This window comes from Micropterus salmoides, unplaced genomic scaffold (genome assembly GCF_014851395.1).
Source record: "Micropterus salmoides isolate LMB-PRFRI ecotype aquatic unplaced genomic scaffold, ASM1485139v1 Ms_hic_scaffold_7, whole genome shotgun sequence".
NCBI lineage: Eukaryota > Metazoa > Chordata > Actinopteri > Centrarchiformes > Centrarchidae > Micropterus > Micropterus salmoides.
Window position 1 is genome coordinate 30,795,290 of NW_024044459.1, and position 104,967 is coordinate 30,900,256.

The following is a 104,967-nucleotide window of genomic DNA, read 5'->3' on the forward strand; positions in this document are numbered from 1 at the left end:
CTAATCCATGCACATATTTACTTATATGCATTAAAGTATTAAAGCTTAAATTAAATAAATCTATTTAGTTTACATTCAACATGAACTAAATATGTATTTGGTTCTACATTGATAGTGTTTATAGTGAACCAAATTAATTTTACTCTGAGAATGTGCCGCCCAATCACACTTCTATCTCCAAAGCTATCATGATAATATTTGTGTCATTGTTTGTCTGTATCAATCTAAAGTCCATGGGTTAGCTCTATCATCAGCATTTGTCATGACTTACCAGCAGTATTTAAATCAGCTTGTATTTGAACCACAAGCAATGCACCCTTTGCACACTAAAAAAAAGTGACATTAACTCATATTAAAGCTTGCATTTAATTTGAAACTATTTGGCTTTTGTTCATTGTAAATTAATTTGGTCAAAACAGCCACATGTTTCTAAGAACATTTTCAAACATATAAAACTAGAGGATAATAATCTATCCCCAGTAGATTTCATCAGCCTCCTGGAGACTAAAGGTGTATTTTCTTTCCTGCATGCATGAAAATAGCCTAAACTGCGTGGAGCTGACTACATGTGGAAGGTGACATTAAAACTTTGCCGACTGTGTCTGTGTACTGTAGAGACAGAGTGCGCTCAGGCTGTGTGTGTGTGTGTGCGTGTGCGTGCGTGTGCAGGCTCCGGGCTGGAGGCTGAGCAGGAGAGAGTGGGAGGAGCGGAAAGTGCTCCAGTCCAATCCGGGCCGCCGGGTAAAGCCTCTCCTATACGCTCTTCCCTCCCTCAGCCCGCAGAAAACAGTGAAACCCTCCCATAGAGGTGAGAGCGCAGATGTCATGAGAAAAGCGACCACACGACCAGAGCACAACGACCGACGCACCGACCGACCTCAGCCAGCCTCCATGCGCCCCAGTCTGGGATGCTTTTAGCGCAGAGACGCCTCCACTCAGGGCAGCCAGTGGACGTCGACGCAGATCATCAACACTTATTTCGTTGTTGTTGTTATTTTTAACCGAGGATCTTCCCCCCCCAGCATCCCCCACCCCCTTTTAAGTGTTTGTGTTTGTTTCTTCATGACTGCTGCTTTGGGAAGCGAGCCTCAGCACCAGCTCCAGCAACGCCAACACCATGCGAGGTAAGACCATCCCACTGCTCCAAACACCGCCGCACTTTCCCCAAATACACACTCACACACACACACACACACACATAGCGCGACAGGCTTTATCCCACATTTGGCCTTGAAAGTTTATTCTGGGTTAATTCTAGTTTTTAGCTGCAAAGCAGTTTTTTTTGTCACTTTTCCACAGCCGGACGGAGGGCGTGTGGTTGGATGTCGCAGCACCTGTCAATATAAATGCATTTAAAGTTTATTTGGATCTCTCTGCGTTTGTGTGATTTGAGCCCGAGTGTGTGTTTTGTGTGTGTGGAAATAGCCTACAGTTTAGCAAAATCATTCGCAAATCCATTGGAGTCTATGACTCTAAATTAAAAGTGGCGCATGATGTTTTCCTTTAAAGCTTAAATCATTTGGGCTGCACTCCACACCAACGGAAATTGCGGATAGGCTGGCACCGGGTCAGATCAGATGATGCGCGGATAAATTACTTTATTTCGTTATGTTCTGGTGATAAAGTTTATTGAACGTTTCAGGGATACTTTTCACGCGCTCCACTAACCCATTAACGTATCGTTCTGCACCAGCACCACGCGGGGGTTGTTGAAATTCAACGTCAATGTCGTCCTGCGCGCGCGCGCGCACTCACACACACACACACACACACACACACACACACACCTAGGCCTACACTCTCTCTATCTCACACACACAGATCCACAGTCACTCAGGTCAACGCAGCCCTCTCCACTCTCACTAAGCCTTTCCTTGCAGTTAAGTTTCCATTCTCTTTCAATCAGAAAATCCGTTCCTCAGTCAGTGGGCCTTGCAATTTGCAGTTTATCGGTCGATGTCAGTCGAACACGAATGCTTTAATATTTAACCTGATTGTTATCGGCTTAGAGTTTTGGATTTGTTTTTATTTACTCTTCTTAATGTCGTGCAATAATCGCTGACGCAAAGTTGCAACACCGGGATGATCTTGAACTCAAATTTTATAAATTAGCCTGTTTTGAACCGCCTCATATTGCTTTGTGACATTTGGAACAATTAAACTAACTCACATGGATGTCTGGATCTTTCAGTATCAAGTTGGAGAAATGGTTGGAGAATTTCGACCACACTCTAAAGTCTAAACTTCACATAAAACGTTAAGGTTCGCACTATAATGTAAGGAAAATAACATATTGTCAAACTAAAATACAGCTGCTTAAAAATTGTAAATAAAACAAACACTTTCTCTGACTTTTTACAGAGAGGTATGGCCATATTCTAATCAGATGTATAGTTATGTAGTAATAATATCAGAGAAGGAATGATTTGCCAGAATAATTATTTAACAGATTATTGTTAATATTAGTATCACCATGATTATTACTTATAATGATAAGCAACATTAATTCTAATCAAAACTATTATTTAATGGGTAAAGTAACTTCTGACTTTATAGTCATTTGAATCCAGTTTTTATTTGAAATACATGTTTAAACATCTATCTATCTATCTATCTATCTATCTATCTATCTATCAGTTTCCAGATACGCTTTTTTTAATATTTGAATGTCCTATAAAACGTTCTGCTGCCTCAGCTTCAGGCCAGCCTCTGGCAAGAAAAAAACATGAGAAGGCCAAACACCGCCCTCCTCTCTCTCTTATCCCATGGCAAACTCCTCTGTCATGCACCTTGTATTTTATCCACATTTTAATGGGCCTCGCGACCACTCTCGTGCATTGGAGGCTTTGGGGGGGTATACTGAAAGCTCCTGCTTTCACTTCATAGCCGTGGTTGGCAGAAGAGGCCCCTGAAGCGTCTCTCTCACCCCTCTTTCTCCATGTCTCTCTCTTTCTCCCTCTCTCTCTCCATCTTCCTCTCTCCCTCTGCACGCCCCAAAGGGTTTTGTCAGATAGAATTAAATCAGTGTGGGCCGTGTGGCCCCCACTCTCAACCGGTGTGTGTGTGTGTGGACTCTCGGCTGCCCTTACACAGAAATGTGCTCACAACCACAAGGTTATAAAAAATAGAGGCCCCTCACGAGCCGTGGTAATTATCATTTAACAATAGCCCAACTCCTGAAGCCCTGACCGAAGATGATGTCACCAGAGAAATAACAGACAGAATAATATCATCAGGGCCTTTTCTGCATCTCAGAAAATGGAGCATTGTGGGGTTTTTTTCCCAATATGGCTTAGTGTTGTGTAGGATGTTGTAAACAGGCTAATTATTTCTGTATTTTCAAAGGCAACATGATGATGCTGCACTATGAATAATATTCCTCTAAAACCCAACAAAGAAGTTGTGTAAGCTAATAAAATGACATCGGTAACAGTGGCATTATATTTTTGAGCGGTTAAAAGTTTTGGTGATAGCAAAGTTTAATTTTCCATGAAGAGCATGAATACATAAGCTTCAATGGAGAAAAAATTACAAAATAATACAAATTACTTCATTGGTGTAATCTGTTTGATTTTAATTGATAATAATTTCAATCGTTGCATTTAAATGATAATTTTTTTTTGCCATATTTTCAAACAGAAATAAATTCGGGTATCCAAAGCAATTAAGAGCCTATCATCAACATCCTCCATCCTCATGAGCAGCTCTACTGACATTTCTGCTAAAGATGAATATACACACTTATTGTAGACATGTATTCTGCATGTCAATAGTTTCCTATTGTCACAGAGAACCTTATATTAGTCCCCATTAGCCTGTGTCTGTGTACACTTTGTGTCAGGCTCCCGGGTCAGACAGGTCAAAGAGTTCAGTGATGGAGGGAGCAACAGGGGAGGAAGGTTCCAGGGCGCCATTTGATCTCCTCTGTTAGCGATATGTGTCCATCACCATTTCCCATGCTCCTTCACCCTGGGAAAAGATAGGATGACAGAAACTGGGAGAGCGTGAGAGAGCAACAAACCAGTAAGGCAATGACATGCGGTGTCAAACGAAGAGGACGGGAACTAATAAAAACTTATTAGTGGTTACTACAATTCCAACATCATTTATATCACTTTGCAGGATGGTTCACATACAGACACAGAAAGCACTGAAAACACACACACAAACACACACACACACACACACACACACAAACATCTGCAATACTACGCATGACGGCCTCATGCCAATAGAATTAGTCAAATCCTGCTTTGCTTGGAGGCTTGTGTGAGCATTGATTTGTCTAATTCTAAAGCATCCCGGGATCAATTTTTAGTCAAAGCCAACGGAAGCAGTGTGTTTAGATAAATCTATGGCACATAACTTGGATGGCTTTACTTTACCTTAAATGGTCCATGCCTTTTAGAATTTGATCCATAAGCAGGCAGCATTTATTAGTTCATTTATTTTCAGAATAATTTTCTGTTGTAATGGTTGTCCCTATTATTTGTTGTATAAAATTAGTCAATATGTTTATAAGATATTGGTACACTTTACTTTAACCCCCTTATTTAGCATTTATAAATAAACATTGAATAATTTGTTTATAAACACACTATAATGTAGTTGTAAGATAATATTAGGGTTATTAATGTATTTGTCCATTACTATAAATCTTTCTGTGTGCACCCATAAGTGGAAGCTGGTTTATACACAGACAATGAATGACAGCATAGTAAAACAGAGTTGTAATAATAGGAAATATGTCTTTATATGAGAAGTTACAATTGTTGACACTTACTGTACATTTAATAAAGACTTAGAATTATAGTGTTATAAAACATTTATATAATGCTTATAAATGCTAAATAAGGGGACTTATCAAAATACAAATGAGAGAAACATGTAGTTTGTCTCTCTGAGTGCCTGTATATGTAATTTGGCTAACAATGAACAATTACACCAAAATATGAATACTGACATACTTCATACTGATGATGAGGGAGCCTAAACCAGTAGCACCATCCTTAGTCAGAAACAGCAGGTTAGCGCACAGATTTTGTCCCCAAATCACTTTTTACCATTGTTGCCATGAAATCACTTATTGCGCACAATAGTGGGCACCTGGCCTGAGTGCATCTCCGGTCTGCAGTGTTATTGGGCTCTGTATGGTCTGTTGTCAAGCTCTGTGTTGATGATTGTGTTGCTTGTTGTGTGTTTGTGCTGACTAATGGCCCAGTGTTATGTAAGAAGAGAGGAGAGATTACCCCAAGCCCATGCAGGCCACACTGTTAATCCCTCAACACAGCCCTACTGACTGACTGTGGTACCGCCAGAGTGCTGTTGCAACACACACACAGACACACACACACACACACTTACGTTCAGGACTCACGTCCCACTGTCTGTGCACCTGTCTTCAGATACCCACTGTCTACTCCGCACCTAGTTTGTCTGCCTGACCTTTTTTTCAGGCTGTCTACTAAAAACATCCCACCATGCTGTGTGTGTGTGTGTGTGTGTGTGGCCTGGATGGCACTTCTGTGGTCCCACTGAGCCGCTATCATAGCCCGTGTTTGTTTAGCATGTGCTCAGCGTGCACTCCTTGTTGGTTTTATCCCTCTGCGGCTGTCTGGGGGAGTCTAGGCGAACAGTTTTTCTCCTTAGCCAATTCTCTCTCTCTCTTTTTTAATCTTTATACACAAAGCGTGGGCTAGGCGGCGTGCTTCGGTTTGTGTCTCCACTTTATCGTAGCCAGGAGGGATTTCAGCCTGAACCACTCCTAAACTCTAAATCTGCCTTGAAGTCATGGAGTCCTCTGACAGCTCCTTCTGTTTTGTCAGTTTTACTCATCCATGAAGCCAGCATGTCTCAATGGAGGCACAATGACATTCAATATTCACATCAGCCTTCGATTTACATTGAAGTAAGACTGGGGGAAGAGGGTGACTGTGCTTGTTAAACGCCGAATCTGAGTGATGTACGAACAGAGAGACCTGTTATTAAAAAATTTGCTCATATCGAGGCCATTTGAGCAGGAATTGAGTTTTGCTGTCTCATTATCAGTCTCGTTTTGTGGAGAGAGATATAGAATGCAATGTTTGACAGTCCAAAGTCTGAGAGCATGTTCATGTGCAATTCTAAACTCTACTTAGTAAATAGGTAATCAGATGTAGTTTGTGAAAAAAAAATCATCAGAAGCAGGAAAATTTTGATGGAACATTTGTATGAATTGTTTTCTCTTTCACTTCAGTCACTTTGTGACTTTTATGCATCAACTTTGAAAAGATTGTGAATTATTTAAATTAATGACAAACTTAAGTTAAAGCATAGTATTTAAATGCAGGAAGTAAAAAATGGAGAGAGGGGAAAATGAGTGAATGAGTGAAATAAGAAAAGAGAGAACCAGTAAGAGAGAGACTGAAGAGTTATATAATGGTGCAGTCGAGTGAGTGTTTTTTTGAGCAGGAGTGTGTGTGCCTATGTGCAAAAGTTGAGAGAGGGTGGATAAATCAGTAGATTGAGTTTACTTGCATGCACATTGACACACACACACACACACACACACACACACACACACAAAGATACAAACTATCCGGTCCTCATATTACACATACACACTGCAGCTAACCTTAGCAATGAATAACGCCAGCACCCGTAATAGTAGTGTCCAAAGTCCACACTTGCACACCACCGTAGCTAATACTCAAAGCAGATTAGTCCATATACTGTGCATTTGTGTCAGTTTAACATTCCAACCTCGACTTTATACATATAGATTAAACACCACTTCGTGGGTTAAGAAAACCTCTAAAAACCCACTGATTTATCTAAATAAAAATTGCATTTTCATGAACCTTAATTAAAAAGAAAAGAAAAAATGAACATGGAAATTGATTACTTATAAGTACAGTATTGTTACTGTGACTACCTTTGCATGAAAGCAGCATTTGTCTAGCTGTAGTCCCAAGAAGGATGCAAAACAGATACTGTATATCCACATTAGCTATTGAAATCCAAGACCATGTTGCTAAATGCCTATACTCTGTGAAGGTGTTCATTGTTGGCAGGTGCATAACACATCCTAGCAACAATAAGCCTATAATATGACTTAGCCGACTGCGGCATCTTTTCTTAATGACAAAGATTAGCCTGTTTTAGTGCTCGTAATCTCATTGAAGAGACTCTTATTAGGTCTGTCTTTCTTTCTCTCTCTCTTTCTCTGTGTCCAAATCCTGCGTTACCTCAATTAACCCATGTGTGTGTGTTCAAGTGTGTGTCCCCAGCAGTGGCTGTTGACGTGAGGTCCCCTGTCATTCACAAAGAGCATGCAATTAGGAAAATAAGACTTCTGCTGCTTTTGCTCTCTCGACTCAGATTTAATGTTCATAACACATCCTGTTAAATCATCCGGAGAGAGAGACAGAGAGAGAGAGAGAGAAAGAGGGAGCAGGTGAAGAACAGAGCAGTTCAAACCGAGCCGAGCCGAGCTGAGCTGTGTGATAGTCTTTGTGATCAATTTGCTTCTGTGAGAGATGCCCCTGGGGCCACTTTGGGGAGAACCTTGTTAGGCTGAGTTAAATTGTTGCCCGAGGCAAGCTATTAGCGGCCATCCCTGGGAGAGGACACACACATAAACTCACTCACATGCGTGCTCGCACACTCGCTTAAACCGAAACATTGAAACGCACACATACATTCAAACCACATAGAGTCAATTGAAGTGAATTAATTCATATGCTCACGTTCAAGCACACAGCCTCTTTCGCTAAAAGGTATAGAGAATAGAATAGATAAACCCACTACCAGTGGGGCAAGGATCTTTACTTAAGTAGTAGTAATACCACAGTGTGAAAATACTCCATTACAATTTAAAGTTGATTGTGTCACCATAATACTTAATTTTGAATAAAATGGGGAATTTGACAAAGTACTAAAATGCTAAAGTACAGTTGCAGTATGGTTCTTTACAAGCACAAAAATGTAATAAAAAAGATACTGCTAATATCACAAGTACTCAGAATGCAGAATAACACTTTCAAAGGTATATTAAATGTACTACATAATTGGACAATTCTTATTGATGCATTAACGTGCAAACAGTATTTTCATGTTGTAGTTGGTTGAGGTGGGAAAATGTGCTGCTTTATGTACTGTTAGGTAGTTTATTTTATGAAAATACGTCATATCTTATTTGTCATATGTTTTGTTGGCAAAATGTCTATATGGTAAGTAACTAGTGGCTACTTGTAACTGTAGCTTTCAGACAAATGTAGTAGTCAAAAGTACAACCTTAAGTATAACCTTTAACTCTAAAATGTAGTAGAGTAGAAGAATAAAGTTGCACAACATGAAAAGTACAGTACCTGAGTAAATATACTTCATTATTTTCCACCATTGCCCCAATTGCACGGTTCTTACATGCACACATAAGTGTATACGTGTATATTCTGTAAACTGTATACAGAATGCATACAGAATATAAATGTATGTATAACATACAAACATCCAATCAGGTTTGGAAGGAAACAGTTTTGATAGAATTTGCACACACTCAGCCTTCATCCCTCTGTCAGTGATTTAATTCTGCCAGCTATTCACACAAGTGCTGCTCTCTTCATTAATGCTTTAAAACCCATTCAGCCTCACTCATGTTGATGCTCCTGTTTCATCTGACCGACCACCGACTCAACTATTAACAAAACTTAGGGCAAATTTCTCCACACCTTATATAAGAACTGAGAGCAATTTTCTGTCTCTCCATGGATGTCCCTATCTTTCTATTTCTCTCACTTTACACTGGGATAGCCATTTTACCCCTCCCTTCCCCCTCAAAGACACACACACACACACACACACACACACACACACACACACACACTGTCATCTACAATTAGGCTCAAGAGAAAAACCATAGGAGGAGGAGCGTGAGGTTAAGGGAGGAAGAGGACATGGCCAACAGAATGTTATTTTCTCACCTCAAGAATGAAACAACATTTTGTGTGTGAACATATTCTTCTCTGCTTTGATTCCCCTCATCTGAACATAACATAAACACCACGACCCCACTCACAGCTCACTGTGTACACATGTCTGCTGAGATGATGTGAAGGCGTGAGAGAGGAAATACAATATATAAAAGAGAACTTAAAGCAGCGTGTGTGTGTGTGTGTTTGTGCATGTTTACGTACTCATGGCTGATTCCAGGATGGTAATGACCAGATGCAGACCTCTCACACTTGGACTTGTTCCTTTCACTCCGATACACTCGCTCAGTCCTTAAAGAAAGGTCAAAGGCCACCAGGGTCCACCCAGGGGGTTGGAGTGTGAGCGTACGCCTGTGTGTGTGTGTACAGTGACCATGAGAGGCAGATCTGAGAAGGCAGATGGGCAGACTGTGTGTGTGTTCAGGCAGGAGATGGGTTTACCCTGTGGATTTTTTCCCACGCCTCCATCTCCTCTTATCCATCTGAGGACACATGCTGTACTGGGTGGGAGACTCTGTGTGTGTGTGTGTGTGTGTGTACGGGGGAGAGGGGCAAGCATAGAAATCATACTGTAATGTCTGCTTTTTCAAAGGCAGTTTGCAGTAATGTATGCATTCAAGCATGTCTGAATGTGCCTCTGTCTGTCTGAACATGTCAGTGTGTGTGTGTGTGTGTGCGCGTGCCTGTGCATGTGAATCGATGCACTGGATGACAGCCAGTGGCCCCCTTCTGTTCCCTCTCCGTGGCGTCCAATCACGCCGCCGCACAATATTCTATGAGCAAACCGCAGCTGATCCCAGACCTGCTATTTGAGCAATTACCCAGAGTGCTTTGGGGCCGCATGGCAAGCTGGACAAGCTCATGCCCTCTGACATACAGCGTGGGGGGAGGGCGAAAGAGACTGTTTTTCTGACTGTTTGTATGTTGCTGTGTGTGTGTGTGTGTTGGCAAAGTAGGGGGGGGTCGATGACGAGAGTCTGATGGGAAAAGCTGAGGTTGGGGGTAGTAACATGTATGCTCATGCAGCAACAGTGTGACTGTCATGTGGACAAAGACATGCTTGGCGGCAAGGGATGGAGATGGGGGAGGGGAGATGGGCCTATGTGGCATTATGATTATTACTATAACACACAGAACAGCAGACTGTACAAACAAAGACAGCACCGGTACAGGACTGTGTCATCTTGTATTAACGAGGATGGGTCATGTTAGCATGTCAGCGTTATGTTACTAAAGATCAGGCCTCAGTCTTTAAGTCAGGGATGACAATCGCTGGCATGGAGTTCACTGCTGCTGTTTAGAGCCGCAACTCATTTTCATTATTGATTCATCTACCAATTATTTTCTATATGAATTAAACGTTTGCTCTATAAAAGGTCTGAAGATAATGAAAAAGGCATCACATTTTCCCAAGAGTCCAAGGTGACATCTTCAGTTGTCTTATTTTGTCCAAGTCTTAAAAATGTATTTCCAATGACATAAACAGAGAAAAGCTGGAACCACAGAATGACTAGCAGTTCACTTAAATATTTGCCAATTTATTTTGTCATTTCATGACAGCTGCAGTTCTACAAACTGTTTCTAAATACACTGACTAAAAGTAATTGATGAGGCAACAGTGACGCTATCAAACAAACTTCATGTCTAACACTGTTAAAATGAGGAGAAAATGTGTATTAAATTTGTTGAATATTTGTTGGTTCCTTTGAGAAGATGGCACCCAATGCCTGGTCCGATATTTACTGATTTAAATCATAGTTTATATATAATTTGGCAAAGTCCTGCTATGGCTGCTTAGTGTTAGTATTTCAAAATTTGAGAAGTTTGGCTTCTTTTGTTAAATGGAACAAAGGGTTTGTGGGAGAAAATATTTATATTTCTCATGTTAAAGTATTGGAAAAAGAATTGTTTTGGTTTCAGTACTGAAATGAGGGGAGCAAGAGAAGAAAAAAGTCATAAAAATAAAGATCCCTAGTCAGGACTCAAAGGGGGATTAGCCAGGGTAAGTAAAGTAGTAAAGAGAGAAATGAATGTGTGTAAAATGCACTTCATTATTTATTTTTTTAAGGAGAGCAGATAGACCATCACTCTTCAATATATTTCTTTAGATTTCTCATACAGTATAAACAGGCAGGAAAGAAAGATAAGTATGACAGTACATAGCACAAGTCCGTTTGAAACCATTTGCAGTGGCAGTGTTTCATTGATTTTAATGGGGCAGTATGATGTGAAAACATGACAGGAGACACAGGGGAGATAACCCAAGCAGCACTGCTATACGCTATTCCCAGCTGTGTGTGTTAATCCACTCAGCGATCATGCCGCCAAAAGTTTTCCCAGTGTTTTTCATCATCGGCGGAGGGAGAAAAAAAAAACACGCTTGTTCCTCTCTAAGCTCTATGAGACAAGGAAGACAGAGTTACGCTGAGAGATGGAAATAGATCATGAAATACAGAAACTGAGATGATTTCCCAGTCACACAGCCACTTACAGCGAGGAGGAACACTCAAATGAAAAAGTCAAACAGATTGAAGTGGAATGGATGGTGAACAGTGATAGCATAATTCACAGTATATAGACATCTAAGGCCAGCGCCGGAGTTGTTCAGATTTGGTGGGTAAAGTGGTGATATCCTTTATTTTCCCAGAAGATATCTAGTTAACTGGCAAGAAGCTATGCATGTTTTTAATGAAGTGGAGATACCACCCACATTCACCCCCAACAAATCAACCCCTGGGACTACAGTAGGAGTTGTGCTTGCATTTCTGAAGTGCATTTCTGAAGTGCCTGACAAAAGTTATGGTAGAAAGTGTTTTCAACTGTTCCATAAACTGTGATACTACAACACCAACCTCTAGTGTAAGACGCTGTGTTATGTTACGGCATGATATTGTGTATGTGTGTGTGTGTGTGTTTGTGTGTGTGTGTGTTGCTGAGAGTAGATCCACCCTGCAGGCTGAATGAATGAAACATGCATGTCCAGTCTGCCCCTCTTGAAACACACAAACACAGAAACTACACATGTATAGCAACACCTAGTGGCCTTAATTTGCTGTTACATTGTCACTATAGACAGGGAGAGCGGCCCTTTTAAATGGTCATGTCACTGTGTGTGTATGTGTGTGTGTGTGTGTGTGTGTGTGTGTGAGTGAGTGTGACGTACTTGTGTGTTTTAGATGAAGTACTATTAAGATATTGGTGTTAGGCTGCTGCCTTTTTTTTCTGCAGTGCAATGTAGATAATTAGGACTCTATTTAGAGAAAGGGCCAGCCCAGGAAATACACAGGAGATCCTCACCTCATTAAAAATCAATTATCATAACTCACGTGCCAGCGCAACACAGCCCTCATGGCCACAATCTGCTACACATACGTGCACGTGTGGCAAGCAACTCTCAATGTATTGCTGTGCACATACAATCGACAATCTCTATCTTTGTCTTGTTCTTTGTAAAATTCATCTCTAGTGGGTTCTCTCCATCTTTTTCTCTCTCAAGAGATTGCGCGGGCCTGATCCTCCTCTTAGCTGAGGAATCGCCAGCACTGCAGTCCCGCTCTTACATAATAACCTCAGGATAACACTCGTGCTGGCGCTGGCCGAGGACGCTGTCAGTCACTGGGCTCAGGGTGGGTCAACATAGGTAGGAAAGAAGGCCCTCCCAGCCCAGCAAAAGCATGTAGCTAGGAGCAAAATAATCTCAGAAAAATGAGTTTTGTTTGGAAATGGATGCCTGTCAAGAGAGGTTAGGGGAATAGTTGCATTAGATTCCTTTCTCTGCAGTTATACTCTGTTTTACAAATTCACTTTCACTACAGCTTTGAAGCTGTAGCTGAAGTTTGCTTCTGTAATGTAAAACCATGAAGTCAAATACCCAAGATTTATTATCATACTCGCTAACTTTAAAAACAATGAGAACACAGCCTCCTCTAAACACCAAACAGATAACACGTCTTAATTCTGCTGTAATCCACCATTGCAACTAAAGTGTAACAAGGCAGCAAGCATGCATTGTTGACTGGATGTGGAAGTGGGAGTCCTTTGGTAAACAAATCACAAAGCCTCTGCTGCTGAGACAGGGCGACAGGACGAACAGTGATGATACACCAAGTTGGCGCCACACACTGATGACATCACTTCCTTAAAGAGTGTAACAGCCTAGCACATCATCGCTGTGACAGCCAGACTAGTGCAGCGAGTGGGTGGTCACCCTGGCAACAGCAATGCTGTCATGACCATCTCCCAATATCCTACCTGACAGTCCCCGCTGGCAGTGAGCACAACACACACTCAACAATGCACACACCCACACACACACACACATTCACAAACAGTTTGTCAAACACACGTAGACATGTACACACACTTTATCTTTCTTTGTGTCGTTTTTATAATTGAAACGCTCACTCAAACCCTCTCTGAAACACACACTAAAACAATGCACATGCCCACACATCCATGCTCCTTTGGGCATAATTATGTGATACAAGGAGGAGTACAATCTCCCATGGGGTAAAAAGAAATACAGTGTGCAAGATATAATGTAATCACTGGAGAGAGACAGTAAACACACACACTCCTGTAAGATGGAAAAATGTAAAGAGCTTCTTCTAAAAATCAGTATGTATATCCATATCACAGCAGCAGCAGGTGCGGGCTGAACACATTCAGCTTGTCTAAACCACAGAGATTCACGTGTTTTATGATTAACAAAACAAAGAGTTTGACTAAAAGTAAAATGATGTCTTCTGTTTACTGCTCAAATGTGGTCGGTTGACAACAGCCATGTCCGGGGTGCAACTGACCTGTTTTACAGACTATAAATAGGGTGTTACAGGCCACTTTCATTGACAGCTCTGTGTATGTGTAGTCTGTGTGCTGTCCCAGTCCAGTGCTCCGCTCTGACCCAGTTTGGAGCCAGTTGGCCAGGAATTGGTGGAAATGGGTCACGTCTTGAGCTGCACCAAAACTCACAGCATGAGCCAAGCTACCTTAAGCACACAGTCAAACAGCGCGTCGCTCTGTCCATAGGTCATTCATTCACCGAATCTACTGCAAAGGGACACAATGATCTATTGTTGGGTTTGAGGTAATTTAGGGGCCCGTTCACATCTTGAATGACAATCTATAAAGATAACTATAACAACATATAATGCAATAGGCACAAAGGACGGTGCATAGTCCAGGGTCATGGCAGACTGGAGGTCAGTTTTTAGTTTGTACACATTGTTATGCTGCCTAATGGCCACTGGAAGGCACATAGGCAAGTGAATGAATGAAAGAAGACTACAAGTTGTGGCTCGTTCTGTAAATGTTCCATCTCCATCTCCATATCCCCACTTCTTTTAACTAGTGTTGTCCAACTGCTGCAGGGTGTTCAGTACAAGAATGCAGTACAAAGTAGGGATTCAGCTGGCACTGGCAGACCAGTTGAGTATATGTGTTTATTAAGGCAGGGATTTAATGATGCTTTTTGTTGTGAAGTGGTCAAACTCTCTGAGGTTCAAGTAGACCGTATAGACAGCAGTGACTGTCTATTCCTGCTCAGTCGCTTAGACAGACAGAACTGTCTCCATTGATCCTCATTTGAGATTATCCAATTATGTATACTGCACACTCATTCCACCAGACATTTAGCATACACACATATTTGCAGACACTATATGTCTGTACAGAATATATCAACACACACTGAAATCCACATTAATAACCAGATACAACTCTTACAGGTGCAGTTCAGTATGCACACACACCCTGAAGATGCACTCAGACATGCACACAAGGACAGAAACATACACAAACACAACATTCTTTGCAAATACACATCGAGTCCAGCTAGACTGTGTATGCTTTGTATTGTTCTTAAGGGGAATCAATTAGGCAATTCATGCAAACACAGAATATAAAACTGAAAACCTTTTATTTTCTGTTGATTACTTCTCAGAAACTTCATAAAATTTCCTACAGGTGGGACTATGCAAGGGGATTACATGTGAATGGCTATTTCAGCTGTGGTTAAGCCAGTGCTCAGCAGAGGAGGGAACCAGCTCATTGGGAAATAATGTAGGATTAGATAGGCTGTCTAATCTCTTTATAGAGGGTGTGCCATCTCAGCAGACATACCTGCCTACATCTACATCCACCTCATATCTCTTAACAGGAGCGGCGGCTTTCTTTTTCCATATATTATGTATAATAAGCTCAAAGATACCGGTGACAGGTGCCTCTGTGCGTTACATTGAAAGACTTTCTGTGCCTTTGATTGTGACTGTACATGGATCTGCCTATACACAGTGAGTAAAATTTCAACACGAATGAAAAGTTCAATTTGAAGATGGAGAAAAAGCTAAATACTGAAGAAGTTACAGTTGTAGAACTCATCATGTGTGTGTGTGAGAGAGAGAGAGAGAATAAGAGGGTTGAAGAGCAGAGGGTGTGGTTCTAACCTGCAGGGGTCTCTCTTTCAACCCCTAAGAACGCACATGGAAAATGAATGCTATCCAGTCTTTTATGTGCGCGAGTCCTTGTCATGTCCCGGTCATTATAAAAAACTCCTACAGGGATAAACAGAATGTCCAGATGTCACTGTGCCCTTGTGAAGTTGAAGTCACACACATACACATTCACACATTGTAACCTCAGTCAGGTCCTACAGCCAACCAGGTTAACCTCTAAATTAGACCACCAACTGAGGTCTAAAAAAATCTGTGAGGTGTCTGAATCAGGTGTTGTTCTGAAAACTGGGAGATAAAAGTCTATGTCCTGTTCAAAATGTGTTTTGTAACATCTTTTCTGTCCTCTCTATTTGCTTGCAGCCCAAATCGAAGTTATACCTTGCAAAATCTGCGGAGACAAATCATCAGGTATCCACTATGGAGTCATTACGTGTGAGGGATGTAAGGTGAGACTTAACCCGTTGTTTTGTTTGTTAGAGCTCAAATGTTATGCACATTGTGCGTATACGTGTACCTGTAAGTCTGTAGTCATTCTCTTTATTGACATGTAACCAGGGTTTCTTCAGACGGAGTCAGCAAAACAATGCATCCTACTCCTGCCCCCGTCAGAGGAACTGCCTCATCGACAGAACAAACCGTAACCGCTGCCAACACTGCCGCCTGCAGAAATGTCTCGCCCTAGGAATGTCCAGAGATGGTGAGGCCCACTATATCAGTATCACTATTTATGACTGTACACACAACTATATGCATAATGCTCTTAGGATAACTGTTTTTTTGTTTGTTTCTTACTGATTTATACTACTAAGAAGCTGAAAGGTTGTGACAGTTTGTTTTTTCATTGTTAATTTTATGTCCCTCTGTTGTTTTGTCTCCCCGTACAGCGGTAAAATTCGGCCGCATGTCCAAGAAGCAACGTGACAGCCTGTATGCAGAGGTCCAGAAGCACCAGGCACGACTGCAGGAGCAGCGGCAGCAGCAGACAGGCGAAGCAGAAGCTCTGGCACGTGTTTACTCTTCCAGCCTAACCAACGGACTGTCCACCCTTAACCATGAGATTGGGGGCACCTATGCCAATGGCCACGTAATTGAGCTGCCCAAGGGTGGCCATGGTAACGGAGTTGGAGTCCCAGGGGGTTATTATGGGATGGACTCCACCCAGCCGTCTCCAGACCAGTCAGGTTTGGACATGTCGGGCATGAAGCATATTAAGCAAGAGCCAGTGTACGACCTGACGCCAGTACCCAACCTGTTCAGCTACGGAGGCTACCAGGACAGTCAGCTGGGACACAATAATGTCAGCATGGGAGAGCTGGGTAAACACTGCATAATATTTTTGCACTGTTTGTAAGACAGACACACTAGAATGGTTCATCAAAAAAAAATCATGTGGAAAAATTAACGGTTCCCCACAAAGTAGTCCTGTTAGAGAGCGTGAGTCAGAGTGCTAATCTGAGAGCAGAACAGACAGGCTTACACAGCTAGCTGACAAGGTGTCATATTACTGTATGTGCAGCTCAGGCACAAGTTGAGATTAAGTTCAAATTAAGGATTTAACATAAATCCAAGGGCTGTAAATTAAGCAGTAAATGGGTAGCAATGAAAAAATGCCTCTCCCTCTACATGTTCAACATTAAGGGATCACAGTACCTACGTGATAATGTGCAGAATACCTATACATATATATGGAGCCCTGCTTGCTATACCTATATACATACCATCAATGAACGAAATAATGAATAAATAAGCCAATCCTGTCTTCCAGACCGTATTGCTCAGAATATCATCAAGTCCCACTTGGAGACATGTCAGTACACAACAGAAGAGCTGCAGCAGCTAGCCTGGCAGACACACTCCTATGAAGAGGTCAAGATGTACCAGAGCAAGGTGAAGTTTTAATGTTACTTTAATCTTCAGCCACTCCTGCTATACTAGAAGTACAAGGTACTTCATTGTTCACCTCTGTGTACAACGGATTAGTGAGCATTCAAGACAAGATTGTTAGTTATCTACGGACATGAATATAACTACATTAGTACAGAACATGTAACCCTAAACTGGGTGTGTTTGGTTCTAGCCCCGGGACGTGCTGTGGCAGCAGTGTGCCATCCAGATCACCCATGCAATCCAGTACGTGGTGGAGTTCGCCAAGCGCATCTCAGGGTTTATGGAACTGTGTCAGAATGACCAGATCCTCCTGCTCAAGTCAGGTGAGTTGACTCGACTGACAATGGCTGGCCAGGGATATCTGTTTGTGTTGTTACAGCTCAGACAATGTAGCTCAGGGAAGAAAAAGTCCTGTGCCTCCTTATTCTTTTTGCCTTTAGTCAGTATATCTACTGAGCTTCAAAATCATTAACTATCCGTCTCCATGGTTCTTCCAGGTTGTTTGGAGGTAGTCTTGGTGCGGATGTGCAGGGCGTTCAACCCTCTCAACAACACGGTGCTCTTTGAAGGGAAGTATGGTGGCATGCAGATGTTCAAAGCTCTAGGTAAGACAAGGACTGGAAGAAAAAGGGGATAGTGCAAAAATAAAGAAACATGACCAGAATAAGTAATAAAAAATCTCTTTTTGTCTGCCCTTCTCTCTCCTGTGTTTCCCTCCAAGGTTGTGATGACTTAGTGAGTGCAGTGTTTGACTTTGCCAAGAGTTTGTGTTCACTGCAGCTGACAGAGGAGGAGATCGCTCTGTTCTCAGCAGCTGTACTAATTTCCACAGGTCAGTGCACATTCCCTAATATTATTAGAATATAGGAAGCAACCTGCATGGACATCAGTGCCTGCACTGAATCAAGGCACTTAGTAGCAAGCAAAACAACTGCTCTGCTTACATGTGTCAGTCAGTATCAAGCAGAATAATCACAGTCGAAGTGATTAAATCCATGTGTTTCTACCGTTTCCACACTCTGAACCGTATCAATTTATGACCCGCTCTCCAATCAGCACACGTCAACTCCAAACTATTAGCATTAAAAAAATTTACACTTTCCTTTTTTTCTTCTCAGATCGGCCGTGGCTGATGGAGCCTCGGAAAGTCCAGAAGCTCCAAGAGAAGATCTACTTTGCTCTGCAGCACATTATGCAGAAGAACCACATGGACGAAGATGCATTGGCTAAGGTAGGCAAAGCCTTTGTAGTAAGATAAGTCAAATCAAGGTAGCCCCCGAGGCACGGTCCTAAGGCATACGCAGAGAACAGTTTCTCTGACCTCAAAGCACAAAACACAGGAAGCTTGATTAAAAAAAAACCTCACTTCTAACATTGTCCCTGTTTGTAGTTCGTCAGTCTAAATCCCCTTTTCCCGGTTTCTCTCTTGTCTGGCAGCTGATCAGCCGAATCCCAACATTGTCAGCCCTGTGCACGCTCCATACCGAGGAGCTCCAGACCTTCCAGCAGCTCCACCCAGAAACAGTCAACGTCCTCTTCCCTCCACTCTACAAAGAACTCTTCAACCCTGACCCCAACTCTGCCATGGCCATGCCCAAGTGACTGACTGTGGGCCCAATGGAACAAACGGAGTCAGCGGAGGACCAAGAAAATAAGAAAGCTACGTCCAACAAGATGACAGAGGCTGTGTCGACTATGTCATCATCGTGGCATTCACAAATTCCTGTGCTCCCCCAGCCTCATTTTAAGCTGGGGGGTGAGGAGTCATCTGCCAGAAACTTACAGTTACCGCCAACAATACTAGGAATGTCCAGCACTTATTCCATCCTGTTCACCGATACAGTCTGAAGAATGTATATATAAATGAAACGCGCCCCAAGCCACAACCTATGTGGGGCTTCCTCCTGTCTCCTGAACTGAACTGACAGACCAGAAATGTACAGACTTTAAAAAACATCTAGGAACATTTTTAAGGTGTTAATCTATAAAAAGAAATTGGGTAAGTTAATTTGTTTTAACTTAAAAAAAAAAAAAACTTTTTTGTTTGATTTTTTTTTGTTCACCTGAAGAAATTGTGAAGAAGCTGGACGGGGGAGGGAACTTAGAGAAGCTATTGTAGATATTCTTCTAGTGCAGAGCGGATTCCAGTATTACTTCTTGTTCTGTTAAAATAAGTTAGTCCTAATTTAAATATACAGTACAGCAGTCCACTGTGGCGGACTATACCTTGTCTATGTTTTTTTTTTATTTGATAGTTTCTTGTGTACAGAATTTGTAAAGTTGAGACTTGTAAAAGAATATTGGGTAAAAACGGGAGTCGATTTTGGGTTTTGTTGATATATAGAAGCCTTGTCTGGATTTTGTTCATATGTAAAGAAGGTATTGCATCCTTCTGATGAGAACTTATAGTAATGTAAAGAGAGCATATGAAGGATTTAAAAAGAAAATAATGGCTACTACTTTTCAAGGTGAAGATATATACATAAATATTCTATTTTGCAAGTAAAAGAATCTGGCAGATTTGCCGTCCTATCAATCATTTTTTTCTCGCTGCAATAATTATGTCCAACAAAAGTTGGGCTGCTTTCGAACAATCAACCAGAAACAATCAATCAGAAGCTAGGACCTCACAATAAACGCGGCCTCTTCCCAAACCCCCTCCCCCTGCCCCTTACTTCCTATGTATTAGAGCCTTGACATTAGATTTCAGCAGACAGAAGGGGTAAGAAATCACAATGAAGAAGTGAATAAAAATTCCCCCAAACATAAAAAAAAATGTACTCACAACTTGCCAATCTTCATAAAACTGTGTGAGTGCTGTATGCCCTCATCCCTCCCATCACTATTTGCACAATCCAGTTAGTGGACGTCAATCACTCGAGGCTGTGAATATGAAGGACCCTTTTCTCTAAAGAGCAATAACTTTCTCACTGCCTTTCTGATCTTACTCCTCCCCTTTTCTCCTATTACCATGTTCAGCTGTTCAAAACAGGGTAGCAGTTTTAACTAGAATGCACTATATTGTACTCTCGATCATTAGTTATCTGTAACAATCGTCACCTTCGTCTGGATGGCACTCATTCCACCACAGACTCTGCAGTGTTTTTAATGTGACACAACATGATCTTGAGTTAGGACATAACACAGAGCACTGACCGAAAGATGTGAAGAAATGCAGACTAGCTTCTTTTACATCTTTTAAAGCTACAATATTGCATTGACAAATCCAACAGGAAGCTGTAATAGACAATCATGTTTGTGCTTTTTTGTTCAGTCATCCCATAATAATTATCATTTGTCTGTTTTGTTGCTTTTCTACATTAATGTTATGCTGTTTAGCGTTTGGCTACTGCGCTTTTATACCATCTGAGCACAGTTGTTAGTCATCACTGTTTTTTGTGGTGAAGGAACAATTTGACAAATCATTGAGGATGCACATGTTTTTTTTTCACAGTTCTGCATTTAGCCCCTTGATGTAAAGACATGATATGATGACAAATCTCCAACTGAAGAGCTTCCTTTAAAATGAGCTATTTACCAAAATAAGTGACCCACTACACAATAGCAGCACAAAATTAATCAGCCGATGGTACATTTTGATATAAGATTGCACTTAAGACTTTTACCTCGGCTTTAATTATTATGATTTGAGGTTATTTATGCACTAAACATGGAAGTCTGCGTTAGGTTGTCTGTTGTTTGCAAATGTTCATTGCACAGTGGCCAAATATTCAACTTGCTAAAAGCACGGACACAGTCAGAGTAGTTGTGCATTCATTCACATTAAAAACACCATTGAACCATTTTCACCCTTCATACACATATGTTTTCGCCACATGTTGAACAAAACAATGTCGACAGCATGATCATTAATGTTAAACATTAGTGATCTGCTCACATGCATCTGTTCCACATTGTGTCCCCAGATCAGAGGCCAGTGACTCTGAAGACAATCACTTGCTCATTAAGGCTCGATGCACTACACGGCATCTCTCAGGGAGCAGCTCTTTTTCTGACTTTGCATTAAAAGAGGGTTTAATATTTTTGCAAATTTACAAACATTTAATTATGAAAGAATAACTTTTTAGGATAAAAATGGCATACGCCACCAACGTATGCTGGCAATGGAATCTGCCCAGACAAGGCTTTGATAAGTGTGTGTATGTGTGTATGTGCGTATAGAGCATGAATTCACTGTCCAAATCTCTTTATAGCCCAGACTATATGACAAGCATTGTTACAAAGCACATGAAGAAAAACTAAAAATATATATATAGTGTATGTCAGTGTGCTCTTGTCACCAATGTACACTCATGTTTACTGCTTATTTTGCTGCTTTCCGGACAGTGGAGGAAGTCCACTAGTAAGCTGTGAATCAAGCGCCATCGCAACGCCCCTGGGACAGTGAATTCCAACTCTGAATATGAAGTTTTTCTCTGTGATGTTTTTATTTTCCCTTGTTAGACTGTGAATCAGAAGGGTGGGATGGGGTAATGAGAGGGGATGTGCTGGCAAGAACGAGTGGCAACGCAACACTGTAAGTAAGATACTGTAGCAATAAGAACTGGAGGCATTTACTACTGTCATGTTTGCAATGTAAGATTATTTTTTATTTTATTACTATTTACTATTATTATTGTTCTTATTATGACTACTATTCTTCTATTACTATTAGCCTATTGTTGTTCTGTTCTATTTGCATGACGTTTCATTGCAATGAAACATTTGGGGCTTATTTGTGTTTTCTCTTCTCATGATGGTGTGAGTTTCGTGGGAGGTGTTATTGGCAGGGTGGGCGGTGGGTTTAGGGCAAATTCCACGTCAATTCAGTCAGTTCAAAGCAACTTTTTTTTCACAAGCTGAAAGAATTTTTAAATAAAATGCTCTTATTTATACACAACCACTTTAAAATTTGTTCTTCGATTTGAAATGATTTTTTTTTCTCAACCTTTGAATGTGTGAGTTGGTATAACCGGTCAGTGAACGGGCCTTTCTGAACTGGCCTTATTGAACCGGATCAGAGACCCTTAACCTGCGGCGGGAGGGAACAAGGTGGGGAGGTTAATCTATTCTGAATGTTATGGAGTATCTTGTTCAGTGTGAGGGGCTGAACACATCATGCGCCTTTACCACGCCATCAACACAGACCGACATCGCAGAGCGCACAATAATACCAGTCGTCGTTCCACGTGACGGCTGGGAACAATTTTTAATACATTTCCTACACTTAGTCAAATACACTCCACCCCAAACCTCCTCCTCCCTTCCCTGAGAAAACCTGTGTGTGTGTGCGTGTGTGTGTGTGTGTAAGGGAGAGAATGAGACGTTTGCTCTACCAATGCTTTGTAAACTTTCTTGATGCATTACACGTGCGTGCAATTGGAGTAGTGTTGAAAATTGTTAATTTATTGTTTAGAATGTCTTTGCATCCCAGCAAGAGCAAATAAAACAAAATGTAGCAATCTGTAACTGAAACCTAAAAGGTGTTCGGGCTACAGAACTTCTTTTACACAGGACTAAAAAAAATCAATAAACTTTTTTGTTTGTTTGTTTTCAAAGTGCCATAGCTAGTAAGGGAGGAGTGATTGGCAGAGTGCGGCGTAGATGCTTTACTGTGTGTGTTTACTTAAGAAACCAATCAAAAAAGGGGAACTCCAAGGAAACTGTGTATCTGATTACACTGACGACCCGTTTTTACATTTTATGCTTTTTTCCATTTGGCGAGACTGGACTCTGCCAGACTCTGAACACTGACTTTACTATAAACTCATAAGCTCTGCTGTATATTTTTTATTTTCATGTGAGAATGAAAGAGTGTATGTGCGTGTGTGCATGCATTCATTTGCATTAAAAAGAGCCACAAACGCCCAAATTTGATGGATCAGATCGGGTTGAAGTTCAAAGCTATGCAGGGCCCTTACTGAGTCCTTCTTTGAGATGTATATACAATGTGAAGGTCTGAAGTGATTTTTGTTAAATTCTATATTTTATCGCTTTTGTAGACATTTTGTTGTGGGAAGAAAAAAAAATAAAAGAAATTTTATGGGTGCATTTCTGCCTCGTTTTTCTGTCTCACACTTACACATAGTTAGATTTTCAAATTTTATTTTAGCCAAACATGAAACAATTTTATCCTTGCGACATTAACCCATAATGTATATGTGTATGTTAATTAACAGTAATTTTCACTGTCTCAATATCAAAATATTTAAAGATAAAGTGCAAAAAATAGTCATTTAGACTTTTGTGAAGTCTTGAAAAAGAAATATGTTACTACTGCATTTCCTCTTATGATTTATGAGATACAGCTTAATGATATAAACCCTTTTTTATAAAAAATAATCTGCAACACTCCTTTCCTCCTGACAGTATTTACTTAATATACTGAAAGAATATATTAGCATCCTTTGTTCAAATTATAGTAATTAAATCTCTAGTGTCCAGTCAAAGACTCTTCTATATTCCGGTTTCCACTGCAAAGCAATCAGGGATGTTGCAGGACACCAAGAGAGTATTTTGTGAGAACATGAGTGTTAGGGCAGAAGTGTCTCAGTACATGTGTTTCCCCTACTTCCTGGGTGAAAGGTTATATGCTAGTTTCATCGTCCTCCTGTTCTTCTTCCCCCGATGTAAACTCTTTTTCGCTGCTGTTCTCGTAGCTGTCTGGATACATCCTTAAATCTGAACAACAGAAACATCAGTTAGCAATATGTCGCTCCAATAAGACAGTCATTACCACAAGAAAGAGAATACTGACAGGCCTGGGAGGAAGTCCATGCATCCTGCATGAATTATTTGGTTTGATTTGTTGAAGAAATTTTGGAGAGGACACAAGAAGAGGAAGAGGAAACACAACGCACCTTTGAAATATCAAAACAACTGTGTCTGAATGTTTGTGTTTGTGTATTTGTTTGCTGGGCTTGTTTGTTTTTGAGCACAGTTTCTTTCCGAGCAGCTATCCTCTAGATGCCAGTATCGTGCCTACCCAGAGACGTTAATTAATAGCTAATCAAAGCTAATGTCTCAGCAGCACATCGCCAGCACAAAGACATGATTAATACGTAATCAAAGGCCGTGGAGCACAACGCACAAAGCAGGGCCCACCCCCATGCCTCAAACACTACTGTTGTTATAGAAATAAACGAACACTCGCGGCTTAATTAGCTGGCTGTTGGTGTGTGTTGTCTTCATTTGAAGTTGTTGGGGAATAATCTCAGAGCCAACGTTGGCCTCCTGAGTGACGACACAGAGGTGACATTCGAATACATTATGCACATACACGCACCAGAAAAAAAACAATGATGACAAAAAACCCTAAGCAATGCAAATCACATATTGGTTTAGACAAAAAAACGTATTATTCAAGTAACGTTAACGTCTCTCTCTCTCATACACACACACAGCAATACTGACCTGCTAGGCCCAGTCTGTGGCAGCAGGACCCACAAGAGTGTTTTTGCAGGAAACCGCTGATGGCAGCATCTCCAAGGTTATCAGGACCAAAAAGCATCTCACCCCTGTTACTGCTGCAAAAGGGTGAAAAAAACGCTGTTTTACTAACATATAGTTGAGACCATTTGGAGTTCTGAAATCAGAGTGGAAAAATGGCTGAAACTGGGTTTAATTAATAACTTTGATGTGTGGCTAATTAGTGTACCTTTGATCGTCTGCCATAATGACCGTTGGATCGGTCAGAGCCTCTCCTACTCCTGTCAAGAAAAACACAGAAAAGAAAGAAAGACAGATAGGTAGATACAAACTCAACAACTCACATGTGTGTAAAGGAATCTACCTTGTATATCGAGCACCAGAAGCTCTCTTCCTGAGTACTCATATGTCCAGTGGGAGAATGCTAGTAGCATTTCTTCTAGAGAACAGCAGGGGGAGATCTCTTCTCCCGTGTTGTTGTTGTACTTCCTGAAGTCACCAGACATGTTGCTCTCGATAGTCAGCCACTGGCCATTCGAATGCCAGAGGACCAGCGATACATCTAAAAACCTGTTGAAGAGAAAAAGACAATTAATACACGCAAAGTCACACACAGATGCATATACCAGTGAAAACACTGGTAACACTCACATACGCACCTTGGCGAGTGGTGCATATCATCAGGTTTGACTTGGTTGAACACTTGCATCATCTTCTGGGCAGCTCTCTGCTGCTGGATTTCCTTTAGGGAAGCCAAAGAGAAGTTGATCATAAAGTTAAAACTATAGAAAGCTTTTATTGTAAATATGGAATAAAATATGTAATGTATGTGCACTTCACATTTGGTACACTTACCCTTAAACAAAGTTGCAGTGCCGTGCTGCCATGGAAGTACCTCTGCCAGGCACGAACCACCTCTGGTTTGAAGGCTTTGACAATATATACAAGACCAGGTCTGAGCACGTCCCGTTCTGCCCAAGTACAGAGCACCCTGCTGCCACGCCGGAGACCCCCATCCAGAGAGCCCTCTTCACTGGAAAGTGGCTGCAGCATGGCAGAAAGGCCTCGTGACGACCAGGAGGAGACCGTGCCAGATTCAGTGTCAGAGGTCACTTCCTCCAAAGAGTAGATGCTCACCTCTTCACCTCCTGCAGAATTAAGATGTCAGTGTGAAGAGCATGGAAAGAGATGGAGAGAAATACAAGAGATACATTTTGCAAAGTAAAACAACAGTAATAAACATACAATAAGGTGACTGTGACACCAAACACAAAAGTTACCCATAATGGAAACAGGAGTGAAGGGAATGGTGTGAGCCAGTCTCATCAGATTGTTTCTCTCCATAGCTGTTAACACACGAATGCAACATGGTCACAATTACACAGGAGGTAAAATATAAGTAAAAAAACAGGTGCACAATGGACAATTCCAGGCAGAAAAATCTCTAGAGCACCACAAAAATGTTGATAGCCACAACTGATCAAAATTTTCTGTATGCGACCCTTAATACCTGAATAGTGCGGATACAAATTGTCAGTGGACTGGAATAAGGGACTCTTTGCTGCAGCAAGCAAAAAAGGAAAAGGAAAATACATATACAGTAAATCTCAAAATAATGATAATAATTATAATAATAATTTTTTTATAGGAAATGTATCCAAACTGTATGTTTAGAAATACCTTCAGGGGTAATCCCACTCTGTAAACTGCAACAGAAACAGAGAGAAAAAAATATATATTACAATGTTCAGCTGTTCATAATTCATGGATATTAGGGGAGGCCAAAAGAAAGGCAGACTTACGAAGACCTACGACTCATGGATCTGGCCCAACTGTTCCATACTGAATGAGTGGGGCTCCACATATCCTGAGGGCCAATGCAAACATAATCAGACAAATCTCACAAACATATTGTACACTCAATATCTCATATGTCTTCAATATTTCCACAATTACCACAATATATTGCCCACTTTGCCACAGATTTACCTGATAGGAAAACACTTGCTTCTGCATCAAATCCACTGATTCGAAATCTGAAACAACATTGATCATTTCAATTATTAAATCTTTCAAACAAAACTAGTACCGTAAGCAACTTGCACATTTTATTAGGTCACTGTTCCTTTTCTCTTTATTTATATGCTGGGTTTATTACATATTACATTCAGACAGGCCAAATAGGACATTTATTATTCTCACATTCTCCATCTTGTCATTTGCCTTCTGGTGCCACTGTGCATTCAGGTTCAAAGGAATAAGGTATGCTTACAGTTTTATTAATTACTAATAGCACTGTTTATTTAAATAGCACTGTAGGTCCTTACTGAGCTGACTGAGGCTGGTTGAAGCTGACCAACATGTAGATTCTCCTCTCAATCTCCGGCGCCTTTTCCAGCAAGCATCAGACAAATGGGACTGTGTGGTTAGGTAGAGAGTCATAGAATAAAAAAGAAAACAATTAGCAGCGTTTCAATGTTTTGACCCATGTAATATTCAATAGGATTGTCTGAAGAACTTTACAGTATCTGGACTGCTCTCTTGTATCTTCACTGTCTTCCTGTTCTGGTTTTTGCCCCTGCTGTCTAAGACTTGACTGAAGTCAGAGGACTTGGACCACTCTGCAAAAGCAAAAACACATCTGTTAGAAAGTGTGGCTGCATGATAAGAAAAAACGAAGATTTAGTACACAAAAGTAGAGATATAGTTATTTTTGATTATATGCAGGGACAGACATGAAGAAATGAATGCTGCACATCTGAATAATACATGTTTTTATAAATGGCCAGTTATAATACTTTTTCAAACATGATTTTTTTAAATCATCAACTAAAAATCAACAAATAATTATGTTTTCTAACCCATGCATTACAAACTACAATAATACCTCTGCTCCTGCTGCAACATAGCGATGTGTTGTCCCTTAAACTCCTCCCATCAGACAAACTCTCTTTGTTCAATAGTTCGTTAAGAGAAGAAAATGATCCCCTCATTGGACTCAGGGGTGCGCCAGAGAAAAAAATGTTCTCCACACTGGATGACAGAGACCTGCAGTGGCCGTAGGGACGGTCTCTGGACAGACACGCCCACCTGTGGGATTTCACAGGTCTTCCCCATTGGCTGGAAGGTCTGGACAGAGAACTTGGTTGGCTGTCATCCTGAGAAAAGGCAGGATTTACCAAACCCTCAGAGATGTCTCGAGGGTCAGACAGAAGGACAGCGTTGCTAGAGGCTCTGGATACTATATTAGACAGTTGTTCCTGTGCCTTATCTTCCTCATGCTCTTCCTCTTCTTCCTCCTCTTCTTCTTCCTCCACTTCTTCCTCCTCTTCCATCGAAGTTTTCTGACTAGGATACAGGAATGGGTCACCTGTCAAGAGTTTATAATGTGGTGACTCCACACCTCTGGGAGAAAGAGGAGACCCGCAGCGGGACGGTCCACATGAGTGACAGGGTGTCTGATCCCTGAAACCACCGAGAGGAACTCCGCCTCCGTAAAAGTGAGAGAGGGAAGCATGGGAAGCAGGTCTAGAAACTCCAAGCCAATTATCACTGGGATAATCAACAGTAGCTGCCTGTGAATCCTGGTGGAAAAAACATTTGTTAAGCAAAATAGTTTACACTGTAGAAGAAGTTATTATGTGGTAGTTTTTATTGTTATGAAGCTGAGAGACAATTCTAGATATTAAAATGATGACATGATACTTCATGAGTCTCTGTAAGAAAATTCTCTTTTAGCTTGGCTCCGATCAAAGGTCAGGTTTGGATCATCCTCATTCTTCTTTTTTTTAACAGCTATCATTTTGAAATGACATCCTATTGCAGAGACTGGACCACTTCATTGGCATTATAGGAACCGCTCTAAGCTGGTTTAAGTCCTATATATCAGAACGATTTCAGTTTGTACATGTTAACGATGAGTCCTCCATGCACGCCAAAGTTAGTCATGGAGTTCCACAAGGATCTGTCCTCAGACCAATCCTGTTCACTTTATATATGCTTCCTTTAGGCAATATTATCAGGAAATATTCCATAAACTTTCATTGTTATGCAGATGATACTCAGTTATATCTATCGATCAAACAAGATGAAACTAATCAGTTAGCTAAACTTCAAATGTGCCTTCAGGATGTTAAAACCTGGATGACCTGTAATTTTCTAATGTTAAACTCAGATAAAACTGAAGTTATTGTTCTGGGGCCCAAGCACCTCTGTGACGCATTATCTAAAGATATACAGTGGGTACGGAAAGTATTCAGACCCCTTTAAATTTTTCACTCTTTGTTTCATTGCAGCCATTTTCCAAAAATTAAAAAAGTTCATTTTATTTCTCAGTAATGTACACTCAGCACCCCATCTTGACAGAAAAAAACAGAAATGTAGAAATTTTTGCAAATTTATTAAAAAAGAAAAACTGAAATATCACATGGTCATAAGTATTCAGACCCTTTGCTCAGTATTTAGTAGAAGCACCCTTTTGATCTAATACAGCCATGAGTTGTTTTGGGAAAGATGCAATAAGTTTTTCACATCTGGATTTGGGTATCCTCTGCCATTCCTCCTTGCAGATCCTCTCCAGTTCTGTCAGGTTGGATGGTAAACGTTGGTGGACAGCCATTTTCAGGTCTCTCCAGAGATGCTCAATTGGGTTTAAGTCAGGGCTCTGGCTGGGCCATTCAAGAACAGCCACGGAGTTGTTGTGAAGCCACTCCTTCGTTATTTTAGCGGTGTGCTTAGGGTCATTGTCTTGTTGGAAGGTAAACCTTCGGCCCAGTCTGAGGTCCAGAGCACTCTGGAAAAGGTTTTCGTCCAGGATATCCCTGTACTTGGCCGCATTCATCTTTCCCTCGATTGCAACCAGTCGTCCTGTCCCTGCAGCTGAAAAACACCCCCACAGCATGATGCTGCCACCACCATGCTTCACTGTTGAGACTGTATTGGACAGGTGATGAGCAGTGCCTGGTTTTCTCCACACATACCGCTTAGAATTAAGGCCAAAAAGTTCTATCTTGGTCTCATCAGACCAGAGGATCTTATTTATCACCATCTTGGAGTCCTTCAGGTGTTTTTTAGCAAACTCCATGCGGGCTTTCATGTGTCTTGCACTGAGGAGAGGCTTCCGTCGGGCCACTCTGCCATAAAGCCCTGACTGGTGGATTGCTGCAGTGATGGTTGACTTACAACAACTTTCTCCCATCTCCCGACTGCATCTCTGGAGCTCAGCCACAGTGACCTTTGGGTTCTTCTTTACCTCTCTCACCAAGGCTCTTCTCCCCCGATAGCTCAGTTTGGCCGGACGGCCAGCTCTAGGAAGGGTTCTGGTCGTCCCAAACGTCTTCCATTTGAGGATTATGGAGGCCACTATGCTCTTAGGAACCTTAAGTGCAGCAGAAATTTTTTTGTAACCTTGGCCAGATCTGTGCCTTGCCACAATTCTGTCTCTGAGCTCTTCAGGCAGTTCCTTTGACCTCATGATTCTCATTTGCTCTGACATGCACTGTGAGCTGCAAGGTCTTATATAGACAGGTGTGTGGCTTTCCTAATCAAGTCCAATCAGTATAATCAAACACAGCTGGACTCAAATGAAGGTGTAGAACCATCTCAAGGATGATCAGAAGAAATAGACAGCACCTGAGTTAAATATGAGTGTCACGGCAAAGGGTCTGAATACTTATGACCATGTGATATTTCAGTTTTTCTTTTTTAATAAATTTGCAAAAATTTCTACATTTCTGTTTTTTTTCTGTCAAGATGGGGTGCTGAGTGTACATTACTGAGAAATAAAATGAACTTTTTTAATTTTTGGAAAATGGCTGCAATGAAACAAAGAGTGAAAAATTTAAAGGGGTCTGAATACTTTCCGTACCCACTGTAGTTTCCCTTGATGGCATCGCCCTGGCCTCCAGCAACACCGTGAGGAATCTTGGAATTATCTTTGATCAGGAAATGTCGTTTAAGTCTCACATTAAGCAAATTTCAAGGACCGCCTTTTTTCACCTACGTAATATTGCGAAAATCAGGAACATCCTGTCTAAAAATGATGCAGAAAAACTAGTCTGTTACTTCTAGGCTGGATTACTGCAATTCCCTATTATCAGGCTGCTCGAAAAAGTCCATTAAGACTCTTCAGCTGATCCAGAATGCTGCAGCACGTGTTCTGACAGGAACCAGGAATAGAGATCACATTTCTCCTGTCTTAGCTTCTCTGCATTGGCTTCCAGTAAAATCCAGAATAGAATTTAAAATCATTCTTCTTACCTACAAAGCTCTTAATGGTCAGGCACCATCTTATCTTAAAGAGCTCATAGTACCTTACTACCCCACCAGAGCACTGCGCTCCCAGAATGCAGGGTTACTTGTGGTTCCTAGAGTCTCCAAAAGTAGACTAGGAGCAAGAGCGTTCAGCTATCAAGCTCCTCTCCTGTGGAACCAGGTTTGAGTTTGGGCTCAGGAGGCAGAAACCATCTCCACATTTAAGAGTAGGCTTAAGACTTTCCTCTTTGATAAAGCTTATAGTTAGGGCTGGCTCAGGTGAGTTCTGAACCATTCCTTAGTTATGCTGCTATAGGCCTAGACTGCCGGGGGATTTCCCATGACGCACTGAGCTCCTCTCTCCTCTACTTTCTCTCCCTCTGTATGCCACCTCATCCCATTAATGCATGTTACTAACTCCCCTTTCCAGTAGTCTTGTACTTTCTCGTCCCTCTCCTCTCTCCTCCTATCACTTCCCGCAGGTGTTTCTGGCTCTGGAGCTGTGGAGTCTGGATCTGTGGTTGCGAGTCACCTGCTGTCCCCATGTTCATGCTCAACACCCTCTGCTACCACAATTGTTACTAGTCCTATTGTTATTATAGTCATAAACATTATGATTATTATCATTAACACTACTATAAATATCTGTACCATTTTTCATTTAGTCTATAGCAATATCACCTTTACTGTCTGTGTATACTGTGTAGGCTGCCTTCTATCCCGCTCTCTCTGTCTCTCTGCCCCCTCTCCCCTCTCTCTCTGTTGCTCTCTCTCTCTCTCTCTCTCTCTCTCTCTCTCTCACACCCCCAACCGGGTTTCTGCCTCTTAAAAGGAAGTTTTTCCTTGCCTCTGTCGCCCAGTGCTTGATTGGTTCTTGGTGGGAATTGTAGGGCGGTAGTACGGTCTAGACCTGCTCTTTTATGAAAAGAGCTCTGAGATAACTGTTGTTGTGATTTGGCGCTATATAAATAAAATTGAACTGAACTGAAATGAACAGCATTAAAAGAAAACACTAAGTACCTCCTTTGTTCCTTCCTCTCCCTCGCCTTGTCTTCTTCCCCTGCCCCCCCTGGCTCCGACATGGCACTCCTGTGATGCCACTCTACTCGTCACCACAGTGCAGCCCTTCAGCAAAGAAGGCGGGGTACTTTTACACGACTTTGCCATCACTCGACGCATATTAAGTACATCACAGTCTGCTCCACTTCTATGCGGTAGGCTACAGCTGTGAGAGAGGATGTGCTGGGACGCTGTGATGGGTCGACATTGAGCCAGGCGTGCCTCCTCCTGGTGTAGGCTGTCAGAAGCAGAGAGCAGAGTCAGGGTGTCCACGGCCAGTGCCGAAAGGTCCTGGAGTTGACCCAGCTGACAGTCCAACTCCGACAGGCCGTCCTGAATGAATATGACCTTCTCTGAGACCTCCCCAACCATCATGCACATCTCTTCGACTCTAGTGGAAGAAAAATATAAAACAATTAAATAACATTTACAACAGTCAATGCAGTCACCTATAAGCTCATACCAATGTCACAATGTGACTGACTTTTTAATGCCACTGATAGGAGACTTTACACAATTATGACATTCTGTATAATACTTTATAACACAGTCACATTTAAAATAACAGACTACACCATCAAAAAAAGATACACAGACGTGTAAAGCCACATTCTTGCCAGATTGTGGGACAATGTAAACCATATTTACTATTTTTTTTCTAAAAATACATTAACAGTATCACTATTCACTTCATTAATCTATTATTTTTTAGTTTTATTATTTATTATTATTTTAGTTAGAAAAAAGGGCCATTTTTGAACAGCCATGAGTTTATTGAGAATCAGCTATCATCTCAGGACTAACATCAACTTAAATACCTGATTATCTAGTATGTACTAGAAATTGTGATTTTGCAGGAGAGGGAAGAGGCCCTGGTAGGTCATCCTCTCAGATAACACAAATTCTGAACAGTCCCTTCAATTCCACATCCTACACTTCTGGTTAATACAAATACAACCTCTCAGCTGTGGCTCTGATCCTGTTGATTTGACTGCTGTGGAGACCTTCACTCTTCTCATGGAAGTAGGCCTGCACACATTTCTCCTCAAACTCATGGAGTTTTTTGCGATCCTCATGGCCCAGGTAGAGCTCTGGTAAAGATGGGAGATGTGACTTGTAAGATGTGTATAGACAACTGCTAAATTAGTTTTGTAACTACACACATACACACTGCGATACTTACTAAGTCCAGAGCCTCGCTCCTCCCGCTCAGCATCTCCACTACATTTCCTGTACATGGCACTCAAACCTAGGCTCATGTGACTGACGAGGATAAGGGGTGGTGGCAGCCACGGCCTCTCCTGATAGGTCATTATGTAGCGATAACGATTGTACTTCCACAACTTATTTGATGTTGATGCCATGTCAAAGTAGATGTTGCTGTTATTGAGAAGACAATGTTCATTCAAAGGTAGTCTTTATAACCCTCCATTGTAAAAAATTGTATTCAGAATTTCTTTTATAAAGATGCTTACTTAAAAAACGCAATGAGAACGTTGACCATGATAATATACTGGAAGAACATATAGACAGCCTGGAGGAATGGCGTGATAAAGGAAGCAGGAGGACATGGATTATCGTCGTCACATGCTGTTAACATACACAAACACACACACAGACCATACATCAGCGGCAATCAATAGCTCCATTAACAGTAATACAGGAATACACTGTAAAATGTTTTAGCTCTTGTACATCTTGAAAATAAGTTATATGAACCTTTACCAATCTCTTTACCTCTTTAATGCCACAAATACTTTCAGCCTGAATGTAGAAATGTCAGAAAGGTCATATGATGCTAATTTTCAGGATCATAATTTTATTTAGGGGTTGTACCAGAATACCAGAAGGTTTACATGGTTTCATTTTCACCAAAAAAAACACCATACGCTCCATTTTAGCTGCTGAGAGAGGCATCTCACATCTATTCTATTATTTTGTTTGGACTTGCACGTGCACTGTACCTAGTACGGACTACTAGCCAATCAGATGCTAACAAACAAGGTAGTATGATCTGAAAACCCACCGCTTCAGCCAGTAACTGTGGCTTCGGTTCAACCATACATGTTCGAGACCAAGTGTAATCCTGAGACACTAGAATAACAACCTTAACCAGCTTTGCAACCTAGACTGGTAAAACAGTGGTAAGTGGTAATTTGTAACAAATCAGTCTTTCATAACACAATCTTTGAGGGTGTCTAATGTTCGGTAGGGAGGGTGGGGGGTGAGAGGAGGCAGCGGGCGGACATCTTGTCACTATGTGTGCTGCAGCTCAGTTTTTGAGGGCGTGCCTGAGTAGTCGCTAGGCGAGCATTATGGCTCGTGTTACATAGTGGTAGATAGGTTACAGAAGTAAAGGCTGAACTCCAATCAGGCTGCTCTTTATGCAGTTCAGGAGCAGTGTTTTCTGTGGGAGATGGTAACTCCCTTTGGGGTGGACTTTGCAAACCTATTACATCCACAAAAAAGGTAAATAACACAATAAAGGAAAGGGAATAAGCCAAAAAGCATAATATGACCTCTTTTATATACCATTCTAAACTTTCACTGGGGACATGATTTGACACATGATGTGCAGGACAGACATATCGTATTGTAAAACAGAGCCTCAACTAAAGCATTTAATTTAAATTACTTTAGCCATTATACCAAAACTTTACAGTCCCATGGCATCTACAGTATATGTTGTACACATATCAACACGCATAAACCGCTGCATTAAAGTTACCAGAGTCCTGAAACAATAAGGATAATCACCCCAGTCACCTTTAGCCTGCAATTAATAACACACATATTAATTGAAAGGTGAAGCATCACTTCTCAAACAAGTATCACTTAAAATGAGGTGACACTGATTGATTGAATGACTGAATGACCGACATGGATTTTCCACCAGTTATATGATTCACTTTGCTTTAACTTTTTACTTTACCTGATCTGAATGTGTCTTCTCAAGTGGCAAGTTGACCTTGATGCACCTCCACCTCCTCTAAGAAACTCAAGGCCAAAGTCACCTAACTTTGACTGTGTTAAATTATCACTAGTTAATAAGTATTTCTGTTGAACTACTAACCATATATCTCTGATGCATAGACCTCTCCAAAGATCATCCAGTAGGGCTGGAAGACTACGTCTCGAGCTAGGCTCCAGGACGGCTCCTCATTTGGTGAAAGGATGGCCTTCCTGGACACACCAAAGCTCAGCAGCACTATTGCCATCATCACCACTATGAAGAACATGTTACTGGTCTGAGTAGACACAGAGGGAGGAGAAAGAGGTGACTAAAAAAAAACACTTTTCCACTTTCTCTCCAACAAGTAGTGTGCAGTCTCTACCCACCATTTTAGTGATCATGGTGAGGTAAGGGCCAGCATGCTGATTGACAGCTAGCAGATCCATCACCCTGACGAACCAGAAGATGATGTCCAGACAGTAACTGATGCGTCCTGCCGTCCGGTAGGGATTAGCAAACCAACGCATTGCCAGTCCAGCCAGGAAGAGTAGGACGGCTATGAAATCTGATACATTCCAGTACTCTGAAAACCAAATCTTCAGCTTCTGGCTCAGATTCCTCGGCTCGGACATTAGTACCTTATAAAGTATAGTAAAGGTATATATTTAGATTTTTTTTGTTATGTAGCATAAAGCTGTAGAAAATGTATGTAGCAAATGCACATAAATAGTTAAATAATTTCAAATGGGAAAGAAGAGAAATAAATAAGATAACAAGTCTCTCTACTGGCTCTCTCACCTCTCTGGTTTTCTCCACTGCAGTGGACAAGATGTAAGCTATGACCAGCCACTCCTGAACACTGGGTTGATCCCCCATCTCCACTAGTACAACGTACGAAAATAACATCAGAAAGGCCAAGTAGGACATCTGAAGTGGAAACAGAGACAGAGATACAGAACAATTAGAAAAACATACATTAAATATCAAACATGCTGCATCAAAGACAAGGACGTACTCTCATCCAATCTGTGTAATGTGTTTTCAGTATAACAACACACATAACACCTACTGTGTGAAACCAGAACTTGACAACAGGAGCTGTGTAGAATTCATAGATTCTTTTGACCCAGGACAGACAATGCATGGTCATAGAAGATACAGTTTCTGACACGGGACACGGGCATTTGTCATGGAAAGACAGGCCTCGCTCTGCATCCTGACTGACCTATGAGAGTAGAGCAGGACAAGAGAAGAGAATGGAAGACAAGACAAGAGACGTACAACTATTAGGATTCCAGTTCCAGTTTAAATAAAACAGTGCTGGATAAGTGCACTACTGGCACTTTACCGCGTGATTAGCTCCCTCAGGGGTTGGTCCTGACTTCACAGAGTCCAGTCCAAACAGCATTGCCTCATGGAATTGTGGAACATGGCACATTTCAGCTTTGCTTTTAAACTCCAGTAGCAAGATGGCAGGGGGCAGAAGAAGGCTCAAAACTATCTGAAAGAAAGAGTGTGTCATGTAAGCCTGTACATCCAGAAAGACAAGGAAACCATCAAACATATGTTTAATTAAGCAATATTTTTAAGTTTACATTGAATCAAATTACTAAAGCTGATAATACAAGGGGCAACATTTTTAGGGCAATGTTGGCAATCTTGCTAGTGGCAAGTCCGACTATGTTTTGAACGGATAGCGGCGGTGCGGGACTGGTGGCAGAGTGGTAGGGGAAGGGGATTACGATAGTAATCTTTACTCATTACCATTGATGGCAACGTTACCTGCACGATTGCTCTAAAAGTTGCTCTGTTTATCATCAGCTTAAAGTATTGTGAAAGGGACGCTAGGAGTACTGAGAATAGTGTATATATATTCATTTGTCTTTTTATAGTGACACAAATGAATTATACATAAGACAAGAAAATATTTATAACACAATCAGAGACTTTACAGGGGTTATATATTCAAACATAATATGAATTTTATCAGGTCAATGTGACAACTCTTGCAGTGTTTACAGTGTATTTACCATGGCAAATGCGTTGCATGCAAACTCCTTAAACTTCACAAAATTTTTGTTTTAATCTGTTTTGGGGTTTTGTATTAGCACATATTACTTGTGACAGAAATTCACTCATCAATGTCAAAAAGGATGTACAGGGATTGGACTGAGTGAAGCAGACCTTGAGATGATCACTGCTAACGGCATCTCCCGTCCAGACAACCAGACCAAACAGACTAAACGTCACCCAAGCGAACTGGGATAAGTGCTAAGATAGCCCAGGTCGGACCTAAGGCTATTCCTGGCTAATGTCCGGTCTCAGAAAAACAAAACTCAGCAACAGGAAATCAGAGACTGCTATTCCCTCATCTTTACCAGCATGTGAAACCAGCATCACAGAGAACCTGACATGATCATCTCACATCTCCACGCTGGTAAAGAAAGCTCAGGAACGTTGTCAGTTTCTTAAGGAAACTTAAGAAGGCAAAATTCCCATGCCAAGTTCTTAATAACTTTTACAGAGTAGCAATAGACTGGACTGGAAACATTACAAACTGACGTAGGATGAGCACGGCCCAGGACAGGAGGGCTCTGTAGTGGGTGATTCAAACCACTCAGAAAATCACTGGTACCCATTTACCAAGAATCAGTTACATCAGTGAGGTGAAGTGCCTGCGCAGAACCCAATGGACACTAAAAGACAGCCACAGCCTGATCGCCCAGCTGACATCTGGCCAGAGGTATGGAAGTATTCACTGTCATACCACCAGACACCAGAGCAGCTTCTTTCCCCAGACTACTAATTCATCCTCAGCCCTCTCACTATGTAAAATAGTTTTATTATACTACTGTATATAATAAACATTTGTTTTTGTGAGTAGAATAAAGGCAACTACAAAACCTTTTTATACAACCGTGTGTTGTAAAATGATAAATAAATCTATCATGACCTTCTACCTTGTTTACCTTCAAAACTGAGTTTTTTCTCATGTTGAGTGGGCCAGTCCAGAGATCTGTGAGGAGGGTCTGAGTGCAGGAGTGTGAGACGAATGGTCTATGACATGAGGAGACGGCCATCTGCAGACAGGTAAAGTGGCTCCATGCCTCCATCTCTGAAGTCAACAGCTTCATGGCCATCTGCTCATTCTGACGAAATGCACAGTCTAACACATCCACCGCCAGCTGACCAAACTCACTAAGACGCAGACACAGGAGAGACATGCAATCATGCAGGTTTTCATTGAAACAATTTCATAAAGTCCATGATTTATATATATATATATATACTGTATATACACACACACCAAAACTCACCAGTACTGCAACAAACAAATAACTGCTGTTACGGCTAATACAAACCTTTTTTAGGTTGCAAATGTCCCCATATGTTGACTACTGACAACACACAGAGTAACATATATACACTCACAGCGAGTATGTCTTGAATTGCTCTGCAATGTTGTCGTCCATACTGCTCTGCCGTGCCTCAGAGGCCATGGAGCGGTAAAGCTTGCAGGCCACAGTGGCACGTGCAAGCGCTTCCTCGCCGTGCTGCCACAGGAACAGTGCCATCGGCTGACGTTGATGAAGCACAGCCCACACAAACAGGTCATTGAAGTTAAAGGGAACCAGCAGTGGAGCATCGGGAAGGCCACGGCTGAACGTGATCTCTCGACTGCTCCCGGGTGACACATCTTGCTCCTAGATGGAAAAGTAAAATGTGTGGACAAAAGAATCGACAATGGAATGGAAATAAAGGAGAAATGGCACAAGGAAAAAAAATAAAGTGAGAAAAAAAGGAAAAAAGGGGAGAAAGAAGGGCAAAATGACAACACGTTTTGTAATGTAAAAATAAAATGTTATACAAGGCTATTTTAAAGAAGTTAGGGCTGCCTTTGAGATCTAAAAGGTGTCTACTTAAAAGAGTAACATGGCTATAAAATGAAAGAGGTATACAGGACTAGAGATTTTTTTCCAGCATGTAATGCATAATTTAAAAAAATCACACACCAACCTTGGGTTTGTAGGGCTGAGCAGTTCTACAGAAAGGCAGGTCCTGGCGACTCCTGCCCATCTTAGAATTTGGTATTAATCCCCGTCTCTGTTTGGACAAGGAGGTGGAACTGTCCCGTCTACCCCCCTGTACACACCGTAACAACGAGGAGAATGCATTATTTGTGAAAAAGGTCAAGCATAATTAGGATTTCAAAAACAAAAGATATATAGGATATATAGGTTTATAGGATATTTTCTAATGATCACTGCTCACTTTGTCCTGCAGGCGGCTGTAGGCAGCTCTAAAGTTTTTCCGTGTGTAGGTGCTGCGGTACGCTCCTCCTATAAGGTATTCTATCACCAGGCCCATGTCAATGAGAGAAAGACGGTAACCTATGGGAAGAGAAGTCTACACACACACACGCACACACACACACACACAGAGTAAATACACATTAACTATATGTGGTAGATATGGCTGCTACAGTAAATAAAAAACAGTATCTAAGTCCTGTGGCTCAGGATATAGAGCGGGTTGGCCGTTACTCGGAAGGTTGGCGGTCCAATCCCCGCTCCCCCAGGTTGCATGTCGAAGTGTCCTTGGGCAAGATACTGAACCCCGAATTGCCCCCTGGCGGCAGTTACTTTCTGTCTGAGCACTTAGGCTCAGTGTATGAATGTGTGTGACTGGTGAATACAGATGTAGTGTAAAAGCACTTTGAGTGGTCGAAAAGACTAGAAAGGCGCTATACAAGTACGGAGCATTTACATTTACATACAAGTACGGAGCATTTACATTTACATACAAATACGGAGCATTTACATTTATATATAGTGTAAAAAATGCAGCTCTACTCAATATCCTGTGTAAAAGCCAATAATGTCTGAGTAAACAGTGTTGTCTGCAGTGTAACGGTGTAACATTTTCACTAATCACCTGTTTCGCATCTTCAACAAGGTGGTGGAGGAAGCGGCCCGTCTGCCCCTGCGATTGTGGAGGGAAATTTTTGTTCAGAGAGAATAGACAAGTAGACGGAAAACACCAAAAACCAAATCAGATCAAAAACAAAATCTGCTTTTTAACACAGTTGCATATTGCATACACAGTTCTGGGATCCTTCGCTCGTTTATTAGGGGGACTTATTATCCCAGAGTTATGAATAAGTAAACAGGCTTTAATACACAAAAGATTAAGGCAGCGTGGAGAAAGCCAAGTGTGAGTATACTTACGACAAAGAGTTTTGTGATCTCAAAAGCATCCTAAAACAACTGGGAAAATACCCTGAATGCAATTGACCGCAGAATTTATTGGTGCAAAACACTTACAGCGCATTATTGTGATTTCAGTCAAAGCCAGAGTTTTGGAATTTCTGCTTCAAGTGTCACAAACAAAAGAAGTGAATTTCTTCTGTTTGTGTAGCAAAGTGCGAGCCAAGGAGAAACAAAAGAGGAAACAGTCCAGCTAAACAAAACAAACAGAAGTACTGTGGGGAGAAAATATTTTCTAACAAGATATTTTACTAATAGCATTTTTTTTTATTTACTTCATTGCTGCATTTCTATTCTTAACCAATGAGACAAATACAAAATAACAAAATAACAAAATATGAAGGAGATGGAGTGTCGTAAACATTAGCAGTAGATACTTAAATATATTCTAATACATAATAATATATTATAATACAGTACCGTGTTATAGAGCTCCTCAAGGCGATCCACAGTGAGGAAGCGGCTCATAGTCATGCCATTGTCAATCAGTAGTTTGACAAAACTGACCCGGTCCATCACCAGAGCATCCAGCATGGCCTGCTCCAACGACCCCACCTACATTCAGCACACAATTATTATGATTACATAACAACTATGAAGATTTTGAGAATGAATTCTTATGTGCACTAATGCCATATAATTACACCACAGCTTGCAGATGCACCTGCCAATGCTGTCCGTACACCAGGACATTTTTCTGTGCAATGTCAGCCCTGTCCCAGGCTAGAGCCATACTCAGCTGCTCTGCAGGAGTGGCCTTGGTTCCTGTTCATTATACAGAACAAATAACACACAAACAGAACTTATATTGTGCATTGCTAGACTATAACACACATTTCCTAGACTATAACACACCTTTGTCCCGGCTGACATTTCAACTTGTCATAGCAGGAAAAGCACATGTCTAACATTAATGATTGTTGTTCCATTCAAGTGCACCACTAAGTCTTGCCGTGCTTGCCTAATAACAAGCCTGGAACCGATAAACTACGATTGTTAATCAATCACACCTGTGTGTTTCCTGCTATGATGTGTAAAAATGTCTGCAGTGAAAAATATCACAACCAAGAGGAATAAAATAAGTACCCTTAAGAGTAGTTGTCAAAATGGCTGCATCAGGTGCCATTTGGTCCTCTGACTCTGAGTCATAGATGGTTATCTGTTGTTCAAAGACATATTGAAGTGGTGTGAGAAGTCCATGTGCTCAATCCTAACACATTCCCAAATGGTGTTTTACTTACAGACTGCCTGTGATCCATACACTGCAAGAGGAGACTGTAGAGCTGAGAGGCTTCTGCTCTCTCTACTCCAAACACATCTCCAATCCTGACAAGGAAGTCCTCTTTAATGTCAGCATCCAACTGCCTAAAACATTTAGTGGACAGGTAAGTTATACCTTTGTCAAATCTGCGTATTAAACAGTTACATAAGGTACAACAACACTTTCGAACTAAACAGATTCATTTTACACAGCTGGGTACATTCATCACACCTTCTACACAGAGAGTGATTAAGTGTCCTTGGGCAAGATACTGAACCCCAATTTCCTCCCGAAGACTGTGCGAGTATGATTAATTCGTTTCTGATGAGCAGATGGCACTTTGTATCTGCCATCAGTGTGTGAATGTGACATTTAGTGTAAAGCACTACACATTAGTAGAAGTACATTTACCATTTTAACATACATACCTGTCATGAGCAGTCTGCTTGTGTAAGAAGGCGAGCAGGTCAGCGGCCCTGCCCGACCCCTCGAACACAAACACTGGCACAGGGGGCACACTGCTAACATAGTCCAACACTGTGGACACAATGGCAGGGCCTCCCTCCACCACCACACACACCACAGGCACTCCTTGGTTCAGTCCTTCAGTCAAGAAGGGGGGGAGAGATCACATCAGTCACATCAAACCCCGCTGATTTTCTCACCTCCCATATATATCGCACAGAAACGCTTGACTTGACTCACGAGGGTGTATCTTCTGTAGTTGGATGTGTTTCTCCAGCTTCCTCCTGAGGCCTTGCTGGCAGCCATGTTTTCCCAGCGTTCCATCATCCACCAACAGAAAGTGGGAGTGGAAACCATTAAGACAGGCCCTCTTGCTCAAAGGGTTCCCCAGTGGCTGGTAGGGCCTGAACACCTGAACCATGAGTGAAAGTCACGTCAAGAGCCAACCAGGAGACACTGGCATTTGTAAGATGTAATCTCATTGAACAATACATAAGATTTTAGTACTCACGTCTCTACCTATAAGGTCCACGTTGTTGTCGATGACTCCCCATGGTGTGATGCCGACTGTGTTTCTCTTCCTCAGGTCGTGGCCCCCAAATGTTTTAACTGCCTCACCCACATACTTAGACACACCTAGAAAATATGTAAAGAGCAGCTAAATGCAAAGCAAATATACAATTCAGCAGTATAAATAAAGAATTCAGCTGACTTAAGACTGCCATTAAATTAGTCTTTGTGCAACTGCAAACAAATGGATGTAGCATGCCGGTACGCCCCACAGATTAGACCCAGGGACATTGGAAATTAATGGATTGGCATCCTTACAAATTAACAGCCTACTTGAGTTTACACAGCGCAAGAAAATGAACAGGAGGTATTTTTATAACAGCATGTCATACAGAAATGTACATGCTATTCAATATTTTACCTTCTGGTAACTGGAGATCAGTACACACACAGGTTTTAAAACCATTTGTAACACCTACCTGTATTAATGCCATCAGTGAGTATCCATGCCCCCGTGCTGACAGCAGCAGTGATCAGCCCTTTGCTGAAGGCCTGCTTGACTTTAGGGGGCAGGGTGAAGTTTTCTGAGCCTCCCTGGACGATGAGTAATAGCTTGGGTCTCTCCATCTGCCACTCCCTCAGCATCAGTTGGAGCAGCACCTCTGGTTTCGAGTCCACAGCCACACGAACATACTGGACAGGAAACATATGTATTGTTAGGGGTTGAAAGGCTCTTTGCGCTCCCTTCTCAGGCACTGCTAGTGAGACTGTTTTGTTAGTACCGCTTGAAGTAGATATCTTTCATCATAGCAAACCAAAGCTTGTTTATACAACCATCAAAATCCAAATCTCTGTCTTTGTCCCTCCCGGACAAACATTTACCGTAGAAAATGGGACAAAAGCAATAAAAACTAGGTATGATAATGGTGCAAAACAAAATTATTTTCCTTTGGCTTAGAAATACATATACTGTACAGTTAGCTCACTGACCTTAGCCCGGCAGACGCGTGTGGCTGTGTCCTGAAAGTCTATGGTCCCATAGGCATTGGTGGGACTGGCTTTGGTATGGAGCTCTATGGACCAGTTCTCTTCCATGTCCTGTCCAGGACCAGGATAAAGGGATATAGTGGGAGGGGACTCTTGCCAAGTGTGCTCCCCCATCAGGCAGCCACAACAACATCTGGCCAATGGAAACATTAATATAAGTATAGCAGGTGAAGGGAGGAAAACCAGAGCACCTCAAAATCAAGATAGGGTTGTTATTGGTATAAATCACACACAGGCACCTGACAGGCCTCCACCTGACCTATTTAAGCCAGGCTACAATTAATCCCCCTGTTCCTGTCTCCCTCCCTTCCTCTTCACCTCCCTTTGTCCTTGGGTAGACGTCTCTATGTTCAGTTGTTCATAATTTTTCAGCCCACAAAATTCACACACATCTCTCATTCAATCAACCTCCCACACTGTTGATAACCTCCTTCCCTTATGTTTTTATACATGGATATTAACAAAATAAAAGACCTTACTACTTTCCTTAAGCCAGGATGTCACACAGTAAAACAATTACTTCCATTCTAAATATGTAATGGCATCAACAAGACATGAGAGAAACAAAAAAAAACGAAAAGGGGTAAATAGTGAAATAAACGGTGTAGGAAAAGTGACACATACGTAAATCACCACAATAATAAAACAAGAGCTTCACTGGAATGGGGGGTAGGGCATAGGAGGTGAATGTAATGTGTTTGAGGATGGTATGAAGACAAACACACAATTAATAAATTATACCTGATCAAGTTTTGGCATACTTGGCATACTGGAATACATCTGTAAGAAACAGGAAATAACACATTATCAAAGAATCCACGCAATTTCTATTCCTGGAAGGAAGGGCTGACTTCCAAATAGTTTTTCGCTCAGAAAATCTTTCTTTCTAACCACTGCTGTTAATGTTATACTACGTACTAATAAATCAAACCATTCTGTATTTCTTCTGAGAATCATAAAAATGTGTACTTTGAACACTTTTTTGGAAGCTCATCAATGTAATCTGATTCCAGTTTACCTGTGTAGGTCCCGAGAAGAAGGGATAAACTTCACACACTCTCTCTTGAAGAAGGTTTCCTCAATCCAAGACTTTCGTGACTGGGATAAAAAGAGAACATATTTACTTACAGTAAACAGATCCTGGAGCAGCTAAGCACTATATTTTCAAATGCATTGTCAAACTCATCTTCCAGCAAGAAAACACACTGTCCCTGAAAAGAAATGTAATCAGTGACCTTCTCAGTGAAGCGCATTGCACTGCTGGCAGCAGCCTACATGCCCACAGGGAACTAACTCCCCGTCACAGGAACCTGAACTACACTCAACATTTACGGGATGTGAGATATAACAGTCAACCTCCCATTGAACTTCACAGAAGTCTTTTTTTCATGCTTTGCCTGGTTTTTCAAGGTCTAGCCTGCTCCTGTGCTCCATTTCCCAGACAAATTTAACAATGGCCTCACTCAGTAAAGCATTGTTGGTAGGAAAAACATACACACATCCCCTTCCTGCGATTCGTAAACATGGCTGGGAGCTGGAGTGCTCCCTCTCTGGGTCAGACTGTGCAAACACTAAACAAGGTCCTGAAGTGTGGCTGATTTATAGACAATAAACCTCATTAGTTTATCATGTGCTGCAGCGGCAATTTTATAATTGCCACATGACTAACAATGAAACATTGAATCAACTAAAGTACTAATTTAATATCCTTTGCTCTATATGGGCATGTATTCATATGGTTAGTTATGCAGATGTATAGCAAAAGCGTCTGTTAATATTATTCCATAATTAAAGAGGTGGGCAAACATGTGAGGCAGTTCTGCATGAAACTTCCCTTATTAGAATTGACAATTATTCAAACAGATAAAATATTGCATTGTGTAACATAATAACTCTGTTTCTATCAGGACATTCACAAGAAACTGTAACCTCTCTTGACTTGTCAGCTTCACAGCTGTAACATTGTTTCTGATGACTAGCCTATGCCATGCACTATATTTAATGAGGTTATCGGGTAAAATCATTATCTGGTAGTTAATCATCAGATACAGAGTTACAAACATACATTGTTTTCCTCTGAAATGCTGTGCAGACAAAATATAAAGTTTCACAAAATGTAGGTTAAATACATACTGCAGAAGAACCAGAGTCCTAGTAGCTTTTACTCAGCAAGTAACGTTATGTTAGCTAAGTAATTAATAAGTCATGTAAGTTAACACCAGGGTTAAGTTAGTTTAATTTGCTATTAGTTTGCCATTTGTAGCTTGTTTACAGCTATTACCTTAAATAGCTCCGTGTCAGAGCTTCACGTCAATTTGTGAGAGGATGAACAAGACAGATGAGAAGTGATTTGGTGTCAATATATTCAGAAATGAGCAAGCTATTAAAAACACCTCCTTGAAAGGGACATATGTTAGGCATCATGACACCGATAATGGTGTTAAGGGATTTCCTAAGGGCTTTCCAATAAACTAATAGAGTTGTGAGAGTGGTGAGAAGTGTTCCAAGACACATGAGAAGTGGTTTAATGTCAGTTTATTCATAAGTGAACAAGCTACTGAAATTAAAACCTTGAAGTGTGCATACTTTAGTGTTGATAATAATGTTAAGGGATTTTCTAAGGGCCTTTTCACAAACTTACAGCTGAGAAAGTTATGAGAGGATGTCAAATACCTGTGAGTGGTGGTTTGATGTCAATATATTATAGCAAGCTACTGAAATTACAACCTTGAAATGTGCATAATTAAGGAAATGGGTGATTGATGGAGGATTTTTATTTACAAACTCATGTGTGAATTAAATGTTTATGGGCTGTCACTTTCTATAATGGCAGTGGTTTGAGATTTTAGTGTTAGTGAAAAACAAAGAAATTATGCAAGATTGAAATGAGTCGTAGGCCAGGCTATCGCACTTTTACGACGGTCCCAACTATGCCTGTAATGGCATATGGTAATGGTGGGTTCAGTCCTTTGAGCTCTCAACTGCGTTTCCATTATTGGTGATTTCAAGTTGATCAAAACGATGAAACGTAACAGCCGCGAAAACCGACAGATGTGAAATATTAAGGTTACAATAAAGTCAGTAACGTTGATTAGGCTATCCAATTAAATATAACATAACGCACTGTAGAAAGATATTATTTATCTAAAGTGCATGCTGGAGACGATATTTAAATACAAAGCTGAGGAAACTGGTTTTACTAATCTGTGACATTTAGCTAAATTACAATGTTGCAAACAAATGTAAACTTTGATAACATTAGCTGTATTAGCTAACGGCAATAGCCTAAGTGGTGATAAATAGCTTCACACGTTATAATAGGTATAAATAGCGGAGCTGTTTGTACAAACACGCTGGGCTCTTCAGTACATCACATAAATATTAACGTTAGTACATAAGTTAACTTACCATAGCTGTACACTTAAGTTAAACACCTGTAATTCACATGTAAGTCATGAGTCTACATGTATCTTGAGTCTAATCCCACCATTTCATCATTACACCCGTGACAAGCACTGACTGTCTGCCCTTTTATCAGCCGCCGGTCCAAAGGGCAGCCACAGCCTTTCCCAGAAGCCTTGAGGAGTTCATGGCCTCCTTCAGACAGATCCAGGTCTATTAACAAATGGAAGTGATAATATAGAGTCCCCCATCCTGGTCCTAGTCCACAGGGAGGGAGATGTGGGAATGGTAATCAGTGAAAGTAGGCAATAACTTTAATTTGACTGAAAATTGATATTCAAATTATATAGGGGGTTTTGGACCACATCTAAGTGTACATGCTCTATCAGGACAGTGGAAGATTAATTTTCATATATACAACACATCCAATTTAAGACAAAACATGATTGTGTAATTGGTGTTTATTGCCTTATATAGACTGCGAAAGGATGCTCAATATGTTACTGTTTCATGGTTTGACTGTGTGATCTGTTAAATTTGTATTTACTGTATATTGTCACGTGTGTGTAATTTGCTACCATATTTCCATATTGGTGATGATCAAATAGCAGGTCTGACAAATACTTTGAATTTTATTATCATTTTAAAGTAATCAAAACTAAAATTGCACGAGTATAGAAAACAGTTGTATCAGTACCATGTCATGTAGATAATACACTGAAGCCTTTAGTAAGGTGTTTTGAAAAAAATATATTTCGTTCTACAACTCAGTCACACAATCAATCACACAAACAACAACTTTAGGATGAGTTAAATAAAAATAACATGCTCTGAAAGATATTAATATGACCTGTTATGCATAGCCCCAACTTAATAACCTAATTTCTTTAACATTATACTAGGCTTGCACAGTAGGGATTCTGCACAAAATAAAAAGCATGTTGTACACCAGTCTGTCTGAAACACTTAACAGAAAGCTGTTTTAAATAGATATTCTTTTTATAAGAAAACTAGCTTTCTGCTATTTAAGGATGGATGGGCAACCTTTAGAAGAAGTGGGTCCCCATTGTAACAAGAACAGTATTGCTGTAGTGTATATCTCATTGATCTCACTGAGATCTTACACCAGCATGCCGCTCACTTGCTACACCCTTTATCACTCTGACAGGGCTGGCAGTCTGCGACATCAGGTTGTTGCATCTCACCTGGATGCATTTCATCAAGTCTATCTGCTGAAAAGCATCACATTTTCATCATGATGCTTGCCTGCTGCTGATCGCTGCACCTATCTATCATCTTCAGGTTTCCATGGCATCAGAAGACGAATCTTTGACTTTAGTCTTGTCTTTTGTTGTTTGGGAATGGTCGTTGGCATCTTCTAGCAGTGAAAGGTCAAGTTCGGGTAAGGGGACCCTCCAGTACTGGAAGGAGTTGTAAGTGGAGTCTTCAGCGTTGGTGTCTTCATCAGCCTGAGAAAGAGAGAATGACTGAGGTCAAAGCAGCAAACAGTGACATTTTAGAGTGGCTGCACTGGTGAGATCAACCTAAACTGGACTAAATCAGAGCCATAGTTCACCCTCTGACATTTGACAGACCGCTGGGAATACAGCGAGCTATACAACTGGTAAAGGGTGACATCTAGTGGACTGCTATGACACCTAAACTGCCGACTTCTGCTGTATGTTATAAAGTATAACTTACTTTATCATTAGAAATAACAGTCTCTGAACCCGCGCAGTCCTCTCGAGGGCGTTTCTTGGAGCTCGTGGGCGCGCTGGAGCTGCGACGGTCCTGGAAATTTCCAGAAGTCTGCACCGTCAAAACACTTGCCGCGTGCTTCCTTGTGTCGCAGTGTGTGGCCTTGCGATGATAAAGAGCCGCTTCTTCTTGTTTCTCAGGGTCCTCGAAGTAGTACGGTCTCTTTCTGGAGCGGCCGCCCAGTAAAGCCATCAGGGACGGCTGACTCAGACCCCCGGTCGGAGCCATGCTTCCCAGCTGCATGTCAACACTGCAAAGTGAGCGGTAGCATCTTTTGGAGGGAGAGTCGTGCAGCAGAGCGTCCTCGGCGCGTCTCTTCGCCATGAACGTCAGCTCCGTCGGTGCACTAAACCAAACCAGCAGTAAGGCAAACAACACGTGGTACTAAAAGACACCGAGTCCAGCCGCTTTTCACTGCCTAATGTTTTGCGTGGATGAGTTCAACAAAACATTCAGCACCGGTAGCAAAATCATTGAGAGGCAGTCGGGATGACCAATCAGAGGGGAGTAAACACAGTCGCTTCCTGTGGCGGGTACATTCAGGATGATCCGTGCTTTCACTTTATCTGGATCTGGACCAGGAGTTTACTAGAAACAGAAGTGATAGGAATGTCGGCTCTTTGAAAGGAATCGGTTTAGATTCAACTTTATTGTCATTATGCAAAGTATGGGTACAGAGCTAATGCAGTTTGCATCTAACCAGAAATATAGCCTAGTGTTTTTACAGATGAGTTTATATTATATCTTCATGTAAATGGCATTGTCTTTTACACATAGTTATGTTATTCTTTTATAACTTGAACATCTGTTTATTCCATATTTATAAATTTTTACATTTATTTATGTCAACTGTATGTTTATGTCTAGCACCTAATCACCAGAGCAAACTCCTCCTACCTTTAAGATACTACTTGGCAATAAAGCTCTTTCTGATTCTGATTCTTCTATATGTACAGTGGAGTTACTATATATAAATATTAAACAATGTGAATATATTAAAAATGTATAGAAGAGAATTGGACAGAGTTAGAGAATGGAGAGTGCAAATGTAAGGATGTATGCCTTTGTATGAACAGCAATTTATATGGCACAGTTGGTTAATCTACAGTAACCGTGTAGGGGTTCAGCCTGTGTAAAAATATAAGAAATAAGTAATAAATAGTAAATAAATAATAGTCACTGCCTAAGTTACATTCTTATTAGTTGTAAGACATAAATATGCACGATTCTTCATCTGCAGTACATGGAAATATTCTGTCATAGTGATGGTTAAAAAGTGGGATATTTCAAGAATAACTATACTAGTTGTATAACAACCTAAATAACACCCTACTAATGAAAACTGAATAGTATGGTTAATAAATAAATGACACAACTCTATACAGACACACACTGTATATTTCAGTTAGTAAAAGTAAACCGACACATCACTAAGAAATAGACCTACTGATGTCAAAGTCCAATTCCTCCCGCTGAACCCTTAAGAACTGTTATTCCCCAACATGCAAGTTGTCTAAATGTTGTTTCAAAGCCTTCTCAGGACTACAGTCCTGCTGGTTGAAAAAGAGTCCTTTATTTATAAATTTTTGTCAGCTCAAAAGTTGTCAAATCTAAAAATACTGGAATTAGTCTATAAAATACCCACCATGTATTTGTTTTTCTTTCATTTCAGGATGTTCTTTCCCCATGCTGCTTCAAATAATTCCCAGAAAAAACACCACAGACCAGACATGATCTCAGTCTCTTCAATAGGAGCTACAGCCCTGATTGTAATGATCTACTTTCTGGCTTGCTACGTGACGTGCTGGTATAAAAGACAATTCATTGGCTTCCTGTTCGATCAGCCTAAGGTAATACTACTAACCTATAAGATGTTAACTGGGCCTTCAAACATGTTTGAGCTCCCACAGATTTAGTTACCACCGCTTGTTGTTTGCCCTTTCACTCAACAATTAGTTATAAGAGTTACTTCAGTTGTTATTGTGCTTTCATGCTGCATATTTTATAATTGTTTAATCAGTTGACCTCCCAGGCGGGTGTGCTTTAGCATTTTGCTGAACTGCACTCTGACCCAATGCTCATGTTGTTCTTTTCTCAGACTGTGACTGTCATACTTGGCCTTCTGCTTATTGCCCAGGTACCATCCACTCTAAGTAATGTGACATGTCAGTTATTAAGCTATTAACACTGGTTACAAAACTGAACTTTGCCTCTAAAATGGAACATTTAATTTAAAAGTTTCCATTGGCTACATCATCCAGTAAATGGCATGCAGCTGTGGTTGTCATGCTATATATGTGTGTATGTGTGTGTGTGCATCTGTTAGTCATACATATACAATTCAAGTTACGTGGGAGCCAGTGGGAGGTCAGCTCCCATAAGGATGGTCTGAGCTCCCATGGAAGCAGTAAAATCATGCTGGGGTCACTAATTCATTTATCAACAACCATTATTTTGAATTACAAATAATGTATTTTTCATTGTAATTAGTACATACTATTATTTTCATTAAACAAGATAAACAGCCTTAAATGAACACACTTTCCTGAAACTATATATATATATATATATATATATATATATATATACACACACACACACACACACATACACACACACACAAAAACTGTTAAATTAATTAATAATAAAGAGCTTAAAGTTTTTTTTGATACAAAAACTCTGGAGATTCAATATTTTTTGTAAATGTTTGGCTTTATTCCAAAGTGTGATTATAAACCAGAAAATCTCCAAATTAAAAACAACTTATTCCTGAAAAGCTGAAACATGTTTTGATTACATTTTCATGGTTGACGGAGGATCAATGCAAATGAGTAGACATAGTTATTGGCACCATATTTGAAAAAAATAAATAGATTTCAAAAGCAAATGTTCACATCTCGCTGTCCTGTCTCTCTCTCTCACACACACACACACACACACACACACACACACACACACACACACACACACACACAGGCAGTTAAAGTCAATGAAGATGAGAATTAGTAAGATCGCAGTTAAAAGAAATCTTCACGGCTTGTAGTTGACACACAAACCACTAAAACAAAATAGCAACTCAGTGTAACTGACTCATCTCAAACCCAGGTATCAAGAGATATAGAGTATTTAGATGATTTTCAGGTGTTATGCGTAACACAGTACATCAATATTTTGTTTTACATTCTACACTTTGAACCATATACAGGTGCTCAGCGCTTCCCACAAAAAAAGAAAAACAGGGCCTGCAGAGTTGGTAATATTTCTCCATGACATACATCATAAAAAATATGTAGATATGCATGTCCACTGATTTTTTTTCTGTGTCCATTGTCTTTTTCATTTTGTCAGTCTAATCGTCGCTTAGTCCTCTTTTTGTCAATGAATTTCCAGTCACGTCAGGCTGTGTTTATCTTCTCACCGTGGTGACATAGCCGGTGCAGAACTCTGGTGTTGGCCGTCTTCTTGACAGCTAAAGTACACGCCAGCGGGTTTTCGTGCCACAAAGAAGACACAGTCATAAACGTATCTCAACATAGAGCGGTCATTTTCTGTGTAGGTGGTCTGAACTGACTCTTTCTCCACCTGCAGGAGAAATATAAACACTGTTTTACTACTGGAACAAAATTCCTGAAGACAAACATGATGTTCAGCCATGGGTATAAATCAAAGTATGAGTTACCTCCAAGTGGAAGCCAAAGTTAACAATCGCTGTCCTAATGTCTTCGTAGCTAAGTTCAACGGAGAGCTCATTGGCCATGTTCTCAAAGTGGTACAGCAGTGGACCTGAAGAAAACAATGAAGATGTAAACTTTGAGGGAAGTACGGAAGCCCTAAGACGCCATCGAGTCAAACATTTTATTACTCCGTTTTACCGTGAGAACGGGATAATTTTCTCATGATCTTGAGATAACAAACCATAGCTGAATACAGGGGTCAGCTGGTGTGTTATTTTACAGTGTGGCTGGTTAGCTCAGTTGGTAGAGTACAGGCCTTGTAATTCAAGGATTGGAGGAGTGACCCCTGGTCTCAACAACTGTTTTTCTTCTTTTGTGTGTTTTTTATTATCCTCTTCAACAAAGTTGTAATGAAGAGATTCAGGGGAATCCAATCACACATTTCCCAATTGCTATTTCAAAAGGTTCCGAAATAGCCTTCAGGAAGCACAGGAATTTCCTTTGCCTGGGAATGATGGGGAAATGGAAAATCCATAGGTTGATGGATATGGACCAATCTCTTCATAAGATCTTTGTTGTAGAGGATTATGAAAAAGATAAAAAAAGAAGAAATAAAATTGGTCTTCTGTGAGGATCGAACCCACAACTCTAACCATACCAGTCCTGTGCTCTACCAACTAAGCTAACCAGTGACACTGATCTGCACAGTGAAATTACCATTAAATCACTGTGATAAACTACTGTTTTACCTTACCACGAGATAATTATCCTGTTATCACGGGAAAACAGAGTAAAATAAATATTTGAATGGATTGGCCATTTAGGGCTTCCATAGATAAGATATAACTTTACAACTTTCAACTAACTAACAACTAATTTAATCTACGATTTAAACCTTAACTGAGTAAGTCCAGGAAAAGTGGGAACCCAGAAGAGAAATTACAACGGCTAAAAGCAAAATAATTACAAGAATGCATGAATAAATTAAAAGAGCATTTTGTGCTATATTTCTCTATAACTTACATGTCTATGGTGGTGTATTTTTTGTTTTTATTTTTTATACAAAAACTGGCTCACCCAGGTTGATCCATACTCCACCAGGCTTAAGAATCTTCCAGATAGTCTCCACATACTCGATGACATTATGAGCCGTGTCAATAAAGAAGCACGTAGCCACACAGTCCCAGGACTCTGACAGAAACAGACAATATGTTATCACACAATAGCTGTAAATTAATATTACTAAAGTACACAATTCCACAGTGATCAATTATTCATCATATATAGTACATTCACATCAAAAGTATTCACTTGTTTTTGGGTCATATAAATATGTAATGATATTGTACTTTTCATCAAATGGAGATCAGCTGTATTTGAGTACAGTATATAATCTGTAACTCATCCTTGAAGCTTGGAGTAAGGACTCTTACCTGCATTCGTATTAGTGAGCTAATGTCATCAATCAAAGAAATAAAAATGTGAAATGTCTATCCTTAATAACACAATCTCAGATATTTTGAGATTATTGCAGCAGAAATTACCAGATTTACAGGAGCTTTTCTAAAAACTACATTACAATTAGTTTTATTATTTTGTGACACAGCAATGTTTAAAAACTCTGCCTAAAAGAATATTTTTAAATGGGAGGACAAAATGTTTATTCATTAGATTGCATATTTTGGAGGGACTGATGTCTAATTGGAGGGACACAAAGTCGCCTGAAGCCCTCACTGGCACATTTCTCTTCCAGGTGTTATTCAATTTGACTGCGTACTAATTCAGGGAAACTAACAAAAGGTGAAAGATCCACACAGCTTTTACTGACCTGATTCACTGTAGACTTCCACAAAGTCCCCTGCTACCATGGAGAAGTCTGAAGTTAGCGGTAAGCTCTGAGGGTTGACATCAGGGAATGTGATTGGTCGTGTTTGGTCAGAGGATTTCTTGTTGTTGCTAAATTGGTGGATCCAGGGGTACAGGGTCAGAGAGTTCACCTTTTCACACCTGAATGGAACAGTCCAAATTGAAAGTGATAAAAGTGGTATTGTGCAGAGTATGAGGCCAGAATTGCAAGGCCAAACAACCGAATATGAATTAGGTGTTCTGATTTCATTTGTGATCACTGACTTATAGAATACTAATCTCAATAATTAACAGTTCCACCTCAAGCAAGCAGAGATATCCTGTAGGAAGGTATGCACAGGAATGTGAAAAGTCCCTAGGTAGTGTAAGGTAGCTGGAATCACAGGTGTGTTAGTGTCTGTTTGCGCTGTACCTATTGAGAACAAAGTTTGAAGAGAAGAGCATGAAGAAGCTCCATTCGTTGCCCTGGCAAATATAACCCAGCCGAGCAATCTCCCAGGCTAGACGGCCAAGTCCAGCACCCGGAACCAGCACGCTCACCTTAGACACATCACTGACATAATAAAATGTACAAAATGCACATATCACATGGAAAACATGGAGTAAGTCACATTATCAGAGGTATTGCAGGGTGGTCTGATACCATGGCACATGTAAAAGGGTGTTTGATTGTATCATCTGAGTATCGTTGTTTCGTGGCATGCATGCAGGTGTTTGTTACATAGTGTGTGTGAGTGAGCATAATGTTTCCTACTATTGGTCACTTGGAAAGAGTCTTTGGATCTCTTGGATTATGGGCTGGTAGCAGGTGTCCCTCTCAGCCCGGCCCACCTCGCTCCAGTCTCTGACAAACTGTTTAATGGTGGACTTGAGCTTGTCCATGTCAAATGTAGTGGATGGTCGCGCCTTCCGCGGATCCTCCTGGAAGTTGATTCAGACACAACATCTTTTCCTAATTTCCTTAAGGAAATAACAACAAAAAACTAACATCTGTATGCAGTCTTGGATCTGTGTGTATGCTGTTTATGTACAGTAGACTACCTGGTGTAAGTCAAGCCTTACCCTCTCGCCGTACTCAATGTTTTCAAACATGTGGAGGCTGTTGTTAATGATGGCCTGCAGCAACTCCTGGTTGTGGTCTGCACACTTGCTGATCTGGGCCAAATTGGACAAAACATCTGGCAGCAAATTCTGGTGGTGCTGTGGTAGGCTCCGAAACTGACGCTCAGCGCGCTTGACCTGCTCCTCGACATGGACCCTGACGAGAAGAGACACAAGTCAGAGACACTGGTGCACAAGCTTTTTCATGTCAGGTGCCCCCAGAGGGTTAACACACGTTTTGTGGGTCCAATACTGGTCCCTATATTATTTACTCTTTATTGTTTTCAAGTAAGATGTATGATAAGTTAGATCACATCATTCCTCTCTTAGGTTTTAACTTGTGAGCAGTGTTAGAGGGAGTAAGGGTGGAGCCATGACATGAGAGGAGTCAGAAAATAGCACATAAATGTCGCAGGAAGCTGGTTAAACACAAGCTGACTTAATTGTGATAACCATTAACAGTTTGCAATTTTCCCTCCAATACGAACCAATCCTTTGCTGTGGTTATTTGCTAGTAGCAACATCGCCTATTGACACAAACTGCCCTTTCCTGACTCGTGCTTTATTTTAAGCATTGATTTTGTACCTGTAAAATCTAAAAGCATCGATTATTCTCCAAAAATGCTGCCTTTCCAGTCTGGCCTCCTCATCGGGGCTGTATTTCATTCTCTCTTTGTTAAAAAAGGGTCCTCCTTGCGCTCCCTCTCCTGCTGTTTCGGCCATGTCTGAAACAAATTTACAGCCGTCCAATCAAAACACGACAAACTTCTTCTTCACGGGATTTATTCATTCTATGATTCCAGCCAGCACCGCACTCAACGACGCGTGTCGCCTGTGAGACTGGCCATGGTATTTATTGCAAGAGCAAAAGCTGGAGCAAAAAAGAGAGATGGTTCACTTAAGAGTCATTTCCTGTATCTGTGTCACGTGGGTTTCGTCACTGCCTCGCTCTGAGTCTATTCACTCCAATGGGAGAAGTGAACGTGACGTGAAGGTTATGACCGATTGTTTAGCCCCAAAGTCACCTAAGTAATTATTAGACCCACGTTTCACAAGTCACAACTCTTCTTAACATTCTGACACTAAAATGGCATTTTTCAGATAGACACACCAGGAGAGAATAAACTTTGTTTGGGGCCTGTCTCTGGCTCCGCACGCACTCTCGCGAGATCTAAGAGGTGTCTCGCAGTCGTCAGAGATGGTTCAGTCAGTCAATTAGTAAATCTATACTTTTAACATTGTCCATTGAAGCAGGTCCCTTTCCAGACAATACATGTAATAACAAGATTTTAAGATACTCTAACCAAGGAAAGCTTTCCCTCGCCTCTGAAAAGGAAGTACATATGGCAAGAATGCACCAGTAACCTCTAAGATGTGGCTTAGTCTTCCTGTACCACCTGAGGTTAAATAGTTAGGCCTACATTTTAAAACAATTAATGATATTTATCACTGCAATTAATTCGTACAGTTAAGTTTCAATATTAATTCTAATGAATTCATATTTTGTAATACAATTTATTTACAAATTACTTGTAATTTGTAAATAAATTGTATTACCTTATTTATTTTACTTTAATTTTCACCTTTGACTTTAAAAAATATATATATTTTAGAGAACAGAAATGGGATACATGAACACTTTATACACAAAACATGTTCATACCAGGGGTACGTGTATAAAATATAGAAAAAATGAAAGACAAAAAGAACAGGACATAAGAAGTTAAGAGAGTAGAGTTTTCAAAATACTGTATCATCTATGCTCATCTGTCCATAAGACAGGAAGTGTATACCATGCAAGAGCAGCGTGCAAAGCCTCATCTTTTGTAGTATATCTTTGGTACTGCTGCCACCCACAGTCAGATGGTTAGACTGCAGTTTGTTGCTTGTACACTATCTGGGGTGGCGATGGCGCAATGGATAAGAAATGGATAATGCCTTTGGTGTGAGAGACTTGGGTTCAATCCACCATTGTGTCCCTGACACTTAACCCCTAGTTCCTTCTGAGGTGTGTGTGACCTCTGACATGTATAGCAATTGTAAGTTGCTTTGGATAAATGTAATGTATCTACCTCATGAAAGCAAACTAATAAATACATCTAAATAATACAGCCCCACTCACAGCAGATTATACTACACACTTGACCTGTTGGAGTAACTAACTAATGATATTTCTAACATGGTGAAAGACCATCCAGTGGCTGTTTGATTTAAGTAATGAATAATATTTGGTAATTATTTATTATTTTGCATTACATTTGGGCTGACCTGACATGTCATTTTCTTTATCTCTTCATATATAGATAAACTTACCTGTTGTGTTGATAACCAGCCTAGAGGCCTCTATGATTTCAGGAAAAACAGTTTTGTATACAAAACTGGTTTGTATATAAAAGTTGTTTTAATGAGAGAAATATATCAATGTTGTTCAGGCTGGGATATATTTACTTAGGAACTGCAGAAATGTCCCAGTGCTCAGTCAAATAGTGAAGAAGAGATAGAAGAGGATAAATTTAAAAAGTTCCATAGTCCCTGAATTTATTGTATTTGTTATAAAGTTTTATCTTTGTTATACCGAAGTGAGTGAAAATGCCTGTTGGTAATGTGTTGTCTCTGTATTATTTTACCTTCAAAAACGAATGAAAAAGCAAACACAAGCAAGAGACCACAGGACAAAGGTTGTATATGTGATGCAACAGCTGTGCTTCAGTAAACACAGTGTTTATTCCATCAGATGTTTGGGTTGATAATCTTGCCCATGAACAGGACGTTTTCTGTGCTGCGTTCAGTGATGACGACCATAAATGGACGATTGAACTTCAAGACAGGGATGTGTTGGAAGGACATGAGGGTTATGCCAATGCCTGTGGCAGCTGCAGCGGTGGCTCCGACCTCATCGACATCCAGGGTAGCTTGGTGAACAACCTACGGTGCAATGGAGGCAGAGTTAGGTGAAAGGTGAATGGAGTATATGTAAGGGAACGTGTGTGCATTAACATATGCTCTCTGTCCTTACCTCTGAGACTACCAGGTTTTGCGTCTCTGAAATGCCACTCAAATCTGCACGATCACCAAACATGTCTGTCATTCCCATTTCAGTCAACACATCATTTAGCGTGAAGGAAGCCTTGATGGAGAACCGTGGAATATATATGTTATATTTCCTAAAAGAAATTGAGAAATAGACAAATGTGTGGTGATTGATCTGACTGTGATAAGTGACATGACCGGTCAAAGCTCTCAAACCAAGAATTTAAGGACAATTTAAGATTTCCCCAACTTGGACTTCGTCCACTTCAGCCATTTAGTGATATAGCCTGCGCCAATGTTTCTCTCCAGTGTTGCCATATCATCAGGCAACAACAGCAGCATGGAGTAGGTGCTGTTGAAGGGGAGGTGGAGGACTGATGTGTTAATTCCCTGGTCGTTATAGATCTCAACATTCTTCTCCATATTCATCATCTGGACTGGAACCTTGAAAATGACAATTTAAAAATGAAGTCCCATAATTGGAAAAGACACAATTATTGTTGTACTGTTAAATCCATTCTGAATAAATAAAGCAACTTTGAACCTTGGTGTTTGCGTCCACATTGAACGTGTCCTCCTTGGTGAGCTTGGGGTCAAATGGAGTCGCCCACTTTCCTGTTTGACATTGATGAGCAGAAATAAAACAACTTATGCTTGATAGAGTGTGATATCAAAATGAGCCAACAGACAACAAACCAGATCTCATCTAATGGAACCTTTTACCTTTGTAGTAGATGTAGCTGATAAGATACATGACTGTGTTTGGATCCAGGTTCTCGACCAGCTTGTCTATCTTCCCATTGGTCTTCTCCTCCACATACTTATTGATGGTATTGGCGCTGTCTGTGGTTTTGGTGAAGTCGACACTGAACCCATCTGCATAGTAGTACTGCTTCAAGGCCCCCAGGAACTCAGGTTGTGGCTTGAACTTGTTGTCCACAAATACAGCGGTCCCTTCACTTGATGTCTTGTTTTCCCTTTCGAGGAGTACCTGAAAGACCTGATTCACATCTGTCTGCGTCAGGAGGGTGTTGTTGAAACCCAGACCGCTGAAAAGCTGCTTGTGGGTCTCCCCCCGTGCTCCTACGGACAAGGCAGCCAAGGCAGCAGTCACACTAGCTGGGGAGTAGAAGATGTTCTTGCCTCCTGAGTCAGCATGAGCTGCTAACTTCCTGTACAGACGATAGGCAAACTCTTTGTTTGCTGAAGTCACCAGTGAGAGACTGTTGGCGCTGCTGTCTAGTGCAGTGTCTTGGTTTGCCGAATCATGACCGATATGGTGATGGCTTCTCCCCACGCAGATCACTGCAGAGAAGATCCAGATGCCCAGTGCTGCACGCATCATTGTGAACTAAGACAAAAGATCAAAAGTGCAGCATTGTTTATTTCGGTTACACAAAGTCAGGGCTGGTCAAAGATGATGATCAAAATGTAATTTAAAATAAGATACCAAATACCCTAACTTTAAACATATCAAAAGTAACTACCAAATACAGCAGCCACGCCATGTAGCATCATCTGAGCTACAACAAATAGTAGTGGTGGATGGGTTGACAACATGCTAATGGTGTCGCAGCACAACGATGTTAATGACAATAAGGCAAGCTTGTACTTTTAAGAAGTTACATCATCCTGTGGGATTATAAAGTAATGTTGTGCAACAATTCTGAAACGCTTTTTTTTGGTCAAACCTTCAAAAACTTAAAGTTAATGTTAAATGTGAGGGCTGAGCACTCGGATCAAATGGTTGGCAAGAACATCACATGAATTAATTTAGCCTAGGCTATTAAAACGAACACCAAAACTTATCAGGAACTGTTAAGAATTCTAGCAATTTATGCTAAAACAATCGATGGAAAGTTAGCAACCTAAACGTTTCTCACCTTGACCTTCTTCTTCGGGTGTGGATCAGTGTGCTCTGATATCAATAAGTCTGGGCAAATAACTGAGTAGGCACCAATCAGAGGCAGCATATTTATGATGTAATCACAACACTTCTCACAAAGTATTTTACACCATTATATATTTATAAAGCTATTTTCATCGACCTATCATATACAAATTAGAAAATCCTATTTTGTATTTTAAATACATGTTTCATAAATACTTCCCATCTCTGAACAAAGTTTGCTATTGCAAATACTCATGTAGTAATGCTTCTCAAAGCTACAATTAATATGTTGCTTTAAAGGCCCTGAAAACCTATTTTCTCAATCAACTTCTTACTGAGTGTTGGGCTTATAGGGGAACATACTATTTTCTGTAAAGATGGAACAATCTTGGTTACTTTATGAACAGGTCATATTTTCTCTCTGTGCTAATATTTATTGTAACAGAGAAATATGTAATGTTTTCAGGGGCTTTCATTTTAAATTCCTGAAATTTCACCAACACATCCCCTGAACCGCCAAGGAGGATTAAAAAAGGAGTAAATATTATAAATAAGTAAATAAAGTATTTTCTAAAGCATCTACAGCTCTAACACATATGAACGATTTGCCAATCCTAGGGTTAAAATCTCAAATTCAAAATGTCAAATATTGTTTTTAACTGCAGTAGTTAAACTTATGAAACATTTCCAAAACAATTGATCTGAGCTGTCTAAAGCTTTTTAACCACTTACCTGCTTACAGTATGTATCATCAACCACAGACAGCAAAGCACAGGCTGAACAGAGGAATATCTCCCCTTTATAAGACTGATCATAGCAACTGAACTTTGGCTTTGTTTATTCTCTATCTCAACCTCTTATTTGCTCAACCATTGCATATGTTCTGTGTAATGATTTCTGTTCAACCCTGGCCAAAAGCAAAGCAGCCATTGTTTGCTTCAGTAGCATGAAAAAAACATGTTGATGTGATGATTACGGTTTCCCGCCCATACTCCATATACATACTGTACCATACAGTAGAAAGTCATGTTTTGTATGTAAGTAGCACTGATGTGTAAACTGACTGCCAGACATTCACCAAAAGCTGCACCAGATTCATATTTTTTAATGTAAAACTTGTCATACTTGTTTGTGGCAATGAAAAGATAATCCAGGATGGGAGCTATCTTTATCAGATTTTTCCTGATGAAAGCTGAGCAGTAATGCTATCAGGCAGGATTCAGTGAGGGCCAAAGAGCCGGCCATCCAGTTTGATGAGCTGTCTGAGGAAACCTCGATTTGGGATAACACCCCGGTTGTCTTTCACAACACAAATAGCCTCCACAAGGGTCAGGTTCTGCTTCAGCATCAGGTAAGCCAGGACCAGCGTGGCAGAGCGGCTCACTCCTACGTGGCAATGCACCAACACTTTGCCTGAGAAGCAGAGAAAAATTACATTTCAACATTAATCTCCACCAAATCCTAATTTCTACCTGTTCTCTCACCTCCTCTGTTGAGAGCCCTGTCGATAAAGTCTGCTGCCGCCTGGAAGTTGACACTCAGGTCAAAGTCACAGGAGTCATGAGCCTCTATGCCCATGTAGGTGATCTTCATGCCTTTATAGATGTCTGGCTGCCCTCTGCGTTTACTATGAGCTGCATTTAGGATGTGAGTGATTTGGTGCATGGATAGATCATCCCGGTTCTCTGCACTGTGTCTGAAAATAGACCAAAGAATATACAGTAAAATGTTGCATGTGTTTCTTGATGAACCATTCATCAACATATTTCAAAGTGATGGACTGATACTTAGAAGACAATTTCAGACATGCGAGATTCAAGACACCTGAGACATGCTTTCATGCCTAGGCATCAGGAGATACTCTCACATAGCTTAGCTGTAGTTTACGCAAGTTCCCAATGTGGAATGCAACTTGTGGGATCTTAAGTTACTTAGACTGCATTTAAATCTGATTTATGATCAGTTCCCTTTTCCACATGTGGACTAAATCCAACTTTAGAATTGGGTAATATTTGTTAAAAGTGCTCAGCCCACTCTGTCACAACAAAAGAATATTTGGAAAGTAACATATTCAGCAAGAAGTTACAAGGTCATGCTTCACGCTTGCCAGACAGTTTGTGGGATTTTATCTATAGAGAAAAAGTCATTTACTTACTGGTCACCAATGTAAAGCCTTGGCCACACTTCATCTGCATGGCTGATGATAGCTTTGCCAGTAAATAGGAGTCTTTCCAACTCAAACACAGCTAAACCAGGTGAGCTCAGGTCAATTTCCACTTTCCGAGAAGGGGGTTTATCATTCCAGGACGCAGGGAGTTTGGATGTATAGGACATTGCCTTTTCGGAATGGGTTTAAAGCAAAACCCAATCCTAACTATATGAGGCAATGTCTAATCTATTAAAAAAAGGTAGCTGCAGACTGTAGCCACTTAGTTTAATAACAAAAGTCTTTCAAAAGACAGCTGTTAAAAGTGTCTGGAACCGCTGCGTCAAACTGGACAGAATAAATGGCAGTCTCAGACTTCTCCCCCTCACATACACCAACCACAGGGTGTCCTAAGTGTTGTCAGGCCATATGACCCTCAAATTAAATCTAGCCTGTGCCTCAAGCCTTCTGGGCCTGCGTTATGCTTTTGCATCAAAATAGTTGTCTATTTAAAGATCTGAATGCTGGCTAGCAGCAATAGGGTGTGTGCAGAGGTTTGCACTTCATAAAAAAAACTAAACAATTTCATATTCTTGAAACTAGTGTTTCTACTTCTTTTAAGAACGAAATAGGATTTATCTGCATTCAATTTATACAGATCGCGTACTATTTCACCTTATCTAAACTTGCTCTGTTCATTGTATTTGAATATAATATAAAACAGTGAGAAATAATAAAATTCATTTGATCACAGGTTGAAAAATATACTGACATTTAATTATTTCTCTGCTATTTTCTCACTTGTAATATAATATTTATCAGGCAAAGATTCCCATCTTGTGTTGGAAACATGCATTACATCTGAAACTGTACAGTTGTGCTCCATCTAAACAGAAACTTACCAGCACAGGAAAATGAACAAATATGACAGAGGTTTGTTTTTTCCATGCAAAGCTTGTGATCTTATTTTTATTTTTTCTAATAATATAAAACCATCTTTTGAAATATGGCACTCTTTTTTTCTCTAAATCAACACATCAAGAACAGAAAGAAAAAAAAAAAAAAAAAAAAAAAAAGACTTGCTCTACGTAAGAAAATGTATTGCGGTGAAAATCTGGATTTGATGTAACAAGGATTTTAGTGAGAAGAAAAAACAAACAAATAAAAAAACAAATTAAACTGATCCAAGTTCTGTGACCAACATTAGCTCCATAAGCACAAAACATTACTGAAAATGTTGAAGTACCCCCTTTTCTTTACCCTCAACCGCTGATTGAACACTTACTCCAGAAAAGGGATGGAAAGTACAGAACTGAACTTTTCAAGTAATTCTTAAACTTGTTCTTATGTATCTGTAATAACATTAGTTCCTAGAGTGAAATACATGGCATTCATATGTAGGTCTGATTCTAGGGCCGCACTGAGGAAGCAATTTCATCCAAAAGATGGAATAATGGGGACAGCAATCTTTAGGGGGTTTTCACTAATCTGCTACTTTCCAAACCCAATTATGAGCTCAGAGATGTTGTGACTGTATTGAGTGGTCTGACATTGCAGTGCATGCAGGGCTGGGAGCACAATTTAAAAGGTAAGCATTGCACCTATTTCTGCAGAGACGTGAAGGGGGGGGGCAATATCATGATCATGCAAAATGGACTGTGATATGTAATAATAAGACAGCTGACAAAGTGCATGTGTTGTTAGATGCAGGATCAGACTAAAACCGACCCACAATCCTGAGGGACAGCATGACGATAATTTCAATCTGTATCACAGGTTAGAGACAACTAACAGTTGTTATGCGGCACTAAATTAATTCATCTTCCAGTAACTCCGCCCTGCATTATGCTGGCAAAAGGCATGACATAAAAGATGAGCTGAGCAAGAGTGTCAGTTTGTGTAGCCAACACAGTCACTCACTCATTCACTCACTGAGGCTGAAAGTCACTTATGATATGTACAACCATCAGTCTGCATTTTTAATACCACTATATCACTTATACCAGCATAATTAGGCTTCACAAGTTGATTCCATGTACCAGTTATTGCTCCATCTTGTTCTTGGTCCCATCCCACTTACTTCAGGTATTTTATATTGTGGTGGTAGAAAAAAAAACCTAAAGATAACACAGCTCCGAAGAACAAGACTAGACCCTCAGTGTGTCCATGGAAGATCTGGAAGAAGAAAACAGCAAAACTTAGTGGCCCACAAACCAACAAATAAGTTCAGTTTAGAAGGCTTTCTTCTCCAGCTGGTCCAGAATTGCCTGGATCCTCTGTACGGCCTCCTTCCGGGCTTGCCGGACAGTCTCCTGTCCCTGAGTCTCCACAGAGTCCAGCTCCAGCAGCTCTTTGGTCAGCAGTTCCTCCAGATACCGATAACTCTTGTCCGTCTTTCTGCCAACAAACTCATCAACATCTTCTTGAAGCAGCAGCACTCTGGCCATGACCTGTTGGACCTTAGCTAGGCCGGGGATATGGCTCAGGGGCTGAGGTCCAGCCTGGCCTGGAGACGGCGCTTGAGCCGGGGCCGAGGGCGGCGGCTCACCTTGCGAAGGATTAGGTTCACCTCTACCGGTTTTGTTGTACATTTGGGGAGGGGAACTTATTTCAGCAGGCTTTCCATTGGGTGGATTCAGGGATGGGGTTGGCCTGGGTTTAGGTCCCACTTGTGGGGCACGTTGGTGCTGTTGGTCCTACGGTAACACAAAACAAAAGACTGTGTTTAGAATATCTGATAAAGCTCCATACCATAGAAGCACCCGAACCCTTTTTACACCCTTAGCATTTATATACTACAAGGACTTACTCAAATATTCTATGCCGATAGTTAGATAGTAGATAGTAGTAATTCTCCAAATCTGATTTCATAAAGCCACATTACTGTATGCCCATTCCTGACCTGGGAAGAGCTCCTATGGGTTTTATGTATCTGCTTTTTACTATTATTGCTGATTATATACCTACAGAATGAGCATCCAATAATTTGATTTTTGTATTGTTATTTTTCTCATTTTGAACATCTGATGCCACCAAGATCAGAGGTCGTGCACCCAGACCAGACATGTTTCCTGGTATTTCTTGGTTAAATTCAGATCAAAACAAGTGTGACTATACCTTATCTGAACTTAGATAAAATTGCTATTTCCTTAGTTTTAAAAGCGCATATTCTCTTAAGATTGTACAATACTTTGTGTGTCTATTTGTTTGTATATATTATATCAGGCTCTCTTACCATGTACCTCACTTACATAACAATCCCAAAGAAAATGAGAACCACGTTGGAATAGCTGCAGATTCATACCTTGGGCTGGTAAGGTGGTGGAGCACCTGTTCCAGTCCCTGGCCATGCTGGAGGATGCAGAGGACGGGCAGGATTTCCGTAGTGGTTTTGTGGAGGCTGCTGGCCTGGCTGCCATTGCTGCTGTGAGGGGGCATATGCACCAGAGTGTGCCCATGCATCGGCCTGGGAGCTTGGGTGGAGAGACTGGCTAGTGGGGTACGGGGGGTTGGGAGGCATTGCATGTCCACCTTCACCGTAGTGAGGATACGGTCCAGGAGGATATCCAGAACCCTGAGAACAGAGGCAGGACTTTATATGTAGTATTTCCAAGAATATGAATTTTCTTCGGTTATTTTTATGACCAATATCCCTCTGCATGGTATATCACAGTCAGAGACAATCAACTTTTCCATTTGGCAACTACCATTTCCAACATTTGACCATGACGTGTCCTTAACTGAACTCACCCCTTGACAATGAGGACCAGGATAGTGATGATGTTGGTGTTGAGAGTGTGGCTGCCCAGATGGCCCACTGCTCTGCTCTGCTGGACAGCCCTGGTTAGGATAAGGACCTGGAGCAGGTCTCTGAGGGTCAGCACAGTAGAAAGGGTTGGATGGGTGGAAACCACTTGTTGAATATTGACTCTGCGCTGGGCTGTATACACCATGGCCGTTTGGATAACCTCCAGGCATCACCTACATGGAAAGTACAAGGGAGGGAGGGGTGAAAATGTATATATCTCATCTCACAGTGATGTAAGGTAATGAGTAGATTTACTCCTACTATAGTCCTTTCGAGGAAGAGGGACGGTTTATGTTGCATAATGAGATGTACCTGTGGATTGTACTGTGGCTGAACATCAGATCCTGAGGGATAGGTATTTGCATAGTGTCCTGTGGAATGAGACTGGGGATACCAGTAGTGTGAAGGGTAGCCTGGGTACTGAGGAGCGTCCTGTGAACACAGAATATCACGTAGGAGAGTTATTTAAAGAGGAAATGTTTGTGCTTAGGTACCAAGAGGGGTGCTATTTATAATCTGAGCTGTCCATGGTACAGGCTAACATAGAAAACTGTAAACCACATGCATCCAACCTCACCACTTACCGCAGAAATTAAATAAAGTAACTGAGTAATTTAACAGAAGCACTGACTGTTAATTTAGAGTTGCTGAACCAGATAAATGCTAAGCGAATACGGACCTTGCTGAATATCTGAGAGACACGTTGTTGCTAAAAACGTTTTAACACAACTGTAGTAGCTCACTATTAAGAGTGTCGTCACGCCAAGATAACCGTGACAAACTCGGTTGAACTAGCAGTGTAGCGTTAAGTATTACATAATGCCAGCTAACTCCGTTAGCCGTCCAGCTAGCCTGAGCAGAGCTCTAACGTTACGCAGACGAGCTGGGTGAAAATGTTTTTCTGCACAGACTCAGGTCGTTTTTTGAAATTTAAACACACTCATGGACAGCGGGCGAACGATGGGGATTTGTCTACGTTGAACGAACTCACTTACCATTGCGTTATTCCAGTCCCCGTGATTATCTTCCGAGTTGCAAGTCGAGGGCCAGCCAGGTTTCAGATTTGACTGCATTTGGTGGTGATGCATCAGCTAAGCGCGGTCCCCGGCAGCCGTCCTGTCATCTGCCATTGCCCAAAAAACAACAACAACAACAAGCCTTTTCACGCCTGGCGTTACTTATTTGAGCCGTTAGTTGGTCTAAACTGTTAACAACGATGTTCCTGTTTTCTACAGAAGAAGAGATCGCCTGATTGGAATCAGGAAATGATTGAATGACGCCGAGCTTAGGTAATAATGTACTGTCTCTTTAAGAAGAGGAGCGAGTACAACTATAGAGCTCTCACTCCGCCGCTATTTTCCGGTCTGCCGAAAACTAATTGCCGTCTGCTGGAGCTGTATTAGTCTCTTCAATCACTTTCTGGCAGGTGAAACAGCCTACTGCATTTTATGGGTTGTAGTGGCCATTTAAAGGTATTTTAACAGGTGAAAAAGAGTGGATTGGTTGGTAGGCCTACACAGCAAGTAAAATAATGCATCATCAGTCATAAGGATAATTGCAAAATTGTCTTCATTTTATATCTAAGTTGGCAGTAAGTCATGTTAATTAGGCTACAGCCCGTTTCCCAAATATAAACAAAGATATTACACATAGGCCTACCAAACATCAGTTTTCGGCAGACGATCACTTTTCGGCACACACCTGTACCACGATCTTCGTCATCACGGGATGAGGGACGCTTGGATCTGCCGCCATTTAATTACCTTATTCTCATACTGCATACAGATGTGATGTGTGTCTACTGTTTAGGGAAGTTCGGATGAAATTTTTTTATTTAATTTTGTTACCGCTTTGGCTAACACAGGTGTTGAGTTGTTCCGAAACTGTCAATGTCGCCGGCACATATACGATCTTCGATGTCACGTGTTGGGTCAGTAGACGCATTTAGCCAATAGGAAAAGCGTAAAAATATATGATATTTCTTCCAATAATATCTTATATTTAAATCTTAAAAAACGACCCGTCTTTTGTGTTACATTTATTAAAGAGGTGTTTAAGGCACCGATAGAAAGCAGTTAATGAACTGAAATGTGATTGGATTGCAGCGCTGAAAGGGTTAAAGGTCTACAGGAAGTTTATCCCGGGCGTGTATAAAGACGCTTCCTGTGCTCTTCTCAAGAGAAACATATTTTGAAACATTCATGGCTTGACCATACATTAAGATACGAGAAGCAAATAACTCAGCAGCCCAAGATGAACTACGTACCAGGGACGGCTAGCCTCATTGACGACATCGACAGTAAGTTGGAGAAGAGGATCCACTCCCTCGGAGATGCATAGATAGAGACGGGTTTTGTGGAAAATTGTTTCAAGATGTGGCATCGTGTCTGACAAATTGAATCACTTGTTACCGTTTGATATTGTAACTAAACATTTTTGTGTTGGTTGTATCCTGCAGAGAAGCACCTGGTGCTGCTCCGTGATGGCAGAACACTGATCGGTTATCTCAGAAGCATTGATCAGTTTGGTATTAACTCATTTATTTATCTTCCACTTGTTGTTAGCCTACTCCGTTTATTGTGCAAAGCATTCCCAGCTAATTCCATAAAGCCTCAGCTCAAATGTTAAGATTCCCACCATCTGAAGTTTCTATTTTGTGTTTTTCAATGCACTTTATTTCTCTAACCTGTTTCTCTTGTTTCCCCCAGCCAATTTAGTTTTTCACCAGACAGTTGAGCGCATCCATGTGGGAAAAAAATTTGGTGACATCCCCAGAGGAATATTCATTGTGAGAGGAGAGAATGTGGTGCTGCTCGGAGAGATAGTAAGTGGGAATGTCCTCCTCTTATATATGTGTGTGTGTGTGTGTTGGACTGTATAAATGGCTGAAATTATACAAACTGGTGTTCAATAACAGTAGATACTAAAATTAATTTGACCAAAGTCAGAATTGTTATTCAGACATTAACATAACCAGCCAGGTTGTCGAAACAGGTGGCTACAATGCTTATGCACTCTGCTTATAGTTATACAGCTAACTTTTATTAATTTTTAATAGCGATAAATCACGAGTTACAAACTAAGTAAATGACATCAGTTCTGCTACTCTCTGGTCAGTCTTTGTTTTTTTGTTGGTAAATAAGGCTCTTTATTATAACGGCGCTTGTTGTGTAAACAAGGATGCACACTAAGCCAGGTTGGTACATGGATGGTGAGATGTGTCTTATGCAGCTTCCAGATGACTGAAGGCTGGCTGGATCTCACAGGAGCTATAGACTTAGAAACTGTATTAATCCATCTGCCATCTTGATGCACTGTAAAAATGCTGTAAGATAAAAAAAGTCTGACTCTTATTCACAACATTAAAGAGTTACAGTAACGGAAACACCATCCAAGACTTCAGGCTCCAGACTTAGACTTGGTTAGTATATTGGTCTACAAAAGATGATGGCAAACTTCAATCAGTGTTCCCCAAAGCCCAAGAAGACATACTCAAGTGTCTTGATTTGTCCACAGACCAGATTTTCAGTTTACTGTCCGAGTAAGGTAACCAGGAAAAATAGATTTGTTTTCTTAAAGTGCTCAAATCGATAATCAAAATAGTTGGCAATTTTATAGTTGACAACTAATCTATTAATTGTTGCTGCTGTAGCACATAGTGCAATCATGACCCATGAAACCCAAACGCCATCTCTCTCATAAATATGCATCATGCATTCAGTCACAAAGCAGCATTTTGACAGGTGTTTAAGGTATTTCATGTAATCTACAAAGAATAGATGCATAGGCGTTAAGTGCGTCGTATCACATGATGATGTAACGCCACTTTCATTTATAACAACAAACACAAAGTATCAATACACCTCCAAGCTTAGTACTCCGGGAGATTTTAACATGTTTTGTGGTAGTAGAGGTTTGCGGTAGCCTGATAATTACACTGAGTTGCCATTTGAGTTTAACTTCATTATAAATGTACTACTCTTTAATTTACTGCTATTGTAATTGCAACTGTAGGTGGATTTGCAATCTGCACACAGGCTAGGTTTGTGGTTTAGTAGGATCTGGTGCCCTTTCAGACATATTCGTTGCAATACTAGATTGATAGAGAGGTGTGTGTGTGTGTGTGTGTGTGTGTGTGTGTGTGTGTGTGTGTGGCCACTGACAGATGAAATGTTGTGCCTTTCTCTGTAGGATGTGGATAAGCCCTGCGACACACTTCTGCAGCAGGTCTCCATTGAAGAGATTCTGGAGGAACAACGGTTGCAGCAACAAGCCAAACAGGAGACGGAGAAAGTAAAAATGCAGGTCCTAAAGGACCGTGGACTTTCCGTCCCCAAAGCTGATAACTTGGACGAATACTAACGCTGACTTGATTCCAAGAGCCTCTTTCTCAGTTTGAATCGGACTAGGATATTTTAAGTTGAATTTGAGAGCATGTGGGGTTGTTTATGGGTACAAGCCTGCATCATGCAGATGCTGAGCCTATATACTGTAGTGTACTGTATGAATTTAATTTGAATTATTTGGAGAGGGGGGGGATGTGATAGCTGCTCTGTTTTGCAGATCATGACAACAGCAAAATGGGGAATATATATCTCTCTCTATTGGCAATTTAGCAATTACTTTACAGCAGCACTTTGTATTCTGTCACTGATGCGGGGAGTCTTTTTATTTGGAGATATGCGGTCCTGCTATTGACAAAAAAAACTAGTTGCTATGCTCCATTAAAAGTTTAGTTTTTCATTAAGGAAGGTGTGCTTGTTTCATCGCGCGCACACACATCAGACCTTATTGCCCATTCTGTTTTACTTGCTCTGCTGTGCTAGATGCATTATAAGGGCATTAAAGGGTAATTTCAGTGTTATTAAACCTGGAGGAAGATGCGGATGGAAAAATGAGTCAGACTTGGAGAGAGGAGTTCGTCCTGTAGTTGCATAGAGGGACTGCTAGCTAGATTTTTACTTACTGAATTTTTCGCTGATTTCGACAATGTAGAGGAGTTATTTGAATTTGATGGCTGTCTGTATTTGAGAGAGAGGATAAGGATTAAGATATCTAAGAAACGCCAGCATCTCAATCGGCAAACCATGTAGCACGCTGCAATGTGACATCAAAAATTCTGTTGGACTGAAAATCAAGCATTTTTACAGTAGGCCTATGGAGTTATGTCAGTCAGCTGATTACTCTAAATTGCAACCTATTTCCAACTACTTACGGTTCTTCTTTGAGTGGCCCCAAAGGTAAAAAAAATGTAAGACTTTTATTTTGGACATTAACTACACTGATGCAGTAAAAAAGCCTAATTAGGCCTATTAGTTTGTGGCCTAGTTATTTGTCCTGAACTCAAATCTAACATTTATTGTCAGAAATGATGGAACAATGTGTTTAAACTACCTCAAGTATCAAAGAAGACATTTCATGGTACAAATTGTCATTTGGAAAATCTCTAAATTGATCTTACACACTATATTATTGATACGTAAAAATACTTTATTTTCAGTCTGTATATGTAGTGAGTTATCCTGAACTAAAAGGGGTTAAGGAACTAGGCTGTTTTTCCAGCAACCCAAAAGCAAAGAAAAAAGATTTTTTACCCTTTAGGTAAGACTGCAGAAACGCCTGTTTTTGGAAAGTGAGAAAAATGACAGTAGATAACTCTGCCTGTCAGCTCCCTTTATTTACCATAAAGGTGACAATAGGCACTCAAAATTTACGCGCAGATGATTTGACCACGCACGGCTCAATTGAACAGTTATCAACATATCCTACCACTTGAATTAGCCTTTCATCGAGATGTATGATGATTTCACTGTGAACACTGTACTACTGTCTGCATGAGAAAAACGTTTCTAGGAAGATGTCAAGCTGTGTAGTTAAAGTATGCATTCCGGGCAAACTTCAAAATAAAACTCCTTAACGCCACAAAATTCAAAGTAGGAGTTTCATGGGCCCAAATGATTCAGGGGGCACAAGTCGAGCATGCTTGGGATTGGCTGCTAGATGCTTGGGACTGTTATCAGCTATGCCACTGACTAGTCACTGGGGCTTAAAATGGGGGAATCATTTTTGTCTCAACAGTAGGCCTCCTCCCATACAAATGTAGCTACCATAGCTACATTTAACTGTTGAAGGGAGGGGTGTGGTTATTCATAACAATGTGCATAAAGTAATACCTACTTTGCATCATGTAGGCTGCATGATGTTACAGGTTGCGTATAGGCTATGGGCACTCGTTGGGATCTAACCTTCGTAAGTTTCACAAACATAGAAGAGGGAAACGTACTAACCTGAATATGGCCCAGAACAAACGTTGTAGAAATAAAAACTTCAATCCATACGGACCCATTTAGTTTGCAATTACTGATTATGATATCCCCTGTAAATCTCAAAAAGTTAGGTGTCTACACCTGTGCTTCCACGTCTTCTGTGAAAAAGGCCAATCATTATTTTATTATGCAGAAATTCTACCACCAGAGGGCGACTTTAGGCTATCTTTCCCCAACTTTGCCGCTGTCATAAAGTTGAGTTATTGAAAGTCAGGCCCATCCTCAGAGGCGGTCTTATCAGGTAACAAGTGGAAACACGTATGTAAAGTCCATATACAACTTCAGTGAGTGGGCACAAAAATAATTGTAATGTACGCTTGTGTGTCAGCATTTTGTTCGGGCTATAATGCACCTAGGGGCAGAAATAATCAGTAGAGCTGGTGATGTGATCTTATTTTGCTGACAAATTAGCTTAACTTCTGTTGGAGTTGTTTCTGCCCCTGGCTTGACGCAGCTGTGCCAGAGAGGCCCAGCCCATTTTGATTACGCACTAACAGCGGAGGGGGGCGCACGCTGTTGTCCTCTCTTGTGCGATCAGCCAACCCCTGCCGTTGTAATGTAAAGCTGGTAGTATCCTGGTGTACCGCTGTAAAGAATCCGCTGAAAGGACCCGGTTTACATACATCGATGCCTCAAACTTGAATAGTTCCTGCATCGGAGAGATTCTGCAGCCAAATTACGCATGGAATGGTTTTGGGGGGATTGGAGTAGAAATGCAGCGCCGCACGTCCAGCTCACAACAAGAACCATGCCCAGCTTACATTGCAAGCAAATCTATGACATCCTGTTTTATCTTCTACGAGTTTGATATGAGTGAAATTTGTTCGGACACCGACGAGGAGTGAAGACATACACAGACCAGAAGCCGAAGGACGCTGTTTTCGCTGCAGACGCGTGTGTACCGAAAACCTCTGCATTTAGGATTTCGCTCTTCTCTTTTGATGGAGCTGGAGAACATAGTAGCCAACACTGTACTGCTAAAAGCGAGAGAGGGTAAGTTGACACATAAAGGAGCTAAGTGTAAATAGTAAGTAGTCCTGTCTGTGTCACATTTTGCGCTTAATAAGCAGAAAAGGTGGGAACAATCGTAATGACGGCACTAGGTATTCTGCTGACTATACGACTCAGTACAGCAGGTAAATCCTACAGATAAAACAGAAAATGAGTCTTGTGCGATATTACAGACAATATGGACACATCTCATTGAAAACGACTCGTCTGGTGATCAATTTTAATCTAAAATCAATCACACGGATCATTTTATTCTCACCGATTTTGACAGATCATATGCGTTTTCCCACATATGTAAAGGGGGGGTCTGCCTCCCACATCCGCTTTCGCTGTGTGCAAATGAATGCGCTCTTTCGCAACATTATACATGCTGAGGCAAACACGCTGGAGCAGGGGAATATTCTTTTCACAGAGGGAATAAATGAGTGCGCTGGCTGGCATTTGAACGGTGATCTGATGACGTGACTGGTGTTAAAATCTATATGTATGTGGCCTGCGCAGAGAGGGACTCTGGTTATCAGTGTATAAACGGTCCAATGTCTGTGAGGGCCAGATGCAGTTTAACTACAAATGTACATAGTGTCATTGTTGGCTCTTTTTTGAGGAAGACCGGGTCGTGCTGAGGGCAGGAGCAGGTAAACATCATGCAGTCTGACGCCATGACTGTTTCTCTTTAAGTCGTCTGGATGTCCTGAACCTGATTTGGGAACCAGTGGGTTGAAGGAAAAAAAACCCCCGCCAGCATCATACTTCCTTGGAGCTCTGGATGTGTGTCACACTTCTATCTTTTCCCCAATAAATTATGTAATATTTTCCTAGCAGCACTCTACATGCCAAGTAACTCATTTCTGAGGTCTGTCAAACAAGTGCATACACAAGTTTGGTTGCAGGCAGCACGTGGTTTCATGTGGCAATAGTCTCTGTGGGGTTGCGGGGTGAAGTAGGAAAAGACTGCTCCTTCCATTTATCTCAATGATGACATACTGGGGGGGGGGGGGGGGGGTATTCTGCAGTGCTGGCAGAGAGAGTTTCATGGGAATTGATGGGATAATGGAGTGAAATGTTGTCAAAACCCTGACGAAGGATGCTTTGGCCTGCAGGTCAATCTGGATGCTTGTTTTATAGGAGCAGAGAACGACTGGGCCGGGCGAATTAAGCTTCATGAATTAATAAGAGCCGTTAATGACCCATGACAAGTCTTGCTTGTCCCAGCTGCTCCTTTGGTGCTCATCCAGTCCCTGCCCTGTTTGTGTGTGGGAGAGAAAAGGCCTTTCACAATTTCACATTAAGGGATGAGATGGTTCTTTTGAGTTGAAGTGAAGGGAAGCACAACTTTCTCTGCAGCTCGATCAATGGCCCTACAGATGTAGCCACGTGAGAGAAGATCAACAGCTGAGTTCAAATTTGTTGCACTACACATATTAAAAACATGTCACAGGTTGTTGCGAGTGTCCTTTTAACTGCCTGAATCATTGCAGGTTTTATCTTTCAGGGCCCGGTGCCAAAGACGGTGCAGATCCCTGTGTGCTGGTGGTAACTCTCCTGCCTCTCGCTCATATGTGTGGCAGCGAACAGTATACACAGAGGCTGATTTGAGGTCATGCACCAGCAGCAGTGAGAGAATGTGAATGGAGCAAATAAAGTGTTTAGTCCTGTGTTTGTTTATGCGAGTGCGTCTCAAGCCAGAGGTAAAGCGAAGAGGCACACTTTCTTTCTCCAAACGCTCCCAGGGACCCACAACAGGAATGCCCAGTTTACGATTTGCCCTGTTTCATGTTCATATGTCCCCAAATCAGCAAAACAAGAGCGGAGAAATAAAATGATATTCATATCTCTAGGCCAGGAGCAGCAAAACAGGCCCTGTGTCAAGCTCGCATCGCCCTTTGGCTCTTCTGTGTCAGCAATGACTGATCTGACAGTAGTGACAGTAGATTTGTGACAACTAGTCATTGATTACGAGAACCTAGATATTGTACGTTATTAGATTAGATGGCTTAAAGCTTTTGGATCAAAAAGGATTGGCAATCAATACGCTGTTTCATGTTGTTCAGAGTGGAAAATATAACTAGTAAGTTTTATTTGCTTAGAAAAAAGAAGCAGCTCTTATCATATTGAACCATATCCTTCAGTGACTGCTATCTTACATAAAGCCAAATGATATTGTACACTATCAGTCAGATGCAGCCCATAAGCTATTTAATCAAATTGATCGTTACATAACAAACTGAGTGGGCTACTGCCATCCATGCTCCATCTTCCTGTGGAGCTGCTCTCTGGTATCTGCGGAAGATACTTTATGGATGATGAGTATGCAGTGAAATGAAACACCCCAATCTCCAGCGTGGTCATCTGAGTATCATCTGACAGCTACAGTCCTGTTAGCCATGTCAGAGCAGCAGGAAATGGTGTGCTGATGTTAAAAAGATCTTTGTCAGCTGAGGATGTTGGGAGGTCACAGCAGATAAAAAAAGAAGTTCTGTGAAGTTATTCAAGACTGACATGGGTTTTAGTTTCAGTGAGATCTGTTTGGGTTTGCTTTTTTAATGTTAACTGAATACAGGTAGACTAGGTAGCAGGTTTAATACTTGGGGTAGGCTATACTGTATTTTTTTTTTTTTGGTTGGTGTGTGTGTGTGTTACCAGATGAGGGGTGTGGGGGAGAATTCCTTTGTTTAAATGTAACCTGAACCCAGCTGCTCTGACGAGAGCAACATCAGTGCAGTAGACCCTGAGCTGTGTGTGTGTGTGTGTGTGTGTGTGTGTGTGTGTGTGTGCGCGCGCGCCACTGCCTGCCTCCCCATTCACAACTCTTTCTGGCAGTAGTTGCAGATTCCAAGCCAGGCGAGCGAACGTCATCGTCAGTCGAAGTGAATGAGAGTAAGGGGGAAAAACTGCGTTGCTGCGTCTAGATGCCTTTCTTGAATTGCGGTAACAGAGCCGGGTTATTTAATTTGGGCTACTCAACTGAATTCCACTAACTCCATCTATGCCTGCTGGCTTTTGCATTCGTAGTTGTTCAAGTTAAAATCTCTTCCGTTACATTTGGTGTAATGTTCAGATTCAGTGCAGGGAAATGCTTCAGCACAACCAGCACAAACGTGGATATCTCCATGGTAAAATGACCTGAGCAGTGAAAGAGTAACTAAGGTGAGACATAATGATGATGGGAATATGGCAGTTGTTCCCCATTTGTTCTGCCTTTTTTGTTTCCCTCATCATTTTCACAGTCAAACGATTTACATAATGGCATTAGATTGAGAGCCAGACTTGTTGAAAGAATGTTTTTGGAAGACTGTAATCTTCTGCAGTGATTCATTTATTTGTTTTCAGCCTATAGAGGAATCTCTTTAATGAATCTTGGTCCGTGTTTAACAGCATATGCTTTAGATTAGAATTACAGTATAATAATTTTTATCCAAAGCGACTTACAATTGCTATATATGTCAGAGGTTGCACGGCTCTGGAGCAACTAGGGGTTAAGTGTCTTGCGCAGGTACACATTGGTGGATGTGTCGCAGTGGGAATCGAACCCAGGTCATAGACTCAATGAACAAATGAGAAAAGAATCATCACATTAATGATAATGAAACTAATTGTTACTTGCCCTAGTATAATTACATTTCTTAAATAGTAGTTCATTTAGTGGGCCTATTGGTTGTCAAAATGAAAATTTGGTAAAACCATGAAGTTATCTGACGTTGGCCCAGAATGACAATTGTTAAACTCCTTTGTGTGCTAAATTACAAATGAAGGAATCCATAGAGAAAAGCATTATGTGATTAGCACCTAAATATGGTGGCATCCAGTCATTTGGGATCCTCTAAAGTGCAATAGGATTTTCAGAGGCCCAGATTCAGATTGCAACAAGCCCTGATTGGATTGTCTTTTCTTTGACACCAATCATATCATGGTTTTTTTCCACATTGCACTTTCAAGATGATGTTGCAGGTTCAGACGCTACAGGCCAACTGAACTGATCAGAGACCACAACAAACTATGCATGATACAAGATAACACAAGATAACAGGCATGATGTATTTGGCCGTACAAGTGATTTGTTGTCCCTTCTGATCCTCCACCTGTCAACTGATAGTAATTTTGGCATTTATAAAATACAGTAGACACATACAATGGCACACCTTCCCATTGGCTGTATGGGCAGAAACTGGATTTGTGATGCATTCAAGCACAATAAATTATACTTGCTTCATCTCCCCACTTTAGAAACTTTAGTCTCCCTATACCAATATTGTGGCCACATTGACCAATGGATCTACGTGCATATACCTGTGGGTATGTTAGCAAGTACAGAAACACAGATGCTACCGTTTTCTTGTTTACCATTTGAATGCTACTACATGCAAATATTCCACCAAATTAAACTATGGCAATGGACAGAACAACATCCTCACTGAAATGTCTAGAGAAGAATCTTATATTTGTTTGACGAGTTTTGTTTGTTTCTTATTCATGCGCCTAACTATACAAAGTAGTTATTTCACGCTGCAATATTTTCAGCACAGTTTCAGTTGAAATTGAAAGAAAGTCAGTTTTTTGTGTGTAAATCCTTCAGAATTAAAGTGCAGGGACTATTGTATTGGTTCCCCATCTTCAGTTATACTTAGAGATAAGCCAAAGAAGAAGCAGAGATACCCATGTCCCCATCGACAACGCGCCAAAAGGCTTGCTGTGTTTTGAGTGGGAGTGTGACTCATTTTTTCTTGAGTGGAAAATTTCAGCTCTCTGGCTCTTACTATCTCTATTGTTATTGCTGCCTCTACCCACACATACAGTATACATAACTCAGCTGGATGCAACAAGTTCACGCCTGTTCTCTGGGAGTTGTCAAGTGGAATTCTGGGAAATATAGGAGATAATTATCTAAAGTAGAAGTAGACAAGGTAGGCTGAGGGAAAGTGGAAGCAGAAAATTTTTAATTTTTACAGCTTGTCAATAAAGTACTCCAGGAATGCACTGAGCAGCCAGACTGATGATACCTTTTTTCCCCATGTCAGACATACAGTGCATTGCTGCCACAACTCTTTAATGAAACATCCAATGAATATTTGATGTGCATTAATCGTGGAATAATCAATACGGCATCTTATGAAGCTTCCTCCCTAATGTCTCCTGCTGTATGAGGAGCTAAGTGCTAGACCATGTATTTTTTTTTAAACACGTCCATGCAAAATGATGCACACACAACACACAGTCAGACGTGGGCAGGGCAGGAAATTACACATGGCCGTGAAATTTAAGTTAATAAAAATGCCAGTTAAATTAAAACTAAGGGATCTTTTCACCTTGTGTATATTCTTTGGGTGAGGAAATAGCCATGTGTCTATGAGACTTTAGTCCCACCGTATGTTATATGTGAACTTATGGCCTGGGAACAGTTTAAAGTGCATTCTGAGAGGAAAAAACAGTTTATGCCATCTAATATTGTTAAATAAAAAAACTCAAAGAGCTCCGACTCTTTAAGATAGGGGGGAAAAAAGACGAGTAATGCCAAAATGCCCCAGATAAATGCGGTGAAAGCTGAACCACCAACTTTCTCTCAGCAGTTCAGCTCAGTTAAGGCCATAACACACTCTCCAGTACCTTTTTTTTTTTCTTTCTTTTTCTTTTGAGGGATGTTGCCATAACAGGGACAAAGGAAAATGGAATGTCAACATAAGAGCAAGACGTGGAACAAACATCTTCGTGTGTGTGTGTGTGTGTGTGTATTTGGGGACTAAAAGGAAATGGAGAACAACGGCAGGGAATATAGACAGCTTGAGAAGGGTAATGTAATCACTTTAGACCCATTTCCAGGATGGGTTTGTGTGTATGTGTACGCGCATGCACACCCATGTTCAATAATATCTGTCCGCATACAGTGCACCATGTGCTCCATCAGTTTGATAAGTTAGTTTGTTTTCATTGGAAGCACTTTTCTCAATGTTTGCTCACTTGTGATGTAACTGCAGAGTTTCAATCCATGCGAAAAGACATAAAATCATCCCTCACAGAGACTTAGGATTGCATTGCCATAATTTTCGCCCTATCAAAACATTTATGAAGGTGAACAAACACACTAACAATGCGTCACAGTGTAGGAGCGTCCTATTACGCGTAGTTTGATGTGGACTATGCTCTGTCCTGGTTCTTTATGGATGAGCAAACAGCATGTTTTACCCAGCCTGCCCGGGGGAGGGGGGGTTGTGGTGCTTTGATCGCACTGCCCTGGTGGGTTATATAATTTCTATTGAATGCCCCTTCAAACACATTCCATTTTTAATATATTTATAGAGCAGGAAACTGGTGGCACATGACTTTTCCCAGACAGGAAATGTACCCTGCCTTCTGCTGCTTTTGTGAGATCTCTGTCCTTGCATGCAAGTTTTCACACTGAATGTCTTCCAGCACATGGTGGTTCACTTATGAACACGCACACATACACACTGACCGACATAGTTACTCTAGCGACAACTGTCTCAGCTCACCAGCTCTGAGGTCATGGACCGGTTTGACCACCTCAGTTTGTATTAACACATTGCTCCTGGCCTTGGGCTGGTTGCTATTTATGGCAGTAATGTTTACAAGGACATAAAGACAGGAAAATAGACACACTTGTGTATTTATTTTCTTAGAACAAATCTAGCTGTGAGCAACATGTTGCACACTGCATTCTTGTCTAAATCAATCCAACACATGAATGGGTAGAGCTTTCATGCTAAACACAGCTGCATTGTTAAGGTCAACTTAGAGTCAGGTGTTGGCACATAACTGTAGGCTAGCATTGATACTGCTGATAAGATCTCTTTTATTGTCTATGACTGATGTTGAGTTTATGACCCCTCATTAGCAGCCAAAAGAATAGTCAAGTGTTGCCAGGTAAAAGGTGTACGTCACAGATGTTTGCTTTGAGTGCATTAGCAGATGTTACAGCCGGATCATCCCGTAATTATTGCGATAATGAGGAATACGTGGACAGAGATGCTCGTTCAAAATGGTAATAAGGCGGCTGGACAGAGGGACCGACATGACATCATGGTGGAACAGGGCAACAAAGAGCTTCTTCCTGCTATAGTCCTCCCCTTGTGATCAGGTCTGGGCAGTGTTTCCCTCGGCTTCCTGTGGCACACAGACGACACACACAAACACACACTTTTTACAGTTAAACCAAACCTGAGGGCTAACCTCAAAATGTCCTTCTTTAAATAACAAATTTTTCACATGTAGAGATATAAATGGAGGACAATGTTACTACTAAATAAGGCAATAACATTAACTACAGGTTTGAATAAATGAAACCATGTGTAGGGTTTAGTGCAGTGCTGTATTTGTATTACTTTGTACAGGAATATCTAATAAGCCTGTAAAATATAATATATATTTGTTTAGTTAATTATCTTCCACCTTTATTTGACTCTACATCCCTGCTCATGCTGTATACAAAGTAACATGCAAACATTTGCACATTTTGCATATTTGCTGCACAACTCATAAAACGCACAATCTGAAAGGTGTGATTAATTTCTAAGCATCTCCGTCTTTGTTTTATCAAGAGATGGTTATCTAGTACTTTGTAGTGTAGATGTTTCTACCGATAAACCGTATCGGAAAGCAAAACCGTATGTGTATTGTTCTGAGGAGAAGCAGGAAGAGGATATTTTAGAAAGAGTGCCAATGCAAATCTCTCTGCTTTGCTTAACAATGTTATGTTGTGTATTCACCCCTTATGTTTTGCATCCACAAAAACACAGGCCCCTTACCTGCGGCTCCTAATGCAAATACATTTCCAGTATTGAACTGTTGGACATTGTGGGAGAGATGCAAGAGGGAGACTTTGAGAGAACAAAGGTGTTTGTATCATCGTCTGGTGCTGGTTGGCTTCACTGTGTTGGTACCTCGCTGACCACCACGATATGACTCAACCGCGATGCCGACATTTAACAGATCAGGCAAAGGAGGTTATGTGAGAATGAGTGAGAGTTGGATAATCAGAAAGGGATTATCAGTTTTTGGAAACAAGAATGAGATTTGCGACTTGCGGTGCAGGGAGGAGATGCAAAGTGCGAAGAGTCACAGAAATCTTATTAGAATCTCATTTTTTGCAAAGTGTAAGTGAAAACAATAGCACATTCATAGCTCTCCTCTGCCAGCTCTCTCGCGCATTACATTTGGCTGCAGATGTTGTTGTTACATATATGCCAGATGCACAGCGCGAGTTTCAGGATGTGGTTTTAGCTGGTTGTCCACAGCAGATCTAACTGCACGTCTGGAGTGACAGTGTAAGTTGAGGTGTTTAAAACCTCAGAGACCGTGTGTATGTGTGCTACAAACTGGTTAATGGCTTGGATTCTTTTGTGTGTCAACACTTTTTGAATATAACCTCACAGCTAAGCAGGGATGTTGTTAAATGTGTGGATGGATGAGGCCTGCAGAATTGCCCCTATGTGGGTTAAATTGAGCATGAGGACATTACTATAGAGAGGTCACAGTAGAAACAGTGTGTGTGTGCACACAAACAGAGATCTTTAGGATGCTGGTAACCCCCCCAGACGGATGTCGTTCCCTCTCTGACCTTATTTTTGCTTCATTTGACATGCCTTTATGATGTCAGAACTGCTAAGCAGAAACATGAATAAAGGGCGGCAACCACACTGCCCTCATGGAACAAATTATACCGACAAGTTCCTGTGTGGAGCGTACCCACGGCGCAGTGCGTATTTCTACTCGTGTGTGTGACAGAACATGAGAGAATGAGAACTGTTTAATGGAGAAAGAAATAATGGGGGAGCGAAGACAAGAGGGTTTATGGACGACATTTATGAGCATAGTCATACTTTTAATAGCCTAGTTTAGTTAAACAAGAACCCAGAATTACTGATCTAGACATAAAACAAAACAAGTGTAAGTGGAGTCCCCCCTCCCGCAGCTTTATGCCATGATTTTAAAATCAGCGCTTCCTATGATGTTGATATTTACAATCCTTTTGTAAACTTTCCCCCAGACCTAATTTGTTCCATCCGGCAGCATATTTCGCCTTCTGAGAACAGATACACAGCAGCTGACGGCCACCGGCAATAAAGCACAGCATTTTAACTCATTTGAACTGATTGAGGGTTGTGTTTGTTTAAGACCACAGCCATCAGAGATGTCAAAAGACACTGACGCCAGACAGGAAATTACTTGTTAAATCCAGATGGATGAGTCATTTGTATGGGAGTGAATAATTCATTCATAATATTTGCATGTATACGGGAGCTGTTGGGTGTATTCTTGTATGGTCGATCAGGTCTTTGCTATCAAATGGGCCACTGCAACTCAGTGTAAGTACTAAGGTAGTTTCTTACAGCTGAATAAATTAACAAAGTTGATAGAGGTACTAGTAGGAGATTGCCAAGCTGTCTGGATGTTTTGATCTCCACTAACCTTCCCATACTCTAACCCTCTTTTTTTCATGTGTCACGTTTCACATATAAAGTTTTATTCACCATGATAAATATGCTCAAAGGGGATTAGCCCTTAATTGAACATCATCTTCTCTGATTGGTTGCAAGAGAAATTGGGACAGGATAAGAAAGCAGAAAAAACATGTTTCTGCAAAACAAACCTTTTGTTTGTTTTTTTCATTCTGAAGTTTTTTCTTTGCTTTTTTTCTATGAATTTTTCTGCATCATTTCATCACCCCTACATATGCAACCTGTGACAACAGGCCATAAATGTCACTTGGTTTTGGTGGTCATAAAGCTAAAACAGAGGGAAACCACTGATCTATAGAAACATTCTATTTATATGCCCATAAAGCTGTAAACCTGCAAACTTATTCAACTCTGAAACAAAGGGGGTTGTGCAGGCCTGAAGCAGAAAATGAGGCCAGTCGTTGGCTGGCAGCAACTTAAAAGAAAAGAAGACGCTGGATTACAGGAATCCGAGAAAGAGCAGAAGGTGATGGCAGGAGAGATGAGTTACAAAAATCAGGAAGGGGTAGATGAAGAGTGGGAGAAAATGAAAAATAAATAGGTTTGGAGAGCAGTGAGAAGGAAAGAAAACAGCACACCGAATGAAAAAGGAGAAACTACATTATTTGCGGTTGTCTCAGCATTGTGTCAAAGTTGAATGCCTGGGTGGAGAGCCAGTGTTTGGTACAATTATTTGACATGGTGTTGAACCTTCACAGGAAATCTATGCCATTTGGTGGACGCTTTTATCCACCAATGCCTTACAGTTGCATTCAGTGCATTAATTTTTAGCAAGGTGGCCCCCGTGGGGAATGACCTTCTCTGCTCACTGTACTGTTGTGGTTTTTGGCAGACCTCATGTTTTTATTAAGAGATTAAAATATTGGACCACACAGCAGAGTACACTGACGTTTTGTTGTGGAGGCTAACTTTACATATTAACTGTTTTCAGATAACAACTGGTGCTTAAATAAGAAAGTGTGCCTGTTTATAGCTTGTTTGGACTACAGTAATGTTGATGAGGAGCAGGTGCTAGGAGTTAATGATTCTCTCAGGGGATATTTTGACTTGAGTTATTAATACATTCATGCTTGGTGTTTGGGCTACCATTTTGTGTGTGTCAGCTGGTGACGCAGGATCCCTTTTGTCTGAAGACATACTACCTTATAATAAGGGTTCCTACAAGCCTTAAAAAACCCTTCTTTGTGGAAGTGTGCCTGCTCTAATGTAAGCTGAAATCGCATGCCTGAATGACTAGCTTACTGTCTACAGTAGTAGCACATAATTAGCTCCTTTAACTATAATATTATATAAGTTATACATGAGTATGTAAGGTGCTGGATGATACTACATCAGAATTTATCGGTGTTAGCTACTGTCTTTTCTTCCTTCTTTATGTCCTTTTATTTCTTTACCTAACTCCACCAACTCCAACCAAACTCGTTAGCTGACTATGTTAGGGTTGCCAAGCTCATTGGTTGGTACTAATTTGTCTTTTGTAAAAGTGAATGTTTGAAAGTACAAACAACAAAGCAGAAACTAACCTCTGTGTTGCTTGTCCAAGTATGTTTTCTATAGTTAGCATCCGAACAGGGTGTAAATAACATTTTAATTCCATTTTTATTTATAAAGCTTTCCTATACCAGAACAATGCTGCTCTTTGTAGAGGACATTTATAGCATTTAAATGTCCTCTACATCGATCACTGGTGAAGATGCTGACTTTTTTCCTGAGACATGTAGCTTTAGGCTCAGTATTTTTTGCTATGATGCCATGCAGCGTGTAGCCAGCACATGCTTATTTAATGCCCTGTTACATGTTTTAAAACAAGTTTCAACAATTCAGATGGAGAGAGTTTTCAGCCTGAATTTGCAAGCTGATAAAGACAGTTGCCATTTCTAACTGGCAAAATCCTTAGACGTCGACGTTAGAAGTGTTTGTTTTACTTCTGTGAGAAATCAAAGATGCAAAAAATACAATTAAATTTTGAGTTAAACCTTCTGTGTTATCATTGCAAACTGCCTCTGTGCCCTGCTAGTACAGAAAGCTTTAGGGATGTAGTAACAGTAACTGGGGAGGTGGTATTAGCTTTTGGTCAGTTGTCTCAGGTGTTTGCAAGGTCCTAAAAAATTATGAAATCAGTGCTAATAGTTTGTGGGGTTTTTTTCTTTTGTATTAAACGAAAACTCAGTATAATGGTATGAATCTATGCAAATTAAGAAATAATTGCAAAATAATGTGCATTTGAAAAAAATACAACACCTTAAAATCTGTTAAATAAATATTTTTTCATTTCACAGATGGCAAGTGGAAAACTTACATTCAGGTTCATGAGACTGTTGTGGCACCATGTTTGAAATCGTTACCCTCCACCTGTTGGCCACAAGAAACTGGTGGCTGATGGCCAGACCATTGTTCTTTATTTAATGAAAATACAGCACCTAAATTCATCATTCATGAAGGCAGGGACAGTCATGCAGCTGTGTCAGCGTAACTGTTTGAGATGATGATGATATAATGAGTAATAAAGATGACATGTGTGATGTCTGGTATCACATCAAAACATGCCAGTTTGACTCTTTAACCTGTACATTGTTAAATGTAGTCAAATTTCTTTGAATTTAAGTCTTAAGGGAGTTCCTCATATAATATTACAAAGGCAACACAGTGTATTTGAGAATGACAGATAATAGACAGATATTTTTCAGACAGCAGAGGAGCAAAGGATGAGGGAGTAATGCAGGAGGGTTGATGGGAAAACTGCTAAAGCTTTCGCTCAGAGGCTCCAGCATGACATGTGCCTCTTGCATTCCTGGGTTATTACTTAAAGATGTCTGCTTGTCATTTCTTCTCCTGCTCTCATGCTCTCAACGTTGCCTCTCACGGCGAGCAAGCCGCTCGCAGCCAATTTCCACTGCAGAGAGTGGTTAAAGGAAATCCCTGTCAGTTCATTAGAGCAGTCTTCGCATATTAAGAAAAAAATAAAAACGGAGACAAACATGACGTAAGGCACAGCAAGCTGGACTAGATGGAAAACAGTGAAATAAACCCTCACAGTTGTGTTTAATCTCACCCGGTGGACAGTATAAGAGAGGAAAAGGCAGAGAGAGGGAATTATGGAGGCGGTCAAATGTGAATAGAAAGTTTAAGGCAAGATAAACTGGATTAATGAATTACTTCACAGTTGGTTTCTTTTACCAATCTAAGGAGATGATGTGGATGTAAGTGATTTTTTTTCATGATGGTGTTACGTTGCTGCAGGAAACTGATGCATGATTATTCAGAGCGGTGGAATCCAGTCTGGCAAAGTCCCGGGTTGTGATGGGAACTGAGGCGGTCAGAATAGGCTTTCTGTCTGTGTGGACACAAACGCACACAGTTCCACTTTCAGAAAAGCTACTGAGTGAGGAAGAAAGTCAGTAGAGAGAGGAGAAATTTACTGAGGAAGTGAGACGTAATCTATGAATTATATATACACACTGAGACCATGATTTCATTCAGGGGAGAGCCCACACAACCCTCCTCTTTCTCCTACTCCTTTTAGCCATTAGGCGTTCATTTGCTTTTCACTGATGAAAATAAATGTTGACAACTTTACGAGGTTCTTTCGTTGTAACATTTTCACGTCTTGTTTTTCTCTCTCGCCACAGGTGGAGGAGGAAAGCGGAAAGGCAGGAGCAAAAAATGGAAGGAGATCCTTCGCTTCCCCCATATAAGCCAGTGCACTGAGCTGGGAAACAGCATTGGTACGTGTTTGTGTGCTCACCTGTTTGTCTATTTGTGTTTCAAAAGGCTGTGTTTTAAAGTGTGTGTGCTTTTTGTTTCTGCAGAGAGGGACTATGTTGGCATCTGTGAGAAACAGCCTATCGGAAGGCTTCTCTTCCGTCTTTATTGTGAGACCAGAACTAAATTGCAACGATGCATCCAGCTTCTGGACGCAATGGTATACACATACAGACAGACAGACATTGACCATACACTAATGCTAGTAACTAGGAATGTTTCAGATTTCACAGGGCTTAAATAAGAGAAACAACTTGCATTAGATAGTGTTACAGTTCCCAAATCTCATCAGTTATCTTGTAAAAGTGAAGAAAACTGTTAAAATACAAACAATTAAGCATAAATCTAAAAGCACCAGTCTTCTGTATGACTCACCAGCTGGTGATGTTGACTCTCTGCCTGGGACATTTAACCCTAGCATCAGTGTGACTATAGCCTTTTCAAACTATACAAGAGTTTTAGAAAAAATCTGCTTGTCCCGATTTCAGCCAACAAAATCCAATGTCATCGGCTAGAAATTAGAAACTTTTGTTTGCTTCTGGGTTAAATGGAAGACCCATTTAAAAAATTGCTGTGAGGGGCTTAGCGAACGGTCAATTCCTATATTCCCAGGTGTTGTGTATGTTAAGAGTAGCGGTAGCTCTTTCCTGGATTAATACAGGCCTAGGAAATACATACCCATCCACTTTTTCAGTGCACTCACTTTTATTACAGCATGGCCTGAAAGTACGCCAGTGCTGGGTCATGCAGCCAGGGGAGACAATTAAACTGAGTAGTGATTATTCAACCAGCCAGATCCCCCCTCTACTCGGCTTGTTGTCCCCCTCTCCAATCTCTCTCTCTCTCTGCGTCTAGACGAATACCTCCCACATGACACATTTAAGTCTTTATCTGTGCCCAGAATATCTTTGCGGGTATGTGAGACAGGACAGAAAGGACAGCATTGTTTCCCACACCACCCATTACAATCCCAGCACCCCCCCCCACAGAACCAACTAGCCCTAAAAATGACCGTCAGGGGGGAAACCACTTACACACGCTCATCCCAAACACATGTTTGTGCTAATTCTGCAATCCATGTGACAAACTCTGAGGCCACACTCAGTGTTGAGATTTGTACTCACCACTTTACTTACAATAAACCAGGCCTGAGGGCAATTAGTTACAACCACTTGGTGCTCGTATTTCAAATGATAAAATATCATGTGTCCTGTGCAGTTATCTTTATTAGAAACAGCTTTTCTATGTTGTCTAGATCCCATACTTTCCAAAAAAGTAAATCCCAGAAACTAAATTCACTTTCTTTTTTAAAATAGTTTTAGTTTGTTGATAAAATCAAGGAAGTTAGTAAGATGGGAAGATGACTGTGTGTAAAAACACAGAGGAGTGTGGAAACCATGAGGAAAAACATTAACACGTCCATTTTAAAGGAAAAGGGAGTGTGCGTGTTTGTGTGTGCAACAAAGGAAAGAATGTGTTGGGGGTTCCAGTGGTTCCTCTTACATCATGAGAAGGTGTGCAATTCAGTTGTGTGTGTGTGTGTGTGTGTGTGTGTGTGTGTTGGATCCCCTCTGCTTCCAAAAGGCTAAAGGGGACTCTTCTTTTCCCTTGGCTGACCCCCCCCCCCCCCCCACCGGCAACAGGGTGGGATTCAGACAGCTGATTTACTGTGCGTGCGTGTGTAATTTATCCGGAGGCTCTTTCTTATATATCTGTCATGCTCCTATATATTTATATATAACACAGTATGTATATAAATTGTTGGACTTCTTTTGGCTTTGTTCTGAAGTGTCATGACGCTGCTGCTTTTTAAAGCCAGTTTTTCCTTAAGCTCCAGGCTTTTGTGTGATCGTACTGTATAGACGTACGTACGTGTGTGTGTGTGTGTGTGTGTTTTGTAGTGGAAAGCTGGTGACGATGGTGTGACACACTGTGACACTCCAGGACCTCAAGGAATCCCGTCGTGTTTACTGTGTGGTTGCCAGGCAACACAGGACCATGTTGGAAAAAAGCCACGGATAGAAAGAGTAGGGCCAGCGTGCAGCACAGGCGCCATGTTGCTTCCCCCCTTCGTTGAGAAGTTAAAAGTGCTGGCTACGAAAATGCGTCAGAACGCTTTTACCATCATGGCCTCAGCGAGATGTCCAATATGTCCAGCGTGTAACAGCCAAACCTGTTTGTGTCAACGGCTTCGTATGTTCAAACACGCCGCCAAGAGCGGCATATGTTCCTGTGAGAGTGACAGCGACACACACAGAGATGCAGAGAGGGAGAGGTGTGTGTCCTCGTCACCACTAAACAGCAGCTACTCCATCATACAAATTAAACAACAAATCAAACATTATTTTCTCATTAAAGGCAGAGAGAGAATTTGACAGAAGTTTGGATTTTTTTGTTGTTTTCTCAGACAAGCAGAGAGAGAGAGAGAAGGGAAAATTTAGGATCAGGTTTTATTCCCTCTGGTCTAACACCAGATCCTAAATCAACAGCATAATGTAAGAGGATACTTTTAGGTAACAAGTAATTCATCTCAAAAGTCTTCCTCTGTTTGGATATTTATAAAACACTTGAGTTGTGTTTGATTTGTCTTTGGATTTATTTCCGTTTTTGTTTGGACTAAGGATACAGGATGTTGTATGCTGTACAGATCATAAAGTGCTTTGGGGAAAATGAAAAAAATGTAACTTGATCACGATAGGAGCCTTTCTGCATTTGCACAACAGAAAGGAGGCAAAATTCTTTCTTATTAAAGGTTTTAAGTAAGAAATGTTCTTTTCCTAATAAAATGCTGTTATACCACTGCAAAAATATATGTGGTGTTCATCTGGGCTTGATTCTTGTATTTATATGATTCAAAGAAGTAGGCAACTGATATTTGTACAACTGATATTTGTAACCTACTGTACACCTTAAAATTATCATTAATATGTTTACTGGTTTCTCAGTTTCTAATAAAAAAGTCTGCAGTTAAAAATGTTGCACTGAAGCTCTTTTCAGAGTTCAAATGGTCCATTGAAGGTTCTTCCTGATGATTTAAAGACCTGAAATGGTAGGGGAGGATAAATCATTAATAATGTTGTGACTTATAAAATCTTTGTAAAAGGTGACTTATTAGAAAGCAGCATCAACTTCTACTTCTAAGATACATGTGGGTCTGTATGAACATGCTTTCAATACATCTGTTAAACTATTATACTATACACTCTATTAAAAAAACTGCACAGAATATTGTTATTGATGATTTATTTTGTTATTTAGGAAGACTATGAGGTGACACCTGATGAAAAAAGAAAAAGCAGAGGGGACCAGATCATTGAGACATTTCTCTCCAAAGAAGTAAGTTTCTTTATCTGATACATTTATCAACCTCTGAACCTTTTTTGTATTACACCTGTAAAATCCTTTTACAGCGATTGATGTTTAAAACCTGTGGGAAGAAATCTAAGCAGACAATAATGTTGAGTTATAGCTGAATGAAAGCTTCACTAACACTCACAACGTTTCTTTCAAGGGTGTAATTATTTAAGGTAATCATTAAATGTACAAACAATGATGTACAACAATATCATTTACGTACACAATGAGCTGATACAGTGTCATGCTCTACAAAAAATTACGTATGTTTCTCCTTAGTCTGATTCAGTGTGTGTAATAAAAAGTAATGTATTTATGTATGTGTGCGTATATGTCACTGTGTGTGTTTTATATGTGTTGATGTAGTCGCCTCAGCGTGTAGACATAGCAGAGGCTTTTGCAGACCAGTGCCGGGAAAACCTCGAGCTCAGTCCATGTAAGGAGATCTTCAACAACTGCCGCAAGTGAGTCGCCACTCCATCTTTATTCCGTCTCACCTGTCTGCTGGATTCTCACCTATTTTCTTGTTTACCTCATGATAATAATGGAACAAACAGCATAGATATTGCTAACTGAATATTAGCTTGCATCATGTTCTCAGTTGTAACTGTGCTGACCAAGCCCACTCGCTGTGTTGTGTCGGACCAGGGCCGTCCATGACTATCTGAGTGGAGATCCGTTCTTGGACTACCAGAACAGCATGTACTTTGACCGATTCCTGCAGTGGAAGGTGCTGGAGAGGTACGCAAATAAGTTAATTTCAGTGGAGAGGCATATCTGTCAAGTCAATTAAGTTTACAGAGGTTTTCCCATTGAAGTCATGTTATCTGTCCCAGTCTAATAAAGCATTTTAGATCCCCTCTCCTTTTAAAAATACAAATACAGTCTAATACACATTAAGTAGGTTATAATACACACTTTATAAAGTACACCTGTACAATCTAATGCAATTCTGTACAACAGCTCTGCCATAAATTCTACCTGTACAACATTTTTAATTGTCGGACAAAACCTGAACATTATAGAGATCATAGACTTAATAGCAGAATAGTTGTATTGGATTGCAATAAATTGAACTGGTGTACCTAATAAAGTGGCCACTGAGTGTCATTGCCTTTAACACCAATAAGTATAATTTTAGCCTATGGGAGTTCTCCTGATATTTATTTTTTTATATTGGTGATGTGGCTTTTTAAGTTCAAATAAGGAAAAAAAAAATAGTTACCCAAAGTCAGTCCACAGATAACACAACACATATCTTATAAGGTGAAGTAGCATAAAAAGCAAATACTCTTGTAAAAAAATTCTTTAGAAAGTGTACTTAGTTGCATTGCACTTCTGATTTAAACCCAAATGCAATACATTACACCAGTTTGAAGAACAACCAATTGGTAGGTGAATAAACCAGGACTTGGATAAAATTTCACTTCACTTCAGGCTTTTCAGAGGAATATGATGACTCGAGACAGTAAAATACTTAATGCAGAATGCATATCTAAGGTAGTTAGAAGTAAACAGCAGGCTTTCAGAGCAGCCTTGATTGTATCCATGTCTGGACAGTTAAATTGCATACAAGAGGCCCCAACCTCTGTACAGGAAACAGACTCAGAATGGTATTGAGTTCTGCAGATAATATCTCTGTCCTGATCAATTCTATATGAGCGTTTATTAATGGATTTTGCTGTGTCTGTGTTCTGCCAGGCAACCAATCACGAAAGACACGTTCAGGCAGTACCGAGTGCTGGGGAAGGGGGGATTCGGAGAGGTAAGATATCCAATCTCTGATGATAATGATAAATGCTGGTGATGATGATGCTTAATGTATTTGAATAACAGTAATATGCGAGGTACCATTTTGCTTTTCTTCTCAGGTGTGTGCCTGCCAGGTTAGAGCTACAGGGAAGATGTACGCCTGCAAGAAGCTGGAAAAGAAGAGGATAAAGAAGAGGAAAGGAGAGTCCATGGCTCTAAACGAGAAGCAGATTTTAGAGAAGGTCAACAGTAGATTTGTTGTGAGTATTTGCAGCACAGTGGGCTCGACGTTATCTTGCGGTCTCTTTTGCATGCACGTCTGTTTCTTCTGCACGTCTGCACATTTTACACCATTTAACATCATCTCCTCTTCTAGGTGAGCTTAGCGTATGCATACGAGACCAAAGACGCTCTGTGTCTGGTGCTGACCATCATGAACGGTGGAGACCTCAAGTTTCACATCTACAACATGGGCACGCCAGGCTTTGAGAAGGACAGGGTCCAGTTCTACGCTGCTCAAATCTGCTGTGGACTCGAGCATTTGCACAGGGAATCCATCGTCTACAGGTAACACTGTGAATCCATACATTCATATCCTTTAACACATTGTTGAATTATGTTTTTTTTTTTTTTTTTATCACTCACATGCTGTGTTATTTGTAGGGATTTGAAGCCGGAGAATATCCTATTAGATGACAATGGTGAGTTTTTAAACTTCATCATCTTAGATTTCTGGTCATTGCATTGCACAGCATTTTTGTTTTGCTGCTGAGACACCATTTCAAACTACAATAACTCTTCATAATCCACTGAAGTTTGAATAAATTAAATGCATCATACTCATGTTATCATGCTCACCACTGCTATGCTTCAGGACACATCCGTATTTCTGACCTGGGGCTGGCCATCAAAGTGCCTGAAGGAGAACTCATCAGAGGCAGGGTGGGGACTGTGGGTTACATGGGTAAGAAACACGCTTATCAACATTTCCAGGAGTAAATTTCCCTGAGCAATTACCAACCTTTAACTATTAACTTTATCCTGTTTCCCTTTCTCTCTAGCTCCGGAGGTAATAAACAATGAAAAGTACGCAATGAGTCCTGATTGGTGGGGGCTGGGCTGCCTTATTTACGAGATGACGGCCGGGCGATCACCCTTCCGCGCCCGCAAAGAACGAGTGAAACGGGAGGAGGTGGAGAGGAGGGTGCAGGAAGAAGAGGAGGAGTACAACGACAAGTTTACAGAGGACACCAAGGCTATCTGTAGAATGGTGAGCATTTGGAGAAATGTTTGTATGGAGAAATGGATGGATTGATGAATAATTTGATGATTCATCTCTGCTCGCCCAGCTGCTGACCAAAGACCCTAAGCAGAGGCTGGGGTGCCTGGCGGATGGGGAAGCGGGCGTAGAGGCCCACTCGTTCTTCAAAAACATCAACTTCAAGAGGCTGGAGGCTGGAATAATGGAGCCTCCTTTTGCGCCTGATGTGAGTAATTTATACTACTGGACACACTGCATGGTGAAATCTTTCCCACTGCCAAAACATATTCTGAAATATACTTTTGCTGTACTTAGTAAAGACCTTTTGTTTTAATCCTCACACAAACCACAAATGTGTCTTTAAGAATAGCAGAATTTCAAAATTTCAGTATTATAAATGATCTGTTATGATAAACTGCTGTTTCTTTCTTTCTTTCTCTCTACTGTTTTTTTTCCCTCCCTGGACCTCGTCTTTTTCATGGTCCTTGCCCTGTTCCAGCCTCGGGCAGTGTACTGTAAGGATGTTTTGGACATTGAGCAATTCTCCACAGTCAAGGGAGTAAATTTGGACCAAACTGACAATGACTTCTACTCCAAATTTGCTACAGGCAGTGTTTCCATCCCATGGCAGAATGAGGTAAGTGTGTGCACTTAATATGACATTTTAAAATGCTCAGTGCAGTTTGGATAACTGCTGAAAGAATTCACCAAAGCTGACCAAATCTTCTCTCCTCTCCTTCCTTCCTCTCTCCTCCCCTCTCATTTCCTCTCCTCTCTTCTCATTCAGATGATAGAAACGGAGTGTTTCAGAGATTTGAATGTGTTTGGGCCTCAAGGGACGAGACCTCCCGATCTGGACTGGAATCAGCCACCAGAGCCACCCAGACGGAGCCTGCTGGACAGGATCTTCAGGAGACATGTAAGTGGACACAAACACACTCCCCCCCACCCCCACCCACCCACACACACACTCACACACTCACTCACACACTCACACACTCACACAGTTAAATGCATTCGAGGTAACAAATGTATTTCTCTCTCTCTCTCTGCTGCAGCACCCAGAGGTGTCTATTTCCCACAGCCGTGTGCAGTCTTCCAGTGTAAACTCTGTGGACTCCATGTCCAACTCTGCCCCCTAGTGGCACAGAGACAGTGTGGGAGCCACACACTCTCAAAGGGAAGGAGTTGCGAGGGGCTTTCCCGCTGCTGATTGGTCCACAGCCCGGGCCTGAGCAGCAGCCGGAGAAAGCCTGTAAAAGCCTAAATGGTCAGCCCATGGGGGGGGGGGGGTGACCAAGCCCTGAGACCCTGGGCATTTGTAGTGGGTTGGTCAATGTTGCAGAGACGTTTGGAAATATTCAGACAAACCTTTCTTACCCTCAGGACTGTTGGACTGCCGAACAGAGCCACTGATGTTGATGAAAACAGAGAAGGATAGAAAACAAGTTAATATTCAGGGGATCCACTGTATAATAAAGACCACCACAGGGAATAGAAGATGGGGTCTTGGTGAATTTTTTGTTTTTCCACAAAAGGAATTTCTTTTTCACTAATTTTTTTTCTGGCCTGTTTCTTGTACCAATATCTGTCCATCTATCTACATCCCTCCGAGTGTCACCGTCTATACTTAATCTAACTTATTCTTTCTCTCTGTTTCCACCTCCCATACCTCAGCTCACTCCTACAACATTCAGAACACATCACCTCAACAACCTCAACACATAACGTACATTGCCTTGCGTACACTCAGGCCAAAGATTACACTTTTAGTTTTGTGAAACTTTTGTCATGTTGATTTATTGGTTATTGCAGGTTTTCAGCCGTCATTTAGAACCACAGGAGGATCTGAGTGTGTGATCCTTTTTATACATTTCTCTAAATATGAGCCTGCAGACATATCATATTGCTCAAAGCACACATACAGTACGTACATACATACAAAATCAGATAGACAGAATTGTGAGAATCGTGTTGTGTTTTCATTGCATGGAAAAGTGTAAGTATGTACAGCTGTATCCCTTTTTGCTTCTGCATACCTCATTCCACGATCGTATACCGTGCACAGACGTCGCCCTCGGTTAACAGTGTCACTTTATATTTGACATTATGTGGAGTTTGAAAAACAAATTAATATGCTGTACAGAAAGAGAAATCTCTTGTTTTGTTCTTTGCTCAGTTTTCTGCACAGTCCCCCTGGAGTGGAGAGGAACACATGCACTCAGCCCGACTTACAAGTTGCACAATTTGAAATACTGTCATGCTGTTTCTTCACCAAAATCACAATGTTTTTACCTCGGATCATTAAGGCACATTATTTTATTGATATTGTCACACACCGCTTGTTTTGTATACCACAGACTAAAGTGTTCTTGGTCTCCCTATGCCTTTTCCATTTAAAAGATATTGCTGCATTGTTGTCAGATGTACAGGTTTTTATATGTTACCCCTTTTCACTTACTTTTTAACATGCTCTTCAAAATGCCTCACAAATCTAAAGGGTCTTCCTCTTGTGTCCAACCATAATCGAAGACACAGGGTATATGTGAAAGGTTTATCTTATGTGAATTTTATTTTAAGCTGTCCCGTTCATTCGGGAGATGAATGAGGAGAGGTGAGGAAGACACCAGAGGATCCCACAAACACCACACAAAGAAGTGGCCTTCGAGCAGCAGCACAGCTTGTTTTTAAGAATATGGTTTTTTCCTTGTTTGAGGTAATGAAAACTGGTCCATGCAGTAATTAATCGACCATACCAATCTCACACAAGCCTGTTTTTTTGGGGTTTTTTTTCTCTGCGTACTTGATGTAAAAGGGAGAAAAATAATCTGAATCAGACTGAAGTGCCTCCTTGTTAGCATGATCTCGCAGACAATGCCCACACAGACATCAGCACTTTGTTTATTCTCTGACTGTCGTGCTCTGTTTGTTTCGCTGGGGAACCTGTCAACACACAAATACACACAGACTCACAGTGTTTGTTGGAAGTGAAGGAAGAAGGCGGAGGAACCGATGGAGAGGTGCGAGTCAATAAGGGAATTCTCCTTAATGTGATGTTGCTGAGTGCATGTGAAAGCCATACCCACTGTGTCCTTCAAGTCCCAATAAACTCTGTGCTATAGTTTGAGTACTCCACAGTATGCCTTACTCTTTATTTCTCTGGCTCCTCTGCCCTTGTGACCGTGATCCATCCATCGTCAACCACTTATCCTGCATACAGGGTCGTGGGGGGCTGGAGCCAATCCCAGCTGACATCGGGCATCACTCCATCACAGGGGGGAGAACAAGTATTTGATACACTGCTGATTTTGCAGGTTTTCCTACTTACAAAGTATGTAGAGGTCTGTATTCATCATAGGTACACTTCAACTGTGAGAGACGGAATCTAAAACAAAGAAAATTATTAATTTGCATTTTATTGCATGACATAAGTATATGATACATCAGAAAAGTAGAACTTAATATTTGGTACATAAACCTTTGTTTGCAATTACAGAGATCATATGTTTCCTGTAGTTCTTGACCAGGTTTGCAGTATTTCAAGTACCCACTGGGGATGCCTGAGGGAGAAAGACTTGGCCATAGGCACACAATGGTAAATGTGTTTTAACAGTTTAAAGACAAAATACGGCTTCCATAGTGAGAGCAATGTTGATGACTTTCACTGTAAACATAACCTCTCACTGGCATATCAAAAGTGTGCTTTGAATCTATAACTGGTTTTATTAAGGATAGGTTCACATTTTTCTCTCCAGAAACATATCGAAAGAGATTTTGGTGGAAATCCACTGTAAAATATATTAAAATAGATTTCCAAGTTCAGCCATAGTTGATATGTTTGCATTAAACAAATCAAGAGGATTTATTCCAAAGTTTTGTTGTTTTTAGAACCAATTTCATAATTTGTATTACTTTTCCTTCCACCACAACTGACTGCGGAAGAACAAAGAGGGGATTTAATTCTAATAACACTATAACTCTGGAACATACTCACTTGATTTGACTAACTCAGACTGCTGAAGCATCATATTAGTTTCAGCTGAGCTCACAGTGTTGCACAGAGTGAGGACTGTGGAGTTTTCCCCCCATAATTTACATTTAAATTTCTTATTTCTTTTTAGTGAACAGGAGGAACATTTCAAATGGGCATGTTTTGTTTTAAGATAGACTTTTCCCTCAGAGCACCTATTTTGGGAGTCACTGTCTCCCAAATATATTTACTTCATTACTTCATGTAAATGCTCCGTACTTGTATAGCGCCTTTCTAGTCTTTTTGACCACTCAAAGCGCTTTTACATGTACATCTGCCTTCACCAGTCACACACATTCATACACTGAGCCTAAGTGCTCAAACGGAAACTAACATTCACACTCACTTGTACACTGGCGGAATAGCCGCCAGGGGCAATTCGGGGTTCAGTATCTTGCCCAAGGACACTTCGACACGCAACCAGGGGGAGCCAGGGATTGAACTGCCGACCTTCCGATTAACGGCCAACCTGCTCTACCTCCTGAGCCACAGCCGCCCCATCATATTGCAAATGAATGCCATCAGTGCTTGACTCAGGCAGAATTGTGGGATAAAGGGCCTGCTTCAAGGAATCTGAAAAAAATGGTCTGAAACCAGAGGTGACAGGGTGATATTTACGAAGGAGCTTTGGACACAAACGTCCTTTCCTGAATCGCTTTTATCAACCTTTATTGCACCTTTAATGTAATGTATGTTACAGGTAAAAGAAGATCATTTTAACAAGCTCCTGGGTCCTGGTGTCATCATCAAACCCAACATGCCTGTTTGGCTCGTACATCTACAATACACAATCTTTCAGTAAGATTCTTACTTTTCAGATTTAGTTTTTTTATAGGAGAGACTCTTTAACCTTCAGGTTCTCACACCCTTGCTAGAAAAAAGAATTGCAGTTTTCCCCATGGCCAATGCTCATTAAAACCTGAAACTGCTCTTGACAAATAGGGAGCCATTTGAAATAGGCATATGACCTACTTTGGCTCTTTGAAAAAAGAGCTTTACGGCAGAAGAGACATGGGTGTCTGGTTTGTCCACTGTGGCTGAGTAATGGGTCAGATAGTACTAGGCCTGTGTGTTCCCATATTAAATGAGAGAAGTCACCCTGCAGAAGGCCAGAAGAACTGATGGATAATTCCCTCCATCCAGCCAGAGGGACGCAAGGTTGCAGGTTAAGGTGACTCCGATTTTTCTTTGGGATTAATGACTGTTCCTGTTTTCAATGTGCACATCCCTGTTCACCAATCAGATGGCCTGCTTCTCTCTTGACAGGTTTCTATTCCTCTAGTCATCATGTGGACTGTTGACTCTGAGTGCATGTTTGACGTGAGACAATATTGCTGTTAGATAGTTTGGATTTTGCATGGACTGAGTAAGCAAGGTTGTCATGAGTACCCTGATAAAACGTGTCATTAACAGAATATGACGTGCCATTTGTAAGCCTGTTGGAAAACTTGTGATTCAATCTCACTGAAGAACCCGAGGCAGAGTCAGTTTGGATGTCAGTGTTATGAACTGTGATGTGTTTCACAAGGTCCATAAACGCCATGGAGAAAGTGACAGGCGCTGCTTTCATTAATTTCGAACCGAATGAAATAATTTGTCATGCTTATTCACAGATACTGGCTTTTTTCATTTTTGTGCCAGAGCATTTGATTTATTGATTTCTGCTGGGATGTAAAGAGACTTTTCAACAACTCTGACAAAAATGCTTCTGAAATAAATTGACTAAACCCCAGATTTAAGTAGATTCTTACCTAAAAAATGACTTCATAGTGTCCATTAACAGGCTTCTTTCCAGCCAAAATGTCCTTGAACAAAACATGTTACTACCACCTGCTCCTTCACAATAAACTGCCCAAAGTATGGACTTTTCAATTACACTGTCATGTAATTGCTGTGACCTCATGGTTACATTTCGTTGCTGTAATTCAGTTTTTGGAATTTTTTTTTTTTTGGGACGTTCTTCAAACCCACAACGAAGAAAATTACTGTTAAAAGACCTGTTTATTCCTCCCTTTGAAACAAGCTGGACTCATGCATTTGCTGAAGGTGATACATTCTGGAAATGACATGAATAATAAACCAAATATGAAAATATTTCATGTTTGAAACAAATATACATATATATATTTATTTTGTTTATTTTTATTTTGTTTGCTATAATTTTGTTCACTGACGAAGACACTGTAAAGTATGTGGACTCCGTGTTAGACCCTTTTTGAAGTTTCCAAAAACAGAAATCCAAATAGACTGCCAGCACCAATCACTGTACTTACACTAAGATTTTGGACTTTTTAACCATGTCATCGTTTGAAAATTATATTTATTTTAAGTAACTGTCACATAATTAAGATAAATCATTGAGTTTCAAGGTGATACGTTTAGGTTTTGAGCTGTTAAAAAGGATATAGAGTCTCCAGGACTCCAAACCGAACATTAGGGTTAATAGCTGTCAATCATAACAAGGAAGAAACAAACCAAAATGAATTGAAATATTTTGGCCTCAAATTCCAGTGAGTGATTAGACTGCAATGGACCATGAAGGAATGGATGAGTCACTCAGGGTCTCCCCTACTGACCTCTGTTTTGTGCACTCTCATCATTGAAGAGAGGCTGCTCTCTTGTGTTTCACCCACTGGTATGAGAATGTTTGTGAATTTGTGTGTGTGTGTGTGTGTGTGTGTGTGTGTGTGCCCGTGTGTGTGTGTATGTGTGTGAGTGAGCAATGCAGTGGGCCTGGGCACTGGACGTTATCTGACACAGTGTTTGTGAGAGTCTGAGACATTGCTCGTCGTGTCCGCCACGCAACCTTGACGACATGGCCATTGGAACAGTGAGGTGATGTGTGTGTGTGTGTGTTTATCTATGTGGTGATAACACGGCGACCTTGTGGGCAGTGCTCTTATATATACAGCACTTTCAAACGTCCGCAGACAGAAATCCACATCCTCTCCACAGCACTCTCATCCATTCGTCCACTTCTTTCAGGAGCGATTGCAGCTCAGCAAAATTTTTAATCTTTGTCATCCACTTGCTTTTCCAGTTTTCTAGTTCTCTTAAAGCTGCAAGAAAATGCTACCTGCAACCTTCAAACTGTGTGCTGGCATCTCCTACCGGCATATGAGGAACATGACAAGTGAGTGAGAGAATCCTGTTTAGATTGACATTCAGCACTCTTGCATGGGCCTAGTTTTCTCCCTGATTCACATAAAAAACTCACATTTTCTTAGTGGAGATCTGCTTGCAGCCCAGGGTCAGAATGTCTGAATGAATCACTGAAGAAAGAATAAAGCACATTTTTTTCTTTTGATGTACTGTAAGTGTAATTATGGAATTAGAACTGCAGTAACTGTGTACTTTTTGCCTCCCAGGTTTGAGGAAGAATGCAATGGTGGCCATTCACCACGAGCTGAACAGACTGGCAGGTCCGGGCCCCAGTAACTGGATCAACCAAGTCCGAAGAAGAAGCTCCCTCCTCAGTAAGTTGTTACTTGTGATCATTTGAGTCAGTGTAATGCCACACAGATAAAAAAAATTATGGAGTAACAGACTTGATGTGATAGCTGAAACTGCATGTTATAAGAGTTTTTGGCTCACGCAGTAACAAGATATATCAATGTTTTGATTATTTATCTTAAAAATACCGAAACACGTAAAACTGGAAGTTAACTGACATGCTTAACTTTCTGTGCTCTTCGTTTCTAGGTTCCCGGATTGAAGAGGAAGAGGGGTACAGCGATGAAGAGATGTCTTATGTGAAGCAAGGTGAGGATGCCCTGCAGAAGGCCATCAGCATCCTCAGCGACCAGGACGGCTGGACCACTGAAATTGTGGCTGTGAGTATCAAGACAGGACACAGAGAATTGAATAATACTTCCCTGCATTGTACTGCTTGTCCCTCCAACTTAAAGCCTGTTGACTCTGTGTATTACAGTGCACTGTGCTTTGTCACAGGTAATACATTTTATTGTATCCAATGGTGAGAAATGGTCTTGTATAAAAAGGTTGGATGGTCCTCCTTAACAAACTGAAGGGAGCAGTACGCCACAGGACATTTTAACATTGGCTGTACCTCTTGTTCACACTGAACTTCAAATGCAATGTTTCAAACAAACTGAATGAGCTCCAAAAAATATGAAATTACATTCTCTTAAATCATTTGAACATTTCAAAAGTTGTACTACCTGTTTAAATAATGGATTGATGATAATAACAAACTCAAAAGATGCGACTGCTGCCACCTTAGACAGGTTCTGATGAGAATATGTAATGTGACATTATTCACTGTCTATTTTATCATGAGCGTGAAAGAAAATATGTGAATACTTATTTAACACCCCTCCTCAGGCGAATGGAGACAAAGTCCTGAGTAAGATGTTGCCTGACATTGGGAAGGTGTTCAAGCTGGAAGTGATGTTGGAGCAGCGTCCTGACAATCTTTACAAAGAGCTGGTGGGAAATATGGAGCAAATGGGGGAGTGGAACCCTAACGTCAAACAGGTCAAGGTAAAAGAGAGGCAGCACCAGGGCCTGGAGTATGAACGGGGATCCCTTTACATTCGCTGTTCATACATCTTAGAAAGAGACATGTACAAATACAAACACATCCATCCGAGAACATTAATAGAATTTCACAATCCTGCAGATCCTTCAAAAGATCGGCCAAGACACAATGGTTACCCATGAGGTATCCGCAGAGACACCCGGCAATGTGGTGGGACCAAGGGACTTTGTCAGCGTCCGCTGTGCCAAGCGCCGGGGCTCCACCTGCTTCTTGGCTGGGATGTCCACTCAGCACCCGAAAATGCCTGAGCAGAGGGGTGTTGTCAGGTGAGTCACAGGAGGGGAAAATCGGGTACTTGTAGTGATCTGTGCCTGCATTTATGTGAGAAGTAAATAAATAGATACAGAGCAATCAGAGAAGTTGTGTTCAATGGATGGATGAATACATACTTGATGCAGTTGAAACTGATGTTGTTCATTGATCATTACATTTTTCAGAGCGGAGAATGGACCTACCTGTATAGTTATGAAGCCATGTGTTGAAGATCCAAACAAGACCAAGTTCACTTGGTTACTAAATATAGATCTAAAGGTATATGACTTTTTCCCCTCAGTGGCTGCACTGATTTGCATTAAACTGTATTCAAGAACTAAAAGTAAAAACAGTGTGTACAGCTAACATTGTCTTTGTCTTTGTCTTTGTCTTTGTCTTTGTCTTTGTCGTCTGTAGGGCTGGATCCCAAAGACAATCATAAACAAAGTGCTCTCTCAGACGCAGGTGGACTTTGCCAACCACCTCCGGCAAAGGATGGCTAATAATGTTTCTATGGAGATGGCTCACGCCTGCTGACACAAGATGCCTCTTGAGCTGAGCTTTGGCAGAGTGCGCTCAACAGTGGCAGAAGACCATCCCTGCTCATTAAAAGAAAACCTCTAAATGTGCTTATAACTACTGAAGAAATATGAAAACTCAGATAGCATTAAGGAGATAAAATGGAGATGATGCTTGTCTGGGATTTTAGGAAACTCTGGGCACGGATATTGATTTCAATTGGCATATATGTGTTTTTCTTGCCCTGCTTAAATAGAAAACCTGTCATGAGATTTTGCTTCACTTATAACAATCTTACCCACTATGTACCTTAACAGTTTCTGACCATCTACACCACTCCAATCCACCTTGGCAGACATGTTGAGGAAGTGTGTGCAGTAAAATATGTAACAAACTGCACATTGTTTCCTTCTGATAACACCCCAGTTATTGTCACTGCCTCTTGCTGTGAAAGTGCACTTTTATTTCAGTGTTTTATTTATTGATATTGCGCAGATGAATTACATTACAATGACTGCCAAGTGAATAAACGATTGCAATGCCATTTGTGTTTATGTCTTTTTGCTTTTATTATGCTGTTGGAGAAGAAGTGCAGCTAGGATATTGATTACTCTGTCCTTTCCTGGTGCATAAGAACCTGACTAAAAGCTCCTAAAACATTTTATAGTTATAGACTAAAAACACATGGACTTGAAAAAAATGCAAAACAGAAAACTCATCTTGGAAACTGCACCGCAATTGCACAATTATTTCACTTTGACAGAGAGGAGACGGATGAATTTAAAGGTTCTTTTTTAAACCATGAGAAATGTAGTTAATAAAAAATGTCTTCCTGCACCCCTAATGGGTTTTCAAACTGACAGTTTGCCAGATTGACCAGGTGTTGGGCCATTCAGATGCGTGAGGAGTCCAGCAGCAAGCAGTTCGGTGCGAGCCAGCAGCACATTCCCCAAGATCAAGTAACAATGGATTTCAAAACAGGAAATCTGTCCTCCATTATTGCCAGTTGTGTAACATTTTTCCTATCTAGTTTTAATCGATCCAAAATGTTTTGTAACAGCTCATTTTCTTGGATGTAGTGCAGACTACAGGGGCCAGGATTCTCACTCTCACTTAGTTGGCGGCAAGATATTCACCAGCACTACTTCAGAAATATTTCATTATGACCACTATTTTTCCACTAGAGCTTGACAGAGGTTTCTGAGGTGAAATAGGAAGTGAGCCGACTTCCCACCTCCTTTTTTGAGAATTTAGGCCTAAGACATATCGTGACTCCAGTGTACTCTAAATAAAACAAACTTCAGCAGTATAATTCCAAGGACTGGCTTGTGTAATGCAAAACAAACATTTTTTTTCTTAAAAGAATGTTCCAGAGGGTAATAATTGACATCTGCTTGAAATCCCTCAAAATGTGAACATAAGCAGATGTGAGGAGAGTTGTGTTGTGGCCACTCAGAGATCTTGTTCCATTATTTGTGTAAAGAGAGGAGCGGAGAAAATTCTAGGGTAGGAAAAGGGGAAATTATCCAGTGCAGATTAGTTGTGTAATAAGACCAAGAAGACAAAACAAGCTATCTGGCAGCCATATCGAATCCCTGGCACCGATGACAATCTTTTTTTCTTCCAATATCCATCTCTGTGTCCTTGACTGAAATTCAACTTCATACATCAGCTTATTTTTTGTGAAATGTAGGCAAATCCTTGCACATTATAGGGAACACCAAACACTGTCAAAGCTTTCTGGAAGGGTTAAGTTAAAAGGGCCTAAATTATAAGCCTTTTCATAATTATTATAGGCTATTCTTAATTTGGTTGAGATAAAATGTGAAATCTTGTATCCTGAAAACTGTATTCTGAGCAAGAAAGACTATCTGTGCTGATAGGAGGTGTAGATAGAAATGGAGGCCACATGCTCCATCCTCTTAGGAGTCTATAATATCTGTATGTGCCTGCAAGAGAGAGAGAGAGAGAGAGAGAGAGAGAGAGAGAGAGAGAGAGAGAGATGGAGACCAAACTGAATTATCAACAAGCAAAAAGAATAATAATACTGCAAAAAACAAGAATATTACCATGTTATCTGGCCCTAAAAACCACAGAAAAGGGTCGCCACAGACAGAACTGGCTACCAGAAGAGGAGAGACTCTGTTCCTACTCATCTCATGTCCTAAATATAAAGCCTTACAAGGAAAACACTTATCCCGACAACATCCAACATATCCCGAATTCATATTTAAATCAGACAGATAGAAATTCCCCTACTTACTGGGAGAAATGCCCAAATGCCAAATCATTGCAGCAAATTTTATCTCCTCAAGCCACAAACTGAGGACAACCAGTGGAAACTCAGACTAGATAATTGCTGTTGTTTCTATATGTTCCTTAGAAAAATGCTAGTGGTTGTCAAAAAGCAAGACATATTTTAAATGTAAGTTTAAATGTTTTT

General features: G+C 40.9%; 9 protein-coding genes and 1 long non-coding RNA gene across 15 annotated transcripts; 5 read left to right on the forward strand and 5 right to left on the reverse strand.

Moving 5' to 3' along the window:
- Nucleotides 1-788: 788 nt before the first annotated feature.
- On the forward strand, nucleotides 789-23,359 carry rorb (RAR-related orphan receptor B). Its single transcript, XM_038702776.1, has 10 exons — nucleotides 789-1,124; nucleotides 15,782-15,867; nucleotides 15,977-16,118; nucleotides 16,306-16,737; nucleotides 17,187-17,308; nucleotides 17,499-17,631; nucleotides 17,806-17,913; nucleotides 18,030-18,140; nucleotides 18,427-18,539; nucleotides 18,746-23,359. Exons 1-10 carry the CDS (start codon nucleotides 1,118-1,120, stop codon nucleotides 18,908-18,910), a joined length of 1,419 nt encoding a protein of 472 aa, XP_038558704.1. The 5' UTR covers nucleotides 789-1,117; the 3' UTR covers nucleotides 18,911-23,359.
- Nucleotides 23,360-23,396: 37 nt separating this feature from the next.
- Nucleotides 23,397-47,018, reverse strand: trpm6 (transient receptor potential cation channel, subfamily M, member 6). 2 transcript variants are annotated; one of them, XM_038702775.1, is made up of 40 exons: nucleotides 46,959-47,018; nucleotides 44,569-44,648; nucleotides 44,292-44,330; nucleotides 43,494-43,683; nucleotides 42,983-43,196; nucleotides 42,505-42,629; nucleotides 42,234-42,405; nucleotides 41,957-42,131; nucleotides 41,509-41,632; nucleotides 41,354-41,426; nucleotides 40,932-41,032; nucleotides 40,688-40,822; nucleotides 39,936-39,983; nucleotides 39,273-39,407; nucleotides 39,018-39,143; nucleotides 38,433-38,704; nucleotides 37,970-38,198; nucleotides 36,349-36,501; nucleotides 36,070-36,225; nucleotides 35,799-35,927; nucleotides 35,387-35,638; nucleotides 35,121-35,295; nucleotides 33,523-33,637; nucleotides 33,231-33,427; nucleotides 33,006-33,138; nucleotides 32,009-32,438; nucleotides 27,624-28,320; nucleotides 27,260-27,357; nucleotides 27,064-27,154; nucleotides 26,726-26,772; nucleotides 26,539-26,603; nucleotides 26,417-26,442; nucleotides 26,247-26,297; nucleotides 26,017-26,082; nucleotides 25,592-25,884; nucleotides 25,396-25,478; nucleotides 25,101-25,306; nucleotides 24,966-25,017; nucleotides 24,722-24,834; nucleotides 23,397-23,989 (listed from the first exon to the last, which is right to left on the reverse strand). In XM_038702775.1, the coding sequence occupies exons 1-40, from the start codon at nucleotides 46,959-46,961 to the stop codon at nucleotides 23,895-23,897; spliced, it is 5,964 nt and encodes a 1,987-aa protein (XP_038558703.1). In that variant the 5' UTR covers nucleotides 46,962-47,018; the 3' UTR covers nucleotides 23,397-23,894. The 2 variants fall into 2 exon arrangements, with proteins under 2 accessions (XP_038558703.1, XP_038558702.1); XM_038702774.1 differs by lacking the exon at nucleotides 46,959-47,018 and adding an exon at nucleotides 44,786-45,013.
- A 548-nt stretch (nucleotides 47,019-47,566) lies between these two features.
- Nucleotides 47,567-49,201, reverse strand: wu:fa19b12 (uncharacterized protein LOC560551 homolog). The gene is made up of 2 exons (XM_038704576.1): nucleotides 48,654-49,201; nucleotides 47,567-48,421 (listed from the first exon to the last, which is right to left on the reverse strand). Exons 1-2 carry the CDS (start codon nucleotides 49,032-49,034, stop codon nucleotides 48,251-48,253), a joined length of 552 nt encoding a protein of 183 aa, XP_038560504.1. The 5' UTR covers nucleotides 49,035-49,201; the 3' UTR covers nucleotides 47,567-48,250.
- On the forward strand, nucleotides 48,942-51,175 carry LOC119892377. Its single transcript, XR_005442547.1, has 3 exons — nucleotides 48,942-49,072; nucleotides 50,383-50,560; nucleotides 50,809-51,175. It is a non-coding gene; the product is annotated as an uncharacterized LOC119892377 (long non-coding RNA).
- A 226-nt stretch (nucleotides 51,176-51,401) lies between these two features.
- On the reverse strand, nucleotides 51,402-57,875 carry carnmt1 (carnosine N-methyltransferase 1). 2 transcript variants are annotated; one of them, XM_038703145.1, is made up of 8 exons: nucleotides 55,938-57,875; nucleotides 55,313-55,508; nucleotides 55,005-55,171; nucleotides 54,663-54,803; nucleotides 54,213-54,340; nucleotides 53,462-53,575; nucleotides 52,390-52,493; nucleotides 51,402-52,292 (listed from the first exon to the last, which is right to left on the reverse strand). In XM_038703145.1, exons 1-8 carry the CDS (start codon nucleotides 56,072-56,074, stop codon nucleotides 52,125-52,127), a joined length of 1,155 nt encoding a protein of 384 aa, XP_038559073.1. In that variant the 5' UTR covers nucleotides 56,075-57,875; the 3' UTR covers nucleotides 51,402-52,124. The 2 variants fall into 2 exon arrangements, with proteins under 2 accessions (XP_038559073.1, XP_038559072.1); XM_038703144.1 differs by having other exon boundaries at nucleotides 54,213-54,391.
- A 155-nt stretch (nucleotides 57,876-58,030) lies between these two features.
- Nucleotides 58,031-61,532, reverse strand: LOC119891469 (serpin A3-5-like). 3 transcript variants are annotated; one of them, XM_038703140.1, is made up of 6 exons: nucleotides 61,398-61,532; nucleotides 59,105-59,732; nucleotides 58,926-58,996; nucleotides 58,632-58,825; nucleotides 58,368-58,515; nucleotides 58,031-58,276 (listed from the first exon to the last, which is right to left on the reverse strand). In XM_038703140.1, the coding sequence occupies exons 1-6, from the start codon at nucleotides 61,515-61,517 to the stop codon at nucleotides 58,082-58,084; spliced, it is 1,356 nt and encodes a 451-aa protein (XP_038559068.1). In that variant the 5' UTR covers nucleotides 61,518-61,532; the 3' UTR covers nucleotides 58,031-58,081. The 3 variants fall into 3 exon arrangements, with proteins under 3 accessions (XP_038559068.1, XP_038559070.1, XP_038559069.1); XM_038703142.1 differs by lacking the exon at nucleotides 61,398-61,532 and adding an exon at nucleotides 61,005-61,161; XM_038703141.1 differs by lacking the exon at nucleotides 61,398-61,532 and adding an exon at nucleotides 60,265-60,369.
- A 1,641-nt stretch (nucleotides 61,533-63,173) lies between these two features.
- Nucleotides 63,174-67,504, reverse strand: bag4 (BCL2 associated athanogene 4). Its single transcript, XM_038703143.1, has 5 exons — nucleotides 67,222-67,504; nucleotides 66,539-66,658; nucleotides 66,169-66,399; nucleotides 65,723-65,992; nucleotides 63,174-65,114 (listed from the first exon to the last, which is right to left on the reverse strand). The coding sequence occupies exons 1-5, from the start codon at nucleotides 67,312-67,314 to the stop codon at nucleotides 64,650-64,652; spliced, it is 1,179 nt and encodes a 392-aa protein (XP_038559071.1). The 5' UTR covers nucleotides 67,315-67,504; the 3' UTR covers nucleotides 63,174-64,649.
- An 851-nt stretch (nucleotides 67,505-68,355) lies between these two features.
- On the forward strand, nucleotides 68,356-71,541 carry lsm1 (LSM1, U6 small nuclear RNA associated). Its single transcript, XM_038703146.1, has 4 exons — nucleotides 68,356-68,525; nucleotides 68,685-68,753; nucleotides 68,935-69,050; nucleotides 70,418-71,541. Exons 1-4 carry the CDS (start codon nucleotides 68,480-68,482, stop codon nucleotides 70,586-70,588), a joined length of 402 nt encoding a protein of 133 aa, XP_038559074.1. The 5' UTR covers nucleotides 68,356-68,479; the 3' UTR covers nucleotides 70,589-71,541.
- A 1,515-nt stretch (nucleotides 71,542-73,056) lies between these two features.
- Nucleotides 73,057-96,297, forward strand: grk5l (G protein-coupled receptor kinase 5 like). 2 transcript variants are annotated; one of them, XM_038703148.1, is made up of 16 exons: nucleotides 73,057-73,545; nucleotides 86,663-86,758; nucleotides 86,843-86,955; nucleotides 90,054-90,131; nucleotides 90,516-90,613; nucleotides 90,798-90,890; nucleotides 91,851-91,914; nucleotides 92,021-92,161; nucleotides 92,278-92,468; nucleotides 92,565-92,602; nucleotides 92,776-92,865; nucleotides 92,963-93,171; nucleotides 93,251-93,388; nucleotides 93,662-93,799; nucleotides 93,950-94,081; nucleotides 94,221-96,297. In XM_038703148.1, exons 1-16 carry the CDS (start codon nucleotides 73,494-73,496, stop codon nucleotides 94,302-94,304), a joined length of 1,755 nt encoding a protein of 584 aa, XP_038559076.1. In that variant the 5' UTR covers nucleotides 73,057-73,493; the 3' UTR covers nucleotides 94,305-96,297. The 2 variants fall into 2 exon arrangements, with proteins under 2 accessions (XP_038559076.1, XP_038559077.1); XM_038703149.1 differs by lacking the exons at nucleotides 73,057-73,545; nucleotides 86,663-86,758; nucleotides 86,843-86,955; nucleotides 90,054-90,131 and having other exon boundaries at nucleotides 90,751-90,890.
- A 3,822-nt stretch (nucleotides 96,298-100,119) lies between these two features.
- On the forward strand, nucleotides 100,120-103,068 carry star (steroidogenic acute regulatory protein). The gene is made up of 7 exons (XM_038702459.1): nucleotides 100,120-100,325; nucleotides 100,561-100,668; nucleotides 100,895-101,025; nucleotides 101,537-101,695; nucleotides 101,835-102,019; nucleotides 102,191-102,284; nucleotides 102,423-103,068. Exons 1-7 carry the CDS (start codon nucleotides 100,262-100,264, stop codon nucleotides 102,540-102,542), a joined length of 861 nt encoding a protein of 286 aa, XP_038558387.1. The 5' UTR covers nucleotides 100,120-100,261; the 3' UTR covers nucleotides 102,543-103,068.
- The last annotated feature ends 1,899 nt before the right edge of the window (nucleotides 103,069-104,967 follow it).

Coding starts and splice junctions, on each gene's coding strand:
- carnmt1 (XM_038703144.1), bottom strand. CDS start 56,074: ATGGCCGAAACAGCAGGAGAGGGAGCGCAAGGAGGACCCTTTTTTAAC. Junction 53,576..54,212: donor GGAAGTCTACAGTGAATCAG/GTCAGTAAAAGC, acceptor TGTTTCTGTCAG/AGTCCTGGGACTGTGTGGCT. Junction 52,293..52,389: donor ACTTTGGCTTCCACTTGGAG/GTAACTCATACT, acceptor TTTCTCCTGCAG/GTGGAGAAAGAGTCAGTTCA.
- lsm1 (XM_038703146.1), top strand. CDS start 68,480: ATGAACTACGTACCAGGGACGGCTAGCCTCATTGACGACATCGACA. Junction 68,754..68,934: donor CAGAAGCATTGATCAGTTTG/GTATTAACTCAT, acceptor TGTTTCCCCCAG/CCAATTTAGTTTTTCACCAG. Junction 69,051..70,417: donor TGGTGCTGCTCGGAGAGATA/GTAAGTGGGAAT, acceptor CTTTCTCTGTAG/GATGTGGATAAGCCCTGCGA.
- wu:fa19b12 (XM_038704576.1), bottom strand. CDS start 49,034: ATGGCGAAGAGACGCGCCGAGGACGCTCTGCTGCACGACTCTCCCTCC. Junction 48,422..48,653: donor CTGTTATTTCTAATGATAAA/GTAAGTTATACT, acceptor TCTCTTTCTCAG/GCTGATGAAGACACCAACGC.
- star (XM_038702459.1), top strand. CDS start 100,262: ATGCTACCTGCAACCTTCAAACTGTGTGCTGGCATCTCCTACCGGCAT. Junction 101,026..101,536: donor GGACCACTGAAATTGTGGCT/GTGAGTATCAAG, acceptor ACCCCTCCTCAG/GCGAATGGAGACAAAGTCCT. Junction 102,020..102,190: donor GAGCAGAGGGGTGTTGTCAG/GTGAGTCACAGG, acceptor TACATTTTTCAG/AGCGGAGAATGGACCTACCT.
- trpm6 (XM_038702774.1), bottom strand. Junction 44,331..44,568: donor TCTTCTCGGGACCTACACAG/GTAAACTGGAAT, acceptor TGTTTCTTACAG/ATGTATTCCAGTATGCCAAG. Junction 26,298..26,416: donor GAGTGGGATTACCCCTGAAG/GTATTTCTAAAC, acceptor TGCTTGCTGCAG/CAAAGAGTCCCTTATTCCAG.
- rorb (XM_038702776.1), top strand. Junction 17,632..17,805: donor GATCCTCCTGCTCAAGTCAG/GTGAGTTGACTC, acceptor TGGTTCTTCCAG/GTTGTTTGGAGGTAGTCTTG. Junction 17,914..18,029: donor GCAGATGTTCAAAGCTCTAG/GTAAGACAAGGA, acceptor TTTCCCTCCAAG/GTTGTGATGACTTAGTGAGT.
- LOC119891469 (XM_038703140.1), bottom strand. CDS start 61,517: ATGGCCGGCTCTTTGGCCCTCACTGAATCCTGCCTGATAGCATTACTG. Junction 58,997..59,104: donor CAGCTACATCTACTACAAAG/GTAAAAGGTTCC, acceptor AATGTCAAACAG/GAAAGTGGGCGACTCCATTT. Junction 58,516..58,631: donor CTGAAGTGGACGAAGTCCAA/GTTGGGGAAATC, acceptor AATTTCTTTTAG/GAAATATAACATATATATTC.
- bag4 (XM_038703143.1), bottom strand. CDS start 67,314: ATGCATCACCACCAAATGCAGTCAAATCTGAAACCTGGCTGGCCCTCG. Junction 66,400..66,538: donor AGCCACAGTACAATCCACAG/GTACATCTCATT, acceptor CTTTCCATGTAG/GTGATGCCTGGAGGTTATCC. Junction 65,115..65,722: donor CACCACCTTACCAGCCCAAG/GTATGAATCTGC, acceptor GTGTTACCGTAG/GACCAACAGCACCAACGTGC.
- grk5l (XM_038703148.1), top strand. CDS start 73,494: ATGGAGCTGGAGAACATAGTAGCCAACACTGTACTGCTAAAAGCGAGA. Junction 90,614..90,797: donor ATCTTCAACAACTGCCGCAA/GTGAGTCGCCAC, acceptor GTGTCGGACCAG/GGCCGTCCATGACTATCTGA. Junction 90,891..91,850: donor CAGTGGAAGGTGCTGGAGAG/GTACGCAAATAA, acceptor GTGTTCTGCCAG/GCAACCAATCACGAAAGACA.